The following is a 144,179-nucleotide window of genomic DNA, read 5'->3' as shown; positions in this document are numbered from 1 at the left end:
TAGCAGAGTTCTCATACAACAATTGCTATCACTCAAGTATTGATGTGGCCCCATTTGAGGCACTATATGAGAGAAGATGTAGGTCTCCCAGTGGGTGGTTTGATGCATTTGAGGTTAGACCTTGGGGTACTGACCTTCTGGGGGAATCGTTAGATAAAGTGAAATACATTCAGGAAAAGCTTCTAGCGGCTCAAAGTAGGCAGAAAGAATATGCAGATTGAAAGGTTAGAGACTTGCAGTTTATGGAGGGTGAGCAAGTTTTGCTGAAGGTTTCACCCATGAAAGGGGTGATGCGGTTTGGTAAGCGAGGTAAGCTTAGTCCGAGGTATATTGGTCCATTTGAAGTTCTGAAGCGCTTGGGGGAGGTAGCTTATGAATTAGCCTTACCCCTAGGACTGTCAGGAGTGCATCTGGTATTTCATGTGTCTATGTTGAAAAGATACCATAGAGATGGAAACTACATCATTCGTTGGGATTCAGTTCTTCTTGATGAGAATTTGTCTTATGCGGAGGAGCCTGTTGCTATTTTAGATAGAGAAGTCCGCAAGTTGAGGTCAAGGGAGATTGCATCCATCAAGGTTCAGTGGAAGAATCGGTCAGTTGAAGAGTCCACTTGGGAAAAGGAGGCTGATATGCAAGAAAGATACCCACACCAGTTTTCAGATTCAGGTACTCCTTTTCATCCTTGTTTTTCTTCTTGTGATCGTTCGGGGACGAACGATGGGTAAATTGGTATCTATTGTAACGACCTGTTTAGTCCTTTTGAGAAGTAGAGTTTATTTCTGGTAATAACAGTCTGAGTCGATGGATCCCACGACGGACCGTCATGGGCACGACGGACTGTCAAGGGTGTCTCGTTCCAAAACACTTAGACTCTGGAAAAATTGGGTACTGAGAACAACTCTCTGAACTTCGCGACGGAAGAGCAAGACGATCGTCATAGGCACGACGGACCGTCACAGACTCTTTAATGAATTGAGTCTCTGAACTTTGTGACGGAAGCAATAGGACGGACCGTCGCAGGCACGACGGGCCTTCACAGGATGCGTAACCGTGACTGGGTCGGATTTCTGTTAAATGTTTAAGGGGCGTTTTGGACTATTCCTGCTTATTATTATAAAGTTAGTGGTTTAATGTTAATAATTCAATTACTTGGGGGTTAAAGGAGATAACCTTGATTTAAATAGTGGGTTACTTTTGTCATCTTTTATACTTAATTATATGGTAATTAGGGCAAAAGAAAAAGAGTTTGAATAAGGAAAAATAGAAAGAACAGAAGAGAGGGACGAACGAGCGAGAGAGAAAGAAGAACGAAGAGAAAGCAAGGGCATTGGGGAAGTAGATTGCTTGATCACGATTCTTCGGTGGAGGTAGGTTATGGTTTATGCTATTTCATAGTAAACTCTTAATAGTGAATGATATGTGTTGGGTAGCATTGCAAAGTCTTCTATATGCTTAATTGTGTGCTTGCATGATGTGATTATATAATTGTGATAAAATAAGCATGACGAAGTTGTTGAATCTTAAACCTTAAAACATCTTTGTAAGTGATGATGCCTTGGTATAAAATAAGGCTTGATGAACTGAAAGAATGAGATTAGGGGATCGAGTGTCACGAACCGACACGTACAATTAGGGGATCAGAGTGTCACTTTCCGACACTAGGATAGTGTGGATCGGGTGTCACGTTCCGACACCAGGATAGTATGGATCGGGCGTCACGTTCCGACACCAGGATAGTATGGATCGGGTGTCACGTTCTGACACCAGGATAGTATGAATCGGGTGTCACGTTCCGACACAAGGATAGTAAAGGATCGGAGTGTCACGTTCCGACACCAGGATAGTATGTATCGGGTGTCACGTTCCGACACCAGGATAGTATGTATCGGGTGTCACGTTCCGACACCAGGATAGTAAAGAGAATGAATCTTAAATTATGCTAATATACTCAGATTTAATGAACCTGTTTCCCAAATGAGTATGGTATGGAGGCTTGAGTCATCATAGATGTGCTTGGGTTGTGCCCAATGGTTATGGTACTTGTTGTTGTCATCTGTTAAGTGTTATGTTTGATTTTATGTTATTATTTGATATATATTGCTCTCTATTCTGAGTTGGCCGATGATACTTACTCAGTACTTGTGTTTTGTACTGACCCCTACTTGTATGTTTTCTCTTTGTTATTTGTGGAGTGCAGCAAACGTACCGTTGTCTTCAACTCAATTGCAACTCTAGCCAGTCTTCATCACGTCAGATTTCAGGGTGAGCTATTGTTCCTAGCTCGGACTGTATTCTCTCTCATTCATGTCTTGATGTCCTTGAAATTCGGACATGGACCATTTGTTTACTTATCTTAGCTTTCTAGATACTCTTAGATTTAGTAATTTGAGTATAGATGTTCTTGTGATGATGACTTCAAGATTTTGGGGATAGTAATTGATAAATTTTAGAAGTTCTTTATTGGTTATATTTAATGAGTTTTAAGTCTTCCGCATTATTTTCTGTTTATTATGTTTGAAATGTTGGGGTTTAGATTGGTTGGTTCGCTCACATAGTAGGATAAGTGTGGGTGCCACTCGCGGCTCGTTTTGGGTTGTGACAGTTCATGAATATTTATATTAATTTCATTCTTACTTTACATTTTTATTTTTTTTCATTGATTTCTTATTGTTTCACCTTTAGTCATTTTAATAAAATCAGGTCAATTTATTTTTTTAAAAAGTATCCTTCAATTTATATATTTTTAAAAACATTTACACATCTGACAAACATAACAAGTTTATTTGGAAAAAGGTGTCAAGTTAGCACAAAAGGTGCACGAATGTAAGAAAAAAATTAGTTCGACGGACAATAGGACCCTACTTAAGTTAACCGAAATTATATTTGGCAAGCTACTATTTTGGCATGAAATGACATGAGCAACAAATTTGAGATAATTTGTGATATTCTTGTAAGTTTTCTTAAAAGCTAAGGGTGATTGGATAAGTTCATTAATTTCTTGTATCCAAATTACCCTCAAAAGTAAAACAGTACTCTTTAAAAGTAAAACAACTTCTGAAAAGTAGCCTATAATTTTTATTTTTCAATTCACACTGCCTAAGAAGTGGTTAGTCATATACTTGTATGAGTCTCCATTTATATTATATCATATGTAAAGTGTTGGGTCCCATATCAGAAAATGATCAAAATTCATTTTTCTCCCTCTTTTTTAAACGATTTTCCTCTTTCTTACTTTTATTACTTTTTTTTCCTTTGACTTTTCTTTTCAAATATAATTTTATTCGTGGAAAATATGAAATCCAAAAAGAAAATATTCATTCTATTCCTTACATTTAAATATTATTTTTCCATCTTAATATTAATTATTTATATTACTAAAAATAATTATATAAAATTATTTGTTAATTTACAAAATATAATTAATTAAAATTTTTTTATTTTATTATAAAAAAATTCTTTTTGTAAGTGTAAATAAAATTATTAATTTTATGAAAATCTTACGAAATTAGTAAAAAGAAGCATAAATTTTGATACTAATTGCCAAAAAGAAAATATTATGGAAAGAGAATCGATGTTCTTGACAAACAATTACATAAGTTTTGATACTAATTTCATGAAATTAAAAAAACGAAAAGCATCTATAAATACCTATATAAATACATATTCTTTCTGTCAATTTATATAATATTTTTTATTTTTGAAATTCAAGCTAGGTTAAACTTTTCATCACTTTAACTTTTTTTTTTGCTATTTATTTTTTGTGAAATTCTCAAAAATATAAGATACTGTAAATTTTTGATAAGGTACATCTATACAGGATCCTTAAAAAAACAATTACGCATTATCTAAGAATTTAACCATTTTAAAGAAATATGATAAATTATTTTCAACAATTTTATTATTATCTTACAATATTAAATATTTATCGATGATATATTAAGTTGTCTTGGTAATATTTGATTTGAATAAAAATGACAATTAAATGACGAGTCATATCAACACAGTATCAACATTATCAAAATAAAACTATAAAATAAACTATGAAGTAGATGCAATAAAAACTGATTATCATAAGAGAAACACATAAATACTAACAAAGAGAACAATTTTGTTTTCAATTTGAAGAAGGTTATATATAAAATCATTTCGGACCATTTATTAATAAAATAATAAAATGAAAAAATTTATCAAAAAAAATAAATGTCTAATATTTTATCAACGAACACAAAAATTATGATATATGCATGATCAAGTTACCATTGTGTAATACAATTAGTTATGATACATGTCAATCTTTGATTAATTTATCTTCACATTTTAAGGATTATTAAACTTTATTTATTGATAATATTGCATTTTAATCTTCCTCGTGATATTGATTAAACAACTGATTTAACGAGAGTAGCTAATTTTTCCTTCGTAATTATGACTGAATGCTATTGTAGCGCCAATGGTAAAAGTTTAAATGAATAGTCAATATGTCACGAATTCGAATCTAGATTAGGCCCCAATTTTAAGTATACTTTATTAAAATTAGACTCTTTGAAGGTTTTAAGATTAAAATAATTTTTTGTTTCTTGTTTTTTTTTGGTAAAAAAGGTTGTAAAAGTATATCTATGGATCCTTTTCACAAAAACTGAATATTTTTCATTATTTTAAGTCGAATTATTATGATGAAAATAAATGTACAGAATATAGTATTATATAAGTTATGTTTTCTCACAAAATTTTAAAATTAGACTCTTTGAATCTTTTAAGATTTAAATAATTTTTAATATCTTGTTTTTTTGGTAAATAAGATTGTAAAAGTATATATTTGGATCCTTTTCACGAAAATTGAAGATTTTTCTTTATTATAAATCGAATAATTAGGATGAAAATAACTGTAAAGGATATAGTATTATATAAATTATGTTCCCTCACAAATACAAGTCAATTGGATGTGATTATATATGTATGATCTAGTTATTATTGTGTAATATAATTTGTTATGATACATGTAAATCTTTTTTCAATTTATGTTCACATTTTAGGGGTTATTAGACTATATTTATCATTAATTTCTCATTTTAAATTCTTTAGTAATATTTAGTAAACAACTGATATAAAGAGATTAAATAAATTTTCCTTCATAATTATGATCAAATGCTATTGAAGCGCGAACGATTAAAGCTTAAACGAATAGTCTATAGCTCACGAGTATGAACCTAGGCTAGGTCCCAATTCTAGGTATTTTTGTAAAAAAAATTAGACTCTTTGAATTTTTAAGGATTTAAATAATTTTTAATTTTATATATTTTTGGTAAATATGCTCGTAATAGTTTATATTTGGGTTGTTTAAAAAAATTGAAGATTTTTCGTTATTATAAGTCGAATTATTATTAGGAAATAAATGTAATGGGTATAATATTATATAAGGTATGCTCTTACAAATACAAGATAATTGAATGTGATTATGTATGCATAATCAAGTTTTAATTGTGTTAGACAATTAGTTATGGTACATGTCAACCTTTGATCAATTTATCTTTACATTTTAGGCGTATTAGACTATATTTATTGATAATATCTCATTTTAAATTTCCTTGTGATATATAAAGAGACTAAATAATTTTTCTTTGGTAATTATGAACAAATGCTATTGCAGCACCAATGGTTAAAACATAAACGAATAGTCTATATGTTACGAGTTCGAATCTGGGTTAGGTCCAAATTTTAGGTATTTTTAAAAATAAAATTAGACTATTTGAAGTTATTAGTATTTAAATAATTTTTAGTTTTATATTAATTCAGTAAATATAATTTGAAAAGTTTATATTTGGATTATTTCACAAAAATTAAAGATTTTTCACTATTATAAGTCGAATCAATATGATGAAAATAAATGTAATAGATATAATATTATTTGGTTATGCTCCCTCACACACAAGTCAATTGGCTGTGATTATATATGCATGGTCAAGTTATAATCAGATAATACAATTAGTTATTATACATGTCAATCTTTGATTAGTTTATCTTCACGTATTAGAGGTTATTAGACTATATTTATCGATAATATCAAATTTTAAATTTTCTAGCAATATTCATTAAACAACTTATATGAAAGACTGTAAATATAGCCCTTTCGTAATTATTAACGAATGATATTGCAACGCGAATGTTAAAGCTTAAACGAATAGTCTATAGGTAACGAGTTCGAATTTTGGTATGTCCCAATTTTAGGTCTTTAAAAAAATTAGACTATTTAAAACTTTTAGGATTTAAATAATTTTTAATTTCCATTTTTTTTAAAGAAGATTGTAAAAGTTTATATTTTGATCGTTTCACAAAAATTGAACATTTTCATTATTATAATGCGAATCATTCAGATGAAAATAAATGTAATGGATACATTATATGAGTTATGCTCCCTCACAAATATAAGTAAATTGAATGCGATTATATATGCATGATAAAGTTTTAAGTAGGTAATACAATTAATTATGGTGCAATATCAACTTTTGATCTATTTATCTTCATATTTACTAGTTTAGTATACTTATTGTTATCATCTCATTTTAAATTTACTAGTGATATTCAATAAACAACTGATATGAAAGAGAGAAAATACATTTTCTTTCATAATTATGATGAATGTTATTGTAGCGCAAATGATTAAAGCTTAAATGGATAGTCTTTAAATCACAAGTTCGAATATGTGTTTAGGCCCCAATTTTAGTTTTTTTTTGTTTATTTTAAGTCTATAGGTAACAATTTTTTTTAAAAATTTTTCATGCCTATCGTATGCACCATCTAAATCTTGATGATTTTGGGACGACAAACTATATTCCTTATCTAACCCCAAAACACTATTCATACTTCATTTAATTGACTATTCTGATTCATCTTGTTAAAATTATATAAATCAAACAAAAAAATAAAATCTTGAAAACAAAGAATCAACAAAATAAAATCAAACTGATGAGTGAAGTAAAGAAAAAAACAAAGTAAAGTAAGAGAGAGAGTAAATAAGAAAGACAAAGTCAAGGGTGGTTTTATTTTTTGGATGGAAAAAATAGGCGGTTTTGGAGCCAAATGATTATTTGGTTATTTACCCTTTCTTTCCAATTCATGCCAAAAAAGTGTCGTTCCGATTAGCAATGCTCTTAAGTTATTGCGTGTCAATAGATTTTCAACCATAGTTTAGGAGGAGTACTTATGCATAATCAAATATGTACTTATGTCATGCTTTTTGAAGTCTACATAATATCTTATAATAAAACGTACTAGTTTCTATCAGTATGTTTTTTAGTTACTTATTACTCTAAAGTACTCACACCTTTCTTGTATTATTTTTGCTAAATAATAAATTTAATTGTTGGTGTAACAGAGAATTCCATATACTTCTTAGAACTTCGAGAAAGTTTGAGTAAGATATGTTTTGATATATTTTTACTTAATAAAATTTCTATTATCTCAAAATTTGAATATTAAAGGTAGATGTTTAAAGAAATATGATAAAAAAAATTTAGATTTTTTGCACCTAAAACTATTTACGTACTAGTGTAATTATGCTTTACCGTAATCATCTTTCGCAAGTAAGAACAAAAATGTTTTCTACCATTACAAATATATCCTTCCCAAAATCATCATTATGCTTCATGGATACCTCTCTTTTGACCCCCATAACATAAAAATTTACAAAACGAAAAAATCTCAGGTTTTTATAACACTATTCCCAGGTTAAGAAAAAATTAATCACTGTATTCCATTTTCCAAATTATTAATAAATTTTGGTTTTAAAGTAACTTTAACCACAAGTCTATCATGTTTCAGTAAATAATACTCACAAACGTTGAAGGATTAAGCCTTTTCTTTTCTCTGATGGCTATGATGGAAAACTCTATTAAAGTCCAATTGATGAGTTCCATTTGTTCTTGTCTTCTATAACGTCTCGTGGGTCAAAATTTATTTTCAATTTAATTCAATCAAATGAAATACTAAGGTACCCCCATTTCAAATGTCACCGTATCGATTATTATTGAAAAGATTAGTTTAGTGGAAAAAACCAAATCAACCTACATTATTTTGGATCCAACCAATTACAGTTTCTGATGTACTATATAGATTCACATATTATTCTTAATATTTCAAAAATCATGATGCTAAGGATAAAATAATAAAGTTATCGTAAACGTCACCACTTAGTCCAATTAATTCTCATTCTTTTGTGTTTGATCTTAGAGTACCAATTGGCCAATTAAGTCTATGGAAAGAAAATTGGAAATGTTGCATATTGAAGAAAATCCAAAAGTTCTTCTGAACATTTTGATTGCTTTCAGAGTTATTGTTACGCCCCAAGCCTACACCCTGGACATTGCCGGCACCGAGAACTATTGCTGCCCGGAAACGAATCCTTGCCTAGCTCAATACACTCAGCTGAAAACTTTACTCAACATTTAAAAGAACTCAAAAAATAAGATCGTGTATTAAACTAAAAATGTTGTAAAGGAACATTCAACTGGCCAAACTGCAGGCAACTTACATCCTTAATCATTTAAAACTTAAAATTGAAAATACTCATGAACTTCTATCTATCTATCTATCTATCTATCTATCTATCTATCTATCTATGAAAGATCTACAAAATGAGATAGATGTCGGGACCAAATCCATGAAAGCCTAATAACAAAATAAAATAACTGAAACTAAATAGGGGATCCTCCGGAAGCATAGAGACTCCCGTAAAAGCTTTGGAACTCAATTGGATCAACGAAGTGCTGGATATTGATCCTAGTTACCTATATCTGGATCATAAAAGATGCAGGACAAATGGTGTTAGTACATGAAATGTGTGATCATCCGAGGGGAAATCTAAATATGACATACGCTTGAAAGGAACTAAAGAAACAACTTTCCTCCTCTCAACTCAATTAAATATAAGGAAATAATAGTATTGCAATATAAAGAAAAGTTTTAAAAATAGTATATGGTAACTCTATAACTCAATTTGTATGCAAAACTACTATGTAAACTTTGTTTGCAAGATTCTCTAACCGACAATCATCACTATAAGCTATGTGATGATACATCGTCTAGCTCATTCTAAAAGAATTGTCATAGTTTCTTCGGATATAGAAATCCTCAACTAAGTGGATCCACTAGTGTATGCTAAAAAGTAATAAGGAATCATCTATAAAGTATGAACCTTTCTACCCATGTTGTCTATATGGTTTATGGGGGCTGTGAGTTGTTAAAACTCCCCCCCCCTCCCCCCCCCAATCGGTGCTCAATACTACTCCAAAAATATAACTTAGCTCACTGTATTCTAAATAAAAAATTTCCTCTTCCTCAACTTTGAGATTATTAATCAAAAGTTTCCTCTAAAAAGAGATAATACTTTAAACTGCTCATGAACTCTTATGGAAATCGGTGTTTCCTCTCATATTAAAAATATAAACATTTTCTATTGGAAATACTTCGTTCCCATTTACCATTTTAAAGAAAATTAACTCAACTCTAATCTTCCTCAAACTTAAATGATCAAGTCTTAAAACATGGTTAAAATCTTTGTAAAAGACTTTTTAAAATGACTTGAAGAAATCCCTAGACGCGAGTCTTAACTCTACCTTAAATTTGAGTTATGAATTCAAGGTTATGATTTGAATGTTTTATAGATGTTTAAAAGTAGTTTAGAGTATCTAGAATCAAGTATAAAACCTAGGTACAATTTTAAGGAACATACACTGTAATAAGGACAAAAAGGTATAGGACCTGGGGATCCAAAACACTAAGTGGTGTGCAGAGACAACCCTTAAACTAGTACAAGTGGGTTGGGGAGCACGGAGTGGAACGGTGCCCCCAGGTCCCTAGCTACAAAAGAACCTTTGGGGAGCACTTAGTGGTGCGACGCCCCATGCCCCTGCCCAAAAACCGACAAATTTTCTTTCTTCATTTACATGCGTAACTCCTCAAGAATCGAACTATCTACTCAAACTATTATGGATTATTAGACCCAAAATGATAACATAGAAATCCAATATAATTCGCTAAAGGCAACATTCAAACGTAAGATCTGTATCCCAAGAATTCAATGAAATCTCATACTTAGAATAGATCACAACTTCAAGAAACTCATCAAGAATTTAGAAAGAACACAGTTATACCTTATATTTATGGACATATTCGAATATAAAATCATTATTGGCATGTTAGCGAACAATAACTCCCACCAATTAAAGTTGAGCTAAAATTAGAAAGAATCATTTTCGGAAAGAATAAAATTTGCAAAATTGGTTAAGTTATGATAAGTTTGAGTTTTGGGTCAACTTAAAATATGCATAACTCCTGGGTCAGGATTAGTTTGGTGTGCTAAAAGATACTTTATGAATAATCTTTGCATTATCTTTCTAATGCCGCCAAGTTTACACAATTTCAAGTTCATATGAGGGAGACTTGCCCATTTGCCATCAGGCTATCAAGATAAGGAAAGTCAAATTCAGATTTTAAAGGGTTCCCAATTAATTAAATCCGTGTTTAGTAAATTATTTTGGGTCAAAACTATGTTAGTTCAGCTCACATAATTGAGAGTTACTCTAGGGTTTTGAGAGAAGAGAAAGAGGAGTAAAGGAGAAATAAATTAAGATTTTGTTGTGTTCGTACATAGGAATAAAAATAGGTTGGGTATTTGGAAGGATATCAATTCCAAAGTTGATTTCCTTTTTGGCAGGAACTTTCTGAAGATCCTATGGGAACTCATTAACTACTGGAACTGCCTCAAGAGCTGGGGTTTCGGAGCTTGAATCAATAACAAGAACTAGATGATAGAGATAAATTAAACCTTATAGATCATATTTTCGTCCTTAAGATAAGAAATGAAATGTCCCGTAGGCGCTAAGCTAGTAACTTCCATTCTAAAACTAGGTCATATGGAAACATAAAACGAACGATCCTAGTTCTACAATAGACTCTGGAATAACAAGACTGTAACCAATCCACGCCTAGAATGATATCAAAGTCTACTATTTATAACTCAACAAGATCTGCTAAGGTAAATTTTTGAGAGACTATTATAGGGTAATTTCTGTATACCTGTATAGTTAAGACTGGGTCATTCATTAGAGTAGCTACTGAGAAGGCTTCTAAGAGATTTTCCAGACTAAAATTGAAGTTGACAGCTATATAAGGACTTACAAAGGAAAGAATATCCCTTGGATTTAACAAAGCATAAATAAATATCTAATTGAAAGACTCGTAACGTACTAGTGACTACATGAAGAGAATCTTCGTGATCCTTGCGAGCCTAAAAAGCATAGAATGTTTTGGTGTTGACCACCACCTATACCAGATAACTTACCTTGCTTAGTTAAGCGACATATTTGTTCTGCTGAAGTTGTAGATTGAGCCCTACAATTATTGCTCCTTTGACCCAATTTAGAAGAAGAATAATCTCTCAACGTGTGACCTGATGGACCACACCCAAAACATCATTCCTTTGAACTTGCCCGAATGGTTCTTATAACACTTGGAGCAAGTTGGGTAGGTTTTGGTGCCTGAAATACTCCACTGAGACTTAGAGCCGAATACCCTACCCTTATAATCCTGTTGAAACCTAGAACATGAAACACTAGTAAATAAAGATGCTGGAGATGAAAACTTTTGCTGAAATTACGAGTGATTTCCACCACCCGATTTCTCTAAAGAATACTTATACTTTCCTGTCCTAGCCTTGTTATTATCCTTAGCATGTTCCCGAAGCTTCTCTTCCTCAACTTTCTGAGCATTAGTAATGAGCCTAGTAATGTTCATATTTTCTGGCAACATAACATTTCTACAATTTTCTTTCACTAAGTTGAATACCTTATATAGAAGCTTGTTCATTTCCTCCATTGAATCGACAATCATGTGAGAAGCATACTTGGAAAGTTGGCTGAACCTGAGTCCTTACTCTTGGACTGACATGAAACCCTACCTCAAATTTATAGAACTCTTGAGCCCTTGCCTCCCTCAACTCTCTTTTGAAGAATCTGTGCAGATAAGTGTCACTACATCTGTAACCTTATTTTTATATACATTGAGTAAACCAGACATGAGCTACATTCTTAAGTTGGTATGATGCTAACCTCATTCTATCATTTCCAGCTACTTGCATCACTCTAATGTTTTTCTTGACCTCATCTATTATGTTTTTCGGGTCCTCACGATTTTTTGGCCCTAAAAACTCAGACATATTAATCCTAAAAAATTCATGAACCCTGGATGCCACTGATCCACGACTTGAATTTGCAAGAACTAGAACCTACTAGTTGTTCTGGTTGGTTACACTCTTAGATAAAAGCTAAATCGCATTTTGAAACTTTGCATTAAAAAATTCTTGATCTGTGACAGGAGGAGAAATTAGATATTTGTGTGCATTCACATTCCTTCTTTAGAAAGAGATCTTACCTTACACACAATTATTCTAATTGTGCGTAAGGTAAGATCTCTTTCTAAGTCATCATTATGCACTTTCTTAATATGCTAATTGTACGAGGAGGAATGATCTAAAAGCGCATAACGATGACTTAGAAAGAGATCTTACCTTACGCACAACTAGAATATTAAGAAAGTGTGTTTTCCTAAAACACTTTGTAGCCTCTATCTCATTACATGTGGTGCACTTCACACTCATAAAAACACTCTACTTACTGAGGCATTTTAGACATCCTATGATTCTTAAACCTAGAGCTTTGACACCAAGTTTATCACGCCCCAAAGCTACCCCAGGACGCGGATACGACACCTCTTATCACGAGTGACCTCAAACTAACCCTTCTGCCATATCATAACCACACATAAAGATAATTGAAATAAGAAAGTGTTGTGAGTTTGATGACAACTGAAATATCAAACTCTAAAGATAAAAATTGATCTATCTATGTTTGAAATAAAGTCTCTAGCGACTAAAGATGATAAGATATACCCACAACTAAATCTAGCATAAACTGAAACTAAAGAATGAAAGTAGAAAAAAAATCACGATAATCTTCCTTGAAGAATGAGATGGAAGCACATATGCTTCTAAACTGAAGATCATGAATCGATTATGTATCATCAGAATGTTGAGGACCTAAACCTACATCAGAAGAAGATGTAGTGCAAAGTATGTGTTATTACTTGAAAGATTCTGAGCATGGAATATAAAAATGAAGCTTATTAATAAATAGATTCAAATATATAATCATTATTGGCATGTGGGTGAACTATAACTCCCCGCAAACAGAAAGAGCTAGAATTACAAAGAATTATTTTTTGAAAGAATGAAAATTTGCAATACTTGTTAAGTTATGTTAGATTTGAGTTTTATGTCGACTTAAAATTACCATAAATCCTAGATCAATATGATTTTGGTGTTCTAGGATGTACCATAGGAATGATCGTTCGATTATCTTTCCAACACCTCTAACTTTGCGCACATTAGAGTTCGTATGTGGGAGATTGAAACACTTCGAAAATCTAAGATGTGTCTAGAGCCTAACAGTGTCATAAGGTCTAGATATTGTTTTAAGGTCCATTATAATATTATAATTCATTTAGGAAGTCTAGAAACCAAAATGTCTAAGAAAGTCCATGACGTCCCAAAACTAGTTTAAGGAGATACTAGTGTGCCTTAGCCTATTTGACTAGATTTTAGGAGTCGTAAAATGATGAAAATTGGTGGAAGGTTATATAACATGTGTTTAACTAGATTCTTGGTCGAAACATGTAGGTACGGCTCCCCAAGGACCAACCAAGGGCCCTTGAGGAGGACCCTTGCAAGTGGAGTCAAACACTGCCTAGGCACTGTGTATCCACGAAAGGGTATCGACGGGGTGTGTGTTGATCGACGGGGTGTCGATTCCAACTGTCGACCAACACTTAGACAATTTTTTGTAGTACCTCACCTGCACAGTCTCTTCAAAAATTAACGAGTGTGCAGCACAGAGGAGGGACCAGTCGTCGACTCACAAATGGACTGTCGACGGGGTCTCGTCAGTGAGGGTCCGATTTTCCTGCACGGTTTAACATAGTCTAAAAAAATTTATTACGGGGTTTGGTGGTTAGTTAGGAATTAAGGTAAGTCTAATTAACTTAATTAACCCCCCCTCCCCCCCAATTTAAAGATCTCAAATCCATTAGTCTAATGACAACTCTCAAAACACAACTCTCTTTCTTCTCTCTTCTTTCTCTCTCTATTGGAAGACACCATTTAAGACAAGCTAGGGGAGGGATTTGGTCGATGTAGTACGATTTCACAATCAATTCTTCATCAACCATTGAGGTATGGGATATAATTCAACATTGAGACCTCTTTCCTCAAAGGGTTCCTTCAACGTATTTTCAAAATTTGAGTCTTCATGTAGGTCTTTCTCAATCTCAAAAATTATGTTATGAATTGAATTGTTTATGATTAATTTTCTATATTATGAGTAGATTAACATTTATTATAACTTAATTATGATATATGTTGATGGTTTGGTCTAGTTTATAGAAGATGACCCTTAACCCTTAACCCTAGGTTTGATCTTGATATGAATTAGGTTGTATTTGGTTCAATTGACTTGGTTAGTGGTTGAATTACTACTAGAATATGTTGTTACACTAATCATGAACAAATCCCGACCTATGGTCCGTACGTTAGTCAACGACCCCCTGCACCCATCGTCTGGCAAGTCCATCGATTGGGTAAGAGACCTGGACTTTTTTTTGGATTTTTTATAAGTGTGGAACAACGGTGCTAGTGACTCCCCATCATCTAGGTGACGATCTGTCGTTTGCAACCGTAGATGGCTACTGTCCACGCTACTTAAATCTGCAGATTTGGGTCATATGTAAGAGTCCTCTCCAAGGACAACCATAAGGGAATTTTCGACCCTAAACACACTCTAACACTAGTTTAACAAGTTTATACCATTTTTCATCAAATTACGACTCCTAAAACCCCGTAAAATATGCTAAGGTACACTAGCACCTATTTCACTAGCCTCCATACATCATGGACGTTTCTTGACGTCTTCACTCTAAAACTTCCTAAATGACTTCAATAATGTTTTTAGGTCTTAGAACAGTGTTCCAAGTCTTGGATACTCATGTGATCCTCTATATTAGGTCTTGGACTTTCGGAGTGTACATTATCCCCCCCTTTATGAACATTTGTCCCCGAATGACACTAAAATCTTTTGAAGGGAAAGGATAAACTCAATACTAGCAGCCTAACCAACAATATATATAATAAAAATGAGATACAACTCAAATGAGTGCTTAACAACTCCTTTCATGGGTGAAATTTTTAAATACACCTTATCACCTTCTTTAAATTCAAGTTCTCTTCTCCTATTGTCAACATAAGATTATTGCCGACTTTAAGAAACCTTCAACCTATCCCTTATGAAATTAAATTTCTCCAATGTTTTATATACTAATTCGGGACCAAGGAGTGAATACTCACAAACTTAAAACCACCCAACCGGAGATCTACATCTCCTACCATATAAAGCCTCAAAATAAGCCATGGATATAGTCAAATAGTAACTATTGTTATAAGAGAACTCAACCAAAAGAAAGTGGTCATCCCAACTTCCCTTGAAGTCTATAACACAAGATCTAAGCATATCCTCAAGGGTTTGAATAGAGCGCTTTGCTTGACCATCAATTTGGGGATGAAAAGCAGTGCTTAACTTTACTCGTGTACCCCACCATTTTTGGAAAGACCTCCACAATCTAGATGTGAATCGTGAGCCCCTATCAGATATGATGGATAATGGAATACCATAAAGACATACGATCTCATCTCTGAAGATACTTGCATAATTCTCAATCGAGTAAGTGGAATTGACAGAGATAAAATGAGCAGATTTTGTCAATCTATCCACTACCAGCTACATAGATTCATTTTTCCTTCTAGTTCGAGGCAAACCCACTACGAATCCATATTAATATCTTCCCACTTCCAAGTGGGAATTTGCATTTCTTGGAGTAAGCCACCCGATCTTTGGTGCTCCACTTTCACTTGTTGGAAATTTTGACACTTTGCAACAAATTCCTCTATGTCCATTTTTAAGACATCCCACCACAAAAACTCCACTAAGGTCATGACACATCCTAGTAGAATCTGGATGAATAGAATAATGAGAGCCATGAACTTTCTTAAGAATCCGGTCTCAAGTCATCAACATTGGTCATAAAACCTCTCCTGATACCTCAAAACACCACCCCCCCTAAATAGAAAAACTCATTAAGCTTACCAAGAACAGATTCCTTCAATTCAATCAATGATAGATCGAGGTGTTGTTTAGACTTCACCTCAACCATCAAAGACGATTCAGAGTTATGATGGATCATAAAACAACCATTTGGAGAATCTTCCATTCTAACACCCCAAACAAGCAAACCTATGAAAATCTCTCACTAGGTCCACATTAGACACACTACTGATGGTCATACGACTTAGAGCATCCGTAACCACATTGGCCTTGCCGGGGTGGTAGAGAACACTCATGTAATAATCTTCAACAATTCCAACCATCTTCTTTGTAAGAGATTTAACTCATTTTCAATAAACACATATTGAAGACTCTTATGGTCGGTATACACATCCACATGAACACCATAAATATAATTCCTTCATATTTTCAAAGTAAACACTATGGTCGGTAACTCAAGATTATGAGTAAGATAATTCTTCTAATGCACTTTAAGTTGTCTAGAGGCACATGCTACTACTTTCTCGTATTGCATACACACCCCAAGACCACTCGAGATGCATAACAATGTATAATGAATCGCTTGTCACCTTCCGGTACAGTCAATACCAAAGCGTAAGCCTATCTTTCAAAATTTTGAAGCTTGTTTCACATGCCTCTGACCACTCAAATTTCACACTCTTTTGGGTCAAGGTAGTCAAAGGACAATCAATGGACACAAAACCATCCACAAACTTCCTATAGTACCCAGCTAGACCCAAGAAAGTCTGTCGGTTGGAGTCAATGGTCTATGCCAATTATTAACCGCTTCCGTTTTTCTCGGATCGACCTCTACTCCCTCACTAGAGATTATATGACCAATAAACACCACTGACCTCAACAAATGCTTGCACTTTCTATACTTGGAAAATAGTTGGTGTTCCTTAAGAACATGTATTACCACTCTGAAATGGTCAATGTGTTCACTCTCATTTTCTGAATATACCAAGATGTTGTCAATGAAGACAATAATAAATGAATCTAGGTAACTTCAAAACACCCTATTCATGAGGTCCATAAAAGTTGTCGGGGTATTAGTGAGATGAAAGGACATTACTAGAAACTCATAGTGACCATAACCAGTTCGAAAAGCCATTTTAGGTACATCCTCACCTCTCATTCCAAGTTGTGATACCCCAATATATAGTCAATCTTAGAAAATTAGCTAACCCCTTGGGGTTGATCAAACAAGTCATCAATCTGGGGGAGAGAATACTTTTTCTTAATGGTGACTTTATTAGAGTTGGCAATAATCAATGCACATTCTAAGGGACCCATCCTTCTTCTTCATAAACAATATCGGAGCACCCTATGGAGAAACACTAGGTCTCATGAAGTCTTTGTCTAGTAAGACTTTGAGTTGAGGCTTCAACTCTTTCAATTCGGTCGGAGCCATCTGATAAGGAGAAATTAAAATGGGGGTTTGTATCTGGTAGAAAGTCAATACCAAAATCTATTTCCCATTCAGGAGGGATTTCGAGAAGGTTAAGGAAATACCTCTTGAAATTCCCTTACTACGGGGACTAACTCAATGGGAGGATTTTCGGAGTCCAAATCTTTGAGTCTTACAATATGGTATAACACCCATTAGATATCATCTTGCAAGACTTTAGAGAACAAATAATACGACCTCTAGGAATATAATTACCCCCTTTCCACTCTAAAACACGTTCATTAGGAAAATTGAACTTGACAACTCTTGTCGTCTAATCTATGGAAGCAAAACAATCATGAAACCAATGCATTCTCAAAATGACATACAAATAAACCATATCGAGTATTACTAATTCAACATGAGTAACTATATTGGGCAATATTATAGGACAATTTTATATACCCTTTTTACAACCACCGAATCACCTACCGGTGTAGTTACCATTAAAGTTCCATTTCGTATATCGGGAAAAAATATGAAACTTTCTCACTACCAAAGGAGTAACAAATGACAATGTAGAACCCTAATCAAGTAAAACATAAACATCAATAGAGAAGACTTGTAACATACTGGTCACCACATCGGGAGAACTCTCTTATTCACCCCTAGAGCGAAGAGCATAAAAGCAATTCTTTCTTGGAGAATAAACATTAGAACCACTTTCTTGAGCTTGTTCACTCCCCTTTTATTTCCCCTTCATATTAGGGAAATCTCTAAACTTGTGGATAATCTTGCCACATTCAAATCAATTGTCCGTCCCAACTAGGCATTCATCCATATGTTTCTTGCTACACTTTCCACAAGTTGGCTTCTTGATTGGTGACCTAGTACCTCTTCCCTTTTGAGACTTAGGGTTATACACCCTATCATCACGAGCCTTAGGAAATTTGGAAGGAACTTGGTTGGAGAACTTATTATTGAAGCTAGGCTTATCTTAGATTTCCAACATTCCCTTTGAAAAACCGCCTTCATAAGACTTGGCCCTCTTGGACTCTCTATTCTTACTCCTTAGTCTACCTTATTCCACTTGTTGAGAATGGACCTGTAGACAAGATATATTCATATTATCATGAAGCATAGCCGAACGACATTCTTCTACCAAGTCATCGCACACTCCCATAAGAAAATGAATCATCTCATCCCTTTGTTAGACACCAAGGATGGCTCATACTTGAAAAATTAATAAAATTTAAGGAGTAATTAAGTACACTCATACATCCTTGATGAAGGTGGATGAATTATTCAACCCTAGCTTTCCTCAACTCTCTAGGAAAGAACCTATAAAGAAAGGCCCTCTTGAAGATCTCCCAAATCACCGGACCACCTCTTAGCACCCTATTATCCCTCCATTATATGTACCAAGTTTAGGCCACATCTTTGAGTTGATAGGCCGCCAACTCGGCCTTCTCCTTTGAAGTCACACCCATAGCAAATATGATCTTATCGACCTCATCAATAAAGTCTTGAGGGTCTTCATCCGTTTTTGAACTGAAGAACATAGGATGGGGCATCATAGTAAAGTCTCTCAAATGATAAGCCATAGTGCTAGCACGTTGAGGCACTCGGGGTCCAAATTCCTGATTCACTTGTGTCATCATAGGTTGGGCTTGAGAAGTGACGACATTAGTTTGAGAGATCATGGCTTGGGCCAAATTGAGAAAAGCTGACCTTATCTCTCCATCTATCATAAGTGGAGGAACAACCGGAACTTGATCACCCATAGGTTCTTGCTCAAGTGGAGGCAGTTGATTTCTTGCATAGGAGATTTGTTGTCATTAGATCCCGCATTAGCAATCCTTTCTTTAGCCCATCTAGTAGTCATACCTATAACCACAATAAGATGTTTAGGTGAAAGAACACATAAAGTAAGACTCTAGAGGCACGACATAGGAATACAAGAAGATGATAATTTCCTAAGAATCACATAGTCTCTCATTCATAAGTGTGGCACACTTCATAATTATGAATAATAATCTACGTATACGTGGTTTAATGAGACATCGATCCTAACGATATTCAACCCCATGCTCTGATACCATGTTTGTCACATACATGAAGCACCCTCTAGACATATCCGGCGTCGTTGTCCTCAATGAGGACTAAGACTAGCTTGTTAGAATTTGTCATTACATTTCATAGGCTAAATAGTGCGGAAATTAAACTTTTCATGTACATCTACATCATAAGATTAACATAGACGTCTTGCTTACACATAATATATACATAGGGAGTTTACTTAGACTCTTCGCATAGGAAGCTTTCATAGGCTTCTACTTTTATGCCACATATACTATATACAAAATATAGTCTAATATGAATGTCTCATATAAAACCATCTAAAGTGGAATAGCACAATTCGGGCATAGCCCTTACGCAAATATACAATTGCCACTTAGGTCTTACAACAATGTCTTGCACAATAAGAGTGAAGAAAATGTCTTTAGACAATAGCAAGTTTCATTGGTAGAATAGGAAAAGGAATCATACTTGGATCGTGAGGACCTACCCACACTTTGAGAAGGATATCCAAGACTTCTTCAAAGTAGCCTCAATACTTCAATGACCCAAACCTATATTATTTGGGAAAATGGGAAAGAATATGGGTTGGTACACCACTTGTACCATGTATGGAAACATATCCACACATATATTTAGAAATCATGCAAAAGGGGACATTTGTTCAAGACCATGCTAAGTTACTTAAAAAATCCTTATGTACAACTAATAACACATTAAAGACAATAATCATATATTCCTTTTGGTAATAGGATATTCAACACAAGACCAATATCATCAATTTAAGTCAAGTCAACATATGTAGTAGCATAATAGAACTCATAACCAAAGCAACTCCAACATCATTGTTATAACAACAAAGAATATACAAGAATTCATTACACTACAACATATTCAAGACTCTTACTCATAATCCATCACCAAGCTTACTAGTCCCATGACAATGTGAATCCCCATAACCCTACTCAACCAAATAAAACAACTAAAGGTCACAAATAATGTCTAACTTTATAGAACATACCATCATGAGTATTCATCATCAAATTTAGCAATACAGACCAATAATATGTTCATAAGTAAAACTAACATCATATAGTATCGTCAATATGTAACGTCAAAATATGCATATAATTTACCTTATAAGAACATAAGAACATCCTCCTAGGACTTCACTCAAGGCCAACTAGTGCAATATATAGGTAGAGTCCCATACCCATACCTAGACTAAGTAAAACCCCTTAGGTCCTCCTAGTTAGAGTCACTTTATTACTTCATCTTATTTTCGAGAATACTTTCCTTAACTGACTTAGACCACATGAGACAAATATGGAATCCAGTGTCATGACCCTACACTGAAATAGGATGGAATAATTACAAAGGTAGTACCAAAACATGAATATAACATCTAGGTGGATCAACTAGCTAGTAATCCTATGGGGGCAACATAGTTCAAGAACTAGGAGATATAATTGAGACCCTCTTTATGCCATTTGCATTATAATCTGTATCTCATGAGTACAATAGTGAACCTACCTTCCCTACTTGGGAAGTAAAACACCTCACTACTAGTTCACTCGTTGCTAAGCTAAAGCCCCTTTTGAAATGTCTTTAAGTCTTTTTTTAACAATAATAACTTAGTTTAGGTCATAGGAGACTAACCCCTTTTATAGTAATAGTCATTACCTAAATAGGAATCACATGGTAACATCCTTTAAATACAACCCTCATATTTTAGATTAACACATTATCATCATCATGTCATAGTAAGGCACATACATAATTCATAACTAACCTTATATCATTTCATCTTAATCATAATCTCACAGTTCAAATAATCAAGACATTTCAATTGTATCATCATAAAATCACCTACTTAATCTAATTACAAGATATGCTTCAATTGAACTTCATCATCAAGTACAAGCCGTCACAATTAAAGTAAAGGTTCAAGATTACAAAGTCTTATCAATTCTCCTTCAAAAGCAATAATCCATGGTCTTACAAGCAACTACAAAATTTCATCCAATAATAGGTGTAATAAAATCATACAATAGTAATTAACACAATAACTAAGTAAACTACATCAATACTAATCAACTCAACCATAATTCATAACCTAGGGTTAGGGAATTGGGGTCAATTCATCACCTCTTCCACATACTAGGATTAACATAAATAACTACCATTATTTAACAATAATAAATAATAACATAACCATAATAATCAGTAGAAATCAAGAATAATATGATTTTAAAGATCAATTTTCGGGTTATAAAGAAACTCATGCTCAATTCATCTTTTGGAAATCAATTTTGGAAAACTCTTTGGGGAAAGGAATCCCAAAGGTGAAGAGTTCTCATACCCTGTTAATCATTGAATATTGATAGAGGAAAGTGAATTTATTGATTCCCTATATGCCTTATACCTTGGTATTCTATGGAGTCTTCTTTGGGAGTGAGAAAGTAGAGAGACAGGAGAAAATTTGAGTTTGGGAATTGTCACTTAAATAACTTAATTAATCACTCCGTACCCCTAAATTAAACCCCTGAGTAATTAACTAATTAAGATAATTCACGTAAAACTTAATAGTGAAACAGGCCTGACCTAGAGACCCCGACCTACGGTCCGTAGGTTAGTCGACGACCCCTGCACCCCATGTCCTACAGGTCCTTCAATTGGGTCAGAGACCTGGTTTTTGGTCTCTTTTGATTTTGTCGAAGTGTGAAATTATGGTGCCATCAAAGAAGCCCCGTCATCCAGACGACGGTCCGTCATTTGGCAACCGTAGATGGCTACCGTCCACAATGCCTAAATCTGCAGATTTGGGTCAAATGCAAGGGTCCTCTCCAAGGACCCTAAGGGTGGTTTGGGAGTCGTACATATAAATTTCGACCCTAAAAACACTCTAACACTATTTTGTCACCTTTACACCAATTTTAATCAAATTCTGAATCCTAAATTACCGTGAAATAGGTAAAGCCTTACTAGCACCTCATTCACTAGCCTCCAGATGTCATGGACTTTTTTTGACCTTTTGACTCTAAAACTCCCTAATTGACTTATATACTTTATTTTAGGTCTTATACTATTGTTTCAAGTGTTGGATACTTATGTGAGGCTCTATATTAGGTCTTGTACTTTTTGAGTGTTACAAAGATCATCAGAGATCACTTTTGGGAACTCATTAACTACTGGAACTGACACAAAAGTTGGGGTTTCGGATCTTGAATACTTAACCAGAACTAGACGATGGAGATAAAATAAATCTTAGAGATAATTTATCTAGCCTTAAGGTGACAAATTAATCGACCCATAGGCGCTAAGCTACTAACTTTCAATTCTAAATTTGGTTCGTACGAAAACTCAAAATGAACGGTCCTAGTTTTACAATTGACTCTGGTATAACAAGACTATAATCAATCCATGCCTAGAATTTTATGAATGTCTACAATTTCTAACTCAAAAAGATCTGCTACGACTGGTCATTGACTAGAGTAGAAACTGAAAAAGGATTTTTAGAGAGTTTGTGGACTCATATTAAAGTTGACTGCTATATAGAGAGTTAGAAAGGAAAGAGTAACCCCTGGATGTAACAAATAATAAGCATCTATGTGAAAGACCCATAACGTACCAATGACTACATCAGGAGAATCATCCTGATCCTGGCAAGCCTGAAAAAGCATAAAACTTTTTTTTGTGTGTTTACCACTTACTGTACTAGATGAGTTACCCTGCTTAGTAGGGCGATATATTGGTTCTGCTGAAGTTGTAGACTAATACCTACCAGTATTGCCTCTTTGACCTCATTTAGAAGAATTTTAATCTCTCAACCTATGACCAGACTGACCACACCGAAAACAACCTTCCTTTGCACTCGTCGTATGATTTTTATCATACTTCGGCAAAATTGGGTAGGTTTTTGTCCCTGAAAGACTCCACTGAGACTTAGAGCCTATTTCCCTACCATCTGATCATATTAAGACCTAGAAGATGTAACACTAGTTGATGAAGGTGCTAGAGCGGAAGACTTTTGCTGAAATTTCGAGCGATTTCCACCACTAAGAATTCTGTTTAGAATACTTATAGTTTCCTGTCCTAGACTTGTTATTATTCTTATCTTGTTCCCTCAGCTTATCTTCCTCAACTTTCTAAGCATGAGTCATGTGGCTAGAAATGTTCATATTTTTGGGTAACATAACATTTCTACACTTAGATTTTACTAAGTCAAATACCCTATATAGAAACTTGTTCATTTGCGCTTTGGAATCCGCAACCATGTGAGGAGCATACTTGGACATTTGCATGAACTTGAGTCCGTACTCTTTGAATTACATGAAAACCTTCCTCAAATTGACAAAATTCTTGACCTCTTGCCGCTATCAACTCTCTTGGAAGAACCTGTCTAGAAAAGTCTAACTAATATACTTCCAAGTGATTAGAGCTGCATCCGCTCCTTTTGTTTTCTTTCCATCGAGTAAACCAGATTTAAGCTACATCCTTAAGCTAGTGTGATTCTAGCTTCACCATATTATTTCCAGTTTCTTGCATCACTCCAAAGATTTTCTGTCCTCATCTATGAAGTTTTTTGGATCCTCACAAATTTATGGCCCTAAAAACTCAGGCGGATTCATCTTAATATATCATGCACCCTAAAAGCCACTGATCCACCACTAGTAGTTGGAGGAACTGGAACATATTTGTTTTCCTAGTTTACTACACTCTTAGCCAAAATCTAAATCGCATTCTGAAATTCTGCATTCAAAAATTTGTGATCTAGGATTGGAGGAGCAATTATAGAATTGGTAAATTCACTTTCCTTCTCTAAGATCTACGAGGAGGCATGATATGAAAGTGCATAACGATGGCTTAGATATAGATCATACCTTACGCACAATCAGAAAATTAAGAATATGTTTTTTCCTAAAACACTTCGTAGCCTTTGTCTCATTACATGTGGTGCAGTTCACAATCACGAATAGGACACTACTTAGTGCAAATTTTTAGACATCCTTTGACTCTTAAACCTAGCACTTTGATACCAAGTTTATCACGCCCGAGTCTATCCCAAGACGCGGACATGGGACCTATGATCACGATTAACACCAAACTAACTCTTTTTTAATATCATAAGAACACTTAAATATAATTAAATTAAGAAAGTACTATGAATTTGATGACAACTGAAATATCAAAATCAAAAGCTAAAGCTGGATCTCACTATGTTTGAAATAGAGTATCTAACTGACTAAAAATGCTAGGATATGCCCCCAGCTAAATCTAGCAAAAATGAAATTAAAAAATAAAGTAGAAAGATAATCATGACAATCATCCTAGAAGAATGAGAAGACACCACATATGCTGCTAACATGGAGATTGTGAACCGATTATGTATGATCAGCATGTTGAGGACCTGAATCTACATCATAAGAAGATTTATTGCAGAGTACGTGTCAGTACTTGAAAGGTACTGAGCATGCAAAATAGAATAAATCTGAATAATATACATAGTTGAACAAAGCAGTAAGAGAATCATAAAATTTAAACATGATACTATACTGAAATAATGATCATAAACTATATACAATGACTAGTTTGTAACAAGTCAAATCTGAAATCTGAACTGTAACCAATAACCTAGTGTATGCACTAGAATCTAACAATGGGAGCTACTAATAACCGACATATAACCACATAAGCTAAATGTGGAGTGAAATGTATATGCCTCATTGTGGGGAACCAATATACCTTGCTTGAGGTATGTAGGCAGGACTAGCGTGATCATTAAACTGATGCCCATATAAGGGACTTATAACCTACAAAGGCACGTAGTTATGGGACTTGAAGGTGACTGACCCTAGTCCAACTTGGTATAAAGCTTATTCCAGACTAAATATGTTCAATTTATGAAATACTAAAGTAAACTGGATAGATCAATAATCTGACACGCAAATCTAAAAATGCAACATGTATATCTAATAATGAAACATTCAGAAACTAAGGAATGCATATCTATTTATCTGTTTAAGCTAATGTAATTCATGAATTAAAAGTACTATATAACTAGGGTTCTAATTTTATTCATGAATTTTTGAAAAAATAATAATAGTACATGATAATCGAATAGGAAATTCAAAAAAACTAATTCAGAACAATATGTTGAAATTCTTGAAATTCTAGGTTTAGATAATACAGAGGATATCAAGAATCTGACTAAAAATCAAGGGTTTTGTATCAGTTATTGACACAAAATAAGCATTTGAGGACACTAAAACTATACTAATAAAGCCCTGAATGAGTCAAAATCTCAGACTCATAAACATCCCCAACATAAAATTTTGCTTTTCCACAAGTAAATCTCAATTTCAGCAATTCAAAAAGGATATGGCATACAGTTCTACAAAAGAGTCAATAATGAATGCACACAACAAGTGTCAACTTACTCATGCAAGGATTAATTGTGTGCTCAAAGATTCTTAAGTTCAAAATACTTTCTTCAAACGCAAGTCCAGGCTCAACAAAGGTACTCAAATGCGCTCACACAAAGATGATTTCATACTCACACACTTGTTCAACAATTAATAACTCCGGAATCACAAACAACTTTCATACTAAAAAAATGAACACACACCCATAGGTTTGACCTTATTATCTAGCCAATACTTGTTTCAGCTCACCGAAGATAAAAAGAAGTCTTTCAAGGCTTGTAGTATGGTTATTTAGGCTCATTGGATGATATCCTCATTAAATGTTGTGCGAAAAAAACTTTCTTTTATTTTCATCAACATTCTCATTTATGCTCAAAGTTTACCCCATTATTCACTTCTCGTGGAATACCGGACACCCCATTTCTTTTACAACTTTCAAAATTTTATTCCACGACTTTTTCATTATTTTTTTATTTTATCTTTTTTTGTATGGAGGGGTTCCATAGTCTTCAAAACCATGAATCAAGGAGGAGTTCTTTTCACTTTTTGATTTATCTTCTCTTTTCACACCACCCCCAACTTAGTATTCTGACCTAAGTTTTCTATTTAAACAAACCATATCTCATGATTATTATAGGTGAATGGATAAAGACGGATTGTAAATGCATCAAGTTTCTTCCAAGAAGATGATTAGGCTCAAAGGGTGTTCAAATAAATGTCACATACACAAAGGGTAGGCCATAAAAAAAGGTATAATGTCAAAATGTTTCACTATTCAAAATTGTTGCCAAAGATCAATTCAAGAGCCATTCATCACATAATCAACAAGAACAACGAGAAAATATCTAGGTTTCATCGTACATGGTTCACGGCTATCTCATCACACAATACATTGACACCAATATCAAGCATGATTCCGCACTTTCGTTAGTGTGCAATGTTCATCAAAAGAGACTCAATTCGATAAAAAATTTACATATTGCCTATGCAACATAATTTGGCCTCATCATAGCTGCACATTTGTTTTTTTTAAATTGAAAATACTATTCAAGTCATCAATATTGATCATGATCGATACATAAATTTGCACAAGAACTGCCACAATTAAGTACACAAGAAGTGGAACAATTTTTAGAAGAGTCCAAAAGTCTTTGAAAATAAAACAAGGATCCACAAGTTAAAACATCCACAAAATAGATCCAAAACATAATATACAACATAAAACTGTCAAAACACAATTTATAATACAAAACCCAATACATAAACAAAATTAATGATCATAAGAGGTAGGCATGGAAATATCTCACCACACCACATACAAAAGACAATTTATTGTCAAATGCAATAGAATTACTACAAAGATGATAAAACAAAAGAGGGAGGTAAAGGCAGTCGCTCCATCTATCAGGGCATCAATGCCCAATCTCATATCAGCTGTATCAACTCTACTGGGACTGAACACAGTGATGTATCTCAAGGAGCGTACAATCTCAAATATCAAATCCTCAAGGTCGGAAAAATCACCATAAACGACAACATCTCGCTTCCCAGGTTGCTTCTGATTGATCTTCACCTCTAATGCATTAACTGCGTACACTTTGTAAGACCCCCAAAATGAGTTAGGGTTTTTATATCCTAACATGTTCTTCATAAAATTAATGTCCTAAAATGGTTTATAATATTGTATTGAGGCATTGTTTGAAGTTTGAGATTAATTGGATGTCAAATTTCAAGGGACGATCAAGACGTTTGACGACTAGTCACCTATGTGCCTCATGTGTTTATACGTGTTTATATTTGTATGTCATAAGCTTATTAAGTCCTATTAGGAGTTATAATTATGTTTATATTAATTGTATTGAGTTTCATAAACATTGGAGGTCAAATGTCCACGAACATCTAAGATGTTCGAAAGTTAGCACTTGAGACATTCATGTGTATCTTGAGTGTGCTTGCATGTTTGGATGAGTTTTATGTGCTCATTTTTGGTGAAAATTGCATGGAAGGTCTTCAACATGTTAATATGTATGTTTACTTTGGAAACGTCCAGGTATGACTTCCCAAGGGCCCCACAAGAGGCCCTCAAGAAGGACCCAAAGGCTCCCGAGACACTGCTTTGGAAGTGTCAATCGACAAGCCAAATGATGCCTCGTTAGTGGAATGACACCCCGTTGATGGGTCTGAGTCAATGGGTACTTATCCAGGGTAAGTGTTAGAAGCATTACAGCCTCATACCAAAAATACGGAAGGCACAGAACGGCCCGTCGATGGATTAATGCCCCATCGTTGGGTCTGTCGATGCAGACCTTCAATTACTGCCATGCACGCTGCCTATTTTTGGGGTGAATGGGAAATTCACCCCACGTGATAAACTGACCCTAGGTGGTTTATTTACCTATTTTTGGTATTTTAAGTTTTTATAAAAGGTGAATAGCCCATACCAAATCCTCCATTAAAAAATAAAACCTCCCTTTCCAAAAATATCCTCTCTAGAAACCTCCATTGAAGGTGAAGTTCAAGGTCATCTTTGTTCTTCACAATTTTTTTGTGAGTTCTTCATCTAATAAAGGTATGGTGATCCATCATCTCTAGTTATCCTTCCATCTAGAGAGTTAATATCAAAGTTTCAAAGGAGATTTAATGATGAAACTTCTCCGTCTTCAATCTAGCCATGGGTTCTTTCTAAAAAAGTTTCTAAAGGCTTAATCATGATGAATATATGATAATTCAATGCTTTTAATGTTAATTTCAATCCAATTGCATTGTGAACTTATGTCCTTTCCCAAACTCGATTAAGCCCTTGCATGGACATTGTGATTGTGGCTTGTTATTGGTTAAATTGTATTCTATTACATTGAATTGCTCATGTGTACTATTATTTAAGTATATTCATTGTGAATAATTATGAATGATCCATTTGGATCAATGTATGAAGATTTGAACATGACTAGCCTATGACTCTATGTGTTCACTGTAACATTGATCTTTAAATGTATAAAAGTGTAATTCGATTATTCTAAGATTCTTTTTGCTACTGATATGTTAATATCATATTTTAATTTTGAGTATAAATATTTTATGATTGAAGTAAATAAGGCTCGGTATGAATTGATATAGGTTTTTCTAATCTATCATGTAGTAACTTGTGATCTTGACGTTAGGATGGTTATTATGCGACTCGATTATGGTGAATTGTCTTATTTACTTCCTATATGTGTAATGTGAGGATAATTAAGTATAATTATCCAATATGAATATTTAACAATTGAATTGGTAAATATTGATTCAGGTTCTTCTAGCCTATATACTTGATAAATTAATGTATATGTTCTTATCTATATTCTAGGGTGGATGAAGCATGATTTAGCTATAATGTTCTATATCGTTAGATACTTCCCTAAATTAATATCATTTATAAAATATTATTTATGAACAAGACTATGGAAATTAGTTGATGATCTATAACGCTCTACTTTCTAGTATATATGTGATGTATCGTATTAGATTGTAGTATGATCTTGTAATGACTTGTACATGGTTTCTTTCATGATTAAATGTATATTTAGCTACTTATCTATATTGTATTGATTATGAAAAAGGTGTATTGATCAATGATGATCAAAGGTTGATGAATTGGTAAGAATGGATCTTTCCCTCTACTTTTCTATATTATTGTAGTTGATTAAAACTTGTATGGCATTATTTTATAGTCCAATTATGGTTGCGGTGTTTACTTCTAATCAATCAATATGTGTTTATTATGTCCTTTTTGGAAAATTGATGAGTATATGAGTGTGTGATCCTGATGATCACACTATGTGAAGCTTATGCCTACTTTCCTATTCTAGTTGTGATCTAGGTTGTATGGATATTGTATAAGAATGTATACATCTATGTTAGGGTAATGTGTAGGTTCTTCCTTTGATGATTTATAATGGTTAATAATCCCCTACTTTTGTACCCCTGTGTGAAAGCATGAATCGTAAAAGTTAGGAGTCTTAAGTATAATATGAAGTTGGCTTGTCTCCTATGCTATTATGTGTTGTGTTGTCTATGCTTGAAAGTGTATTGTCGTCCTAAGAGAATGTTTAATGTGTTGTTGATAGCAATTATGTGATCATATTTACCAATTTACACACACACTAACTTTACATGCATGCTTACAAGTAGTATAGGATCATAGTGTCTAATGGAAGGTTTTCTCATATTCACTAAAGTCTACTACTTTGCATGGTGAGATTATGGCTATGAAAGTATGATATGTTTTTCCTTAACTAGGATGAAGTGATAGGTGTACTAGTATGGACAAAGGTATGGGACCTTGCCTATTCATTGACATGTGTGCCTTGATAGGATAATTCCTAGGTTTAGTTCTCTATGTTCATGAATATGAATGTATGGTCATGTGTGATCTTAATGTGTTTGTGTGAAAGGAGTGCTCACATATATGTATACACATACATTAATGATGATCTAGTTAATAGTAGGGTATCTTGAAGGTATTCTTAATTGTATTCTAAACTAGATAGTGTTATTACATATGCTATATCCATGTGAAAGGGCTTCTCACATGATTTAGGTTGATGAACTTCTCATCTATGACCTATGAGCTAAGCATACTAGAGGTTAACTATCCTAAGCCTATGTTTTATAAAGTAATGAAATTAAAGGCTTTTCAATAAAGGGAACTTATCTTAGGACACAGTTAATTTGTAGGTAAGGGGGTGGCACCTTTTTAAGGAGCGAAGGCTAAAGGGTCCACTAACGCTCCTCATTGGGTGGATAGACTTATGACCCAACAAAGGGTGAAGAGTTGATGTTCCCATGACAACCCCAAGTTCCATAAACTATGCTTGCCACATAGGATCTAGCAAGTTATATTAACTAATATGCTATCATGTGTTTATGTTATACCTTGGCTAGGTAAGAACACCTTTCATTGGTGTAAGGCTCTACAAGACCAATTTCCATGTTTAGCACCCTTAGTCTTAGTGTCTGTTCAAGCTATAGCTTCCCTAAATAAAATGGACTATAGAAGTAAAGTAAGGACCCTAACTAGGATAACCTAAGGGTAGTTACTTAGTATAGGTGGGGGCATGGACTTCACCTATGCATTGCATAAGTGGCTCTTGAGGGAAGTCTTAGGAAGGTGTTCTAATGCATGTGACTATGTATATGTTCCTTATGCATGACTTTGTAGTATTTTCCTACTTATTGTGATGAAATGCTTGGTACGAGACTATATGAAGTAAAATTTTTGTATATACATAACAATTGGTCTTATTGACTATATGATGAAGGTTTGTTGACATGAATGAAGTTGTCTTCACTTACTTGTTGTTGTATGAAATAGATAGTGTTAAGGCTTGTTGTCTCATGATAGGTTTACTAACTATGTGTGAGGTTATGGGGCTTCACATGAACATTGCACTAGTAGACTTAGATTGGGGTCATGAGTAAGGTCTTATAATGATTTATGTGAAGTGATGTGAATAGATGTGCAAGTTGATGTAGCTTACTGTAAAAACATTAGAGTCTTGACTTAATTGTGTCTATGATACATTATACTTCTATCATGATATGTGTTGGCTTATGTAGGTTGTATGTACGCTTTCATTGTGTCCCTAAGGCGATGCATTGCACCAAGTATCACTATAGGTTTACAATTGGGAGGTTAAGGAGTTAAAAGAAAAGATGTGTCACTGAAAAAAGGAATTAGTTTCTGTAATGTGAAAGGAGCTCACTGTAAAGTGACCCCAAATATGGCTTAAATTCTATATGTGATTTTATATGACATTTGGCCTTTGAATATTTATATAAAAAGTATGTTAATGATATATATTTTATTGTATTAAGGTTTTATGAAGTTTTCTCAAAAAGGCATGAAGTATGACTTCAAGCAAAATGTCCTTTTAAATGCATGTTTTTGCATGGTTCCCATACTTAGTGCATTCTTATACTAACTCCATTCTTCTCTACTTTTCGACAAAGTGTAGGTTATGGATTCTTAAAAGGAAGTCTCTAAGATTCAGGAGCTTGATATGCGATTCCCAAGATTAAGAAAGGAATTCTTAAGTCCATGGATTTCTCATGTTTAGTTTAGTGTAAAGTTCTTTAATATTGTACTGATTTATTAAGTTGTAAGGGTTGTGTCCGTCAAGTACTCTTATGATGTTGAGTCTAGGAGGGAAAATAGACTTAAGTTCTAAATATTTATTATAACTTATATTTTATATATATATATATATATATATATATATATATATATATATAAAGTGATGTTTCTAGCATATGATGTGCTATGAAAAGTTTTAAATTTTCCGCTAATTTATCTATGATAATGTAATCAATGATAGCTATGGGCTTTTACAAGACCTCCGAGAGGTCAAGTACGCCATGTTACTTCTAGGGGGTGCTCCCCAGATGTGACACAATGCTTGTGGTGGTTGGAGGAATCTCAGAAGTAGGTGGGGCACCGTCCATGTCAGCTGCCACAAATAAAGAGGTCAAGTCTGTCAACTTTGGATAGTCTACATCCTTCCTCAAATCGGAAACCTCGGCTCTAAGAGTTGTCTCCTCTAAAGTCTATCCCTCTCTACTCTCACACGTCTCAACTCGTGTTGTGAGTGTAACAATAGATTCTCTTAGGGGTGTCAGTGCAACTAGGATGGCACTCTCGATCATCCATGGTAATACAACATCCAACTGAGTGGCCCTCAAATCCGCATAATAGGATAAGTGCCCCATCGTCATGACCATGGCATGAGTAATACTAGCTGGCCGGGAAGCATAAGAATCACCAGGAGTCTAGGAAGAAGTGAAAGCACCAAAAGGTATGGAGGTCGGAGTAGTCAAAGGTTCCTCCACAAGTATAGAAGCAACATCTACCTCCGGGGATGCATCCATCAGAGTTGCTCTCTTTCTATTTGTCTTCTCATTAGTGTACTCGGCCTCTATGCAGCAGATGTCCGTGGAAGATGTGGGAGTGACCTAAATATCTCTCGCCTTATCACAAAATCTCCAGTACACAAACATAACTCTGTAATCAACACCAGCAATAGAAGGGACATCTGTCTTTGTTTGTCCCTAATGGCCATCTCATGTTCCATGATGAGTTCCATGTAAATTCTCTTCTAAGATATAATTGACCTAAGATAGGGCGACTTATGGTGGTAGAGGTTTGAATCATTCTGGGAAGGGATAATAGAGCTGCAGATAAAACCGAACCGAGTACTGAGCGGCAACATGTAGGTCCCTTTTCCAAATAGGGGCTCTTGCCTCTATCCACCTCGAGGTGATGTAAAAAATTAGAGGGGAAAGTTATCCCTAAAAGTCATCCAAGTACTAATTAGTGGTCAAACCCTCATATGCATGTGTAGCGCCCAAAGCCATGTTGAGTACATTATTAATATGATTGATGTTGTACCCTAATTCTTTCTCCAAGACCACGCCAGACTTCACGATCTAAAGACACTGGACTTCTTCTTTACCTTGGGTACAAAATCATCATATTCTATATAGAACTCCCGAACCCTGTAGGAATCTAGGTCCTCGAGGACTGGTGAAACTGGAGTGTGTCCTTACAACAGAGTAACTACCAAACTAATACCTCTGTGGATAGCATCTTCTCCTCAAGAATTGTCTGCAACCCATCGTGTTTTAATTTTTTAAGTAGTCGGGGAGGATCCACTAGTGGCACGAGGACCATAGTCGGTGCTGGAGCTGGCACTATGTGTTTTGTAGGAGGAGTGGCTCCTGCAGCTCTCGAGTAGTCTGGCTAGACTTAGCATGAATCTCTCTCTCCTAGACTTTAGTGAATGGTCATCACACGTGTTGGATAGTGCAACCTGGGAGCAAATGGACTCTCTATCATTGTCAGAGTTATGCTTTGGAACCTCAAAATGAGCCTCTTTCCATTGCCTCCATTAGGAGCTGTCATCTTGCCCTTTTAAGGGGGTTTTTAGTCCCTTCATTGATCATTATTCCTCGTGTTTTTAGTCCCGTCGAATGTTACTATGTATTTTAAGCGTTAGGGGCGCAGAAAGGGCGATCATAGAAGACTTTTGGTGAGTTTCCGAGTGCACTCGATGAACTCGAGATTCTTTCTAAAATTTACAAAAAAAAAGCTCAATATATTGAAGAAACAAAAGTCTATCACGGGGGATTCGGTAAACCGTTGACTTGTTGAGCGAGCTCGATTGAGCTTTCTAACCTACCCAAGGTGCCTATTCTTAACCCCTAAATCTAAAATCAAATTTGCACCCCCAAAAATAAAATCAAAGCATACACTCACACAATTTGACTCAGACCCATAAGACGCATGCCCCTGGGATACTCAGACTTCTCCTTGTTTTGAAAAAATAGGTTATTTGATGACTTATAACGTTAAGAATGACGCCAAACACTACATCACTGGGAAAATTACACCATTTAGAACAATTATGGGTTAATCCAATTTCACTTGACTAGACCCAATCAACAATATGGGAAATTTAGGCAAGATTTCAAATTTCGATCGGGCAGGCAAGCACACAATACGAGATAGGCCCAACATAGATCACTAGGATCAAAACCATTGCAATTAAGTAAAACCATTAAATATAATTTTGGGGTTTAGTAAACCAACCTTTAATCTTGAATAAATACTTTGAAAATATAGGTGGAAAATAATTCCAACTCCAAAAACAACATTGACAACTAGGAAGCAACACAAATGCAAAAATATTGAAAAATGTAGCACCTGTATGATTTTGAAAAGTTAAAAAGTGAGAGAATGTTTAAAAGTGTAAAATTTTAAACCTTTGGCCTTTAGATTCATCAAGTTCTCGCCCTTTCGAAGACATTAATTTACATCGCCGAACCAATTAGCAACACGCGAATGGTCACTTACCTCGCTGAGTTTTATAAGACCTCCAATTGATGCGGTGGTCCAAACAATGGAGTAAGTCGAGATTGGCGACCTATTTAGCGACTAACCACGTAGTCCATGGGCACGCCGAGTTTTATAAACTCCAGCCTTAAATTTTATTAGGTCTAACAGTGGTCTAAGTCAGGCTCGCCAACATTTTCGGCGAGTTTCCGACTAGATATTTTTCTAGTCAATTTGCACCTTTCAAATACACTGAACTTTTCACTTGTATAATCAACACATGATTATTAAAAAATAAAAAAAAAGTAAATAAGACTTAGCTTGCCTCCCAAGAAGCGGAATAGTTAACGTCGTAACATGATGCAAGTCTTCACTCAAACTTCATTCACGGGGTTTACCATAGTGTAACTAGGAACCCCCCCCCCCCCCATCCTTTGTTTTCATGGGTTTAAATGAGACGAAATCTGATCTTGATAGATATGGAGTGAGAAGTGACCGTTAGCCTAAGTGTTGATACATATTCTATTATTTATTTTAAAATTTTATCAAATCCTTCAACCTTGTTGAGAATACGATAGAGAATATCCTAAGAATGGCCCACCTTCAGAATACTTGGTCTTTTGACGCTCGTGGGGAGGAACATATTTATCCTTATCCCCCCCCCTTTTTCCTTCCTAGTGGGGTTACGATTCCTCTATTTTCTATCACAATCTCTCCATCCTTCATCCATGTTCAAACCTTGGTTACCACCCTGCTTCAAGTGTTTTGCACGTTACCCACCTAATTAGTTGTCTAGGAAGTTCATCTCCTCATTTTACAATGCTCAAATTTGGCCTGCTTGGGACTTAAATACTCAATACCTCTACCAATTACATTTCTAGCACCAGCTCCCATGACATTTATGGACAAATATGTCAAGTTGGGTTATGATTTTTGTCATGAATTGTTCCCTCTCTTGGTGTTTCTTAAGCTTCTCCTTGGTTAATTGAGAAATGCGAGGGGAGAGTTGATCTTTGCGTGTGTACCAAGCCCGATTATTTTTGGTCATACCATCCAAAAGTTGGACTGCTATAATGTAAGGTTATTGCATCAAACCTCTCGAGGAAAGTTGGTTAGCTATGCCCTTGTTCTCTAAATCAAGTCTTCGACAAAAATATTATAGCAAAATATTTTTGGGCAAAACATGTATTGGGCATTGAAACACCAACTTCTTGAATCTCAACCAAGCCTAATGAATTAGCTTACCCTCCTAACGCTTGAAGCTTTGGTTGCCTTCCCAAAGTGTCATCACCTTTAAAGGAGGGAAATTTGCACCTGAAATGCATTGACAAGCTCTTCCCATGAAGTGATGGAGTCTCTTGGCAATTTAGGCAACCACTTACATGCTTTTACAATTAAATAAAATGAGAATATTCTCAACCGGACCAACTCTTAGAATATGTTCTTGAGGGAGAACTACCCGTAAACATTAACAAATTTTCTTAAATACTCATGGGGAACCTCATTAGAAAACCTACCAAACAACCCTTTCAATTTCGAGAGCTACAAAAAAGTGCTTGTAATGTGGAACACAATGTTCCCTTAAGCTCAAGTCAAGCAAATAGTACCAATTCCAACCATTCGATGAGGTTCATTAACATTTGTCTAATTAACATTGTTGAGGTTGCCGATGTCATTTTTGTGGCCCACTTGGCTACCAATGCTTCCTTTGACACTAATTTCCTGTGTTTAAAATAGAAAAACACAAACCAAAACTAAAAGTAAGTAGATTCAACTATGACTAAAGAGAGAGAAATTCAACTTCACCACAAGAATCTTAACCAATATCACTCCCTGGCAGTGGCGCCATTTTTTATTAGTGACATTTTAAAGACACTTTATCCAATTCTAAGCATCAACGGTCATTAATCAATGTATAACCCTACTAAGTTATTTGGGGTTGAATCCCACAGGAAGCAATATGTGTTTAAGATTCAATAGTAAAGTGTGAACATGTCCAAATATGCCATAGGAATGAAAGTTATAGAATAAAAACATAATTCAAATCAAAGGGTGAAACAAATGTCAAATAAGGGGTTTTTGGTTTTATTTATTAGCGAAAAAATCTTAAAACAATATTAAATAACAATAATGAGACTAATTCTTGGTTGTGATTCGATTAGACAAATAAGAAATTGAAACTATCAGAAAATAGCAAATATTAGTGAGTAAGATAGATATAGAGGTGGTAAAACTTTTCTCACACTATTTACCCCTAATTAATTTTATTTCTCTCAAACATCGATAAACATGAAAAATTGTAATGACCCTAAAACGAACTAGTTAAACTAGAGCCTAAAATGTGTTTGTTTGTGTTCGTATTGAGTTTTGTTGGTGTTTAGTGTTCTCTCAAGTTTTGGTTAAGGTGTTTACGGGTTAGACATCAAGGTACCTCTCCCCAAGAACCACCCTAAGGGTCCTTGAGGAGGACCCTACGTTTGATTCCCAAAGCCCCAAGGAAAAACCTTGAGTTGCGAAAAGTTTGTTAAGTATGGCTTCTAGGCCAAACTACAGCTAGTAGTCTTGGTCCGTAGTTGCAGGACCATTGTTAGAATTCTCTGAACCAGAATACAGTGGTAAAAGTACGCCCCATAGTCTCACCTATGGTCCGTAGGTGGGTTGTTCGTAGGTTTCACTTATATTCTAGTTTTTAGTCGGCCAAATGAAGTGTTGTTTGGTAAAATCCCCCTTTGCTTTGTTAAGTGATGGGACGTTTATTTAAGTGTATTAAGGTATTTTAAGAGTATTGAAACGTTAAAATGGTAGTTTGATTTAATTATTCATTTTTCCCCAAAAGAAGACCCCCTCTTCCAAAATATCTTGTCTCTAGCACTCCATGGGAGACCTATGTCAAGTTCAAGCTAAGGTTTATTATTTCAAGGTTTTTCTTATTCAATTTTGCTGATTTCTTCAAGTGTGAGGTATGATGATCCTTCATCCTTGATTAATGTTCCATTCAAGGAGTCAATTCAAAATAGACTTCAAAGCTTTTGAAAATGTAAAAAACCCACTTTCAAACCTAAATATGACTTCATTGATAAAACATTTTTAAAGCATTTATATTGATGAATAAAGGTTTGATTGATGATTTTATATTGATTTATATGGAATTGTTTCAAGAACCCATGTCTTACTCAAAACCCTAAGTTAGATGAAAATTAGTTGATTATGAATGTATATTGAATGACATATGATAATATGAAGTTAGTTTAAGGATTCGTGTCATTAGTTATGTTTTATGATGGAGAAGTTTTGTTGTATTGAGGCATTGTTTTATTAATGTGTTGGTGAGTTCGTGAGTTGGGTTCTAAGGTCTTGAAGGCACATTATGATTAATTTCTTGTTGAATTGCTTATATTAATGATGAATTTGGTTATGAAAATATGTCAATTCTCTTATCTATTGGCGTATCTTGAATATATGAATTAATATTGGTTCTTATTAATATAGAATCGTGAAATATATTAATGTGTGATCCACTTCTAGTGGAGATTATTATTTGATAGCTATATGAATGTGATTTCAATGAAGTCAAGGTGGTTATGTATTGATGTATTTGTACTTGTGATTCCAATATAGAGTAATGATCTCATATAGAGTGTGAATGTATATCTTTAATTGGTAAGCTAGTGCATCCTCTTCTAGACTGATAAATGTATCTTAATTTAATGTCAAAATGATCCTGAATTGGTAGACTTATTGTTTGTAGCCTCTCTATACATGAAAGAATGTTGAAGTAGTCTAGGCTAAAAATTATTGTTGGTAGACATAATAATGGTAGCCTTTCATGAGGAGTCTAGGTGATAAATGTGAATGTTAACCTTGAAGCGGTAAACCTAATTGTGGTGTCCTCCTCCTTGTATGAAATGATGAACTTAGAAGAAGTAGACCTAAGGGTGGTGGCTCTTCCTAAGGAAGATAAAAATGAGTTGTCATTTATACTTTGAAGCGGTAGAACTAATGGTGGTGACCTCCACCATGTTTGTGTGTCACGCACCGCATCTAAACCCTAGAAGCTAAGGGTGTTCTTGGGATATGACATAACGTACTTGATCTCTTGTAGGATTTGTACAAGACCTTTCATATCGTTTATCGCAAAACATAATGAAAAGTAGTGCGGAATTAAAACTTTTCACAAAACATTAGAAGATCTTAAATAACATCTTTAATTAGAAACCATAGGAAATACTAAGCCTCAATCTCATCAAAGTTTAGACACAAGAATACTTGGAACACGACCCATACATCAAAATATAGAAGTACTTAGTCTATTATAATACTTCAAATATGAGAGAAACTAATATAACTATGACCTCGAATCAAGAGAGGACATACTTCAACTTCACTTGAATTATACTATACTCCAAGCCTTACTTCCCGATACTCTTCACCTACCAACCACTATAGAGATAGAAATATATATGGAACTAGTACAAACACATGTACTAAGTATGAAATAATGCATAAAATCATGAAAATGGACATTTATTGGAAATATGCATCCCTTTATTTAAATATCATAATATAATCATAAAAACAATATTTAACACCTTATAAATACATAATATAACACTTAAGCAATTTATCCTATTTTTAAGAACCACTTTAGAGTAAGCTAATCCACTGTTACATTGAATTCCTTCACTGTTACAATGAAGTCCTTTAACTTAACCTTGGACACTTTCTAACATGTAATCTTCTCATTAAAAGTTATCCTATGAGTCACTTAAGTAATACAAAGAGATACCCCCCATACACCCTCTCTAGGCACCCCTAAATGATACTTTGGACCACCTATAATAATACATACACACTTACAATACACTAAACACATGTACATATACGATATGAAATTCTTCTTACCAAGTCTATCGAAAGACCTACTTAAGTACTCCTAGAAGAGAACGCCCATACGCCCTCTTCAAGGTTACCTAAATAATCCTTAAGACTTCCTAAGTTTAGATCATGCCTAAAGTCAACCGACTTCCCTAACTAGAGTCATTCTCAAGACTTCCGTAGATAAGACACAAAGAGATTATCCCTTATTCCCCCTTCAAACTTTAACTAGGAAATACTTAAAGTCCCTCTAGATTAGGTACTCATTAATTTATATGCTTTCTAACATAAATCATTATTTAATCAGTTCATTTAGTGACATTCATCACAAAGAGGAAATTCAAGTAATGGTCTTGGACATGACCTAGGGACTCTCACTAACATCTTCAAAGCCTAAAGGTTCAATGTCTAGGTAGTGTCCCATACAACCACCTAAAGTTCATAGACTCCTCAAATACTACTAGGTATCTCATAAGATGAGAATAGGAAATAACCGACATACACCATGGTAGCAAAGCATGGAATCCTAAGTTTTAACCTACTCCAATTGAGGGTATTCTTCTTGTCAATGGTAGAACTTGAACACATCCCATGTTGACATATGGATAAGGAATATGAAGGGTTTACGTTCTACTCTACCCTCATTCTTAACTATAACTACTTCCCTTACCATAATCACTTGGTGTTAGACTTTGTTCTCATGTAATTCCCGTGAAGGATCATACGAAAGGGTTCCATATCTAGTTCATAACCTAATCACATTCACCCTACAAAAGAGGTCCCCTAGGGCTGCCTTTCAACGGTGACAAAGATAGCTTAATGACTTTCCTAAGGATTAGATGATGTCGTTCCAGCAAACCAACCCTATGTCCACCATTCATTACAAGAACGATACCATTACCACTTTCGACTTCAAGGTTCATACCTTACGACTAGGTTAAAGGTTTCACATAAAGGACCCTCTTAGAAATATTCATGGTCTCATACAATTCATACGTACAATACTAAGAGGATGTAGCATCCTAAGTCAAGATATATCATATTCACATTCATAAATGCATAAAGTAAGGGACACAAGTCTACCACACAAGACACACTATGACTTCACTTTATCACATATAGCATATCATATTCAAGAAGCACATAGGCACAACCTTCATCATATTTAGGTCACCCTATACTATACTATAACATCATCAATACAACTATCATATACTCAATAACCAACAAGGAAGAATCATGCAAAAAGACATAGTCATAGTCTAACATGATCATCTAAATCACATCAATATAAGAAACCACATATTGTCACATTATTAACATGTATTTGTATATATATGATCACACTTCACATAATCAACTACAAAAATCATCATAATACTTCAAGTATTTCCGACAAGGCCATGATTATCGTAATACATAAAGTAACGCCGACAAAGCCACTTCATTCACAATCATAAAACATAACACTGCCACCATAAGTTGGAACATGCCAATCATACCATAATTTAAGACCTACATAATATAAAATAAAGAGAAATAGGGTAGTGTACCACCAATCCATTCTCACCAATTCAATCCTTAGATAAATCATCCAATTCAATACCAATAGGGCCATGATCATCATTTCAATACAAAAAACATAATACTCACTGAAAATGGGTAAATTCAATATAGATTTATCAATATAAGACAACCTATATATCAATTGAATACAATTCTTACATCATTCAATAGCCCATAGAAAACTACACTAGAACTCATAAGCATTATGTCTATCAGTCATCCTCAAAGTAGTAAAAAACGTGGGTTCATCAATTACATGGGTTCATACGTTCATTGTGTTGAAATATTCTAATTAATAATAAATAAATAACTATATAATGCCTTAAAACATTTTATGAAAGAACACATGGATAGATACTAAATTTGGACAAGTTCATCTTTAGAAAACCTTAGATATCACTTTGAATTTTGGGTTCCTTGATGAATAGAGTTTCAAGGACCCAAAAACATACCTCAATGATTTTAATCCACGAAATGATAAATAATCACCACTCAAAACTCCAATCCAAGCTCTTCCTTGAGTTTTGGCTTCAATGGAGTTCTAGAGAATTTCTTAAAGAATTTGGGTTGTGATTTTGAAGAATTAATTCATCTAAGTATTTAGGACTTATAAAACCACTTAAAATACCTAAATACCCCTAAGTAACCTCCCTTTCGCTTACTTGGACGTTAGGTGAACTTACTAATTCACCCTTCAACTTAATAGTGAACTGCATGTAATGCAGTCACCATCGACGACTTGGCCATCGACGGGGCATCAGTCCTTTGACGGACTGTCCTGTCCTCAGTCGATTAGATCAGATCATGGAAAATGGGAGTATAGGTCCCTAGTCTAAGAATCCATCTACTACCTCTAGCTACAGGGAGTTGACCACGCCACCGGTTGTCGTTTGCCAGCCGTAGGTGGGACTGCCTTGTGTATTTTTTGCCACAAACATGGTTCCTTCCTCAAGGACCCTTGGATGGTCCTTAGGGATGTTTGCCCGAATGTTTATAACCCCAAACATGCTCATATATGATTTTAGGACCTCCAATATTAATTTCATCCAAAATGAACAGGTAAAACTCGACGAAACATACTTAGACACACACGGTAGTTTCAAGGCAAACATTTTGAACGTCATGGATGTTGTTGGACGTTTTGCCTCCAAAAGTCACAATACTTGACACACTTCTTATATAAACTATAATAACTCATTTAAGGATCTCATAACCTCATGAATCATATAGACACATATCAAAACACGTATGTCACATAGGTGACTTAGTCGTCGAACGTCCTATTCGTCCCTTGACGTTTGACTTCCGATTCACCTAGACTATTAGACACTGCCTTATAACCATATTATAAAAAATTTAGGAACTTAAACCTTCATTACAACCATGTTAGGATCTAGTTTACCTAAGTCATTTTCGGGATCTTACAATCTCCCCACTTGGACAACATTCGTCCTCGAATGACACTTGCCACTCTACGAACAATTCCAAGAGTAAGTATTCACTTAAAAACTCTCAACCATACAAAAGAACACATTATACAACAAACAATCAATGATAAAACATCAATTTCACTTAATCAAGGTAATCACAACACAATAAGAATCTTAAAAATAATTCTACGACTCATTATAGCATAAAACTCACATCCTTCATTCCAAATAGCAAAAAACCCTTTTATATTCATTATTATTTTCATATACATAAGTTATAAAAACATTTCAACAATTTTCAACCAAATAAGGAATTATTCACTTTTTCAAAAAATTTATATTGAGCAGGCAGTCTTTACAGTGAATTGTGCAACATTTTCAAAAATGCAACTTTTATGCTATTCATGATTGAAACATGCTAATATGAAAGATAAAATCATATAAACACATTTTAAAACATGATAACTTCATGAAATGTACAATGCAAGGAATAAATGAAATTCAATTACAATAAAACTCATATACACAATGCAACATGTTTCTATAACTTTTTAGGCCACTATCCATACTCCCCCACTTAGAAGGAACTCATAACACTAAAGAAACATAAGAACTTACCATCATCCTCATGATCATGTGGCTGTGATCCTCTTGCCCAGAGTGCATAGATAAGAACAGCCTTCGCCTATGGAGCATCATTTTTTGGAACATTAGGATCCACTTGCTTACCCTCTTTTTCTATAAAAGCAATATTAGAACAATTCTTCCCTTTGTGTCCATCTTTACCACATCCAATGCAACTCTTGGTACCGAATAGACATTCCCCATAGTGCCTCTTCCCACAATTAGCACATGTAGGCTTACCATTTTGAGAACCACCTCCCTTTTCAAATTTCACCTTAGCCTTCTAGGTTCATCTTGTCTTGAGAACTTCTTCTTGGACCTCGGTTTGCTTTGATCTCTAGATCCACTTCTTTTAAAGTTTCTAGCAATCCTACAAAGTTTAGACTCCTCAATTGATTGAGCATAAACCATCAGTCCTGCTAGGGTCATATCATCATGTCGCATGGCTGCACGACATTCTTCTTTCGCAAGGTCGGCAACACCCGTTACAAACCTACTCATCTCATCCCTTGGGTAAGACACAAAGGATAGAGAAAACCTAGACAACATAGATAATTTCAAAGAGTACTCCTCAACAATCATATTGCCTTTTTAAAGATTGATAAACTCCTCAACCTTCACCTCCCTCCTCTCACGGGGAAAGTACTTCTCTAAGAAAGCCTCCTTAAATTCTTCCCATTCTATAAGACTCGAATCAACCGACCTATTATCTCTCCATTAGGTGTACCACACTTGAGAAACATCCCTCAATTGATACTAAGCTAGATCCGCCTTTTCCCTAGAAGTTAGCACTCAACACCTTCTACACACCACCAAGAAACTCTCGAGGATCCTCTCCAACCTTAGAGAGAAAAATGATAGGAGAATTTATCCTCACAAAGTCTCTCAACCTAGAGATCATAGTGCTCTTCACAACATTCACCCTAGGCTCAATACTACTATTTGCTTGAGTAGTCATTGTCGGCTATTAGTCAAATTCGGGATAACCACCGGAACATCATTACCTCCTTCCACAATAGGGACTTGATCATTTAGGGGAAGCACTTGAGCATCTTAAGAACCTTTGGATGCTTGTCCATTTTGATGAACTTTCTAAACTTGAGGAGGAATTTCCTCATTCACTCTTCCCTCTTCCAACCTTTTATGGGCCATCCTTCTAATATCATCTCCTAGAAACACAAGGAAACACATTAAGAAGAATATTCATAACATTTACTCTACGTCACGACAAAGGAGTATAAAAGAAAGGAAGCTATATCGTCCTATAGTCTCTCACCCATAGATATGTCGTGACTCACACTGATGGTGGAAACTCTACTAGACGTGACTTGATGAGACTTTTTGTTTCCTAAGACTAATTTAATATCCTATAATCTGACACCGCATTTCTAACGACCCACATCTACATCCTATAATTTAAGGTTGTTCTTGGGTCAGGACACGGCTTACTTGACCTCACGGATGTCTTGTAAAAGACTTTTTCTATTGTTTATCGCATAAACATAATGAAAAATAGTGTGTAATTGAAAACTTTTAACAAAACATTAGAATATCTTTAATAACTTTTTTCACTAGAAATAATAGAAAATACTAACTCTCAGTCTCATCAAAGCTTAGATACGAGAATACATGGGACACGGCCCATACATCAATATATAGAAATACTTAGTCTATTACAATAATTTAATATGAAAGAGAATAAGATAACTATGCCCTCGAATCAACAGAGGACATACTTCAACTTCACTTGAATGATGCGATACTCCAATCCTTGCTTCCCAGTGCTCTTCACCTACCAACCACTATAGAGATAGAAATATATATGGAACTAGTACAAACACATGTACTAAGTATGGCATAACGCATAAAATCTTGAAAATAAGAATTTATTGGACATATGCATCTTTTGATTTGAATCTCATAATATAATCATAAAAAACAACAGTAATGCAACAACCCTAAATATGGATACGATAAGAAATGCTTAATGTGTCTAGAATGCTAACGATTAGACCGGGTTCAAATAGTTTGATGCGCATAGAACCAGACCTCGGAACCCTTCTACATCAAAGACAACTAACGTGGGGAGTTAGTTGACCTATGAAAGGTTGTGTCCAACCATGAAGGGCTCTTGAATACGATGATTTACTTGAAGGAGTGTTTACTGAACTTAAAAAGGAAAAATCTTAGGTTTGGAAGGTCTAGAGGTAAAATGGTCTTTTCCAGGCTAAGGGTAGTATTTTAATAAACCTAAATATATAATTAATTATTTAATTAATAAGGTGGTGGGGTATTTTGGAGAAAGAGGGACGAAATTGGGCTCATGAAGTGAAGTCTTGCGCCACCTAGGTTCGAACCTAGGTTGAAGCAATGATTAAATTGTTCTTGATTTAAGTTGGTAAATTAATGTAATTAATTTATATTTATTATTTATTATATGATTTAAAATAAAAGGAAATCAGATTCTTAATAATTAAATAAAACCTTATTTGACTAAGTCCTAAACTAGACTCATAAGCCTAAGAAAACTCATCTCTCCCATGCTCATCTCTCTCTCTCCCGTCTCCATCATTCTCACTCACGTTTTTCTCTGCCAAATAACGTACAAAAAGAGTAGGTAAACCAAAGTTCTTCACACTAGAATAACTCATATCGAAAATTATAAAAAAAACAACTAATAAAACAAGTTAGGCAAAGAGAGGTTTGTCCGTCTAGTTGGTGTTGAAGCTCTTTGATTTGGACGTGCATTTGGAGGGGTTCTTTGGGCATCAAGTCAAGGTTTGAACGTCAAAAATATATGTGTTCTCTTCTCTCTTGGTCCCTTTCCCAAGAGACCCCTTAAGGTTTAGAATAATCATTCCGAAAACTAGGATTGTTCCCCCTTTCATATCCCTGTCAATAGCTCCCATTGAATCATAGGTTGCTAATGTTTGCTGGTAGAAAACTAGGGATGAAACATGTTTTCGTGATGAATATGTGTTTATATGTATGTTTGGAATTATGTGACTTATGTTGATGTTTCCAAAAATGCAACTACGTGTGTATGTGTGTGTTGTCGTGGCTATTGTTCATGGTTTAGGATTTAAAATGGCATGATAGTTCTCTATATTTCATGTACACATGTTGATGTAAATGTGATATTCATATGAGTTGAAATGTGGCTGATTTGAGGGATAATCTCTTGGCTAAACGAATCCATTAAAACACACCTAAAACTTTCTAAATGCACTACGAAATTCCCCTAAGAACTAAGGTGTAACTTGATGAAAGGATGCTGAAAAATTAAAAGAAAATTTCCAACTTCTATTGATGAATTTCGGTCAGCAAAGAGGGTTCAAAATGTTGAAAAAATGAAATAAAACAAGTGAAGTAATGGAGGATTGAACCTGTGACCTCACTATGTTAAAAATCATGAAAATAAAGAAGAAAAAAGAAATGTGGTGAAGGAGATTCGGAGCATGGTATTAGCTTGAAAATGTAACTTAAAAGAAAAAACAAGAAATGAGAGGAGTGGGATTCGAATCGACCACCTCTCAATCAGATTTAAGAAAGAGTAAAAGAAAAAAAAGTGAGGCGTCAGAATCAAACCCACAACATCTAGAAATAGAAGGAGAGTCAAAGGAAATGAAAGAAAAGAGATATGAGGCGTGGGAATCGAACCCACGACCTCCTAGGCAGATTTAAGGAGATAAATTAAAAGAAATTAAATAGGGGTTGTGGGGATTCGACCCACAACCCCTCGACCAAATGAGAGAAATTTAAAGGAAATGAAAAAAAAAGTAAATGAGGTTGTGGGGGTTCGATCTCACATCCTCTAAGTTCCATTAAGCGAAAACTTAAGAGAGAAATTAAGGGAAAATAAAATGAAGGCATTGGGGCTCAAACATGGGTCCCCAAGTTGTATCGATCAAACCAAAATGAATAAAAAAAATGTAAGTGTTGTTCAAGAGATTTGAAAACCAGGTTCCCTCGCCCAAATTCCGTATTGAAACATAACTCATACGTGAATTAAATGTTCAAAAATAATCCTGCCTACTTAGATCAAAATCGAGATCTTGTCATACATACAAGATGCATAAGTCTTGCACTACATAATCTTAGAAAGAAATGAATCACTTAAACGAACTATGAATGAAGCCTCATGGATTGTATTTGTAGACCCATAAGTCTAGCATACATCAAAAATTAAGTGGACCTAAGATGTACGCAATGAAATGATGAAATGAAAAAAGAAATGATGAAATGAACAATGAAATAATGAAACCCTAGAAGGGTTAAGTAAGAGTGTGAAACACACTAAATGGCCAAGTGCATTCACATATGATGAAATGAACAATGAAATGATGAAATGAACAAAGCAATGATGAAATGAACAATGAAATGATGAAACCCTAGAAGGGTTAAGCAAGAGTGTGAAACACACTAAATATCCAAGTGCATTGGCATATGATGAAATTAACATTCACGTCAAATGGGGTGAGTAATTATGAAGAGCAAATGTGCTAATATTAATGAATATGGTGACAACATGATATTAGGCTAACGAAAAAGATGAGAGCAATCTCAAATGAGCCGAAGTAAATGTTACCAAAACGTACTCACCTTTGAGAGTGTAATGTTAATAAAGAGACCAGTCTCTATGAACACTCTAATGAAAGTACTAAGATTAACACACTTAATACTAATAATGAGATGAGAAATTATCTACTGAGCTATTATATGCTCATACTAGAAGCCAGCTTCCATGACGTATGAGTGGAATGTAATGGAACTTTATACTGAGCACCAATAGACAAACTATGAGCGGTGATGCCTTCTTTCAAGAAGGATGGAGATTCACGTAACTCTAATGAGATGAGAATTTTCATCATGTTGGGTATGGGTCTCCTTATATCTCCTAGTCTTCAAACCTATACAGCCAATATAGGGATATCGGTAGGTTAAATTCCCATGTACGCTAGCATGTTTTGGGTCACTTTGGCCGGTGATTCCACCTCTATTTGGTGTGGGGTTTCATGACACTAGATTTCATGATGCTCACATGATCTATATCGGTTAAAGTTAAAGTTCCCAATGAATGAATGAGGCCAGCCTCAAATGATGCAAATAATGAAACACCAATGGTGTTAGGATAGGATAATCAAGAGGTGAGGTAGATTCAAGTAATGACATTAGGTCATTCTTGGTCATTGCACAACGAACCTGATAAAAGTCTTAAACTACATACTAGGTATAGCAGGTGTTTACACTGGCCCATGAATGAAATGAAATGAAATGAAGTACGTATAAATGTATGAAGCAGAATCTGTGTTTGCTAAAGCACACTCCCTTGTTGAGGTCCCATATGTTGAGCCCTCATTTTTGGGAGGTGTTAATGTCAAGTCCATGATTCCAATGTCTCATGGCATATGAATGAATGATATGAACAATATTATGTGTTATACGAATTATGATATGTGCTATGTGTACGCTGTTGTGTAATGTGTGCAAAATGTTAAGTATGATGGTTCATATTACTCTCATGGCATAACTTTCCAAATCCAAATTTGGAAAGCTCATAAGCTTTCCTAATCTCAATTTGGAAAGTGACTAACTTGACCTGTTATAATCATGTTTCTAGGAAAGAGCTATTCTTACTCATGCATGTCCTTGGTGTGTGCTTGCATATACCCATACTTATTACAAGTGTGTACTAACCCTATAAAACTCTAAACTTTTAGATGCAGGAACAATTGGACGTTATAGATACAGGATCAACACTGAAGCTATCCGGACATCGAGCATTCATCCGGACTTGGTAGGATCTCATGCTATCGAGGATACTTGCCCATCTACATTCTAGGTTAGTTGTAGGATTGAGCTAGTGGAATTTTTTCCACTAGGGTTTCTTTCCAATTTTTGTTCAGACATTGTATTAGTGTCATTTTGGCAAGTACATCTTTATCATTATAATACACTTCTTCTTTCATTTGATGATCTTAATATTAGATGGTTGATGGAGAAAAATTATATATGTAATAGAATGTTTAGTAAGTATTTTAGGAACCAAAAAGTTTCAAATTTTCCTTAACTTAGATGAAGTAAGTATGACGTATGTAGGCTTGTTTGCAACCTCTGAGCGGTCAACGACGCCGGTATCGTCTGGGGTCTAGATTTCGGTCGTGGAAAAGTTGGTATCAGAGCGCCCGTGTGAGGGTGTTCTACTTGTCAATGATAGAACTTGGACACATCCCATGTAGGCTCATGGTTAAGGAATATGAAGGGTTAACTTTTCACTCTAGCCTCATTCTTAACTAGAGCTACTTCCCTTACCATACTCATACAGTGCTAGCCTTTGTTTTCATAGAGTAATTCAAAGGAAGGATCATACGAAAGGGTTCCATATCTAGTTCATATTCCAATTAAATTCACCCTACAAAAGATGTCCCCTAGGGCTGCCTTACAACGGTGACGAAGATAGCTTAATGACTTTCCTAAAGATTATATGATGTCGTTCCAGCCAACCACGCTAAGTCCACCATTCATTACAAGAAGGATACCATTACGAATTTCGACTTCAAGGTTTATACATTGCCACTAGGTTCAAGGTTTCACACAAATGACCCTCTTAGAAATATTCATGGTCTCATACAATTCATACATACAAGACTAAGAGGCTTTATCATCCTAAGTCAAGACATCTCAAATTCACATTCATACATGCACCAAGTAAGGGACACAAGTCTACCACACAAGACATACTAAGACTTCGCTTTATCACATATTGCATATCATATTCAAGAAAGCACATAGGCACAACCTTCATCATCTTTAGGTCACCCTATACTCTACTATATCATATCTAGTTCACCATATACTTTACTATAACATCATAAATTTAATCATCATATACTCAATAACCAATTAGGAAGAATCAAGCATCAACTCTAAGACTATACACATAAAGATATAGTCATAGTCTAACATGTTTACCTAAATCACTTCAATAGAAGAAACCACATACTTTCACATTATTAAAATGTAGATAGATATGATCATACTTCACATAATCAACTAGACAACATATCATAATACTTCAAGTAGTGCCGAAAAAGCGATGGACATCATAATACATAAAGTAATGTAGACAAGGTCACATCATTCACAGTTATAACACATAACACCACCATCATAACTGGACCATACCAATCATAACATAATTCAAGAGATACATTGTATAAAATAAATAAAAAAAGGGTACCGTACAACCAGTCCATTCTCACCACTTCAATCCTTAGCTAAATAATCCAATTCAATACCAATAGGCCCTTACCCATGGTCGTGATCATCAATTCAATATTAAAAACCATAATAATCAATGAAACTAGGTAAATTAAATGTAGATTGATCAGTCTATGAAAACCTATATCAATTGAATACAATTCTTTCATCATTCAATAGCGCATAGAAAACTACACTATAATTCATAAGCATTAAGTCTATATCAGGTCATCCTCAAAATAGTCAAAAACTAGGGTTCTCAATTACATGGGTTCATAGGTTAATTGTGTTGAAATCTTATAATTAACAACAATTCAATCAATATATAATGCTTAAAAAACCTTTAATACATGAACCCATGGAGATATCATAAAATTGGACGTGTTCATATTTACGAAACTAAAGAAATCTTTTTGAATTTTTGGCTACTTGATGAATTGAGTTTCAAGAATCAAAAATCATACCTAATGATGCTAATCCACTAAATTTATGAAGAATCACCACTCAAATCTCCAATCCAAAATCTTTCTTGAGTTTTGGCTTCAATGGAGTTCTAGAGAATTTGGGTTCTGATTTTGAAGAATGAATTTATCTAGGTAATTAGGACCTTTAAACCCACTTATAATGCCTAAAATACCCCTAGTACTTCCCTTTAACTTATTTGGACATTGGGTAAATTTACCAATTCACCCTTCAACTTACAAGTGAATTGCATGTAGTGCAATCACCATTGACGACTTGGCCATCGACGGGGCGTCAGTCTATTTATGGGTGGTCCTGTCCTCCGTCGATTAGATAAGATAATGGAAAATGGGAGAATATATCCCTAGTCTAATTATCCATTGACTCCCTCCACCTACGGGGCGTTGACCAGGCCACTGGCCGTCGTTTGCCATCCGTAGATGGGACTGCCTTGTTCAGTTTTGGCCACCAACATGGGTCCTACCTCAAGGACCCTTGGATGGTCGTTTGGGATGTTTCCCCTGATGTTTCTAACCCAAACATTCTCATATATGAGTTCAGGACCTCCCATATCAATTTCATCTAAAAATGAACAAGTAAAACTCGACGAAACATGCTTAGACACACAAGGTCGTTTCAAAGCAAACCTTTTAAATGTCATTGACGTTCTCGGACGTTTGACCTCAAAACTTTACGAAACTTGAGACACTTCCTATATACAGTATACTAACTCATCTAAGAGCTCCTAACATCATGAACCACACATAAACACATCAAAACACGTATAAGACACATAGGTGACTTGGTCGTTGAATGCCTTGTCGTCCCTTGACATTTGACTTCCAATTCACCTAATCTCTTAGAAACTGCCTTATAACAATATTATAAAACATTTTAGGACATGATCTTCATTAACACCATGTTAGGCTCTAGTTTACCTAAGTCCCTTTAGGGATCTTACAGTATGTGTCTTGGGTCGGTAGGCCTAATGTTTGTGGCGTTATAATTTATTGTTAATGAATATACTCTATCGGAACTAATTCTAAGCACCAAGTGAATATGTTTAAGATTGTGGCTCTTCCCAATGTTTAGGTGAGAGTCCAATGAACATATTTGGATATACCTTAAACTATCGGCCTACGTAGGATGTATATTAGTTCTACCCTTGGCAAGTAGAACACCTATTTACAGTGTGGGGCTAGAACACCAGATTCTTTGATTTCACTCTCATGGTCTATATTGTTTAATTCTTATTCCCATCTTGTGGTATGTTCACTCTAGTCACTTGATGATTACTAGAAAGTGTAGGTTATCTACACATGGCACGACTAGGCTTTGAAAGGGCTTTAGTGAGTTTCCTAAGTCTTAATGACTATTTTGTGAAGTCCTCTAGTTTCTTATGAATGGAAGTCCTATAAATGTACAAGTGTCCCATTATGTTAGAGTTAATAAGAATGATGACTTGAGGCTTAGTGATTGAAAGTTTTCTAAATGAAGTGATTGAGGAATGTTTACTCTTATAGGCTTCAATGTAAAGGTGCATGCTATACTTGAATCTTCTCATGAAATTCTTCCTTATCATGTCTTATAGTATATGAATGTGCTTGCCTATGGTGAATTCAAAGGAGTACTTAGTATGAGTAGTAGTATAGGGTGCTACTTGTACATTGCCCAAGTATGACTTAGGGGTTAACTTAGGTAATGCTTCTAATGTGCCGAATTGGTTTATGTGATGCTCATGTCTCTCTTATATTTATGAAATGAGTTACTTAGCATGTTATGTTGAAAATTAAAGGTTCTTGCCTAAATGTGGCCGTGAGGAACACTTAGGTGTGGCATGAAGAGGTAGTATGGGCTGCCACTTTATATCTTACTTAACTGTGTCTTAGGATAATTTTAGATAGAGACCCTTACATGTTTAAATGCCTTACTTGATGTATATGATTATGTATTGCATGTTGGTACTAGTGGAAGCATGATTTTTTGAAGTTAAGCTTAGACGGTAACGGTAATGGTTCCAATGGAGATATTGTGAATTGTATGTTAGATGTGAATTATATTATGCCTCTATTGTTTAAATGTTCATGAAGTTTTACTAAAATGGCCTGGCATAAAAGCATGACTTCCAAATAAATGTCCATTTTAGCATGTTTTTGCATGTCATCATACTTAGTACTTAATTGTGCTAACCCTATTCTTCTCCCTTTATAGTTAAGTGTAGGATTTGGAGAGATTGGTGTTTTATTCTTGAAAGATAGGTTTCTAAAGTGCTTGAAGATGACGACTTGGTGAGTCCACATAGTTCGAGGACAAGACCCGTTGTATTCCTTTATATCTTTAGTTTTTTTAAAGCTTTGTTTGGGCTTAGTCTCAATGTTGTATTCAAAGTCTTAGATGGTTTGAGACAAAGTGTTCAATGTCTAGAAAGTCTTTTGCTCACTATTTAATGAATTGCCTTCAATTTTTATGAAAAAATTAATTGTTCCCTATTTTTAAGTATCTTCTACAACGAATGATCTATGAGGCTTGTATAGGATCCCTTCAGGGTCAAGTACACCATCTTGTGATCAAGGGTGCTATCGGGTCATACCAATAATAATACCAACCTAGACCTTAGTCCATTCCCTCTCGAGTTGAATGTGCGAAAAAGGGTTTAGGATTCAATCTCTCAAATTGAACCTATGAAAATCCAATACCCACAGACCATCAATCAATAGTCTTAGTTTTATAAACTCTCTCTATCAAGCAAGCCAAATACACAAGGGTAAAATTGTATTTGACCCTACAATTGTTATATTAATCCACAATTATTGATTGAACTCACTTCTAAGTAGCATATCGACTAAAAGTTAGCAATACCCATACATTTAATCAGCCCATAATCAAATAATCAACCCCAAGAGTTAGGCTTTTAGCTAGACATCATAAAAAGATTTAAAAAAAAATTGTTTCCAATTGAGTTTCCATCAACTGGGTAAGATTGATTTTGTTTGTACAATATTTCAATTCGAAGAATCTTAAAGAGACACTTTCAATTTCTCAACATTGAAAAACTGAAATTCTAGAAAGCTAAAGGAAAACTAGAGAAAACTGGTCTAAAAACTCAGAATAATAACAATTTGATATGAAAAGAATCTTAATCAATAAAATTTTCTGCTAAACTAAATTTCTCAAAAGTGTATTTATAGTCTCCAAAAATGTGTTGTGAATATCACGACCCGAGAGTACGCCCTAGAAGATATGACACTCTCAAATCACAACATGGATTACTTGACCTCTAGAAGGTCTTGTACAAGCCTTTCGCTTCATTTATCGCATATACATATATGAAAAGTAGTGCGGAACTAAAACTTTTCACAAACATTCTAATAGTCTTTCAAAATATCTTTCGTATAAAATAAAAGGAAATACTAAGTCTCATCTCATTAAATCTTAGACTCGAAATATTAATGGGACATGGACCACACAATTGAAATACAATACTATTAAGTCTATTACAATACTTCGAAATAAGAAATCAAAGACATTTATGCCCTCGAGTTAAATAAGGACATCCTTCAACTTGCTTGAAAGATCCTATAATCCAAGCTTCGCTCCCAAATGCCCCTTCACCTATGAATCACTTTAGATATATATAAAAGTATGGAATTAGTACAAACACATGTACTAAGTATGTCTTAATGCATAAAATCATGATACAGACATTTAATGGAAATATGCTCTTTTTTATTAAAACATCATGGTATAAGCATAAGAACAACATTTAACACCCTAGAAACACATAAGATAAAACATACACATTTTATCACATTTTTAAGGAACATCACAGTAATCTAAGACAATGTTACAATGAACTATATTAACAATACAGTGAACTGTTCTAATCTTACAGTGAATCCAATTAACATGCATCCTTCTCACTAAAATCTATCCTAAGACACTTAAGTAATACAAAGAGATAATGCCCATACCTTCTCTAAAAGAATGCCAAAATGATCCTCGATATTACTTAAAATGAGACGAATGCACTTATAATACACCAAAACACATAATATGCATAATATGACACTCTCCTTACCAAGGGTATCTAAGGACTTACTTAAGTAATCCTAGAAGAGAACGCCCATTCACCCTCTTTATGGTTACCTAAATAATCCTTAAGACTTCCTAAGTTTAGATCATGCCTAAAGCATCAACAAACTTCCATAACTAGAGTCATTCTCAAGACTTCCCTTGATAAGACATGAAGAGATCATCCCTTATGCCCCCTTTACACTTTAACTAGGAAATCCTTAAAGTTACTCTAGACTAGGTACTCATTCATTTACATGTTTTCTAATCTTAAGTCATTAAATCATTAGTTCATTAAGAGACACCAATGACATAAGGCATTCAAGTGATGGTCTTGGAGAAGACCTAGGGACTCACTAACTAACATCTTCAAAGCCTAAAGGTGCAATATCTACGTAGAGTCCCATACCACCACCTAAACTTCATAGACTTCTCAAATACTAGTAGGTATATCCTATGATGACAAAAGGCAATAACTAACATAGATCATGGTAGATAAACATGGAATCCAGAGTTGTAATCTACTCCGATAAAGGTGTTCTACTTGCCGATGGTAGAACTTTGATGCATCCCATGTAGGCACATTGTTAAGAAATATAAAGGGTTTCTTTGTTTCCTAATGTCATCTTATATAGAGCAACTTTCATTGCCATACTAACTCGGTGCTAGACTTTGTTCTCATAGAGTATTTCACATGAAGAGGTTCCATATCTACTTCATAACCCAATCATATTCACCCTACCAAAGAGGTCCCCTAGGGCTGCCTTACAATGGCGAAGAGGATAGCTCAATGACTTTCCTAAGAATGATTTTTTGTCGTTTCAGCCAATCATCCCTAATTCCATCACTCACACAACAAGGATACATTACTGCTTTCAACTTCAAGCTTATATTAACCTTTTTTCTCAAAGAATCCACATAACTGACCTTCTCACTATGTTCAAGGCCACATATCATTCATTCATACAAGACTAAGAGACTTTATCATACTAAGTCAAGACATCTCATATTAACATATTACTCATGCATCAAGACAAAAGACATAAGTCTACCTATGCGAGACACATCAACAATTCACTTTATCACATATAGTGTATTACATCAACAACCACATAGGCACAACCAAGTCAATTGTAGGTCATCCTATATACTACTATAGGACCATCAATATAGTAATCATAAGACTCAGTAGCAAATTAGGAAGAATCGTGCATGAACTCTTAGACTACACAGACAATGACATAGTCATAGTCTTACATGATCACCTAACAACATCTATAGAGGAACACATACTTTCACCTAAATCACATGTATATAGATATGATCATACTTCACATAAATCAACTATACAAATCATCATAATATACCAAGTAATGTAGACAAGGTCATGATCATCATAATACATAAACGCCAACGAGGCCACATAATTCACAATTATGAAACATAGCACCGTCACTAGAAGTGGACCATACCAATCACAACATAATTCAAGACCTAAATTACACATTATAAAGAGACTTAGGGCAGCGTACGAGCAATCGATTCTCTCCACTTCAATACATAGATAAATGATCCAATACAATACCAAAAATCCCCTTACCCATGACAATTATCATCAGTTCAATACAAAAATCACAACATTCGATGAATTTAATCAATTCAATAGAAATTCATCAATCTAAGACAGACTATACATCAGTACTATATATTTATTACATCATTCAATAACCTACAGAAATCTACATAAGAATTCAATAAGATCAAGTCATGATCAAATCACCCACATTAGACCCAAAATAAGGATCTAATTTTTTCCATAGGTCCATAGGAATTTTGATGTAAAATCATTCAATCAAAATTAATCCAATAATAAATCATTGATCTAAAACATTTAATGCAAAGACTTATGGCTAGAATTCAATTTAGAAGATTTCATGTTTCCGATCATCTTTGAAAATCATTCAAATTGACTCATTGAAGAAGATATTTCAATGATGAAGAACTATACCTTAATTATGATGAATATAGTACCAGATTGATGGATAAAAACTTTGAAAATCATCTTCTTCTTTGGAGCTTCAAAACTTCATCAATTGAGGTTTATGGAGAGAAACAATGGAGATATTTTGTTTTGGACTTGAGGTTTATGATTTGAAGAGTGAATTTGGGTTTAAAAAGTTCTAATAACCGCCAATTTTTACCCCCTAAAATACCCAAAAGACCCCTGAACTTATAGGATCTTTTAACGAACTCAAACTCAACTTAAATTTTTGGAATTATCGTCGGGAAACAAGTCCGCAACGCAGAGCTGTTCCCGCATCATTTTTGGAATTAATTATTGAACCAGTGGATTATTCCATGTGTCCATGACACGGAGCAAGATCTTTTCTCTTGGTGGACCATGTCCGGGACGCGGATAGTCTCCCACTAAGAGTAAATGTTGCTGCCTTGGGCAGCTTGCTAACCCCAGCTTGGGTCCTCCTCTACGACCCTTTCGTCGGTCCTCGGGGAGTTTTTGCGGGATGGTTCCACTTCAATTACTCTCATATACATGTTAGGACCTCTCACATTAATTTGAAATCAAACAACACATCAAACTTGACAAAACACACTAAGACACACAAACACTTTTTCAAGGCAAAACTTTCAAACGTCTTGGACGTTTGACATTCAAACTTGACACACTTCCTATAAACACCATTTTTACTAATATAAGGACCTAATAATATCATGACAAACAAATGAACACAAAAACACGAGGCATATAGGTGACTTAGTCGTCGAACGGTTGACTTCCAATTCACCTTAATCTTTACACAATACATCATTACTACATTATAAACCATTTTAGGACCTTATACCCTTATATCAAACAAGTAAGGCTCTAGTTTCACCTAAGTCATTTTGAGGGTGTGACAATGAAGAATCATTTAGGGAAGAAGTAAGTTGGGCTCCCAGAACCACTCGCCGATCTGCCCTTTTGGTCATTTCATTGCCCTTATCTTGGTCTTCAAGAACCTCAAGGCATACAACTTTCGGCGATCTAATTCTACATTGCAAAAGCATTGGACGATCCATCGTCCGCTCCTTTCTCTCGCCACTTGCCTTTCTTTATTCTTTAAGTTTGCTTTATTCCTTTCTGCGAATTAGCGTCCTTGATTTGTTCCTTGATCCATATACCTAGAAATCAAGGGGTTTACATAAGTTATTGACACAAAATAAGCATTTGAGGATACTAAACTTATAAAAATGAAGCCTTAAATAACTCCAAATCCTGGACTCATCATTACAACCGCATTGAGATTTAGGACATTTTATTTAGCAACGAAATTTTTATATATAATTTAGGTAAATCTCATAGTTTTAAGAGTTAATTATAATATTTATCTAATCTTTTGTAAATTACAAAAATCTCTTAAAGTTAACGAATTTTGGATACGTCACTCGACTTCCGAAAAGATCAGCAGACATCCGGATACATAAGAGAGGGATGATGTATAGCGAGGGGATAGATATGTATTAGATAGGGGATAGGACGTCCGGATATATATAAGGAATGAATATATTTGAGAGGGACTAATGTATCAAAGAGGGTACGGATGTAACTAAGTGAAGTATAGAGATGTATTTGCTAGCGATAGGTGAATGGTGTATATGAGAGGGATTTTTGAAACTATTTAAAATTGTAGGAAATTTTTGAGATTACAATAAAATAAGATGCGTATTTAGGTAAAAAAAAATTCAAAAAAAAAGTTAGAGTAGTTTGTTCAATAACCACATTATACAAGGATCAAAGTCAAAAATATTATTTTTATAGGATAGACTAGTTGGTACGTCCACAGTTGGTAGATTCTATTTAGACAATTGAATACCTAAAATGAAAATTCAAAGAATGGAGAAAAATGGAATATTACTTGTGATCAATTATTAGGTACAGTTAATTGTTTTGGGTTATAGGGGTGTAGGCGAGTGAATTTAATTTGGATTTTTTTCTTAATTTAATTAATAATGTGGACATATTATTAATTATTAGATGGTGCATCTTAAGGGAATCGAAGGGATCAGAATCCATGATACTACCAACATGGTAGCTAAAGCTAGAGCTATACGAAAAAGTCTAATGTACTGCATTGAGCATAATATTCCTAATATTTTTATTGAGACAGACTCGTTAGATATGGTGCATATTCTTGAGGAGAAGTGGGGAGTGCCATGGAGTGTGTCCTTAGAATTTCGTATCATTACGAGATTTAGAAGAGATATTTCAGCAAGCATAGAACATTCCTTTGGAAAGGAAATACTCTTGCTAAATTTTTTTTTGCTAACTTTGTGGTCTCTTTTGCAAGTGATTTTCAATTAAGTAATTTTCAGGATATCCCTAGTGAAGGAAAGGAGATACTTAATTTAGAAAAAGTTGGAACACCATGCATAAGGAGGCACATTCTGGAATAAAAGATAATACAAGTCTTTAACTATCAGTTTCCGTTATCCTTTTATTAGTGTTAAGCAAATTCGTTAAACTAAGGTAAATGTTGATCAAGTTGTTGTTTGAAGTAAATTCATTTAATTTGAGTACTTACACTTGGGGAGAGCTTGGGGTGTAAATTAGTACCATGTCAAGACAATAGCTTCTCAGGGAAATCATCCTTAGCATGTAGGATCTGCTGAAATTAATAAAAGACTTCAATATAAATATGAAATAGTTTGTTATGGTTGCATCAACTAAGAAAACGGTATAATGGGTGTATTAATCCTATATGGATTGAACCCATTGAGATTTTCTTGGAAGGTAAAACTCTAAAGAAAAATAGATTAGAGATTTGACACTTATCCTTGGTTATAGTTACCGTGGACCTATTCTTAGGGATCTGTATTGACATAAGGCTCGATATTAGAGGTGGATCTTCATCAACTCATTATTTGGGAGATGCAAGATTGTTCGATGTCATTCCCTGAGCTACCCTCAAGACGCGGACATGGAACCTAGGACCACAAGTGATCCCAAGCTAACCCTGTTGGCATGATCATGAGCATACTTTCGATGATAAATTGTACGCGAAAGCTAAATCATAAATTAAACTTAAAAGATGGGGAATACCTATATTTTGTAACTGAGATAAATGAAATACTGATGAGTTTAATATAAAGAAACTATTAACTTGACACTAAGCTGAAACTAGCTATCTCTGAAATAAACCTCTAACTGACTAGAAATGCTGGGACAAGCCCCAGCTATGTCTAGCAAAACTAAAACTAAATGACTAAAAGATTGAAATAAAACATATGATTGTTGTCCTCGGAGAATGAGGATTCACCACTAAATCTGCTGAAATGGATATCGAAGATTGACCTAAGAGTGATTTGGATGCTCAAAACCTGAACCTACATTACGAGAAAATATAGCGCATGTATACATCAGTACTTTAAGGTAGTGAGCATGTCGGATGGGATAAAGCTGAAATAAAACATAACTGAATAAGCACAAAAGCAAGTATAATAATCTTAGAACCTGATATACAAAATTTCTGAGCTAATTGAATGCAATGACCAATTTAAAACATGCTAAAACTTAATATTGAATACATTGATAAATGGTAATGCAAAAGAGTCTGACAGAACTCTAGGAGCAACTAATAACCGATAATAAAACTACATGAGCTAAATGTGAAGTCCGATGTATATGTCCCATTGAGAGGACCCAATATACCCTTCCAAAGGTATATGTCCCATCGAGAGGACCCAATATACCCTTCCAAAGGTATTAAGGAATGATGGCGTGATCACTAAATTGATTGCCCACAAAGGGGACTTACAACCTACTTGTCTAGTAGTTCTAGGACTATTTGGGTATGTTGAACCCTAGTCAAACTTGGTAATATGCTACTCCCATTGATTAATGTAGTTAACTGATTCTGTGTGAATATTTGGAAATACTGAATAGCTCAAAACTGAACATGCAAACTTAGAATGCAATATTTCATATGATAATGATGTGTTAATAAATGAGGCATGTATAACTGAATAAGTGAAATATATGTCCTAGCATGTGTAATTCAAGAACTAAAAATACATAGCTAGGGTTCTGAAATTCAAGCGCTAAACTAAATAATAACATGAAAATTTGATTTGGAACATATAACTAATTAATATATGAAGTTCTATTGAAGTTCTAGATACCCTAGGTCTAAAAATGTGTCACGACCCAAATCCGGGCCGCGACTGGCACCCACACTTACCCTCCTATGTGAGCGAACCAACCAATCTAAACCTTAACATTTCAATATAATATAAACAGAAAGTAATGCGGAAGACTTAAACTCATTAATAAAAACCGATTCAATAACTATCAATTATTCCCAAAACCTGGAAGTCATCATCACAAGAACATATACTTTAAACTACTAATTCTAAGAGTTTCTAAGAAGCTAAAAATACATAAGAAGCTAGTCCATGCCGGAAGTTCAAGGCATCAAGACATGAAGGAGAAGATCCAGTCCAAGCTAGAAGCGTTAGCTCACCATGAAGATCCGGTGTGACGAAGACTGGCTTGAGTTACTGTTGAGTCGAAGATGACGGCACGTTTGCTGCACTCCACAAATAACAAGAAGGAAAATCATAAAAGTAGGGGTCAGTACAAAACACGGGTACTGAGTAGATATCATCGGTCAACTCAAAATAGAGAACAGTATATATCAAGTAATATCATAAATCAACTATAAAACTCAACATGTAACAACAACAAGTACTATAATCATCAATAAGTACCATCAAGTTCATCCATAAGGGCTCAAGCCTCAATACCATACTCGTTTGGGAATTATGTTTATTAGATTGAGTATATTAATATCTTTCAAGATTCTTTATCTTTATTCCCCTCGTGTCGGTACGCGACACTTCGATCCTCATATACTATCCTGGTACCGGAACGTGGCACCCCATCCATATTCTATCTTGGTGTCGGAACGTGACACTCCGATCCTCATATTCTATCCTGGTACCGGAACGTGGCACCCGATCCATATTCTATCCTGGTGTCGGAACGTGACACTCCGATCCTCATATACTATCCTGGTACCGGAACGTGGCACTCGATCCATATTCTATCCTGGTGTCGGAACGTGACACCCGATCCATATTCTATCCTGGTGTCGGAACGTGACACTCCGATCTTCATATTCTATCCTGGTACCGGAACGTGGCACCCGATCCATATTCTATCCTGTTGTCGGAACGTGACACTCCGATCCTCATATACTATCCTGGTACCGGAACGTGGCACCCGATCCATATTCTATCCTGGTGTCGGAACGTGACACTCCGATCCTCATATACTATCCTGGTACCGGAACGTGGCACCCGATCCCCTAATCTCACTACTTTCATTCATCAAGCCTTCTTTTATACCAAGGCATCATCATTAACAAAGTAGATTAGGGTTTCTTTTCAAGATTTGGGATTCAATAGCTTCATCATGCTTATTTATTCACAATTACATAATCACATCATTCATGCAAGCATACAATTAAGCATATAGAAGGTTTACAATACTACTAACACATGTCATTCGCTATTAAGAGTTTACTACGAATAGCATGAAAACCATAACCTACCTCCACCGAAGACTAGTGATCAAGCAACCAAATTCCCAAAGCTTTGTTCTTCTTCTCTCCCTGTTCGTTCGTTTTCTCCCTCTCTTGTGCTTTCAAATTTTCTTATTCAAACCCTCTTTATTTTACCCTAATTAGCATATAATTAAGAATAAAAGGTGGCAATAATAACCCACCAATTAACTTAAGGTTACCTCTTTTAACCCCCAAGAAATTTAGTTATTAATATAAACCCACGAAATCTATAATTAAGGAAAGAATAGTCCAAAAACGTCCCTTAAAACTTCACCAGAAATCCGACTCTGCCTGGGATTTGCGAAACCTGTGACGGGCCGTCGTGCCTGCGACGACCCGTCCTGTAGGTCGTCGCAAAGTTCAGAGAATGGATTTTCACTGAAGTCTCCGTGACGGTCCGTCACGCCTGTGATGGTCTGTTCTGCCATTCCGTCACGAAGTTCAGAGAGTCGATTTTCAGTACCCAATTTTAGATTTTCTAAGTGTTTTGAAACGAGACCCTGCGACGGATCGTCGTGCCCTTGACGGTCCGTCATGGGGACCGTCGCTTCTGCCAGTTTTTCTAGAATTGAAGTTTGTTGCTCGAAACGGCTAAACAGGTCGTTACAATAGATACCAATTTACCCATCGTTCGTCCCCGAACGATCAAAAGAAGGAAAACAAGGGCGAAAAGGAGTACCTGAATCTGTAAACAGATGTGGGTATTTTTCTCGCATATCCGCCTCCTTCTCCCAAGTGGCTTCTTCAACGGGTCGATTCTTCCATTGCACCTTGATGGATGCAATCTCTCTTGACCTCAACTTGCGAACTTCTCTATCTAAAATAGCAACAGGCTCCTCCTCATAAGACAAGTTCTCATCAAGCAAAACTGAATCCCAACGGATGATGTAGTTCCCATCCCCATGGTATCTTTTCAACATCGACACATGGAATACCGGGTGTACTCCGGACAGCCCTGGAGGCAAGGCTAACTCATAAGCCACCTCCCCCACTCGCTTAAGTACTTCAAATGGTCCAATGTACCTTGGACTTAGTTTACCCCTTTTACCAAACCGCATCACCCCTTTCATGGGTGAAACTTTCAACAAGACTTGTTCACCCTCCATGAACTCTAAGTCTCTAACCTTTCGATCTGCATATTCTTTTTGTCTACTTTGCGCCGCTAGAAGCTTTTCTTGAATAGACCTCACTTTTTCCATCGAATCCCTCAAGAGATCAGTACCCCAAGGTCTGACCTCGAACGCATCAAACCAACCAATGGGAGACCTACATCTCCTACCATACAATGCTTCAAATGGGGCTATATCAATGCTTGAGTGATAGATATTATTGTATGAAAACTCCGCTAAGAGTAAGAAGCTATCCCAATGACCACCAAACTCTATCACACATGCATGAAGCATATCTTCCAACACTTGAATCGTTCGCTCAGACTGACCATCGGTCTGAGGATGGAACGCAGTACTAAGGTCCAACCTAGTACCCAATTCCGCATGCAACGTTTTCCAAAACTTAGAAGTAAACTGCGTACCTCTATCGGATATGATGGATAGTGGAACCCCATGCAGTCGAACGATTTCTGAGATATAGATCTTTGCTAACTTCTCGACATTGTAAGTCACCTTAACCGGAATAAAATGAGCAGATTTAGTTAACCTATCAACAATCACCCAAATGGAGTCATACTTACCCATTGTCTTCGGAAGACCAACCACAAAATCCATTGCAATTCTTTCCCACTTCCATTCCAGAATGGGCATTCTCTGAAGTGTTCCTCCGGGCCTTTGGTGTTCATACTTTACTTGTTGACAGTTTGGGCACTTGGCAATAAAGTCAACAATATCACGCTTCATTCTACTCCACCAAAAGTGTTGCTTTAGGTCACGATACATCTTAGTTGCACCCGGATGTATAGAATACCTTGAACCATGAGCCTCTGTCAGAATTGTGTTGATCAAATCATCGACGCGGGGTACACATACCCTTCCCTTGATCCTCAAAACACCTCCCTCATCGATTTGTGCTTCCTTAGCCTCTCCTAGCAATACTTTATCTTGAATTCTGCGCAGTTTGTCATCATCAGACTGTCTTCCCTTAATCTTGTTAAGAAAGGAAGATCTTGCCTCCACAGAAGCAACCAATCCTCCCTTCTAATTTACTTCTAATCTCATCAAGTCATTAGCTAGAGTCTGAACCTCTCTAGCCAATGGGCGTCTAGAAGCTTGCAAGTGAGCTAGACTTCCCATGCTTCCCGCCTTCCTACTTAAAGCATCCGCTACAACATTCGCCTTCCCCGGATGATACAAGATAGTGATATCGTAGTCCTTTAGTAACTCCATCCATCTCCTCTGTCTTAAGTTCAAATCTTTCTGAGTAAAGACATACTGAAGGCTATGATGATCCGTATAGATCTCACACTTAACCCCATATAAATAGTGTCTCCATTGTTTTAATGCAAACACTACCGCAGCCAATTCCAAGTCGTGGGTCGGATAGTTACGTTCATGCACCTTTAATTGCCTTGAAGCATAAACAATCACACTCTTCTCTTGCATTAGTATTGCACCTAAACCAGAATAGGATGCATCACAATAAACAATGAAGTTCTTACCCTCTACTGGCAAGGTAAGGATAGGTGCGGTAGTCAACAAAGTCTTGAGCTTCTGAAAGCTTTCCTCACATTCATCCGACCATACAAATGGGACATTCTGCTTAGTCAAGTTCGTCAATTGGGAGGCGATAGAAGAGAATCCCTTGACGAATCGGCGGTAGTAGCTAGCTAACCCAACAAAGCTCCTTATTTCAGACACATTAGTAGGTCTTACCCAATTCTTCACTGTCTCAATCTTAGAAGGATCCACCATCACTCCATCCTTAGAAACCATGTGTCCCAAGAAGGACACTGCATCTAGCCAAAACTCACACTTAGAGAACTTGGCATAAAGCTTTTTCTCCCTTAACATTTCCAATACCATTCTCAAATGCTCTTCATGTTCCTTCTTGCTCTTTGAGTATACCAATATATCATCAATAAATACGATTACGAAGAGGTCCAAATATGGCTTAAAAATCCCGTTCATCAGGCTCATGAACGCAGCAGGGGCATTCGTAAGACCAAAGGACATCACTACAAATTCGTAATGCCCATACCTCGTTCGAAAAGCAGTCTTTGGCACATCCGTTGCCCGTATTTTCAATTGATGATAACCGGATCTCAAGTCAATCTTAGAGAAGACACAAGCACCTTGTAACTGATCGAATAGGTCATCAATGCGAGGAAGAGGGTACTTGTTCTTTATGGTTACCTTATTCAGTTGTCTGTAGTCTATGCACATTCGAAAACTGCCATCCTTTTTCTTTACAAACAAAACCGGAGCACCCCAAGGAGATGCACTTGGTCTAATGAAGCCTTTGTTCAATAACTCTTGAAGTTTTGCTTTTAACTCTCTTAACTCCGCGTGAGCCATTCTATAAGGGGGTATAGAAATGGGGCGAGTACCGGGTTCAAGATCAATACAGAAGTCAATATCCCTATCCGGTGGCATACCAGGAAGATCTGCAGGGAACACATCCAGAAACTCACGAACTACTGAAACTGACTCAATCGAAGGTACTTGGGTAGTGTCATCCTTGAGATGTGCCAAGAAAGCTAAACACCCTTTACTAATCATTTTCTTAGCACGAAGAAAGGAGACGATGCGGACCGGATTGGAAGTGTAGTCACCCTCCCACACTAACGGGTCTATCCAAGGCTTGGCTAACGTCACCGTTTTAGCATTACAATCCAAGATTGCAAATTGCGGAGAAAGCCAAGTCATACCCAGAATCACATAAAAATCATCCATTTCTAAGATAACCAAATATACATGAGTGTTGCTCCTCACAAAGTTTACCAAACAAGACCTATATACCTTTTCAACTACCAGAGACTCACCCACCGGAGTAGAGACACAAATAGGCATATCAAGTAATTCACAATGTAAATTTAGACCATTAGCAAATGAGGAAGATACATAAGAAAATGTGGATCCAGGATCAAACAATACAGAAGCCATGCAATCACAAACCAAAAGATTACCTGTGATGACAGCATCAGATGCCTCCGCTTCAGACCGCCCAGGGAAAGCGTAACAATAGGCCCTATCGTTCATCTGTCCGTTGCCCCTACCTTGTGGTGGTGTAGTGGCTCCAGTTTGCCCATCACCTCGGCCGTTTTGGTGACCACCATTTCCTCGACCACCACGTCCTCCAGAATAACGGCCTTTGCCATGACCACCTCTACCTCTAACATTTGGAGGTCTGTAACTCTGTTTTGGACAATATCTCTTAATATGTCCAATCTCCCCACATCCATAGCACTCTCTAGGTTCATGCATAGGTCTCTCAGAGAAGTGTTGACCAGTTGGAGGTGGACCCCCAACTACAGTCTGTAGTGAAGACTGAATGGGTCGAACTGCGTAACTTCCCGAACCCTGTCCTTTAGTGTAAGAACCACTAAACTCACCTCCCTTTTGAAACCTTTTTGATGTCGATGTTGTGGTGAAGTCGTCTGGCTTCACTTCTTCCACTTCTATCACAAAGTCTACCACTTCTTGGAAGGATTTTGCCGTTGCCTCTATCTGTAAGGCCGAAATCCGCAATTCTGATCTCAACCCCTTCACAAACCGGCGAATCCGCTCTTGAGGACTGAAACAGAGTTGAGTGGCATATCTGGATAGTGCACGAAACTTAGCCTCATAAGCATTAACCGACATCCTACCTTGCTCTAGGCTCAAGAACTCATCCCTTTTCCTATCCCTTAAAGTCCGGGGGATATACTTCTCCATAAACAAACTAGAGAATGAGGCCCAAGTCATAGGTGGTGCCTCTATTGGTTGACACTCGATATGTGACCGCCACCACATTTTGGCGTTCTCTTGAAACTGATAACTCACGAACTCAACACCAAACCATTATACTATACCCATCTTGTGTAGTAGCTCATGACAGTCAACCAGAAAATCGTAAGCATCCTCAGATTCTGCACCCTTGAAGACTGGAGGTTTCAATTTCAAGAACTTACTGAAAAGTTCATGCTGATCATTTGTCATTATAGGCCCAGTAGTCAGACGTGGAAACGTGCCTATTTACAATGGAACATCCATGCGGGGAGCCATAGTAGCCGCATGTTGTACCTCCGGAGCCTGAGGTGCTGGTGTAGAAAACACTGGGGGTGTCTGGCCCTGATCAGATAACCCGCTAAGATAAGCCAGAACCTGATTGATCATCTCTAGGATAGGTTGGGGTGGCAATCCCTCATTCCGCACTTGTTCAGTTTCCCCATCCTCCCCTTCTCTTATTACTTCCTCAGTCGGTGGAAGAGTCATTGCCCTAGTATCAGATGGGCTAGGTGTTCGTCCTCTTCCCCTAGAGGACGTCCTCCTACGACCTCTTCCACGGCCCCTCGCCGCTGTTCTTCCTCGATCCACAGCCCCAGTGGCTGGCTCAGTTGTTTCTTGTCTGGCCGGTGTTGGTGTTGACGTAGTCGTTGCTCTAGTTCTAACCATCTGCGAAAGAGAGTGAAGATGGTCAGATACCAATTCGTATCGCCTAGATACCAATTGGACTCAAGTAGTAGCACGAAAGAAAGAATGAAAGATTGAAATTTTTCCTAAAGTCTTATAGCCTCTCAAGGAAAAGTAAAGGCGTCCCCCTACCGTTCCTTAAGACTCTACTAGACTCGTTCTTGTGTGATGAGACGAATAAACCTAAGGCTCTGATACCAAGTTTGTCACGACCCAAATCCGGGCCGCGACTGGCACCCACACTTACCCTCCTATATGAGTGAACCAACCAATCTAAACCTTCACATTTCAATATAATATAAACAGAATGTAATGCGGAAGACTTAAACTCATTAATAAAAACCGATTCAATAATTAAACCTGGAAGTCATCATCACAACAACATCTACTTTAAACTACTAATTCTAAGAGTTTCTAAGAAGCCAAAAATACATAAGAAGCTAGTCCATGCCGGAAGTTCAAGGCATCAAGACATGAAGGAGAAGATCCAGTCGAAGCTAGAAGCATTAGCTCACCCTGAAGATCCGGTGTGATGAAGACTAGCTTGAGTTACTGTTGAGTCGAAGATGACGGCACGTTTGCTGCACTCCACAAATAACAAGAAGGAAAATCATAAAAGTAGGGGTCAGTACAAAACACAGGTACTAAGTAGATATCATCGGTCAACTCAAAATAGAGAACAGTATATATCAAGTAATATCATAAATCAACTATAAAACTCAACATGTAACAACAACAAGTACTATAATCATCAATAAGTACCATCAAGTTCATCCATGAGGGCTCAAGCCTCAATACCATACTCGTTTGGGAATTAAGTTTATTAGATTGAGTATATTAATATCTTTCAAGATTCTTTATCTTTATTCCCCTCGTGTCGGTACGCGACACTCCGATCCTCATATACTATCCTGGTACCGGAACGTGGCACCCCATCCATATTCTATCCTGGTGTCGGAACGTGACACTCCGATCCTCATATTCTATGCTGGTACCGGAACGTGGCACCCAATCCATATTCTATCCTGGTGTCGGAACGTGACACTCCGATCCTCATATACTATCCTGGTACCGGAACATGGCACCCGATCCATATTCTATCCTGGTGTCAGAACGTGACACCCGATCCATATTCTATCCTGGTGTCGGAACATGACACTCTGATCCTCATATTCTATCCTGGTACCGGAACGTGGTACCCGATCCATATTCTATCCTTGTGTCAGAACGTGACACTCTAATCCTCATATACTATCCTGGTACCGGAACGTGGCACCCGATCCATATTCTATCCTGGTGTCGGAACGTGACACTCCGATCCTCATATACTATCCTGGTACCGGAACGTGGCACCCGATCCCCTAATCTCACTACTTTCATTCATCAAGCCTTCTTTTATACCAAGGCATCATCATTAACAAAGTAGATTAGGGTTTCTTTTCAAGATTTGAAATTCAATAGCTTCATCATGCTTATTTATTCACAATTACATAATCACATCATTCATTCAAGCATACAATTAAGCATATAGAAGGTATATAATACTACTAACACATGTCATTCGCTATTAAGAGTTTACTACGAATAGCATGAAAACCATAACCTACCTCCACCGAAGACTAGTGATCAAGCAAGCAAATTCCCAAAGCTTTGTTCTTCTTCTCTCCCTGTTCGTTCATTTTCTCCCTCTCTTGTGCTTTCAAATTTTCTTATTCAAACCCTCTTTCTTTTACCCTAATTAGCATATAATTAAGAATAAAAGGTGGCAATAATAACCCACTGATTAACTTAAGGTTACCTCTTTTAACCCCCAAGAAATTTAGTTATTAATATAAACCCACGAAATCTATAATTAAGGAAATAATAGTCCAAAAACGTCCCTTAAAACTTCACCAGAAATCCAACTCTGCCTGGGATTTGCGCAACCTATGACGGGCCGTCGTGCCTGCGACGGTCCGTCCTGTAGGTCGTCGCAAAGTTCAGAGAATGGATTTTCACTGAAGTCTCCGTGACAGTCCATCACGCCTGTGACGGTCCGTTCTGCCATTCCATCACGAAGTTTAGAGAGTCGATTTTCAGTACCCAATTTCAGGTTTTCTGAGTGTTTTGAAACGAGACCCTACGACGGTCCGTCGTGCCCTTGATGGTCCGTCGTGGGGACCGTCGCTTCTGCCAGTTATTCCAGAATTGAAGTCTGTTGCTCGAAACGACTAAACAGGTCGTTACAAAATGATATCGGAATCAAGAATCTGACTTAAAACTAGGGACCCTATGGGTGAAAGGAACCCACTAGTGTAATCCCACATACCTAGTGATGAAATTTACGGAGAAAAATTCAGATTTTGGGGCTTGAATTGCTGGAACATTGTTGCATTTTTGAACTTGGGTTGTTGACCTTTTTCACCTTTCTTGCTTCTAATTTTCTATGTTTTTATTTAATTATTTGACTTAGGTAAGTTTTAGTGATGTTTCTAGGCTTAAACTGACTAAAATCTGATGATTTATGGTTAAAATGACGCATCTTAGGATTTAAACGAAGTGAGAATAGACCAAAAGACTCCTGAGTGAATTATTGTTGGACCAAACAACAATCTGGACAGACGGGCCGTCGTTCAATCAACTGTCCGTCGTTTGGGTCAGTAGGTTGGGTCTGTTCGACAAGCCTTTACTAAAATGGGCATAACTTTTTACTCGGAGGTCTAATTTTAGCAAGGTCGGTGGCTATGAAAACCTAATTCAGTTATTTATCTTTTGGTATGTCATAAGTTACCTAATTCATTTTGTGATAAGAGTTATGATGAATTGAAGTTGACCCAACTGCATTACCCCCTTAATTATCTGCAAATTTCAACCTACAGACTGTAGACCGAACGAAGTTCCGTGCAGGTCAACCGTAGTTCATATCAGACAGTGGTTGAATAGGGTGTCAGTCAAGGGTCACAGACTATGGACCGTATTCTGACCCAAGGACTGTAGGTCCGTCCATCGATCAAGAATTAGCCAATTTTTCTGGGTTTAGATTTTTGGGGGTTTCTGACTCCATCGGTAAATGAGCAGGACAGACCGTGGGTCAGGCTACGGTCCGTCGATGGGCACCGTCTATTGCACCTGTAGATTTTTCTGAAAAGGCTGATTTTTGGTCTGTTTTGGATACGGTTTGATACATTATCTCCTCTTTGGGAACATTCGTCCTCGAATGAAGACTAAAGTATCATAATTAAAGGGAGAGTGCTGCAATCCCTATTACTAAACACTGAGAACTAAGTTTCTAACTGAATTGAGTTCCGAGAACATTCAGATACGTTGAAAATGCAAGTACAAACTGAGGGAACATGTCTAAGGTTGAATCACACATGAATGACTGAAAAACTGAAGAGGAACTATTACCTCAAGTTGGAGTGGAATTGGATGGAAAGAGGTGAGGATACATGGCCTTCATGGCTGCTTCTGCTTACCAAGTAGCTCCCTCTACGGACTGACTCCTCCACAAACCTTGACTGAAGTGACTTCTTTGTTCCTCAAGCTTCTGACCTGACGGTCAAGAATCTCTACTGGTACATCCTCATAAGAAAAACTATTGTTCACCGCCACACTCTCTAATGGTACTAGAGAGGCTGGATCACCCACACACTTCTTCAAGAGTGAGATGTGGAAGACCGAATGCACTACTGCTAATTCTGCGGGCAACTCTAACTCATATGCCATCTTTGCAACCCTTTTAAGGCTCTTGTAAGAACATACATATCTAGGACTGAGTTTCCCTTTCTTGCCAAATCTCATCACTCCTTTTATAGGTGAGACTTTCATCAAAACCCAATCATCAACTTGGAAATCTAGTTCCCTTCTTCTTAAATCTTCATAGGATCTCTAATGACTTTGGGCTGTCTTATATCTATCTCTAATGATTTGCAATTTCTCCATAGCAGAAAGGACTGAATTTCCATATCAAAGCTGCTTCACCTACTTCAAACCAACCAACAGGAGATCTACATATACGCCCATACATTGCCTCATAAGGGTCCATCTGAATGCTGGAATGGTAGCTATTCTTATAGGCAAACTCAATAAGAGAAAGTTAATCATCCCCAACTACCCTTGAAATCGATCACACAAGCTCTGAAAATATCCTCTAGGACCTGAATGGTATGTTCTGGATATCCATCCATCTGTCGATGAAATGTTTTGCTAATGTTAACTTGAGTACCAAGACCCTTTTGAAATGACTCCACAAATGAGAGGTAATGAGGACCTTTATCTGAGATGATAGACAAAGGAACCCCATGAAACCTCACAATTTCATTAATGTAAAGCTTAGCATAGTCCTCTGCCGAATCTGTAGTCTTGACTGCCAAAAAGCGAGAAGACTTAGTCATCCTATCAACTATCACCCAAATGGAGTCATGTTGTCTGCGAGTACGAGGTAACCCTATGATGAAATTCATATTGATATCATGCCACTTCCAAGTAGGAATATTGATCTCTTAAGTCATACCTCCTGGTTTTGATGTTCTACCTTGACTTGATGGTAATTGGGGCACTTACTCATAAAGTCTGCTATATCTCTCTTCATGCCATTCCACCAATAAACTTCCCGTAGATCGTGGTACATCTTAGTGGCACCTGGATGGATAGAATACATGGAGTTATGAGCTTCTGCAAGTGTACGCTTTCTCAACTCACCCATATCTGGAACACACAATCTACCCCGGTAGCAAAGTACACAATCTCCCCCTGGTGAGAAAGCATCCACTCTCTGATTGTGGATTGCACCTTTAAGTTCAAGCAAGATTGGATCAATGTCTTGCTTTTCCTTAAGCTCCACTACCAAATAAGATTCTTACCCATTCTGAATTGTTTCAGCACTGTCTGATATGCTCATAAGGCGAACTCCCAAGCGAGAAAACCTGTGAACATCCTTCACTATCTTTCTTCCTCAACATGGGCTACAGTATCATAGATAATCTGCTAAGAGAATTTGCTACTACATTCTCCTTACCGTGATGATAATTCACACTCATATCATAATCCTTAAGGAACTCAATCCATCTCCTCTATCAAAGATTCAACTCTTTCTGGGTGAACACATACTGAAGGCTCATATGATCAGTGAACACATCTACATGAACACCATAAAGTAGTGTCTCGATATCTTGAGTGGAAATTATATTGCTACAAGCTTGAGGTCATGAGTTGGATAGTTCTTCTTATGCACCTTAAGTTGGTGAAAAGCATAAGCTATAACCTTATCTTGCTGCATCAACACACAGCCTAGGCCAACGCTAGATGTATCACAGTAGATCACATAAACATTTGAACCCTCTGGTAGAATTAAGACTGGAGTTGTAGTCAATCTATTTTTCAATTCCATGAAGCTTTTCTCACAACCATCTGACGATTGAAACGTGACCATCTTCTAAGTTAACCTAGTCAATGGTGAGTCTATGGATGAAAACCCTTCCACGAACCGTCTATAATAACCCTCTAGACCTAAGAAACTTCTGATATCTGTTGCAGAGGTAAGTCTGGGCCATTGTTTCACTGCTTCTATCTTCTGCGAAACCACTCGACCCTTGGCTAGATAGAATATGACCAAGGAAAGCAACGGATTGCAACCAAAAATCACATTTGATTAAATTAGAAAATAACCGGCGATCCTTAAGAGTCTGTAGAACACTTGTCAAATGACTAGAATGTTCTTCCTCACTCCTAGAGTAAATGAGGATATCATCAATAAAGATGATAATGAACAAGTCCAAGTAATATTTGAACATTATGTTCATTAAATCCATGAAGGTTGTAGGAGCATTGGTAGTCCAAATGACATAACTACAAATTTAGAATGACCATACCGACTTCTGAAGGCTGTTTTCAGAATGTCACTATCTCTGACTCTAAGATGTTGATAACCCAATCTGAGGTCTATCTTTTATAAATGGCTAGAACCTTGAAGTTGGTCAAACAATTCATCAATCATGGGGATGAGATACTTATTCTTGATTGTGACCTTGTTCAACTATGTATAGTCAATGCACATTCTAAGAGAACCATCTTTCTTATTTACGGACAACACTAGTGCACCCCATGGTGAAATACTAAGTATGATAAATCCCTTTTCTAGAAGGTCTTTCAACTGCTCTTTCAATTTCTTAAGCTCTGCTGGAGTCATTGTGTAAAGAGAAATAGAAATAGGTTGTGTATCTGGAAGGAGATCATTTCCAAAGTGGATTTCCCTTTCGGAACGGACTACAAAAATATCTTCTGGAAATACTTCTGGAAACTCATAGACTACTAGAACTGACTCAATAGTTGGGGTATCATAGCTAGAATCCTTAACCTGAACTAGATGATAGATATAACCCTTAGAGATCATCTTTCTAGCCTAAGGTAAGAAATAAATTGACCCATAGGCGCTAAGATTCTACGCTTCTATTCTAAGAGTGGTTCATCTGGAAGAAATAAAAATGAACAATTCAAGTTCTCCAATCGACTAAGGCATAACAGAAATGTAGCCAATCCATACCTAGAATGAAATTGAAGTCTACCATTCTTAACTCTACAACATCTGCTGAGGTGACTTTCTAAGAGACTATGACAGGGAAATTTTTGTAACTGCATCATGACTGGAGTAGATACTGAGAAAGGTTCTGAGAGAGTTTCTGGACTAACACTGAATTGGACAACTATATATGGAGTTACAAACAAAAGAGTAGCCCTTGATCTAACAATGCATAAACATCAATGTCAAAGACACATAACATACCAGTGACTACATCAGGAAAACCTTCCTAATCCTGGCAAGCCTGAAGAGCATAAAACATGTTCTGACGATGACCGCCACTTGTACCAAATGAGTTACCCTGCTGAGTAGGGCAACTTTCTTGTGCTGCTGATGTCGTAGACTGAGCTCTACCATTTCCACCTCCTTGAACATGTCTAGAAGTACAATCCCTCAACCTGTGACCAGACTGACCACATCCAAAACATCCTTCTTTTCCTGCGATACGCTCGCCCGGATGATTCTTACCACACTTAGGGAAAGTGGGCAAAGAGTTGGTGCCTGAAACACTTCCCTGAGACTTAGAGTCATGCTCTACCTTTCTGGTCATACCTGTTCTTTGAGGATGGAACACTAGCTAACAAAGGTACTGGATCTGAAAACTTCTGTTGACTATGTGCGCGATTTCCACCACCTGATTTATCCTGAGAATAGTTATAGTTTCCAGTCCTAGCCTTCTTATTCTCATTGTCTTGTTCCCTAAGTTTATCACCCTCAACCTGCTGATCATGAGTCATAATCCTAGAGATGTTCATATCTCCCAGTAATATAGCATTTCTACACTCAGTTTTCACAAAATCCGACACTCCATACAAGAACTTATTCATCTGATCCCTGGAGTAAACAACCATGTGAGGAGCATACCTGGAAAGGTGGTTAAACTTCAGCTCATACTCTTGGATCGTCATGTTTCCCTACCTTAATTTCATGAATTCTTAAGCCTTTGCTTCTCTCAACTTTATTGGGAAAAACCTTTCAAGAAAAGTCTCACTAAAGCAATCCCAAGTGATAGGAGCTGCATTTGCACCCCTATTCTCCTGCCACTGATTGTACCAAATATGAGCAACATCCTTCAAAAAGTATGATATCAACTCAACCCGATCACTCCCAGTGACCTGCATTACCTCAAAGATCTTAACCTCATCTAAGAAACTTTGAGGATCTTCATTAGTTGTGACCCTAAGAACTCAGGTAGATTTATCCTAACAAAATCACGGACCCTTGCTGCTACTAACCTACCAAATTTCATTCATATGAACATGAACCCGATTGTTCTAGTTAGTCATACTCTGAGCCAACATCTATATGGAGACTTCCTGGTTTGGAACTAGAAGAGCTGTGTTTGTATTCCTGGCATTTGCATTTCTAGCGTTAGCTGTACGAGAAGGCATTATCTGAAACATAAAACGTCAAGTTATAATGAGATTAGATCATACCTTACGCATGATAAAAGTAACAATAAAGTGAAGTTCTTCTAAAAAACTTCATAGCCTCTCTCTCATTATATGTGGCGGACTTCACACCCATGAAAGGACTCTACTTAGTGTGGATTTTTATACATCCTAGGAATCTTAAACCTAGTGCTATGATACAAAGTTTTATCACGCCCCGAGCTACCCCCGAGATGCGAACACGGAAACTAGGACCACAAGTAATCCCAAGCTAACCCTGCTGGCATGATCATGAGCACACTAAAGATAATAAACTGAACGCGGAAGCTAAATCATAAATTAAATTGAAAATATGGGGAATATTCATATTCTGTAACTGAGATAATTGAAATACTGATGAGTTTAATAAAAAGAAACTATTAACTCGACACTAAGCTGAAACTAGCTATGTCTAAAATAAGCCTCTAACTGACTAGAAATGATGGAACAAGCCCCAGCTTAGTCTAGCAAAACTGAAACTATATGACTGTAATAAAACTCATGACAATTTTCCACGTGGAATGAGGATTTGCCATTGAATCTGCTGAACTGGAGATCGAAGATCAACTTAAGCGTGACCTGGATGTTAAGAACTTGGACCTACATCACGAGAAAATGCAGCGCACGTATGCGTCAGTACTTTAAGGTACTAAGCATGTAGGATGGAATAGAGCTGAAATAAAACATAACTGAACAAGCGCAGAAGCAGGTATAATAAACAGAACCAAATATACTAAATTTCTGAGCTAACTGAATGCCATGACCAATTTATATCATGTTGAAACTGAATACTGAATATAGTGATAAATGAGTGAACTGTGGGAGCTACTAATAACCGATCACAAAACAACATGAGCTAAATGTGGAGTCCGATGTATACGCCCCATTGAGAAGACCAAATATACCGTGCCAAAGGTATAAAGAAATGATGGTGTGATCACTAAACTGATTGTCCATAGAGAGGACTTACAACCTACTTGGCTAGTAGTTCTTGGACTATTTGGGTATGTTGAACCCTAGTCCAACTAATATTCTGCTACTCCCATTAATTTATGTAGTTAACTGACTATGTCCGACTTTTTGTAAATACTGGATAGCTCAAAACTGAACATGCAAAGTGAGAATGCAAAATTTAATGGGATAATGTTGCATTAATATCTGAGGCATGTATAGCTGAATGATTGAAATATCTAACTTAACATGTATAATTCAAGAACTAGAGAAATACATAGCTAGGGTTCTGAAATTCATGTGCTAAATTTAATAATAACATGAAAATATGATTTGGAACATATAACTAATTAATTCATTAAGTTCTGTTGAAGTTCTAGAAACCCTAGGTCTAATCATGATATGGGAATCAAGAATCTTACTGAAAACTAGGGACCCAATGGGTTAACGGAACCCACTAGTGATATCTCAAATGCCTAGTGACGAAATTCATGGAGAGATAGTAAGATTTTGGGGCTGGAACCTTGTTGTGTTCTTGAACAAGGGTTCTTGACCTTTTTCTCTTTTTTTTACTTCTAATTTTCTAATTTTGATTAAATGATTTGACTTATGCAAGTTTTAATTATGTTTCTAGGCTTAAACACACAAAAATCTGATTATTTAGGGTCAAAACAATGGATCTTAGGGTTTAAACGAAGTGGAAAATCACTAAAAGACCTCTGATTGAATTGTTGTCGGACCAAACAACGACTTGGACAGACGGGCCATCATTCAATCGACTATCCGTTGTTTGGGTCTGTGGGTTGGGTCTGTTTGACAGGCCTTTACTAAAACGGTCATAACTTTTTACTCCGAGGTCATATTTTAGCAAGGTCGGTAGCTAAAGAAAACTAGTTCAATTATCTATCTGTTGGTATTTCATGGAAACCAAATTCATTTTTTTCTAAGAGTTATGATCAATTGAAGTTAACCCAATTGTATTTCCCCCTTAACTGTCTGTTAATTTCCACCTACGGTCAGACCTATAAACAGTAGATCGAACGACGGTGCAAAAATACGGACCGTAGTCTGACCTACAAATTGTAGGTCCATCCGTTGATCAAGACATAGCCAATTTTCCTGTGCTGAGATTTTTGAGGGTTTCTTACACCATCGACAGATGCGAAGGACGAACCGTGGGTCAGGATACAGTCCATCGATGGCCATGTTCAATTGCACCTGCAAATTTTTCTGAAAAGGCTGATTTTTGGTCTTTTTTGGATACGGGGTGTTACAGTCGAGCCATGAAAGCAAGCTACTAGATGGAAATTATATCGAATCACTGAAGAACAAAAATATCGAGTTGAGCTACTTTGGCGGATCTGGATTACCACCTGAAAATCATCAAATACCCGAAACAATGCTTGGAGTGGTAAATGATATGTTTTGATCTTGTTGTAGATTGACTCATCAATGGAAGTGCAAGGGAACGTTGAAAGAATCGGAAGCTTAGACATTTACCTTCGTAATTTAATTTGCAGATTTTGGTTTGTATCAGATATTTACTCTCTTTTCTAGTGTTATTGTTGCTTGACCGGGTCACTTTTGGCCCTGGTCATTACTTGTATAAATACTCTAATCTTTTTCAGGAATTTATGGGCCTTGCCCATTTTGATTAAAAAATGTGGACATATTATAGTTAGTTATGTGTACAAAGTGGTATGTTAATGCTGCAAAACTTTTATGTTAAAAAATAAATTCATGAATAGGTACTTCATTAGACGACAATAGTATAAGTTAGTCATATCTTCAATGAATGATATAGATGAACCTTTTTTTTTCCTCAAAGTTCAAGGCATATTTAAGACTTTTTCCTAAATTTAATGACCCAAATTCGTACTTCCAAATAGGTGTACATGAACAATATTTTTTCAGGTTATTCAAATATCAACCAAATCATTCGTGTCCGAATCAAACAGATAAAATTCGGTTTTTTATTCTGGATTTTTAGGGTTTTTCCAATAAAGATTAATACAAACATATTATTAACTTGTGTACTTCAAATATTTCTGTAGTTCTAACAAAATAAGACTATCTAAGGATTTTCTTAAGAAAATAACACAAAATAAGAGATGAGTGAGAGCACTAAAATAGTCAATAAATAATGATAATGAAATCACACAAAATTCGTGAAACAAATATTGCAAAGTAATAAGTTATGATGAAAATGATCATAATTATAAAATTAAAAAGTCATGCTAAAATAAATCGAATCAGTATTAATCACATGACTAAACATTAAAGAAAAACTAATATAGGTTATATATTCAATTATCTAAACTAATATAAATTTTTTTCAAAAAACCAATATTATAGTCATTCTAATTAGCATTATAATTGATTATTACTTTTTGTGGGCATTATTGTAACTAGAAAGAAATAGAATGGAGTTTCAAATTTGAAAATGGTCATTTTTTTAAAAACAAAATCTTGAAAGTTAGTTAAGTTAGGAAAAGTGAGTTTTTGGAAAACTTCAAACAACCATAAAATCTAAATCATGATGAGTTAGGTATGCTTCCGGATATGGTTAGAAATCGCTTAGAAAAATCTTTTCAATGTCATTGAGTTTGCATTATTTTGAGTTCGGATGAATCATTTAAGCCCTTCGGAAGTCGGGCTGTTGAAATAGCGAAAGCCCAATCCGGAATTTTAAAAGGGTAGTTTGGTCTTTTTCTTACCCAACTTAATAAATTCATTTTTGGTAATATTTTTAGGGGCTTAGCTGACTTGGTTCAGTTTACCCTTTTGAAAAATAGAGAATTTTTTTAGAAAGAACGCAAGAGAAAAGACAAGAGGAAAAGCAAGATTCATCATTTTGAAAGGATTTGATTGAAGATTTCTTTAAGGATTTGATCCCATAATGTATGTGAGTCTCTCATAGCGTTTGATTCATTCACCCATGCGCCAAACATGTTTAATTCAATGAAATTTGTCCTAAAAAAGTTGGAAAATTTTTGGTTTTGACATGTATTCGTGAACTCACATGTTGTTATTGAATTAAGATTAATTGAGAAGTGTATGAGATCCTTACATAGAGATTTAGGGTTGCTTTGAGTTAGTTTCTTGAGTATACATGTTGGTAAATGGGATTTAAAATGAATTTTAAAAGAATAGTCAAGTTAGGTCAACTGGGCCTGGAAAACGTAGAAGGAAAAAGTCGAGTAAGGTTCATGAAACAAGTGCGCGCTTGTTCCCCCATGAAATTTTTTTGATCCACGTTGCAGAGAGGACACGAACTCCTCTGCTCAAAGTTTAATTTCGTGAATAATTATTTGGCAACATCTCCGTATCACAAACTTGTTCAAGACGGTGATTTCCTAACTTTTCTCAAGTTTAGTTATTCGAAATCATTCTTACATATCAAAAGACCTTTTCAATCACAACATAATCCTTAAATCCATAATTGAAATTCAAGGAAATCTAAGAGTAAATTAATGTAAATTTAAGAGTAAGTTCAAGTGAACAAGTTAAGAGTAAAGTCAAGTGAAGTTCATCAAAGTTTTCAAGGGTCTTTATGGTTTAAGTTTGTTTTTAAGACTCTAGTTTCAAGTTAAGTAAAGAGTAAAGAATTGAGTTCATTTCTCAAAAGTTTATAAGGGAACTATCCTAAGAATTTATTAATGTTTTCACATTTAAATAAAAGGAAAACAGAGATTTCCAAAAGAGCCATTGAGCTAATATTTCAGTAAAGAGGAATCTATGATTTACAAGAGAGTTTTTGAGCTAAGTTTGAGCAGTTATCTTAAGAGAGAAAAGAACTTAGTGTAAGCACATACAATCTAAGTATAATTTAGGAGTATTATTGAGCCCCGATATGGGGACGAGAGTTCATATTAACTCAAGCCCCCATAAACCTTGTAACCATCATTGGCGGAGAAAGGATCATACTTTTGAGATGATTCTTAGTGCTTTTTAGCATAAACTAGTGGATCCACTTGATGACTTCAGGTCTTATACCGATGACAAGATATAGGATGGTCCTTGACAACGTGAATTAAAACGTTGTACCATCAGTTAGGCTCATAGTCACGGTTGTTGTTATGACAATCTCCCACAAAAAATATTGTATTTTATACATCAGGTTGTTGTATTTTTTATATACATATAGAGTTATGTTGTATCCGTTTATACACAAAGTTGATATCATGTCTTCAAACAAGATTTTCTTCATATTGCAACTGTGTAAACTTCTTTATTATGACATGAGTTTAGTTATGTATTCATCCAATTTGAGCATTCAAAGTCTATTGGTGAACCTTCTTGCATCCCGGAGGACTCTTTTATTTTGCTTTCTATTTTAGTTAGTAGGATGTTGTGGGGTCTTTCCCAAAATCAATCTTAGTTGTTTGGAGGATTCGTAGACATTCAAATGTTAGTCATTTGAGTCTTTTCTCTGTTATTTCTATTGTTAAGACTTGGGTTGTCATTTTTGTCCAAGTTGAATGTTTAACACTTAAAACATTCACAATTAATATGTTTTTCAGTTCAGTTAGTTCATTTATCTAATAGGTATGAGTATTGTCTTTGGCTGAGTAGGTAAGTAAGGCAAAGGGTTGCTTGGGGCCATCAATGGTCATCGAGTGTCGGTCTCGCCCAGGATATAAGAGAGAGACTTATAATATTTCATTGAGGAGATAACTTGCAACATTGTGGGTGTACCAAAAACAGATGTGTATAGAAGGATGCAACATTGATGGTGGAAATTCCATAGGCATCTAAGTCTACATTACTAAAATAAACATCTTTGAAATTGGGGGTTGTCATTCGGGAGGATTCAAAAAGTTCAGAGGATGGTCATTTACACGAATCTCTTATAATTGATTTTTTAATGTCTTCCGAGTTAAGTATATCGCATAGGGTTTTCCTAGTGTGGTTTACATCTCAAATATACATGGTAAAATAATGACGATTTACCCAGTGCGTAGTGGCGGAGCCACACTGTGTAAATCAACACTCTCTCGTCGAAAAATTACATTGTGTAGCTAGAATCATAATATTTTCTTATGAATGTATTATATATTTACATTTCTTTGATTCTACATGATTTTATTTTTTTCTGTTGTGCCAACAACTATAAATTATCCTATGATTTCAAAATTAAAAAAAAAGTTGGGCGGTTTAGCATGAGCCAAACGTTTTTTAGAAAACAAATTAACTAAATAAACTATCTCATGTAAGTGGCGGTATGAAAAACCCTTGCACCCTGAAAATATCCATCGTTAATATCGTTGTCTTAGTAACGAAATTTCAAGATGCCCTTTCTATTTTGGGATATATATTATTAATCACATGTTAAGATATAATATTTATTATAGAATAAATATTTGCTCAATTTTAATAGATTATATATTTGTTTATGCCGTCTATTTACTTAAATAGATTATTTGATGTGTAGAGTTTTAGCTCATACACTGAGGATTAAATCATCGATTGTTATAAGTATAAAGTTTTTTTTCGTTCACAATCTAGGATGGAAATTGGACATGTCATCTGGTACAATTGTATTACAAGATTATATGTAATTTATCTTGATTATGGGAACGGTATAGTTCCTACTTCTTTTGATAGTACATTTTGTATGTATTAAACGGGACCGAGTAGAGATAGTTATTTTAGACTGACTGACAAAGACATATTCTCTAAACTATTAAATAGACTTATATTCTTAATCTTGATATAACTATTATGGTCAGTATATATTAAATATCGTTTTGATTTATTAAAAGGTGAGATTCTGAGATGGGTCAATATGTCTGGTAAGTTGGATGATAATAATATATATTGGAGAAATAATAAATTAGTTGATGAAATTCATGCCTCGTTATAGAGATTGATTGATATGCCTTTTGAGAAACTTATAAGTTTTCATCGTGTCAAATCTTGCAAGTAGATTTATGAAGCCGACATATGAAATAAGTTAAGTAATGCTCTAAAAGGAAATTAATCATTAAGTTAAATTCGTTATTAATTTAATTTATTAATTAGTATCTAAAATTTTAACATGGGAAATTTACATAAGTGTATAATGGGGAATTACGAAATATAATAGAGGAGTGCAATTACAAATTTACAGTAGAGTGATTTCTAATTTATTATGGTAAGAATAATTCAAATTAATAATTGGAATTATTTCCATAATATGAAGCCTCGGTAATTAATTATGCGGACCCTATGTGTCCATATTCAACTAGAACTCAGAATTATATTTCTAAAGGGAAAAGGGGAGATGGGCGTGAGTTTTCTATATAAGAAACATAACGTATAAATTTTCAGTTGAAGAAAAGTAACGTAAATTTTATATTACTCTTTAGATTGGAAAAAATCTCTATATTTGTTCACGCTTCAAAAGGTATTTATCGAATTAAATTTCAGTATGTTTATGTGTTCTATCATCATATTTGTTTTAGCATAAACGATATTGGTTATCTATTATTCATGTAAACAGTAATGATTCAGATAGACTTCCATTGTGCATATACGTTTTCCAACAATTGACATCATGAGTCTTGCTTGCATCTATTTTCATATCTTTAATACGTTTGTATATACATATGTTGTTATGTAGAAGAATATATTATTTGGTCGATGAAAGCCGTTAATCACATCAGGAGTATGTTTGGTCGTATCAATTTAATGGTATTATGACATATTCTTCTTTTAAGTTTGAATAAACAAGTAATAAAAATTACTTGGTGTGTCTAATAAATGATGGCGTTACAGCAAACAATATGTGGCCACAATTTTCTTTACGTTGTTGAGTTTTGAAGCTAGAGATGGCAGTGGGATTTCTTTTTCCTTTTAAAGTAGGTTAATAGGTTATTAAAATCCTATTTGTCAATATTGGAAATAACAATGCTAATATTGAATAATATATTTTTTTAAAAATATGAAGAGAGGACTAGAGTGGCAGCTAACAGTGGCAAGAAAAGGGGTTTTTAATCCACAATATACACCCACCTAAACCTAGATCTCTTCTAGTATTTTTTATTTTTTTATTTTTATTTTTCGCTTGATTAGTTAATCATATGAGCATTGTTTTTATTTCTTTTTGTATAATATAAATAATAATAGTTAAGAATTATTTATTAATAAATAGTGTTGTTAATGAATCTATTTATTTGAAATAATTTTAAAATTCTTGTAAATTATTCCTTTTTATAAACGTAGAAATAATTAATAGATGAATTGAGAATTATGATTAATAAATAAGATTTACGAAAGAGATCAAGTTATTTGAGTCATTAGAATGTTATCAATGTATCATATATAAATTGTCCTAACTCCTAAGTGAATACTAGTGGTGAATATTTATTTTACCTAAATGGAAATTCGTTTTGTACATACTAGTAATAGTTAATTAGTTCATGAGAGAGATATTAAAAGCTTTCACCAGTCTAAAAGGGAGAAAATATAGTATCTTGAATTCTTAGACGTATTAATCGAAAGGACAATTTGTTACAAGAAGGTGTGGTGTGTCTTAGCCAAAGAAAGAACACAAGTAAGCCTTATGCTCATGACATAATTAGAGAATGAAAACTTGAATCAAGTTTTTTTAGTCTAAAACTATGTCTAAAACGATTAATTTTTAAAATTTGGTCACAGTTTAGATGGTCATGGATTTTTATGATCTCTAATTGACTTGAAATTTGATTGTCCCGTCGAAAATCGTTTAGATGGTTTTCGGTAGTTTGTCAGATAAAATTTGATTTGAATATATGATAAAATCATACTTTATGTCAATTATGTTTATGTTGGAACATGATTGCACATGGGTATTTAACATGAATTGATATAACAATGTTGGTCATATTGTTTTAATTCCTAAATATGCTTAAATCACTTGAATTTGAATTTGACCATACATTTGGAAATAAAATTTTTTATAGACTCCAATTGATCAAAAATTTGGTAAGTTCATTGATAATGACCTAGTAAGAAGTACGCATTGCTATGCGGTTATATTTATTTGAGGTCGTTAAAATGATTTTAAAGTTATTCTTCGGTATTAAGATGTGATTTAGTATGAATGACATCCTTTATATTGGTCTTATTTATGTTATATGTAGTATATGATTACACGATGAGTTAACACAAATTCATATATGATAAGGGTGCTGATCTATTCATTTTTCATTAAGTCGTTTGAATTAGAGTTTGATCATAGATTTGGATATAAATATTATTTGTTAGCTACACAAATACTCATTGTTATGTAGTGATTTGGTAATTTGAGATCGTTCAAATGATATTATTATATTATTTTTGTACCTTGAAAAATTAATTTTATCGAAAAATTACTCGACTATGATATACTGGTGATAGAGTTTGTTCTCTATGGTCTTACTGACTAAATTTTAGTGAAGTATAAAGCTTATGTGTTGGCTTAGACATTCCTTCATAACGGATAAAATTAATACAAGTCATTAAAGTTTAATCTCTAGCTTCGATTATCTGTATTGATTCTACTAAACTGGATAATATTTGATTGGATCAATGTCACGACCCGAATTCTGGAATCCAGATCACAACCCGTGTCGTTGACCTCTCAGAGGTCGCAGACAAGCCTCACCTTGCATTCATCACATTCATCTAGTTAAATTTGTGAAAAATTTAAAATTTTTTATATGTATGAAGTATACATAGACTTCATATAATTATTAACTAGATACATCATATACTAAGCTCTACATAAGAGAACAACCATCTAACATAAATAATCAATTCGAATCTGAAGATGAATAAATCATAAATAGTTTTCCAAACATGGCCTTATTACAAAGCTTCGAAATGAAGGTCCGAAAGAAATGCTAGGGAAAACATCCACTAGCTATGTCTAAAAGTAAGGCTAGACTAAACTAATCTATAGCATCCACGAAATCATGAGGACCTACCAAATGGTTTGGACAAACGCTAAAGTCCAAACCGATGCAAGTGTCGTCAACCTGTCCTCTGACCTGCACCTATAAAAATAGTAAATAACAGGGGTTAGTACACCACTTGTACTAAGTATGGATGTATGCACAAATACACATAAGGCTATGCATGATAAAAGAAAGTTCTTCCTAAACAACATGCTATTTCTAGAAAGCCTAGTGACTAGACTTTCCTTAATTGTTAGATGTGAATTGTGGTATGAATATGATGTATTTTAATGCATTCAAATCACACAACTCATTTTATATATGATTACAAAAACTAGTATCATCCACATAATTTTAGAACAACTCGGGCGAAGATTTGAGATTTTGATCCTCTTATGACGAGAGCTCCTCTTTGTACACTTAAAATATTTTTCAATATTTTTCTTCATTTTGTTGGTTTTTCCAAGCTATGAAGTTATTTTGGAATTATAGATTCATGAACTAGCTTTGATTCTTTACGAAAGTTATAACTACTTATTCAATGCTATTCCGTTCACCAGTTCGTATGGATAGGGTATGTTGGGACATTTCCCATTGATTGGCATACCTATGTCATGAGTTCATTGATGTAGAGATTGGTGTCACTTTGTTATTATAACTTCACACATTTTGGGAGATAATATTTTGGACATAGTTTTGCTAGCCAATTTGTTGACATAAACCAACCTTTCACACATGGTGGTCATTTAAACTTCATTTGTTGTAACACAACCTTTTCACATTCAATGAACAACCTATAGCAGTAGACTCAACTTCATAAACAACTCATAACAACTTCATCTTTCTCAAACACAAAACTAAGCATTATGTCATTCCTTATTCAGTGCAACTAATCACTCAATCACCCGAATCCAATCTATAGACCTCATTACTCATTAATAAGTCAAGAACTTATAAAATCAGTTAGAACCATATACCAACAACTTGTTCAAGATTATATTTATATACTTAAAGAATCGAAAACAAGGATAACTAGGGAGATGGACGTTCAACAATACCATTGGGATACAACCCTAGTTTCGAAATTCATGAGTTTGAAACATTTGAAAAGCCTCCTGAAGAAATAATTCCATGAGATATAACCCATACCTTAAGTAGAACTTAATCTATGAAGACCACCTTGAATAAACCTTGAAGAAACCATGAAAATTGTCTAGGAAATTTTCTATTTTTTTTTTGCATTTTGTTCACTGTTTTTCTCATGCTTGTTTTCTAGTTTTAGTTGTGTATTTACTTGAGTTTAAACGTGGTTTTTAGGTTTAGGAACTGACCTTGACTTAATCAACTTAGGGTTTAATAAGTTAATTAAATTAATTAATTAACTAATTACTAAAAAAACTCCTAAGTTGACTAAACATAGGAGAATGTTGACTTGTCCGAAAATCTGAAATTTTGGTGTTGACTTGACCAAAAAACTAAAATTTTGGTGTTGACTATGGTTTAGGTCAATATTTTTACTTTATATTAACTAATTAAATCCATAATTTAATTAATTTAGTGACCTAGGGTAAGTACTAAAGTACCCCTAAGTCATTGGAATCATAATCAACCCTTTAGGACCATCCTAGGTTAAGTCCTACGATTTTTCTTGCATTATACTAGGTTAGCATAAGAATTTCAGTCTGACACCTTTAATTTAATTAATTAGGTGGATAATTTAATTAATTAAGTAACCTAGGTTAATTAATAATGTACCCTTAAGTCGATATAACCATAACTAGTCCTTTGGACCATCATAGGTTAAATACTAGGTGGTCTTTTTCTTGTCTCAACCAAAATCTTGAAACTTCTTTGTGATTTTAGTTTTTACCCTTTAAATTAATTAATTAAGCTTCTAAATTAATTAATTATGTATCCTAGGGTACTTACTAAAGTATCCCTAAGTTGTTAGGACCTTAACTAACTTTTTGGACCATCCTAGGTTAGGTACTAGGTTGTCTCTTTCTTGTCTTAACCAAAATCTGAAAATTTCCTTTGTAGTTTTGGTTTTAGCCCTTTTAAATTAATTAATTAATTTTCTAAATAAATTAATTAGGTAACCTATGAGAATTACTAAAGTATTCCTTAGTTGATAGGACCATAACTAACCTTTTGGACCATCCTAGGTTAGGTACTAGGTTGTCTCTTTAAGTAATACTAGGTTAGTGTCAACCAGGTTTTAGTCCTAGGTTGTCGGGTGCACTAATCGGTCCAATTCGGTTAGTCCTATGTTACTTAGTTATTTATGACAGTAGGTTAGAGTCTAAAATTGATAAGGAGGTTAGGCCCCACATGGAGTGGTCCCTTGTGCACGTTTTCCCCCTAACTACCCTAACCAAATTCGGTTAGGGTGGTCCCCTCCTTTGACAGCTTATTAACATGTCTTGCACATGTGATTGCACATGGGTTAGTTGCACTTTCCTAACTAACTATTTTTTATGGTTCATTTGTAAATGTTTACTTATTATCCCAAGGACCTTCACTATGTCCTTGGGCACTGCTCAATTTACATGAAATTTTAAATGGCTATGTGGAATGGTACTAGGCTTGACACTTGGATTCCTAGTACTTTGTGTGAAACTATTAATAATGGGTTTTTTTAGCTTAGGGTATTCATTGCAGGTACATTTATTGAGTAACAATCTTGGATTGGGGTGCGTATGTACCCCTAATAGGCTATCCTAAGGGCACCTGGCTCTTCATTAGACATATAATTTTTCGGAATCTTACGATCAAAGGATCTAGGGATAATGATGTTCACTTGACTTAGATTGACATATACTCTCCATCTGAGTTGGCTTTTGTTCTAAATTAGTTGAAGTGAATATCTGATATCATATATGTATGTTGCATGAGTATTCATTTTTTCAACAAAATTTATTGTTCAAGATGCATTGATATCTATAACGCGTGTTTTGAATTTTAATATTAACCGTATAAAGAAACATGCTTTCTTTTGGAATTTTAGAATGTCGTTCTTTATTATTAATTCATGTATCTAATTCAAATATGTGATAAGAATTGCTGAGTGGGGAAATCTTAAATTCTATTATGGCTAAACAACGTTTTCAACCAAATTGAACTCTGATTGATCTGAAATTTGGTAGAATCATAAGAACGACCTAGTAAGAAGTTAATTTTTTTGGATCGTTTATGATTTTTTTTTGTCAATTTTGATTAAATAGTAGTGAAGTATTAGTTTTATGTGATGACTTAGACCTTCCTCCCTAACGGATGAACTTGATACAAGTCACAATGTATTTAATCGTCTAATTTTGATAATCTATATTAACTCTCCTAAACTTATTAATATAAGATTGGACCAATGTAACTAGAAGATTTTCACTTGACTTAAACTAACAGTAGATTCTCCAAATGAGTTAGGTATGTATAAATTTATGGAATGAATAATTGGTCATTGTACATGTGTATTGCATGAGTAGTTCTCCAATGCCAACAATTGGCTATTTGAGATGCATGGATATATATGTATAAATGAGCCCTGAATTTTGTTATTCGGGATTATTCAAAATATAATGATCAATTTAATGTATTATGTCTCATATTCTCAATAGACTTCACGTACCCACGTAGTACTAATTAAGACTTTTTTTTGGGAAAAGATAAGATATTAATTCAACGAATGCATTGTACATGTACCTTATGTTAGAAGAAATTATTTTCAGTTTCTAACTAAATAGAGATGAGTATTTAATATATTTATTTGTAACTCTCATATCATTGAGTTTAATAAATATTTTATTTCTTGTGATATACTGATGCATGATTCTTTTATTAGTATCATCTCTCATGAAGTGAATTATATTAATTTGTCTCATAAGAGAAAGTATCTTTTATATTAAATGAAACTTATTGTACACTAGCGTCATAGTTATTTATTTTGAATAGAACTTTGAGGTTGGTTAATGGATGGACATAACGGATCATTGAAAGTGAAGTCACTACCAACATGTGAGTTCTGGTTAGAAGGAAAAATAACCAAGAGACTTTTCCTCTTAAAAAAGAAAAGGTGATAGTGATAAGTTAGAACAATTTTATCTTGATTTGTGAGGTAAATGAACATTCAGGCAAGAGGTGACTTTGAGTATTCTAAGATTCCCACAAATGGTTACTCGTGATATAAATGTTTTTTTTAATGTTTTGATAGTCTGAATATCTTGATAAACTGATCAAAATATTGAAGATAAAATAATATAGCATGATGAAAAATATATAAAATCACTGCAATCTGATTGTAGTAACGTAAACCTCTTTGCAGAGCTCATGAGTCACTTATCTTATAGAGTAATTGCATTTCAATTGTCTACACCAAACGCTCTATAATAGATTGGTGTAATAGATAAAAGTAGACTTTTATAAATGTTAGGTTATTAGCATTTTAATATTAATATTTAACATATTAAATTGCTTTATTTTGGAGTTATAAGAATGATCATTGGTAGGAATTTGTATTTTAAACTACCAATTTAATCATGCTATTCATCTTTGACATGGCAGCCATGTAATGCCATTAATTTGGCTTTATTGATTGAATTCATTGTAGAGATAAAAACATTCCAATAAACATTGGAATGGAAAACTTCTACATCATCTATTAGCATTGGTTGTCCATCAGTTTATTTCATTCTTAATTCCTCCATTACTCTTTGTAACCTATGTAACTCCTATTGTAACCTATGAAACTCCAAAGGACATAATCTTCACTATTTACTACCTCCATTATCTTCCTATTCATTGCTAGGAAGACTTCTTGTAGTATAAATAGTGGTGGTCTTCATTTGGTTTGATACACACCAAACTCAAGAGAAAACAAAGAGTGAAAGAGCTAGCCTAAAAGAAAGTTCTTATTAGTTGAAGGGAGATGTTTTTTTTGTGAAGTTTCGGACTTAACTCTTGTCCAGAGTTGTTGAGTTATACTTTGTGAAGGTTGTTGTATCCTGGATGGTACAAGTCAAAGAGGACTACTGATGGACTGGTGAAAACATTTGCTGCAGTGGGCTTGAATCTCCTTAAAGAGAGCGAGATATTCGCGCCTTAGCCTAAAGAGATTAATTTCTTCATTTTATTTTCAATTGTAATCTTGCAATTTTATTATCTTATAAGTTTTTTCACTAACAATTTTAAGGAGATTCAAGATGGCTACAATTGAAAAAACCGCGGATGTCAAGATGGGAGATCTTAACAAGCCATTTTTGTTCAATGGTAACCATTTCAAGAGATGGAAGGGTAAAGTACTTTTCTACTTAAGTCTTCTAAATGTTTCTTATGTATTAACCGAAAAGAATACAAATAAAGAAGACATCACCACTACGAATGATAATGAAACTATTTCTCATCTAGAGAAAGTGGAAAAGTACGATGGTGATTCCTTTAAGTGTCGGTATTATCTTCTTAATTCTCTATCTAATAATTTTTATGATTATTATGATAGAACTTACTCTAGTGCAAAGAAAATTTGGAATGCATTGCAAAGGTAATATGATACCGAAGAGGCTGGAGCGAAAAAATATGCAGCTAGTAGATTTTTTCACTTCCAAATGGTGGACAACAAATCAGTGGTAGATCAAGCTCAAGACTTCGTCATGATTGTTGGAGAGCTTAGGTCCGAAGAGTTTAAAATTGGAGATAACCTTATCGTTTGTGGCATAGTGGATAAACTTCCACCTTCTTGGAAGGAATTTCAAAAAACTATGCGCCACAAACACAAGAAAACCTCTCTTGAAACCTTGATGATGAAAATCCCATGGAAGAAGAAGCAACGGGCCAAGATGCACTTTTACAAACAGAAGAGAACAATATCACATCAAAGGTAATTTAATTACTTCGAATAATGCTACTCCTAAAACTCACAAAATACTTCTTTAAAGCCTAAGAAGAAAAAATTCAAGAAAAATAATGGTAGACCTCCCAAGAAAAATAATGGTGAAAATCACCAAGCACAAAATCAACAAGTTTAAGAAAAGGGACCATGCTTTGTTTGTGGCAAGAGTGGGCATATTGCTCGATTTTGCAGATTTAGAAAATGTGGTCCTAACCCTTGGGAAAACGTTACTGAATAACCTTTTGTGGCGGTGATTACCGACATAAACATGGTTGAGAATGTTGATAGATGGTGGACTGATTCTGGTGCAAATCATCATGTTTGTTATGACAAAGACTGGTTTAAAAAATATACTCATTTTGAGGAGACCAAAACCATTATGCTTGGTGATGCTCACACTACTCAAGTGCTTGTAAAGGGAGATGTTGAAGGATATTAACATTGAAAGATGTACTTTATACTCCTTCTATGAGAAAAAATTTGATGTCTAGTTTTCTTCTTGATAAAGCAGGCTTTAAACAGATTATTGAATCTGATCAATATGTAATAGTAAAAAAAGGTATTTTTGTGGAAAAGGGGTATGCATGTGATGGGATGTTTAAGTTGAATGTTGAAATGAATAAAACTTCAACTTCTATTTATATGCTTTCTTCTACTAATTTTTGGCATGCTCGTTTGTGTCATATTAATAATCATTATGTTGGAATCATGAGTAGTTTGGAATTAATCCCAATGGTTAAAAAGAATTTCAAAAAGTGTGCGGCTTGTAGTAATGCCAAGATCACTAAAAGGCCTCATTTTCAAGTTGAAAGAAAAACTGATTTGTTAGAATTAGTTCATACTGATATTTGTGAACTTGGTGGAATTCTATCTTGTGGAGGTAATAGATATTTTATCACTTTCATTGATGATTTTTCTAAGTTTATATATGTTTACTTGATGAAAAATAAAAGTGATGCTTTTGAAAATTTCAAAACTTATCTCAATGAGGTTAAAAATCAATTTGGAAGAAAAATAAAAAGAACTAGAAGTGATAGAGGTCGTGAATATGAATCAAATGAGTTTAATTATTTTGTTAGATCATTGAGAACAATTCATGAAACTAATCCTCCTTACTCTCCTTCGTCTAATGGAGTAGCAGAAAGGCAAAACAGAACTTTGGTTGAATTGACTAATGTCATGCTAATTGAGTCACATGCACCTTTAAATTTTTGGGGTGAAACTATCTTAACAACTTGTTATGTGTTGAACCGTGTGCCTCATAAAAAGTCTAAATTGACACCTTTTAAATTGTGGAAAGGTTACAAGCCAAGTTTGGGATATCTAAGAGTTTGGGGTTGTCTAGACTTTGTGAGGCTAATGGATCCCAAGGCTACAAAGTTGGGTAAGAAAGTTACTACTTGTCCTTTTCTTGGTTATGCTTCAAATAGTAAAATCTATGGATTTTTTAATCTTGAAGATAATATTTTAATAGAATCTAGTGATGCTATTTTTCATGAAAATAAATTTTCTTTTGATACTAAAAATTGTGGGGGTAAAAGGATTGAACAAAATATTTTGTCACTACCTAGTTCTTCTACTTCAACTTTGAAAAATAAAGAAGTTGGTGATTTTGACTTAAGAAAAAGTAAAAGAGCTAGAGTAGAAAAAGATTTTGGTCATGATTTTTATGTGTATAACATTGAAAATGACCCTCTAACTTTGAAAGAAGCATTATCTTCACATGATTCTATTTTTTTGAAAGATGCTGTAAATGATGAAATGGAATCTCTAATTCTAATAAAACTTAGAAGTTAGTTGATTTACCACCGGGTTGTAAAACAATTGGTTGCAAATGGGTTTTAAGGAAAAAGTTTAAACCGGATGGTTCTATTGATAAATACAAGGCTAGGCTAGTTGCAAAAGGTTTTAAACTACTAGAAGGCCTAGAATTTTTTGATACTTTTTCTCCGGTAACAACAATCACATCCTTTAGACTTTTAGTTGCTATGACTGCAATTTTTGATTTGCAAATTTATCAAATGGATGTAAAAACTGTTTTTTAAATGGAGACCTAAATGAAGAAATTTATATGGACCAACCCGAGTGTTTTGTTGAAGCAGGCCAAGAAAACAAAGTATGTAAACTTACTAACTTCCTATATGGATTGAAACAGGCACCAAAGCAATGGCATGAAAAGTTTGATTCCTGCATGATTGAAAATGGTTTTAAAACAAATGAGTGTGATAAGTGAATATATCATAAGTCTTGGAATAATTCACATGTGATCATTTGCCTATATGTTGATGATTTGTTGATCTTTGGCTCTAACATGAATGTTATTGATGAAGCTAAAAATGTTATTAGAAGCCATTTTGATATGAAAGATCTTGGTGAGACAAAATTTATTCTTGGAATAAAAATATCAAGAACATGTGAGGGGATTTTCCTTGACCAGTCACATTATGTTGAGAAAATTTTGAAAAAATATAACTTTCATGATTGCAAGCATGTTGCTACTCTTTTTTATTCAAGTGTTCACTTATTTCCTATTGAAAGTGAAAATTATGTAATAAATCAAAAGGAATATGCTAGTATAATCGGAAGTTTGAGATATGTGACTGATTGCACTAGGCCTGATATCGCATATGCAGTAGGAGTACTTAGCAGGTTTACAAGCAAGCCATGTAATGAACATTGGCATGCTATAATAAGAGTTATGAGATATTTAATTGGAACGAAAAATTGTGGTTTGTTCTACAAAAATTATCTTGCTATACGTGAAGGCTTTTGTGATGCGGATTGGAACACTTTGACAGGTGATTCCTGTTCTACCACTGGTTATGTCTTTACTTTAGGTGGTGGTGCTATTTGTTGAAGATAAAAAAAGCAAACTATAATTGTTAAGTCTACCTTGGAGGCTGAACTAATTGCTTTAGATTCAGCTAGTAAGGAAGCGAATTGGTTAAGAGATTTATTGTTTCAAATTCCATATTTTGAAAAACCAATTCCTCATATTTTAATTCATTATGATAGCACCGCTGCAATTGGTAGAGTTCAAAACCGTTATTACAACGGTAAATCCAGACCTATTAGGATGAAACACAGTAGTGTAAGATTGTATTTGACAAATGGTACCATTAATGTTGATTATGTCAAATCTTGTAATAATCTTGCAGATCCTCTTGCGAAGGCCTTAACAAGAGAAAAGGTCTGCAGCACATCGAGGGGGATGGGATTAAAGCCTACTTATTCTTGAGTCATATATGATGAAACCCAACCTGGGGACTAGAGATCATATAACCAGGTTCAAAGGGAAAAACTAATCATATGACGACTTGTTGTGAAAAAATGCACTATTTTTATTCCCTTTCTAATTATGTGAGTGCATTGTTTCCTGTAGTTTGTGAAGGTTGAGTTGATAAAACTCTTAATGAATATATGTATCCCGTATGGGTGGAGTGTTAATCTTACAGGACCACTCTCGACAGATTTCACCTATGTGATGTGTGGAAGTAGGTCTCTTTCTATGAGAATGGGACTTATTCTCAAATGCACTCATGAAACCGGGATAGCACATGGTCATAACGTGCTGGCTATTAAAGTTCATGTCAACACCTTGATTATTATGTGTGAGCAGTGATATTTTATTTCCCATATGCAGTCATAGTTCAATATCTGAGATCACTACGACTCTGGAGTAAAATCTACTTTTCACTAAGTGGAGGTTCAATGCAGAGCACACCTTCATTATGCATAGTAGTCTTCCTTCAACTGATGTACTCTCTTATCTAAATATTAAAATGAGCGGGGGATTGTTAGGTTATTTGCATTTTAATATTAATATTTAACATATTAAATTGCTTTATTTTAGAGTTGTGAGAATGACCATTGGTATGCATTTGTGTTTTAAACTACTAATTAAATCATGCTATTCATCTTTGACTTCGTATCCATGTAATGCCATTACTTTTGGCTTTATTGATTGAATTCATTGTAGATATAAAAACATTCCAATAAACATTGGAATGGATAACTTCTACATCATCCATTAGCATCGGTTGTCCATCACTTTATTTCATTCTTAATTCCTCCATTACTCTTTGTAACCTATGTAACTCCTATTGTAACCTATGAAACTCCTTAGGCCATAATCTTCACTATTTACTACCTCCATTATCTTCCTGTTCATTGCTAGGAAGACTTCTTGTAGTATAAATAGTGGTGGTCTTCATTTGGTTTGATACACACAAAACTCAAGAGAAAACAAAGAGTGAAAGAGTTAGTCTAAAATAAAGTTCTTATTAGCTGAAGGGAGGTGTTCTTTTTTGTGGAGCTTTGGACTCAACTCTTGTCCAGAGTTGTTGAGTTATACTTTGTGAAGGTTGTGGTATCCTGGAGGGGACAAGTAAAAGAGGACTATTGCTGGACCGGTGAAAATATTTGCTGCAGTGGGCTTAAATGTCCTTAAAGAGAGCGAGATATTCGCGCCTTAGCCTGAAGAGATTAATTTCTTCATTTTACTTTCAATTGTAATCTTGCAATTTTATTATCTTGTATGTTTTTTCACTAACAATAAATATGATAAAATTAATTATTGACTTATTATTAGTTATTAGGTTTCTTTCGGGATAGGTTCTAATAACTACATATCACATTCTTAGTTTAATTTCTTTCATATCAGTACCTTGGACAATTATAAAACTAGTTGGTTTGGTAAGTCTAATTTGTGACATGTTCAGATATAGGATTGTCCAACACATGTGCTGAGTGGGAGAATAAGAAGATTGAAACTAATAACAAAATGTGTGTTAATTGGATATCCTAAAGACTGGAAGAGGGTTTATTATAGTGTCCTAAAGAAAATAAGGCAATTGTTAACACAACTGTCTGATTTCTAGAAAAGGATCATTTAGTAAACCATGTTCCTAGAAGTAAACTAGTTTTATAGGAATTGAACAAACCAATAACAAATAAGTAAATTATAAATTTAGACGTTCAAGAACATCAAAGGGGTATGTCAGAATTGATCTTTAATTGCATTTAAGTAGTGGCAGAAATGTTACTAGACATAAGAAAATTACTATCTCAAGTAGTGGGAGTGATATTGAGCATATAAAAAGAAAACTTCATGAAAAGTTGTTCATATTTCAATATCTAAAAAATTTGAAGAAAATATTAAAACTCAAGAACATGAAAGTGTGATTAAAATAGTAGTACTTAGTCGTAGTGGGAGAATCATAACGAAGATTGATTTGTTTTGTATAATTGAGAGAACTTTTTATGATAGAGATCCCAAAAAGTACACTCTTGGAGGATTTCATGATAAAGTCTCTCAAGATCTAGCAAAAAAAATCAATTTGTTACGACGAAATACTACTACACGAAATTGCATGAGAAAATAGCTTGGTAAATTTCTTTCGATAGGAAATAGTGGAATGTCTGTAAAAGTTGTAAGTGCATAATTAAGAGTCTAAGTGGGAGATTGTTAAGGTATATATTAATAATCATGTGTTTAGACATAATATTCTAACAATTTTCAGGATTAAATATCTAAGTGGGAGATTGTTAGGGTATATACTATTAACCATGCATTTAGATATAGTACATTGTAAGAATTGTGATTGTTAAAAGTCTAAGTGGTAAATTATTGGGATATATATTATTAACCATATGTTAAGATATAATATTTATTACAGAATAACTATTTTCTCAATTTAGATAGATTATATATTCGTTTATGGCATCTATTTACTTGTATAGTAGATAAATTTGTGTGTAGAGTTTAAGCTTATACATAGAGGATTAAATCATTGGTTCTTATAAGTATAAAGTTTTTTGTTCAAGGTTCTAGGAGACAATATAAAATTCTTGCGTCATTTCTATATATTTTTATTTTCCTAAGAGTTTCCAAAAGAGTTCATGAGAGGAAACACTCATTTCCAAAAGAGTTCATGAGCACTTTTAAATTTTATTTATTTTTATAGAAACCTTTTTGAGTAATAATCTCAAAGTTGAGGAAGAGGAAATGTTTTCTTGAAAATATAGTGAACTAAGTTATATTTTGGGAGTATTATTGAGTATCGAAATGGGGAGAGTTTTAACAATTCAGAAGCCCCATAAACCATGTAGCCAACATAGGTACAAAGGTCATACTTTTTAGCGAAAAGACTCAAATATTCCATTGAACTTTCAAAAAAGGCACATTTATGCCATCAGTTAAAAGTTTGGCTCATTATGCCATTACCGTTAAAGAAAAGGTTCATTCATGCCATTATTTTTTAACGGTGGTTTTTCAAAACCATTTTTGACAAGTTACCAATTATAATTCGACCACGTTATCAATTTTTTAATAAAAAACACAAAAAAATAATTCAATTTTTATTAAGATTTGTGATTTTTTTTAATTAAAAAAAATTGATGACGTGGGCGAATTATTATTGTCCACGTGTTAAAAATGGTTTTGCAAAACCAACGTTAAAAAATAACGGCATGATAAGTCTTTTCTTTAATGTTAATGACATAAATGAGTCAAACTTTTAACTGATGTCATAAATGAGCCTTTTCTGAGAGTTCGATGGCATATTTGAGCCTTTTCTTTACTTTTTAAATTATTTCTTATTGATTTTTAGCATAGACCAGTGGATCCACTTAGTTGAGGATTTCTATACCGTGAAAAAATATAGGACAATTTAGGCAGTGTGGCTAGATGTTGTATCATCATATATATCATAATGATGGTTGCCGGTTAGAGAATCTTTCAAACAAAGTTTACTTTAAATTTTTGCAAATAAATTGAGTTACATTGTATTTTCCATTACATTCAGCTATCATCTACAGTTTTAAAATTTTTTCTTTATATATCATCACTGTTATTGTTTTATATTGAATAGAGTTTAGGTTGAGTTAAGTTGAGATGAGGTAAGTTGTTTATTCAGTCCTAGTTCAAGCATATGTCATGTTTAGATTTCACTTCGCATGCTCGTACATTTCATGTGCTGACACCATTTGGCCTACATATTTATGATGCAGATCAGGTAACCACGATTAACATCCAGCCCTTCGTTGATTCTCTTGAGCTCCAGAGCTGTTTGGTGAGCTTCATTGCTTCCGGAGGATCGCCTATTTACTTTCAGTCATTTATTTTGTTATTAGGATGTCGTGGGTCTAATCCTGGCATCCTTCTCAGTTAGTATAGGTTTCATATATAGATAGATATAGACAGTAGTTCAGGAGCCTTTTTCATTTTAAGTTTTAAATGTTTAAAGACTTGAGTTGCCTCTTTTGCCAGTTGAATTTTCCTTTACAACATTTTGAGTTTATTACATGAGTTTCTCTTTTGAGTTCTTTTAAATGTTGAGTTAAGTGTTTTGCTGAGAGCATTGAATCATGCCAATGTTTTGTTTGGGGCCAACAATGGTTCTCAAATGCAGGCCACATCGAGGATGTTGATTTGGGGCATGATATATATGTAGGGGCACATCAAAGCGTTTATACGGAAAAAAATACTAGTAACAACCATTTGTAAATTTTGAATTTGAAATTCGGATGAACAAACTGAAAACTATTTGAAGGGCTTTAGTAAAAACAAATTGCACATATAATATCACTGATAGAATAAAAACTCTTATATTATAGAATGTAGTAATTTAAATGTGTCACAATACAAAATGAAAGTTCAAAAAAATAATATTGATATTCTTACAGAATTGAACTATTAAGAAATAACAAGTATTTTTTCAAAAAAATAAAAATAAAATGATAATATTAATATATAAATACTCTCTTTATTTAAACAAGAAGTGCTCCTTGCTTAATAAGATCAATCCTTCAACAAAGTAAAAGAAATTTCAACTTTGACAAAGACTTGGCTAATATCGAGAAAGAAATATGTAATAGTTATGAATTTGCAAGTTGATTCCTTGAGAATACTTGTTGAATTATTTAATTCTAATACATAACCTTCAAATTCTACAAATTCCTTGTAAAATAAATGAAGAGATTTTCTGCCATAAATTACTGGTGGTTAATAATATTCTTGATTTTACAACGATTAGAACTTCTGTTGATTGAAGGCTAACCTCTAAAATATTACAAACTAAAATATGCATTCTAAAGGCCGGTTGCAATGGTTATGGAATATGAAAAGCTATTTATTTCAGATTAAATAGAATATGAAATGTTGTCATAGACTGATAGAAAAATTTAATTAACTGAAAGGGTAAAATGATAATCTACACACGTTTATCCCATACAAATATAAGCATTTAAGTTACAAATCATAAGTGAATTGATTTTCATGTATAAATAGGAGATGATTTATGAAGTAAATATAGGATGATAATTTTTAAAAGAGAGAAGACATAATGTTACCATTGAAATTGTTTCGAATTTTTAAAAAGATACCATAACTTTGTGGGTGTTCTATTGTCCCACTGAACAATTTAAGAGTTATAAATATCCCATTTACTCAACCCCAATTGCAAGAAAATAGGTGCAATCACGCACTAATAGTTGTTTGACACGTATTAAGTTCTATTAATTTTTATTTTTTAGTTCATTTTCATTTTCATTTTATTATTTTATTTTTATTAACTTTATTTTCATTTTTTCCTCTTTCTTCTTAAATCTTCATTACTCAAATCCTTTGTTCTTTATTTAACCTTCAATGTAGTCTTCATGACGCTTCCATGTTACAACACTATTTTCGTCATCAAAATATAACTAAATAAAATCAATTCAACTCTCAAGTTACTAAAGCAAGGTAATGAGACCAAACAAAAGATGGAGTTTCATAGTATTCTCTAATCAATGGACTACTTTTTTTAATTAAAAAAAAGATAAAATAAGAAAAAGAAACAAAGAAAAGCAAGAGACAAGAAAAAAAGTGATAAAATGGATGAAGTAAATGGATCTTCTAAGTTGAAGAAGAAGAAAACGTAATTGAATTTTTGAATTTGGGTGAAGAAGGTAATTGGAAAGATGATGTAAATTACTTAAATAATTAATATTAAAGAAATATAATGACACACAGAGGAGGACCCACATGGTGTCAGCCGGGTGCTCGAACACCCATTAACTTCGTTACGGAATATATATATCTATGTAGAAATTGATAGGTATTTGTATAAAATTAACATAGAGCACTCAATGAATAAATGATTGAGTTGGCCCAATGGCTCCTAGATGGGTACTTAATACTTTATAGTGTTGTTGTACCAAGGTTCAAATCTCATTGTTAACACATATTTTTTATATTTTCACTTTAGAGCACCCACAACCTTAAATTCCTAGATCCGCCACTGATGACACATGTCACTTTATAGCTGGTTATGGGAGTGAAAAGATTGGGTCACGCGCCCCATTAGCGTGATAACAACCCGGACGAGAAAATGGGTCAAAATTGCCCATTTACAACGATATTGTTAAGGTGTTTTTATGCAAATACGGGACAACTTTAAGGGTGACTTTATGTCTTTTCTCTTTTTAAAAAGGGACTTGTTATATGATGTGTTTAAATATATGTTTCTCTGTACAAATAAAATATGTATCTTAATAAAATTGTTATCTCCTATTTATAATTATATATAAGAACTTGTAGCGTGGAATAAAATTTAATATTTTTTTTGGTTAGTGGTATAGAGACATGTCTTCTTATAATGGTTAGTAAATCATTATATATGAATTTTATGGAATATATCTACAAAGAAATATATGTAACATTATCATGGTTAGTTCAGTCATAATAAAATTACTTTATAGATTAGAGATGGTTTATGAAGTGACTATAGTAAGAATGCTAATTTTTATAAAATGAACATTACATTCACAAATTATTAGTTATTCTATTACTACAGTACCCAACCCAACTTGTTGTAAAGAATAAAAATCTTAAATCTCTAAAAAAAAATTATATCACAAGCACGTAGATGAATCTCATTTATACAGAATATTGGTCTTTCTTATATACAATGAGATCATCCAAGAAAGAATTGGTACATCGATTTGTGCAGCGTCCTTCAATTGAAAATTAATAAATAAAAATTAACAAAAAGTTATAACATTGCATGTTGACTTTGTTATTTATACCAAAATACCACAAGCAACCTTCAAGTTGTTACAAATCCAGCCAAAAGTACCTATACAAACATAAAAGACCACCTTATATAAATGACCGAACAAAAATCTCTTTTATTTTCAAAAAAAGAAAAAAAATAGGATGAATACGCTTAGTTCAAATATGAACATCTTAGTGAATAATTATAGATGAAACTTGTCTGTATTTTTTTTTTTTTAATTAATGACACCTCGACAAATTCTTTACTTCAGTATCAAACAATAGAGTTTATTTAGAAGAGAAAATGTAGCTATTTATAAGAGAAAAATTCGGTTAAATTATTTTATCAATCATAACTTTTAAAAATTTTCCGTTATGAGATTCATAATTATGATTAAAAGCAATATCAATATACTCATTTATCTAAAAAATAAAATTTTAATTATTAAAGGGCTTAAGGACTTCAAAATCTAACATTATATAATTAAAATAATTATATTTAACTAATAATCAATCAAATTTTAATTTAGTGAAAGAACAAAATGATATTTCAACTTTTCACCCAAGAACTTCCCACTTATAATAATATATGATGATATGATATGATGAATCTCCATGAATATTGAGATTTCATAATGTTAATAAAAAAGTTTTGTATTAGAAAAAAAAAAGTTAAGGTGTGAAAGCTCTAAATGGTAAATGAAAATTAACTTTCTTGATTGACGTTATTTATAAATATTATTCACTTCTAATAATTCTTATAAATCACAATTTGCGTTGAAATATTAGTCATTAACTTCTGTGAGTAACAAGATTTAATTGGAAATTACTTCATTCGTTTCAATTAATATGAAGCTGTTTGATATGTCAAAGGAAAATTGTAATTAATGCAGTGAAAATGATATCAATTAACTAAATGTAGTGAAAATAAAATCAATTAATAGTTAACAATCGTGGCACATCACGTAATCGACAAATAATTGCTTGTTTATTGAAATTTCTTTTATCCGACAATCATAAGAAAATAAATAATAGTTTTTTTAATCCTAACCCATACGTAGATAAAATAATCTTTCACTCAAAAACGACAATCATATATTATATAAAAGAGAATCCTAGATCCGCCTACGTGGTACCATCACAAGCAAGAATTTCATTTTAAATTTATTTATTTCTTAACTAGCCTTCCTCTTTTATGAAAATATGTTACTTTTATGAAAAGTTGCAACTTTAATGAAAAGTTGCAACTTTAATAAAAAGTTGCGGCTTTAATGAAGAGTTGCGTCTTTTCTCAAAAGATGCAACTTTTATTAAAAGTTGCGACTTTCATGAAAGGTTGTGATCATTTCGAAGGGTTGCGAATTTTCTAAATAGTCGTAATATTTCTGATAAGGCACAATAACATTTGTTCATACTACCCTTTGTTGTCTACAAATAGTGGAATTTCTTCTCATTTTAAAACAACAAAATTTTGACCATATTCTTCTACTTCGGCAAAATTAAATATTTGTGTATTGCTCCGGTTGAGTGACTTACTGACACCACATATTTTTTATCAATAAGTTGGTGAATAACATTTTTTCATTTTGAGAGAATGTAATTCTTTAAACCTCTAGTATTGGAGGAAAATAATTTTCTTAAGGGGACATGGTGCATTCAATGTACTCAATTTATTCCTAATCATTAATTTATACATATGTTGTTAATTGTTGTTTTTGAGTACATGTTTTAAACTCTATTATTTATGTTTTTGCAAAGTTATTGTCTCCGGTTATATTGAATATATACAGATATAGTATGTATATTCATTGTGTAGAAAATAATTATTGTATTCAAGTCCAAGGATTCATGTTTTGATATTTTATATTAAATTCTATAAGCACTGTACATAAGCTTACCTATTATCGATTTTTACATAGCTATATAAAATTCTCTATTATGTCCCGAGCCTACATCCTGGACATGACAGACACCTAATGACTATTACTGGTCTTGAAACATTGGTCTGGCTTACTTAACTCAGCGAAAGACTTAACTTAAGTCAATTACAAAAGTAAAGAACATTCTCAAGAGAAATTCTTAAAATGTAATAGTCTGGCCAAAATGACTCTTAAGTCTCATCGTTTACAAATGAAATGAAAAGACCCAAGACTAACATTATCTGTCTATGAAGCCTCTAAAAATACGAAGATGATTGTAAGGACAAACCCCACAACATTCTATAATGAAAAGACTGAAAAGTAGTAAAGACACATGCAATATATATATATATAGCTTGTAAAATAGTGTAAACAACTTAGTTCGTTACAGAAATGCAATAACAAACTAAACTTTACTTATATAAGAAAGTAATATAGTTTTTGTGGGATTTTCTCTAACCGACAACCATTACTATGAGCTTAAGCGATTGTACAATACCTCACGTTGCAAGAGGAAAATTATATACCTTACCGTCAGTATAGAACCTGAACTACTAAGTGGATCCACTAGTCTATGCTAAAAAAACAATAAGTAATCATCTAAAAAGTATGAACCTTCCTCTGTCCATGTTGGCTATATGATTTATGGGGGTTTTAGTTAATATGAACTCGCGTACCCATATTGGTGCTCAATACTACTCCCAAAATACTTAGCTCATATGTTTTTTTAGAAAATTCTTCTTTGGTTTGAGGTAGTTTGCTCAAACATAGCTTTTAAAAGCTCTCTTGGAAATCATGGGTTTCTATTTACTAAAACTAGCCAAAGGCTCTGTTGGAAGTCTAACTTCCTTTCTTTCTCAAAATGTGAATAACATTTGTAACTCTTACGGAATACTTAGTTCCCTTATAAATTTTGAGAATTGAACTCAACTCTTTACTCTTTGCTTAACATGCAACTTAACTCTTAGAATATACTTAGTTCCCTTATAACTTTTGAGAATTTTACTCAACTCATTACTCCTTGATCTATTCGTACCTTGAGCCTTAAAACAAATATAAAATGTTTGTTTAAGTCTCTTGAAAACTTTTAAGAACTTACTTTGACTTGCTTCTTAAATTTTAGACTTGACTCTTAACTACTTTGACTTTGATCTTAACTTTTCTTGAATTGAATTATGGATCCAAGGTTCATGATCTCATGTTTATTGATGATTTTATGATGTTTAGATATACCTTAGAGTGTTGGAATCAACTAAGAAATGTGGTCACATCACTTAGTAACTAGTACAAAAACATAGGAAATGAACGAGGTCTACAGGCGTTCTTGGCGCTTTGAGAGGCATGGAGTGCCAGAGCTGATAGACAGAGGCTATCCTGAGGGGGCTCTGGCTGGCGCGACGTGCTATGGCATGTTGGACAAAGCATGTGTTATGGGGCTATGGCAGGCATGGCTCCCCAGAGCCTGTCAAACGGGAGTTTCGACTTTTCTTCTTCATTTTTCATGTCTAAACCTTCTAAACATCCATGAATCTTTTTCCAAATAATTAGAAACACTAATAAACTCAATATCCAATATATTTTAGACTTGAAAAACAGCTCGGAAACATGAATCAAATCAACTAAAGGCATGCTACAACTCAACCAACAAGAATTCAACAATTGTTCTTCAAGAACATCAATTTTCATCTTACAAGTTGCTTAAAATTCGCTGAATCAAACAAATTGGTGTGTGACGAACTAACCCAATATTGAAATATCTCATATACCTTGTGTCACGACCCAAATCCGGCCGCGACTGGCACCCACACTTACCCTCCTATGTGAGCGAACCAACCAATCTAAACCTTAACATTTCAATGTAATATCAACATAAAGTAATGCGGAAGACTTAAACTCATTAATAAAATCAATAACTATTATTATCCCCAAAATCTCGAAGTCATCATCACAAGAACATCTACGATCAAATGACTAAACTAAGAGTATTCTAAAAGCTAAAAATACATAAGAAGCTAGTCCATGCTGGAGGTTCAAGGCATCAAGACATGAAGGAGAAGATCCAGTCCAAGCTAGAAGCGTTAGCTCACCTTGAAGATCCGGTGTGACGAAGACTGGCTTGAGTTACTGTTGAGTCGAAGATGACGGCACGTTTGCTGCACTCCACAAATAACAAGAAGAAAAACATAAAAGTAGGGGTCAGTACAAAACACGGGTACTGAGTAGATATCATCGGCCAACTCAAAATAGGGAACAGTATATATCAAATATTATCGTAAATTAACTATAAAACTCAACATGTAGCAACAACAAGTACTATAATCATCAATAAGTACCATCAAGTTCATCCATGAGGGCTCAAGCCTCAATACCATACTCATTTGGGAATTAAGTATATTAAGTTGAGTATATTATCATCTTTCAAGATTCATTATCTTTCCTCCTCTTGTGTCAGTACGTGACGCTCCGATCCCCTACATGTGTCGGAACGTAACACTCCTATCCCCTACATGTGTCGGTACGTGACACTCCGATCCACTAATACTATGTGTCGGAACGTGACACTCCGATCCACTAATACTATGTGTCGGAACGTGACACTCCGATCCACTAATATCATTCTGTAAATCATCAAGCCTTCTCTATTCCAAGGCATCATCAATCCCATTACTTTAATTCATCAAGCCTTCTTCTATACCAAGGCATCATCATTAATAATGTATATTAAAGTTTCTTTTCAAGATTTGGGATTCAATATTTTCATCATGCTTATCTTATCACAATCACATAATCATATTCATGCAAACATACCATTAAGCATATAGTAGGGTTTACAATACTACCAATACATATCATTCACTATTAAGAGTTTACTTATGAAAGCATGAAAACCATAACCTACCTCCACCGAAGAATTGAAATCAAGCAAGTTAATCCTGAAAGCTTGGTGTTTTTCCTCTTCTTCTCGATCGTTTCTCTCTCTCCCTTCTCGTTCTTTCTATTTTCTTATTCCAACCCTCTTTCTTTTACCCTAATTAGTATATAATTAAGAATAAAAGATGGCAATAATACCCCACTAATTAACTTAGGGTTACCTCTTTTAACCCCCAAGAATTTGAGTTATTAATATAAACCCACGAACTTTATAATTAAGGCAAGAATAGTCAAAAACGTCCCTTAAAACTTAACCAGAAATCCGACTCAGACTGGGATTGCGCAACCTTTGACGGGCCGTCGTGCCTGCGACGGTCCGTCCTGCAGGTCGTCGCAAGGGTCAGAGAGTCAATTTCCACTGAACAATCTATGACGGTCCGTCACGCCTGTGATGGTCCGTCCTGCCATTCCGTCACGAAGTTCAGAGAGTCGATTTTCAGTACCCAATTTCAGATTTTCTAAGTGTTTTGAAACGAGACCCTGTGACGGTCCGTCGTGCCCATGACGGTCCGTCGTGGGGTCCGTCGCTTTTGCCAGTTTTTCCAGAAATAAAGTCTGCTGCTCAAAACGACTAAACAGGTCGTTACAATAGATACCAATTTACCCATCGTTCGTCCCCGAACGATCACAAGAAGAAAAGCAAGGGCGAGAAGGAGTACCTGAATCTTTAAACAGATGTGGGTATCTTTTTGCATATCTGCCTCCTTCTCCCAAGTGGCTTTTTCAACCGGTCGATTCTTCCATTGCACCTTGATGGATGCAATCTCTCTTGACCTTAACTTGCGAACTTCTCTATCTAAAATAGCAACAGGTTCCTCCTCATAAGACAAGTTCTCATCAAGAAAAACTGAATCCCAACGGATAATGTAATTTCCATCCCCATGATATCTTTTCAACTATCACAGACTCACCCACTGGAGTAGAAACACGAATAGGTATGTGAAGCAATTCACAATGTAAATTAAGACCATTAGCAAATGCGGAAGATACATAAGAAAATGTGGATCCGGGATCAAATAATATAGAAGCCATGCAATCACAAACCAAAAGATTACCTGTGATGACAGCATCAGATGCCTCCGCTTCAGACCGCCCAGGGAAAGCGTAACAATGGGCCCTATCGTTCGTCTGTCTGTTGCCCCTACCATGTTGTGATGTAGTGGCCCCAGTTTTCCCATTGCTTCTGCCGTTTTGGTGACCACCATTACCTCGACCACCATGTCCTCTACAATAACGGCCTCTACTATGACCACCTCTACCTCTAGCTATTGGGGGTCTATAACTTTGTCTGGGACAATTTTTCCTAATATGTCCAATCTCCCCACATCCATAACACTCTCTGGAGTCAAGCATAGGCCTCTCGGAGAAGTGTTGACCGGTCTGAGGTGGTTCCCCAACTACAGTCTGTAGTGAAGACTGAATTGGTCGGACTGAGTAACTTCCCGAACCTTGTCCTCTAGTGTAAGAACCATTAAACTCACCTCCCTTTTGAAACCTTTTTGATGTCGATGTTGTGGTGAAGTCGTCTGGCTTCACTCCTTCCACTTCTATCACAAAGTCTACCACCTCTTAGAAGGATTTTGCCGTTGCCGCTATCTTTAAGGCCGAAATCCGCAATTCTGACCTCAACCCCTTCACAAACCGGCGAATTCGCTCTTGTGGACTGAAACACAGTTGGGTGGCATACCGGGATAATGCACGAAACTTAGCCTCATATGCATTGACCGACATCCTACCTTGCTCTAGGCTCAAGAACTCATCCCTTTTCCTATCCCTCAAAGTTCGGGGGATATACTTATCCATAAACAAGCTAGAGAATGAGGCCCAAGTCATAGGTGGTGCCTCTGTTGGTTGACACTCGATATGTGACCGCCACCACATTTTGGCGTTCCCTTGAAACTGATAAGTCACAAACTCCACACCAAACCGTTCTACTATACCCATCTTGTGTAGTAGCTCGTGACAGTCAACCAGAAAATCATAAGCATACTCCGATTCAGCACCCTTGAAGACCGGAGGATTTCAATTTCAAGAACTTACTGAAAAGTTCATGCTGATCATTTGTCATTATAGACCCAGTAGTCAGACGTGGAAATGTGCCTATGTCCAATGAGGCCTCCATACGAGGAGCCATAGTGGCTGCATGTTGTACTTCTGAAACAGGAGGTGTTGGCGCAGAAAACATTGGAGGTGCCTGACCTTGATCAGATAACCCACTGAGATAAGCCAGAACCTGATTGATCATCTCTGGGGTAGGTTGGGGTGGCAATCCCTCATTCTGTACTTGTTCAGTTTCCCCATCCTCCCCTTCTCTTATTACTTCCTCAGTTGGTGGAGAAGTCACTGCCCTAGTATCAGATGGGCTAGGCGCTCGTCCTCTTCCCCTAGAGGACGTCCTCCCACGACCTCTACCACGGCCCCTTACCGCTGTTCTTCCTCGAGCCACAGCCCCAGTGGCTGGCTCAGTTGTTTCATGTCTGGCCGGTGTTGGTGTTGGCGTAGTCGTTGCTCTAGTTCTAACCATCTGCGAAAGAGAGTGAAGATGGTCAGATACCAATTCGTATAGCCTAGATACCAATTGGACTCAAGTAGTAGCACGAAAGAAAGAATGAAAGAGTGAAATTTTCCTAAAGTCTTATAGCCTCTCAAGGAAAAGTAAAGGCGTCCCCCTACCGTTCCTTAAGACTCTACTAGACCTGTTCTTGTGTGATGAGACCAATGAACCTAATGCTCTGATACCAAGTTTGTCACGACCCAAATCCGGCCGCGACTGGCACCCACACTTACCCTCCTATGTGAGCGAACCAACCAATCTAAACCTTAACATTTCAATGTAATATCAACATAAAGTAATGCGGAAGACTTAAACTCATTAATAAAATCAATAACTATTATTATCCCCAAAATCTGGAAGTCATCATCACAAGAACATCTACAATCAAATGACTAAACTAAGAGTATTCTAAAAGCTAAAAATACATAAGAAGCTAGTCCATGCCGGAGGTTCAAGGCATCAAGACATGAAGGAGAAGATCCAGTCCAAGCTAAAAACGTTAGCTCACCCTGAAGATCCGGTGTGACGAAGACTGGCTTGAGTTACTGTTGAGTCGAAGATGACGACACGTTTGCTGCACTCCACAAATAACAAGAAGAAAAACATAAAAGTAGGGGTCAGTACAAAACACGGGTACTGAGTAGATATCATCGGTCAACTCAAAATAGGGAACAGTATATATCAAATATTATCGTAAATCAACTATAAAACTCAACATGTAGCAACAACAAGTACTATAATCATCAATAAGTACCATCAAGTTCATCCATGAGGGCTCAAGCCTCAATACCATACTCATTTGGGAATTAAGTATATTAAGTTGAGTATATTATCATCTTTCAAGATTCATTATCTTTCCTCCTCTTGTGTCGGTACGTGACGCTCCGATCCCCTACTACTATGTGTCGGTACGTGACACTCCGATCCCCTAATTCTATGTGTCGGAACGTGACACTCCGATCCCCTAATTCTATGTGTCGGAACGTGACACTCCGATCCCCTACATGTGTCGGAACGTGACACTCTGATCCCCTACATGTGTCGGTACGTGACACTCCGATCCACTAATACTATGTGTCGGTACGTGACACTCCGATCCACTAATACTATGTGTCGGAACGTGACACTCCGATCCACTAATACTATGTGTCGAAACGTGACACTCCGATCCACTAATATCATTGTGTAAATCATCAAGCCTTCTCTATTCCAAGGCATCATCAATCCCATTACTTTAATTCATCAAGCCTTCTTCTATACCAAGGCATCATCATTAATAATGTATATTAAAGTTTCTTTTCAAGATTTGGGATTCAATATTTTCATCATGCCTATCTTATCACAATCACATAATCATATTCATGAAAACATACCATTAAGCATATAGTAGGGATTACAATACTACCAATACATATCATTCACTATTAAGAGTTTACTTATGAAAGCATGAAAACCATAACCTACCTCCACCGAAGAATTGAAATCAAGCAAGTTAATCCTGAAAGCTTGGTGTTTTTCCTCTTCTTCTCGATCGTTTCTCTCTCTCCCTTCTCGTTCTTTCTATTTTCTTATTCCAACCCTCTTTCTTTTAACCTAATTAGTATATAATTAAGAATAAAAGATGACAATAATACCCCACTAATTAACTTAGGGTTACCTCTTTTAACCCCCAAGAATTTGAGTTATTAATATAAACCCACGAACTTTATAATTAAGGCAAGAATAGTCAAAAACGTCCCTTAAAACTTAACCAGAAATCCGACTCAGACTGGATTGCGCAACCTGTGACGGGCCGTCGTGCCTGCGACGGTCCGTCCTGCAGGTCGTCGCAAGGGTCAAAGAGTCAATTTCCACTGAATAATCTATGACGGTTCGTCACGCCTGTGACGGTCCGTCCTGCCATTCCGTCACGAAGTTCAGAGAGTTGATTTTCAGTACCCAATTTCAGATTTTCTAAGTGTTTTGAAACGAGACCCTGCGACGGTCCGTCGTGCCCATGACGGTCCGTCGTGGGGTCCGTCGCTTCTGCCAGTTTTTCCAGAAATAAAGTCTGCTGCTCAAAACGACTAAACAGGTCGTTACACCTTGATAGAGATCACCCCTGACGAATTCCACTCGAAGATCTTGGCATTGTTGATGAATTCTTGAACTTTTCTCACTTTTTCTTCTCCTCTTCTATTTTCTCCCAAGCCCTAAGCGTAAATACTTTTCTAAAAATGACTTAAGGCTTAGTTTTAACCCTAATAAACCTTTAAAATGAATTAGGAAATAGCTGGATGGAAAGACTACTTTACCATTACTAAAGTCCGGATTGGAGCCTTCCTCAATCCAACAACCCAACTTTCGAAAGACATATTTTCCTCAAATGATATCGAAATCGTGCAAACTCGGCGTTGTTAGAAAGATATCTCCAAGGTATTTACAACCATATAAAGAATCTACTTTAATTCATCCCGAGATAGAAGTTATGACCGCTTGAAAAAGATCAAAACTCATTTCTTACAGTTCGGAAATTTTGCAGATTTTTCCTATTCTTTCCAAAACTAATAATTTTAGTTTCTTAGAAAATTCATGGCAATTATGAGTTATGAGATATTGCATTCTCACATAGAATTCAAGAAATTCATTTATGTAAGTTCAAAAGTTATAATTTTTTTCATATCCAAATGTAATTTCTTTTGAATATGTTAACAATTTTTTGAATTTTACGCTCATATATATATGTGTGTGTGTGTGTGTGTGTGTGTGTGTACACATCACAATTGTATAATCTATACAATTTAAACATTTCTTTTTATTACGAAATGCCTCTTTATATATATATATATATATTATTTTCTTCTTCTTTATTTTCCTTTTAATGTTGATTAAGAACCAATAATTTATTATTTTGTGAAGAATTCATTTATTAAAGGTTCTTGGTGATGTGATAATGACAAATAATCAAATTTATGTTGGAATATTGTCAATAGTTTTTTAAGAACCTATTTTCCCATTATTTTTAATGAATAGATATTAGTAAAACAATATTTGCAAATTCAATGCAATTATTATTTATGATCGCGCGAAACGCTGACAAATACCTAGTAAATAATAAAGCAGAGAAAAGTTAATTAATAGATTAATATGTCTTATATCAAGCTTTCATAAACATATATAAAGTGTGAAAGATATCAAGAATGCACAAAATTTTGTGTCACCAATGCACAAACATCTAAGACGAACTATAATTGTTCAACAAAAATGTTTAGATATCTAAAAGATTATTGAATAGGATAACAATCCTTCACTTATTATACCTATAGAAGATATTAGTATTAAAGACAACCTATCTTATGAAGAGGTACTCCTTCAGATACATGTTCTTGGTACTTTTAAAAGTGAATGTTGTGTTAATTTGCACGTTGGGTGTTTGATTTGGGTGTTAGATCTTGTCACCCTTAGTCTACTAAGAATAATCTTATTCGAGAAAGATGTTCTCAATGGGGATATATTGTAACATCCCGCCTTACAAAGAGAGAAATTTAGAAAGAACTCATTTGGAAAGAGCTAATTTGAGATTTGTTCAATTTAAGCTTAAGTTGTGACATTTGGGTCAACTTAAAATGACCATAACTTCTAGTACATGATGAGATGAGTTAGGTATCCCATAAGATATGAAGTGAAAGATCTTCGAATCCTTTTTTCAGCATCGAGTTTGTTAAATTTCAATTTTGGATGAGGCAGATTTGTCCGTTTCAAATCAGCCTGTCTAGTTAAGAAATTTTACCTGAATTAATGAGGGGTATTTTAGTTTTTTCCTTACCCTTAAGCTTTAAACATTTTTAGTATTATTTTTGGGTCTAAACTGACTTGGGTCAGTTTTTACAACTCTAAATTATGCTTAAGGTTTTGAGAGGAGTTCAAGAGGAGAGGTTCAAGGCGTTCGTCAACATTCTTGATATTTGTGGAAGATTTCGCCAAATTATGGTACGTAAGCTTTCATAGTGTTGGGTTCGTTCACCCGCACACCAACCATGTAAATTACATCCTTAATTTAATTCTTTAGATTGAATGATTTGAATTCTTGAGGTTTTATTCTTCATGTTTTGCTCGAGTTTGATTAATTATCGAGGTGAGGATTTTGATCTTTGAGGGTTTTTCTTAAGGTAAAGTGAGTAGATTCTCGTGTACTAGTATTTGGTAAATGAATCTAAGGAAAATTTGAGGAATACAATCAATTCTAGTCGAATTAGGGTAAGAAAACGAGAAGCGAAATTCATAAGATTGGTCTGGGGAAAGGTTGGCGCGGCGCACCTCAGATGCACCAGAAGGTTTGGTGTGGCAAGCGAGCACTGCGCCAAGATTGAGTCTCGAAAGTTCAAGGGTTGGTGCCCGCGAAAACAGTGTGTCAGGGTCACCTTCCCCAACTTTTTTTCGTTCTTTGCTCTATTTAAGTTCTTTTAAAGTGTACTAACTTCTATAAACTACATCTAAACATCGACAAATCCTTCATAACATGAATCATAGCCCCTAAATTCATAATTCAGATTCAAGGTAGAGTTAAGAATAAGGTCTTGAGAGTTCTTTAAAGTCATTTTGAGAAGTGTTTCTTTCCCAATCTTTTAAACTTATTCAAAGACTTGAGTTTGAGGATGAGAAGAGTTGCGTTTTATTTTTTTTTAAATGAATATATGGAAACTAAGTTGTAAGATCCTGTAAATTTCTCTATTCTCGCTTAATATATGTGGCGTAGTGTGGCATGGGTATATGAGGTTTATACGACTTAAATCATATATTGAAGATTAAGATTGAAAATAGGTTGAAATATAAAGGAAATAAGCTAAATATTTGGGTCAAAGGGACCCCTCAAACAAAGTCCTTGATTAAAGAAATGGCTCGGGTAGTACTTCACCCATTTAAAATGTTTAAATTGTCCCATACCTTGTGGATGAGCCCATAATTGTACAACATCATAAGAATAGTTGTTATGAGTTTTTATAGTAGCACAAGGGTTATATGTAAGTTTTGAAATAAAGAAAATTAACGAAACTCAGTTTGGCAAAAGTTATGAAATATTTCTAGTAATATTTTCTTAACTTTGGATCAAATGTCATGGATATTTTCTCCCAATATATAAGGAGTTAGAAGGCCTACTACCCACTAAATAGAAGGCCTACGAGTCTAGTTCCCAACTCCTAAAACTCCGTGTCAAACCGACATCGTAATAAGAGTTATGAGGGTTTTACTATGGACTGCCGGGGCAGAATCCAAGTTGCGATTCGGGTCGGATAAAAAATATGGTATGTCGGCCTAATTCAATGTTTTAAGCCATGAAAACATTTCATTTCTCTTACAAACTAGAAAGAAAGCTTAAGAGAGGGTTCCTACGGAGTTCCTGCATGATGAAGGTTAGTTTTTGACGATTTCTACCATTAAAAGTAGCCTCGCACCTAGAAACATGATATCTACACGTGGCAATCATTTTGCCCTTCTATTAGCTGCTTTTGGAGCTAGTTATTGAAGATATAAATTTGATGTTATTGGTGTTTATTCAAGTTTTACACTTGGTTAGCTAAGGTAATCATCCGGGCACTGTTTTATGAAAATCCAGGACATTTCGTCAAGTTGATTTCATTTGCAAAATCTTCCAATTTAAGAAAAATTATAAGTTGTTTATAGGTGTTTACCAGTTGTGTATATATATTGTTTGCGAAGCTTAGGACGTAAGGAACAACTTTCGTGAAGAAGCTACGCACATTCGAGCGTTCATTGAAAAGGTATGTTAAGACTAAGCTATGTTACTCATTTAGCACCCCTCCTCGGAAATTCCTAAAACGCTGAACGCGATTTTTTGCTATTCTCTTTCTAGAAAGACCTTTAGTGAAAGGCATTGGGATCTCAGCTAGATAATTTTCATGGTTCTTTTATTCTGATATTCAAGGCATTGGGATCTCAGCTAGATAATTTTCATGGTTCTTTTATTCTGATATTCCACTCGTTCGGATAAATAGAGTATTCAACATCTACATGTCCTTTTATCGGTATCCTTGATTATATGTCCACATGTATGAATTTTCATTCTTTTTTCGGGTGATGTGACTTAAAATATCATGTGAGGTCCGTATCATTCGTAACAAGTCCTCTTTCCTCACTTAAGTTATTGTTACGATTCGACTTCGAAAACTAAAAGATTTCGCAGCCATTTTCGCAACCTTGGCAATTTTTTAAAGTTTTTTTAAAAAATATAATTTATGAGTCGCCACTTAATTTTTTAGGAAAATTAAGAAAAAACATTTTAAAGATTAATTTTTGAAAGGAAACACTTAAACAAAACAAGAGTCGGATAAGGATTCAACTAATTCTCTAAGAAAGGATTTAGGCACCCTAGAGAACTCGCTAACACGCGGTTGACCGACGGATTTTAAAGTTAGCTAATTTTTAAGAAAAACAGAAGAATACTTGTGAATTTTTTTTAAAAAAAATAAATAAAGTCTTTTGTTACTTATACACTCATGTTATTCCAAGTATAAAATAAGTCAAATGCTTAAGTGTCAAAATAATAATTTTATCTTAACATTTTATCCGAGGTCAAGTTTTTGAGTTGAAAAATCAATACATATCTTAAGCATGAATTAGAAAGCTAAATACTAACTATGAAAGAATATTGAATAATTCTCAAGTTAGTCTTGAAGCTCAAATTGTCTAACTTAAAGAGTATGAAAATTTAATCAATAAAGTAAACAACTAACGAAATAAAAGAGTTATTTAAGAACTTCCAAGGATTCATATAAGTTAGGTAAATAAACAAAAAGTTAGTAAGATCATAGCAAACACAACGTATCATATCATATATTATTAGAAGTGGGAAGATCCAAACTTCAAAGTTGAATTACCATTTTGCCCTACACTTAATTAATATATTATAAATTTCTAATTTTTAATATTAGATAGTAATTAAATGTGCCTTAATAATTAAATGACCACTTTATTCTTCACTTGATTAACATTTATCGATATTCATCTAATAACTTATATTTATAAAGTTAAATTATTAAAAAATAAAAATGTTTCAATGACCAATAAATTAATTATAGAGCCTTTCTAGGAATATCAAAGGTTATGTTAAAACTGCCAAACAATTTAATATGATTTATCTATTAAAAAGGATTCATGTTCTTCCAAAAAAGATTATTAATATTTACATGAATCTATATTATTGTTTGCAATTATCTAACTCCCGACTTTATAAATTTCTTTATATAATTGAGTTATTCCTACATTTCCTATCTATAAATATAAATGTTATTGGAGTGAATAAAATCAAGAGACATACAAGCTTTGTGAAGTATTTGGGGATAAAGTATTTCAAGAATTTTTTTTAATAGATTGGTTTATGTGAAGACTAAGAGGCGGTCATTCAAACTTATTTAGGATTGAACAAAGCATTCCTTCACTTTCTTGGTAGAAGAACAAAGGTGAATGACTTCATTTTCTCAAAGGAAACATCACCATGAAAAAATAAATTAGTTATTTTTTTAATTTTTTTTATTTTAATTAGTATATAATTGCTCTTCTTCAAATGTAAAATGAAGCGCCGTTCATAAGATCATGACACTATCAATATACTCTTGCCATGAAGGAGACATCATTGTACATAAAACAATTAGATATGTTTTATTTATTTTATTTTATTATATAGTTTCTCTTATTTTAAATATATAATAAAGGGTCATGCATAACATAATGACACTACTAATATACTTTTGCAATGTAGTTTAAACTTTTAATAATGCTATCATATTTAAATTTGCTACCTTACATATTCATATTAAAGAGTAAATCTCAAATATTTGAACTTTTCTTATAAAAATGAATGATATTCTTGTAATTTAATTGTCAAATGTTTTCTATATTTTAGTTATTTATGACATTTTATGTAAGTTTAGATAGGATACACGTGTATTGCACGTGTCCAGAAAGTAGTTAAAAAAAAAAGTTAAATAGTAATGAGAGAACAAAATATGGGCTTCCAGGACCTTAATCTGCTCCTTGTTTTGCTGCTGTTGGCGCCTACTTTTCCGACCCTTTTTAAGATGAAAATGCAAGTTTTAGACCTTTGAAACTGCTGCAACTTTGCTTCGGTTAAACTGGACTTTTGAGAGTCCAAAACTTTCTCAACTTTCAGCCTTCTAAGGCTGCTGCTACTGCTGTCTTCTTGGGTTTTTAACTCAACAATATTAAGCTTTCTTTTCAAGGGCTTGGAGGTCGACTTGATGGAGAAGGAGTATGCAAGAGAGTGTGACTCCAATTGGACTCGATAGATGAGTGTCATGCAGAAAAGAAAAAGGAAAGAGATTAATATTTTAATCAACCTACGAAGATATTAAAGAAAAATGCTTTGTAAAGCTCATAATTGATTAAACCAAAAAAAGAAATAAATAAAATAAACGAAGGAAAAAAAAACAGAAACTAAAATTCAACAATTAGAGAGGAGGAAATCAAGCAACATTTATAATGGACAAAGTCTAATATAACAAAATGAAACCGTGAACACTATCTCATTCACATAACGAACAAAACCTTCACTTAATCATGGTTTAGAAACACATTGGTGCTTAGACATTAAGGTAAACCTTACCACAATCAGCCACAAATCACATTGGGAAAGGCATTGAAATTTAAACAAGAAATAAAAAATTCTCACTCTAAAAAAATTATTCGTCTAATCTAAAATAATCAAAAGAACTAAAAAAAATAAAAAATTCTAATGAACACTTCTTACTGGGAACTTTAAAGAGCCAGGAAATAATAACATTGCAACACAAGCTTTCTAGTCTAAACTATTATTCGAAATCAGACATCAAACTAAGACATACATGGACCAAGATAGTACGTGAATACAACTAAAGCAAACTGGAAAGAAAACCTATGCATGTTTCTATCAATATTGTACTTTCAACAAGACAAATAAATTTCAAAAATGAACAACTTTTGGCAAAAACAGAGTACAAACTTTCGCAACAAGATAGGTGAATAACTTTTGAGTCCCACAAGTTCAAACTAAAATTTTCGGACCAAGCAACCCAATGTTAAAGAGCACAACTTATATTGCTAATTAATTCATTCAAACAGGGTAGATGGAAGGGAGGAAACCATCAGTTGTGTTAGCAAGAGCATGACATATTTTAGGCTATTTCCAATCATCAGAATGTATGATGCGCTCAAACTTACATCTCAAATAAGAAGTAACGCGGTCGTGTCAAGTAAATAACCCAACTAGTGAGGTTGGGATCGTTTCCACGAGGAAAATAGTCTAGACTTAACTTCAACCTGTTATTACTATTATTTGGTCAATGACTTCCTTGGAAAGTAAAAAACAATAAAAGTGGGGTTTCTCATTCTAAATGAATGAAAATACCTAACGCAATTGAAAGAGACACTTAACAGCTTTGAATGTTTGATTTTAATCAATTAATCAAAGTAACTAGGGTTTACGTGTTCCCCACAGGTTACTAACTTGATAATTCTAACTATAACAAATTCTTTCCTAGTATCTTGCATGCAAAGTGATAAGTTATGTATTTCTAAATCCTTGGTCCGGCATCTAGAAAATCCCACTTCGCACCTTGGTCCGGCTACGTGTGTTGCTTTCCTAACCCTTATCTTTACCTCATAGTAAGCATTGTATTCGATATTTGACTAAGTTATTACCTCGTACCAATCAATACTAGCCTATTAGATAGTATATACTAAATCTATGTTGATAATTCTTTTCCTATTATTTACTTCCTTGGTCCGGCAAGTAGCATTAAGGCGAGTTCTAACGTTGGTCATCCGTAAAAAAAACTTCTAAGCGAAAGAATTATTAATAAATACAAGACACCATTCTAGAATTGTTATTTTGTTAGGTTTTATCTCATTATTTGCCTATGGTTCCCACAACCCTAGTTATGGAGTTTAGTTACTCATAGTCATAATCACAATATTCAAATATATTAAATAAGAATTCATGTAATTACTTCAATGATAAAGAGTAAAATCTGAAAGTTTGCTTGATTAATCCCTAAAAATCACTTGCAAGAATCTTAAAGTAATCAATAATCTCACTAAAAGTCTAATGATAATCAAAAGTCTAACAATCTAAGAGTCTAACAATGATCCAAAGTCTAACTATCCGGAGTCTAACCTCAAAAACGAGGTTTTTCGAACTATTTATAAAAAATAAAAACCTAATTAAACAAGGACTCTATTTGCTGGAAATCTGCCAAAACAAGGGTACGTCGACAGACCTCACGACGGATCATTATGGTCACGACGGACAGTCATGGACTCACTTGTCCCATACTTATGCAATTTCTTCTACTTCTCTTCTTCATTACCCTCGACGGCAAGTATGACGGACTGTCATAGGCACAACGGTCCGTCGAGGGCCTTCGTTCCAAAACACTTCAACTCTTTGAATATGGGTATTGGGATTACTTCTCTGAACTTCATGACGAACTTGCAGGACGGACCGTCATAGACACGACGGACAGTCACAAGCTTCGTAACCCCACACTTGGTCAGACTTCCCCATCTTCTTTTAGCAGCTGCACTACGCTGCCACCTACGGACCGTCACCAGCTCGACGGACCGTCATAAGCTCCGTAGGTGGTCTCTTCTGCTTTTCTTCACTCAAAATCTCCGCATTCAGCTTTGGACAGGTTTCCTGCAAAATAAAGAGAAACTTATATAAACATTAGCACAAAAAGGCTTTTGGACACACTAAACTTAAGGAAAAAGTATTAATAATACCGTGAAACCACGGTATATCAACACCCTCAACTTAAATTCGTTGTTTGTCCTCAAGCGACGTACTATGACTCAATACAAAATCTTTGTACAATAGTATCCATGTTTTATCCTTTGCAATCATTTGGCTATCAATCCCGATTAATCTCATCAAATCTATGCATGCTATCACTATTAGGCTTGAATTATTTGGGATCAGAACATGACACTTTCTCACCATGCACTAACACCTATCCTCTTCAATTTCTCACCGAGGTGCTAACAATTCCGGTATTGCAACTAGTGTCCTCACTTTAAAAGAAAATCCTCATTTTTCACACAATGATTTCGGTTTGGGTATAAGAATTACTTTTCAACACTCGCTCTTAGAATAAAGTCACACTCATTCATACCTATTGCCATAAGCTTGCCCTTATTTTCACTGCCTTAAGTTCGTTATACAACCCTTAGGATCACGATAGGACTTTTTTAGCTAGTAACATAGGCTCAGGGGCAGGTAGGTTAGATTTAGGCATACTTTAGTGACTTTTTGCCCTCCTTGACATATCAGCTAAACCTTCCAGTTTCTATCATTTTATCTCGCCAACTTTCTCATATTCATTCACCTTGCTATTTTCTCTTCTTTCTTCACTTGTGTAAATGACTCTCTTCTTTTCTTGCTTGTATTTCTTGTATATTTTTCTTTTTCTTTACTTTTCTTTCAACTAATTCTTGAGTCACCTTACTTTTTTTCTCTCTCTCTTTGTTCTTTCAACCCCACTTTCCAGAGCATTCCTCATAATAGCCACCCTCAACTCATGGCTTTGCCATGAGTCAAGATACACAATACCCAAAGTTGGGTCAGGGCCATAACAAAGGTTGTTTACTGCATTAGCCACCCTCAACTTATGTTTTCCGTATAAGCTAAGGTGCACATGTCCAAGGAGGGACCAGGGCCAACACATTGTTCCCAGAAAAGATCAGATGGGGTGAAAAAGAAATGTCTAATTTAAGCTCAGATCATTTGGATCAAAGAAGGATAAATTTCATTTGGTTTCTTTTATTTAGGCTAGAAATGGGCTATATTGAATAAGGGCCTATGATCCTTTCCTAATTGTCTATTACAGCTCACTTTTAGAAGGACTAACCAAGCAAGTTCTAGCTCAGTACCAATAGTGGACTATTCAAATTTTCCTCATACTCACTTGAAATCTAATCACTATACCAGATTATCAGACACCTAGTTCGAATTTTAGACTTAGAGTAATGCAATGGTGTACCTCTATGTCATGCTTAGGGCCACATAATTATCATTTACTATGCCTAGTCATGCATCATTTTTCCAGTTTATCAGGATATCATTTTAGCCATCATGCTCCAGAATTAAACTATGTACAAAAGATATAAACATGTCGGTTCAACAGAAAAAGTATCAGTCTTTTGGGGAAAAAGAACACAGGCAAGAAAACCCCAAAAGAGGATAGTGAATTGGGCTACTCAGACTTCACCCTAACACTCACTTTCCATTTACCCCACCCCCAACAAAAAAAAACATGAATTGTCCCTAATGCATAAAAATTTAAATACTAGAGTTGTAGGTGAAGCAAACCTGTGGCGCAAAGCGCTGTCGATCAACAAGCTGGTAGGTCTGGTTCCCCGGAACCCACGTCCTCTGCAATCTGGACACCCTCAGTGGTGTCCTCAGCAACAACCGCACCATCAGTAGTGACTCCTGCTATCTCCACAATGCGGGAGCTAGACGCCCCAACCGCTAACTCTGATGCTCTCATCTGGTGCACCTCCTCCTCTGCAAGTGAGGCTCTCCTCGAAGCCTCCATCTCTCGGCGCTCCTTCTTCTGTGCTCGTGCCTCGTCCTCTGCTCGACCCCTACGCCTCTTGGCATTCTCTCGAGGGGGAGGTGGTGGAATCTCTGAAGTGGCAAATAGGGTCGCCAACACTGTGTCTTCAGCAGGCTCGACAGAAGGGGCCTAAGAATCCGGCACCCTAGCCTCTAAGATCGTGTCATCTTCTGCACGAAGACTGTCAACTGCAGCCTGAAGAGTCGACACATCCACCGAAAGGGCTGGTCGGGCTAACACTCTCAACTCAAAGGCGTCCAAGCACTGGTGAACCTCAGCGATCTTCCGCTCTGTATACTGGACCATTTTCCGCTCTAGGCGCTCTTCTAACTCAGTAATCGAATTCTGCATCCACAGATGGATATGATGCAGAAGTGTAGCCATTTGTGCCTCTAATTTTTGGTCCCTAGCAAGCGGGACTAGTGCCGGTAGAGGGGTTGTGCGAGAGGAGCTCGGGGAAGTGCTACTACCCGGGATAGACTCGACCGGGGTAGTGTCAGTGGACACCGCCTGTGTAGCCGTGCAGGCCTGGGCTACCGTATCAGCAAGATCATCAGCAAGTGGGGGCAGCTTTGGATGGGGCCCTCTACGTGGAGCCAACTCATTGGCCTCATCTCTGATGAGGCCGACGTCAACAGTGCCCTGTGGGGTCTTGAGCTGATCTACGTGCCATATAGGCACACCTGCGGAGTTGCGGAGAGCAAAGATCATGCACGGGAAAGGGTAAGTATTAGTGACCTTGAAAGCCCTCTCATGCATGACTGCCTGTAGAATCCACAAGAAAGTCCACCTCGAACCCGTCTATCATCGCCACCATCAACACTGCTCAATCCCATGTAACAATATTATCAGCAGCTGTGGGGGAATGGTAGTGACAGATAATCAGCCACAAGAACTTTGCTGTGAAAGTGAGGTTGGCCTTCTTGATGGCCCCCTTTGGCTCAGTTACCCAGTCGGCACCCTCTCCATCAACAAACAGGTGCAGGGCCATCCACCTCTTCGTGGTCTCTCTCAGTGATGGCTCGCGAAGGAACTGGCCATCATTAACTATCTGCCAGCGGTAGTCAAACTCGGCAGTGAGAGGGGCCCGAGTAGTATCAACACCCTCGCCGTATAGAAACCGGCGGATGGCAGGCAGGGAAATGTCAACCTGTTCACCTCGTACTCAGACCTGCTCCAGTGGGGCATTTTTAGCGTGGGCAGCCCGCCTATCTATCTGTGATCGGAGAGTCGCTACGTAGGATGCGTAGAACTCTCGAACCATTTCTTCACTGCAACGTCCCAACGGACGTGCTGTCCACTCCAAGTGATGCCTGGTGAAGAGATTGTGGATCTCAGGCATCGTCAGGAGACTCCCTGTAAAGACCCGCTGCTCCAAGGTGAGTGTTCGAGTCATCACTCCTTTATCAGTCAGGAACTTGGCGTCGGAGTAGACTTGAAATTGCCCGTCGACACACCACTGGTTGGGCTGGTCAGTGGCTGGGGTGGGTGCCTAAGCTGGTGAACCTGATGTGGATATCGAACTATCAGCCTCATCAGACGAGGCCGACGCTGCAGCGGTGGCGGGTACGGGAACCTTTGCAGAGCCGGAGGCTTCCTTGGACCACGATACTCCTAAGGAGACAGACGCTCCTTCTTTATTTATGGCTGACCCAGAGGGTGTGCAGGTCAGTGTGCACTCCTTATCAGACTGGGAGGCAGTGACTACGCCGGACGCCACCTTTTTGGGTGTGGCTCTGGGAGCACGTGCAACACGGGAAGGGATGGAAGTGCCTGGGGGCACATACTCGGGGTCACGCTCATCATCCGAGCCAATGACCATGCTGGTAGACGGGGCGACAGACTTCGATCACCCGCGTGCATAGATTCGGTCTTTCTTGGGTGCCATAGTAGATAGTACCTGTAAAGGATCAATATTAGTATGAGAAGTGGCAAACAAGACAAGAAAAACCCCAAAAATCAATTAAAATAGTATGTCATTACTATGGTAAAAGGGACACACGACTGGCCTGGTGACGGCTCGTCGTGACTATGACGGACCGTCATGGGGTCCGTCGTGTTTTACTTAAACTACGTATATATGGAGAACCCTGAAGGAGAGTGTCTGACTAGTATGACGGTATGTGTAGGACGGATCGTCACAGGTACGACGGTCCGTCGTAGGACACTTGAAAAAAAATATGGAGACCCTTAGGATAGGGGTCTCTGACCATCATGACGGTCATGCAGGCCGGACCGTTGTGGGTATGACGGTCCGTCACCTGTGTCCTTTAGAAAAGACTTAGAAAAAGAAGGAGAGACCCTTAGGAGAGGGGTCTCTGACCATCATAACGGTCATGCACGAAGGACCGTCGTGGGTACGACGGTCCGTCACATGTGTCCGTTGAAGGACACTTGGAAAAATGGAGAGAGACCCTGAGAAATGGGGTATCTGACAACCAGGATGGTTGTGCAGGACAGACCGTCGTAAAGACGACGATCCGTCACATGTGTCTGTTGGAACAGGGTGCTAGGGCTTTTGGAACGGACCCTACGATGGTCCGTCGTGGGTACGACGGTCCGTCATCGGGGTCTCGTTCTGTATATCAGTGACAGAACTGGGGGTACCCCATGCATCCCCGATGAACCCAAATCAAACTTGTAGTGTTCTGGACCTACATTTGTCTAACCCAACTACCTAGGAAACTAGCAATGAAAAAGCACCTATGTCTAAGGTTGTAAACGAGACAATTTCAAACATTTTAAACCTAGGTTACACAGAATCTTATAAAAGAAACGAACATTTGAAGAACAACTAAGCTAATACTAATTAATAAACAAAAATGAAAGATAAATGAGTATAAATTAGAGACATATACCTTAGAATTGGAGAAAAACAAGATGGATAAGTACTCGTTGATCAGAAAGACACCCACAGCAGCAACTCTGACTAGTAGATTATAACTTTAGGACTTTGGAGAATTTTGGGGGAACAATGATCGAGGAAGAGAATGTGGAAGTTGAAAAGAGAGGGAAATGGGAGGAATAATGAAGGAATGGGGTGAAATGAGGGGTTAGGGTGGTTTAAATGGTCTGATTTCGAAAAAGACTCCAGCCAGGTCGGGTTGGGTACGACTCCCCGACGACGGTCCGTATCAGTTGTGACGATTCGTCGTTGGGTCCGTCGTGTGCACCCTAGTTTGAAATAACAGAAAATTGGTACGACGGAGGCATACAACGGTCCGTCGCAGGTGCAACGGTTCGTCAATGTATCCGTCAGTGACTGCTGCAGAGTAATTTTCTGTAGAATTTCCTGGTGATGTGCCTGCAAATTTAAAAACCATTAGTAGAAATATGATACCATTACTAAAAAGACTATAAGTATTGGGTTTCCTCCCAACAAGCGCCTGATTTAATGTAGCGGCACGATTGAGGACACTTGATTACTCAGCCTTCATCAAGATGGTTTGCCTCTATTACTTTATTCTCCGATGCTTTATGCCCAAAATAGAGTTTTATTCATTCTCTATTAACCTCAAATCGCACTTCCTCCTTGTCTTTTAACTCAACTGCTCCATGAGGGAATACTTGGGTAATCAAGTAACGGCCAGTCCATTTGGACTTGAGCTTGCCCAGAAGACAAGGCACCCCAGAACTGTCTACAAGCACCAAATCGCCAACCATAAACTCTTGTTTTGCACTTTTTTATTCATTCTCTTTCTTCATCTTTTCTTTGTGGGATATGGCTGATACCGATTGGAGCTCACCACTCTGCCCCATGGTCCTACAAACATTGAAGGTCGCTTCTTCATTTTTCAACCGAAATTTTATCTGCCCCTTCTCCATATCAACTAAGGCTCTACCTGTAGCAAGGAATGGCCTCCCAAGAATAATAGGCACTTCAAAATTGACCTCACAATCAAGAATAACAAAATCATCCAGAAAGATGAATGACTCCACTTTTACTAGCACATCATGGAGTATCCCTATAGGCCATTTTACTGTCCGATCAGCCATCAGTAGCCGCATTGCAGTGGGTTTTGGATCCCCCAAACCCAAATTCTTGTAAATTGAGAGGGGCATGAGATTTATGCTTGCCCCCAGATCACATAATGCTTTCGCAAAATGTAATGACCCAACTGTACAAGGAATAGTGAATGCACCAGAATCTTCTTTCTTTTGTACGAGGGATCTTGTAGCAATAGCACTTCAATGCTGCAGTCTATCATCATCCTCGAAAGTGACCCATCTTTTCTTGGCGACCAGATCTTTCATAAATTTGGCATAACTGGGTATTTTTTCTAGAGCTTCTACCAAAGGGACATTGATAGAAAGCTGCTTCAACATTGTTATGAAACGCCGGTATTTACCATCCTCGGTCTTTTTCACTAATCATTGAGGGAAAGGTGGTGGTGGCCTAGGCATGGGAATTACCTTCATAGGTACTTCTTCATCTTTTCCATTACTTTCCTCTACTTCACCACTACCCTTTACCACATTAGCATTATCCTTTCTCACATTTTCCTCAGTAGACGGCATAGGTGGGTCAATGGTTTGCTTATCACCCCGAGTAGTGATTGTCATACAGTGCACATAATTCTTCGGATTTTGGATATTGTTGCTAGGAAGAGTGCCCGGTTGCCGTGTGTATACTGTCGCAGATAATTGGGCCATTTGCAACTCGATCTGCTTAATCGAAATTGCATGTGTATCAACTTTTTGCCCAATACTAGCTAAATCACACCTCAACTCTTTAATGTGATCATCACTAGCATCGAACCTCCTCATCATTTTGTGCAACATATTCTCAACTTGCGCCATACTATCTCCACCATCCCTAGGAGTAACTTCACGATTTAGAGGAGGGACATAGGGCTTATTCTTATCGTTTCTATTAGTATAGTTACCCCTGTTAAAGTTGTTGTCGCGGTTGTTGTTTCCATCTCGGAAATAATAACCCTCACCATTGTAGTTACCATAGTTCGGACCTTGGTTCCCTTGACCTTGGCGCCAGGTATCCTGATTTGAGCCTTGGGTGCTTGGTCAGAAACCCCCTGTCTGCGCATAATAGCATTCATCATTAGGAGGTGGTGGTTTAGCCAAGTAGTTGATTGAATTTATCTTTTCTGCACCCCAGTGACATGTTTTAGTATCAACTCAAGCTCAGTTCTCATCTGAGCCATTTCTTCGTGAATCTCATCTGTGGCTGGGTTGTGAGTGGACTACACTGCGAAGGTGTTTCTCCCTGTATCAAAATTCCTAGTACTCCAAGCTTTGTTATTCTAGGAGATTTTCTCTAATTTTTCAGCAATTTCAGCATAAGGACATTCCCCATAAGATCCACCTGCTATAGTGTCCAACACCGCTTTGATATTATCATCCTGTCCCCGATAGAAGTATTTCGTCAGTGACTCATCATCTTTACGGTGATTTGGAACACTTCTCAAGAATGAGGTGAATCTATCCGTACAACTACTAACTGAGTCTCCTGGTAGTGCCACAAAGTTATTCACTCTGTCTTTGTGGTTTAGTTTCTTGGAGACCGGATAGTAGCGTGCTAAGAAGACATCCCTTAGTTGGTTCCAAGTGAAGATTGAGTCGTATGGGAGCTCAATGAATCACATAGCAGCCTCTCCCGTCAATGAGAGAGGAAACACTCTAAGACCTATTACATTTAAATCCAAATCAGTCCTCCCTACACAACTTTTACACACTTCCCTTACCTTAGCTATATGGGCATGTGGATCCTCAGAAGGTAGCTCTGAAAACAAACCTATGGCAGTGAGCATTTGCATCAGGCTACTAGTTACCACAAAGGTGTGGCCTGTGAGTAGAGGAGGCAAGACAAGTGTCCCATCCGAGTCTGCTATGTTATCATAACCTCTGTAGTATGCTTGGGGCAGTGGAATGAGATTTTGTCCCCTCTGTTGGTATTCACCCGGAGCATCGTGTAACATCTGACCATGAACATCAACCGGAGCTGGGATGTTCTGGTTCAGATCATCATCATTTATTCCCAAGTTTCGATTTATATTGCGCCGTGTACGCTCTAACTCATGATCGTAGGGAAACAAGGGTCCTCTCTGTGTATTTGGCATACAAGGAGGATAGTTCTAAAAAAAATCAAAAACAATAAAACAAAGTAAAATCAAGAAAATATCAACTAAACTATAGTAATTAGTTCAAGTTAATCTAAAAGCTATATTCCCCGGCAGCGGCACCAAAATTTGATACGCTCAAACTTACTTCTCAGATAAGAAGTAAAGCAGTCGTGTCAAGTAAATAACCCAACTAGTGAGGTTGGGATCGTTTCCACGAGGAAAATAGTCTAGACTTAACTTCAACCTGTTATTACTATTGTTTGGTCAATGACTTCCTTGGAAAGTAAAAAACAATATAAGGGGGGTTTCTCATTTTAAATGAATGAAAATAACTAACGCAATTGAAAGAGACACTTAACAGCTTTGAATGTTGGATTTTAATCAATTAATCAAAGTAACTAGGGTTTATGTGTTCCCCACAGGTTCATAACTTGATATTTCTAACTATAACAATTCTTTCCTAGTATCTTGCATGCAAAGTGATAAGTTATGTATTTCTAAATCCTTGGTCCGGCATCTAGAAAATCCCACTTCGCACCTTGGTCCGGCTACGTGTGTTGCTTTCCTAACCCTTATCTTTACCTCATAGTAAGTATTGTATTCGATATTTGACTAAGTTATTACCTCGTACCAATCAATACTAGCCTATTAGATAGTATATACTAAATCTATGTTGATAATTCTTTTCCTATTATTTACTTCCTTGGTCCAGCAAGTAGCATTAACGCGAGTTCTAACGTTGGTCATCCGTAAAAAAAACTTCTAAGCTAAAGAATTATTAATAAATGCAAGACACCATTCTAGAATTGTTATTTTTATTAGGTTTTATCTCATTATTTGCCTACGGTTCCCACAACCCTAGTTATGGAGTTTAGTTACTCATAGTCATAATCACAATATTCAAATATATTAAATAAGAATTCATGTACTTACTTCAATGAGAAAGAGTAAAATCTGAAAGTTTGCTTGATTAATCACCAAAAATCACTTTCAAGAATCTCTAAGTAATCAATAATCTCACAAAAAGTCTAATGATAATCAAAAGTCTAACAATCTAAGAGTCTAACAATGATCCAAAGTCTAACTATCTGGAGTCTAATCTCAAAAAAGAGTTTTTTCGAACTATTTATAAAAAATAAAAACCTAATTAAAGAAGGACTCTATTTGTTGGAAATCTGCCAAAACGCAAGTGGGTCGACGGACCTCACGACGGATTGTCATGGTCACGACGGACAGTCATGGATTCAGTCGTCCCATATTTATGCAATTTCTTGTGCTGCTCTTCTTCATTACCCTCGACGGCAAGTATGACGGACCGTTATAGGCACAACGATCCGTCGAGGGCCTTCCTTCCAAAATACTTCAACTCTTGGAATATAGGTATTGGGATTACTTCTCTGAACTTCATGACGAACTTGCAGGACGGACCGTCATAGACACGACGGATCGTCACAAGATTCGTAACCCCACACTTTGTCAGACTTCCCCATCTTCCTTCAGCAGCTGCACTACGCTGCCACCTATGGACTGTCACAAGCACGACGGTCCGTCATAAGCTCCGTAGGTGGTCTCTTCTGCATTTGTTCGCTTAATATCTCCGCATTCAACTTTGGACAAATTTCCTGCAAAATAAAGAGAAACTTATATAAGCATTAGCACAAAAAGGCTTTTGGACACACTTAACTTAAGGAAAAAGTATTAATAATACTGTGAAGCCACGGTATATCAACATACTATGTTAGTTTTCAGAGAAAAAAAACATAACAATATGATCTTCTTTTGTTATTGAACAAGTAGGAACATTAGTTAAGAAAGAATTTATGAAAGTAAAACTACTTACTTCATTATAACACAGATACTTATAGAGTTTACAAGTAAACCAACTCCTAAGGATAAGATTAAAAAAATAAGGATAAGGATAAGGATAACATAGAATATAACTGCTAAATAGTAAATAACTACCCTAGTAATAACTACCCTACAATACAAAGAACTTGGAGTAACGCAGTTCTTATGCATATTTCTAACACTCCTTGCTTTAAGAGCTGCAAACTCCATGTTTTTGCCTGACATCTTGAAATTTATTGCCCGATAATTGTTTGGTGAAGATAACAGCCAACTGCTCTTTAGTTTTGCAATAGAGCAGAATCACATCACCATTATTTTGCACTTCCCTCAAGAATAAAAGCTTGATGTTGAAGTGTTTTGTTTTCCCATAAAATACAGGATTATAAGAAATTGCTATTGCAAATTGATTGTCCACAAATACTTCAGTTCCCTTTGTCTGATTCATGTGCAGGTCACCAAAAATATTCCTCAACCACAATGCTTGATTAACTGCTTCTATTGCAGCCACAAATTCCGCCTCTGCAGTGGATTTAGCCACAATGTCCTGCTTCTTTCAGTACCACAAAAACATTCCTGAGCAAGACTGAAACAATATCCAGATGTTCTCTTCATGTCATCTGCGGATCCAACCCAATCACTATCAGAATAACCAAGTAATTTTAGATCTAATTTTTTCTGAAACTTGACACCATAATTGATGGTTCCTTTGATGTATCTGACAACTCGTTTTGCTGCTTTTAGATGCACCTCACTGGCACTATGAATGAATATCAATAGAATGCTTACAACATACAAAATATCAGGTTTTGTAGCTACGAGATACATCAAAAAAACCAACTAAGCCTCTGATGTATGTTTCCTCCACTTTCTCTGCTTTGTCATTCTTGCTTAGTTTTTCTCTTTGGTTCAAAGGAGTACTCATCTCCTTGCAATCTTCCATGTTGAACTTCTTGAGAATTTCCTTAGCATATTTCTTCTGGCAAATGAAATCTTGATCCTGTCCCTGCTTGATTTCCATACCAAGAAAATAAGACATTATACCAAGATAAGTCATCTCGAAGGCTTGCACATTTCTTTCTTGAAATCCTTGATATGTCTTGTATTTCTTTTTGTAATTAGTACATCATCCACATATATAGACACAACAAGAATATCAATGCTGTGATGTTTAACATAAAAAGTAGATTCTGATAGACTCTTTCCAAAGCTTAAGCCAAGTAAATGACTATCTATTCGATCATACCAGGCCCTTGGTGCCTGTTTAAGTCCATAAAGAGCCTTTCTTAACCTATAAACTTTGTCCTCATTTCCTTTCTTCACAAAGCCTTCAGGTTGTTCAACATAAATTTAATCCTGTAGAAAGACATTAAGGAATGTTGATTTTACATCCATCTGATACACTTTCCAATCCAATTGTGCAACAAGAGCAAGAAGCAACCTGATCGTGTCAAGCCTAGCTACTGGTGAAAATGTATCAAAATAATCCACACCAAAAATTTGAGCATACCCCTTAACTACAAGTCTTGATTGATGCTTATTCACTGAACCATCTACATTTAGCTTGGTACTAAGGACCCATTTCAACCCAATTATCTTTCTGTCTTCAGGTTGATCAATAAGATCCCAAGTCATGTTCTTTTCAATCATAAACAACTCTTCTCTCATTACAGTCACCCATTTTTTATCATTCGTGGATTCATTGTACCCAGCAGGTTAACGATTGCATCTCTAATATATATTAGTGAGTTGTCGAGTACCTTTGACTGGTAAATGATCAACTATTTCATCCTGCCGTGAGAGTGATATTTTCTTCTCAATATATTGGTAGGAGACTTTTCTTCTTTGTCAGAAGTGCTAAGGACAGATTTCTTCGAGTCTTCCCGACACCACTCTTCATTCTCTATAAAATTCACATCTCTATTAAAGATTATATTTTCAGTTTGTGGTTGAAAGACTTAATATGCCTTTGAAACTGAACTATATCCAATAAAAATGCCTGGGATAGATTTTTTTATCTAGTTTATCTCATTTAAGCCGAGGAATGTAGGAAAATAGAGACAACCAAACACTTTAAGAAAATTTAACGATGGTTTAAATCTATACCAAGCTTCAAATGGAGTTCAGTCTTTCGTTGCCTTTGTGGAAAGCCTATTTTGAAGAAAAACTGATTTATTTGCTGCTTCTGCCCAAAATTTGTTTGGAAAGTTCTTCTCATGCAACATGAATCTTGTCATCTTCATAATGTATCTGTTTTTTCTCACGCTTACTCCATTTTTTTGTGGAGTATAGGGAGTAAGCTGAAGATGAATCCCTGTTTCCTCACATAACATGTCGAACTAGTAAGAAGTGTATTCCTTTCCATTATATGTTCTTACGAACTGAATTTTACAGTTGGCTTCATTTTCTACTTTTGCTTTGAACTTCCAAAAAACATTAGAAGCCTCTGACTTATGTTTAAGAAAATAAATCCAGCACATACGGTTAGATCATTTAAAAAAATGATATAGTAAAGACTACCTTTTAGTGAAGGAGTCCTTTGAAGTCCTACTATATTAGTATGAGTTAGTTGCAATTTGTTCGAGACTCTCCAAGTTGTCTTTGGAAATGGAAGTCTATTTTGTTTTCCATATTGACACACAAGACAATTTGAAGAATCTACTTCTAAAACAGGCAAGTACTTAACTAATTTTATTTTTTGCATTTTTACCAATCCTTCATAGTGATAGTGTCTGACTCTCTTGTGCCATACTTCAGCAACATCTTCTTTTGCTTAAAAACAACATGTTCCTCCTCTGATGGATCTAATGAGAAACTTTTGCCCCTCGTTCTTACTTTAAACATTTCTTGATCTGAAGTATCCTTGATAAATCAATGATTATCTTAAAAATTTAACTTGTAGCCTTTTTCCATCAGTTGACCAACACTAAGCAAGTTTTGATCTATGTTAGGTACATAAAGCACATCAGAAATTGTTTTAGTACCTGAATTACTTGGAAAAGCAATGGTTCCTTTCCCTCTTACAAGAAGATGATTTACATTACCTATTCTGACTTTAGTAATGATCGTGGACTTATTTTCCTTGAACAGAGACATGTAATTTTTAATATGGTTAGTGCATCCACTATCAATGAGCCAACACTCACTAGATGATCTACTTGAAAAACATGTAGCAACAAAGAGTTAATCTTCCTCCTCAACCTCATCTATGTGAGCCTCTGCTTCTTGTTGATGACCGTTGTTCTTGAAAATGACTGCTTCATTCCCAAGTTAATTGCATTTACCACATTTAGCATCAGGCCTTCTCCAACATTTATATGGTGGATTATATTTCTTGTTACAATGCTTACAAGGAGGATAACTTTTCTTTGAGTGTACAATTTTTTCCTTTGGTAGTACATGTCGAAATGCCTTCACAAGTTTTCTTGTTCTTCTTGTTTTTGTTTTTGTCTCGATCTTGAGGCTTGGCAAATAATGTTCCCTCTGTATTTCCTTCTTCTCTCATGACTCTTCACTGTTCTTCTTCGTAAAAAGCATTGAATAACTCTGCGAAGGTCATCTTGGAAAGATCCTTCATGTTTACCAAAGTAATTATGGTTGATTCAAATATTTCTGGCACAGTTACCAAAAATTTTTCAACAATACGTGAATTACTAAAAACGATACCAAAATTTTTACCCTTTTTGCTATGTTCAAGAGACTTTCAGAGTAATCTTTGAATGGTTTCAGTTTATTTCATCTTCTGCATCTTGAAATCTCTTATAAGACTTAGAACTTGCATACATCAGATCCCTTTCATCCCCTTCATATTCTGCCTTAAGATAATCCCAGATGACTTTTTTTGACTTTAGAGACATAATATGTCACGACCCAAATCCGGGCCGCGACTGGCACCCACACTTACCCTCCTATGTGAGCGAACCAACCAATCTAAACCTTAACATTTCAAGGTAATATCAACATAAAGTAATGCGGAAGACTTAAACTCATTAGTAAAATCAATAACCATTATTCTTCCCAAAATCTGGAAGTCATCATCACAAGAATATCTATAATCAAATTATTAAACTAAGAGTATTCTAAGAAGCTCAAAATACATAAGAAGCTAGTCCATGCCAGAAGTTCAAGGCATCAAGACTTGAAGAAGAAGATCCAGTCCAAGCTAGAAGCATTAGCTCACCCTGAATTTCCGATGTAGTAAGACTGGCTTGAGTTACTGTTGAGTCGAAGATGACGGCACGTTTGCTGCACTCCACAAATAAACAAGAAGAAACAATAAAAGTAGGGGTCAGTACAAAACACGGGTACTGAGTAGATATCATCGGCCAACTCAAAATAGAAAACAGTATGTATTAAGCAATATCATAAAATCAACTAATATCCTTAGCATGCAGCATTTACAGTTACCATAACCCTTAGTTACAACACCAAGCACATCAATGAGGACTCACACCTCCTCATCATACTCATTTGGGAATTTTGTTCATTAGATTGGGTATATTAACATATTTCAAGATTCATTATCTTTATTCCCCTCGTGTCGGTACGTGACACTCCGCTTCTCAATATACTATCTTGGTGTCGGAACGTGACACTCCGATCCTCATATACTATCCTGGTACCGAAACGTGGCACCCGATCCATATTCTATCCTGGTGGCGGAACGTGACACCCGATCCATATTCTATCCTGGTACCGGAACGTGGCACCCGATCCCCTAATCTCACCACTTTCTTCATCAAGCCTTCTTTTATACCAAGGCATCATCATTAACAAAGTAGATTAGGGTTTCTTTTCAAGATTTGGGATTCAATAGCTTCATCGTGCTTATTTATTCCCAATTACATAATCACATCATTCATGGAAGCATACAATTAAGCATGTAGAAGGTTTACAATACTACTAACACATATCATTCGCTATTAAGAGTTTACTACGAATAGCATGAAAACCATAACCTACCTCCACCGAAGAGTTGAATCAAGCAAGAATTTTCCCAAAGCTTTGTTTCTCCCTTCTCGTTCGATTCTCTCTCTCTCTCTCTCTTGTTCTTTCTATTTTCTTTATTCAAACCCTCTTTTTTTTACCCTAATTAGTATATAATTAAGAATAAAAGATGGCAATAATACCCCACTAATTAACTTAGGGTTACCTCTTTTAACCCCTCAAGAATTTTAGTTATTAATATAACCCCACGAAATCTATAATTAAGGAAAGAATAGTCCAAAAACGTCCCTTAAAACTTCACCAGAAATCCGACTCTGCCTGGGATTTGCGCAACCTGTGATGGGCCGTCGTGCCTGTGACGGTCCGTCCTGCAGGTCGTCGCAAAGTTCAGAGAATGGATTTTCACTGAAGTCTCCGTGACGGTCCGTCACACCTGTGACGGTCCGTCCTGCCATTCCTTCACGAAATTCAGAGAGTCGATTTTCAGTACCCAATTTCAGATTTTTTTAGTGTTTTGAAACGAGACCCTGCGACGGTCCGTCGTGCCCTTGACGGTCCGTCGTGGGGTCCGTCGCTTCTGCCAGTTTTTCCAAAATTGAAGTCTGTTGCTCAAAACGACTAAACAGGTCGTTACAATAGATACCAATTTACCCATCGTTCGTCCCCGAACAATCAAAAGAAGGAAAACAAGGGAGAAAAGGAGTACCTGAATCTGTAAACAGATTTGGGTATTTTTCTCGCATATCTGCCTCCTTCTCCCAAGTGGCTTCTTCAACGGGTCGATTCTTCCATTGCACCTTGATGGATGCAATCTCTCTTGACCTCAACTTCCGAACTTCTTTATCTAAAATAGCAACAGGCTCCTCCTCATAAGACAAGTTCTCATCAAGAAAAATTGAATCCCAACGGATGATGTAGTTTCCATCCCCATGGTATCTTTTCAACATCGACACATGGAATACCGGATGCACTCCGGACAGCCCTGGAGGCAAGGCTAACTCATAAGCCACCTCTCCTACTCGCTTAAGTACTTCAAATGGTCTAATGTACCTTGGACTTAGTTTACCCCTTTTACCAAACAGCATCACCCCTTTCAGTGGTGAAACTTTCAACAAGACTTGTTCACCCTCCATGAACTCTAAGTCTCTAACCTTTCGATCTGCATATTCTTTTTGTCTACTTTGCGCCGCTAGAAGCTTTTCTTGTATAGACTTCACTTTCTCTATCGAATCCCTCAAAAGGTCAGTACCCCAAGGCCTAACCTCAAATGCGTCAAACCAACCAATGGGAGACCTACATCTCCTACCATACAATGCTTCGAATGGAGCCATATCAATGCTTGAGTGATAGCTATTATTGTATGAAAACTCCGCTAAGGGTAGGAAGCTATCCCAATGACCACCAAACTCTATCACACACGCACGAAGCATATCCTCCAACACTTGAATCGTTCGCGCAGACTGACCATCGGTCTGGGGATGGAACGTAGTACTAAGGTCCAACCTAGTACCCAATTCTGCATGCAATGTTTTCCAAAACTTAGAAGTAAACTGCGTACCTCTATCTGATATGATGGATAGTGGAACCCCATGCAATCGCACCACTACCGAGATGTAAAGTTTGGCTAACTTTTCTTCATTGTAAGTCACCTTGACCGGAATGAAATGAGCAGATTTAGTTAACCTATCAACAATCACCCAAATGGAGTCATACTTACCCATTGTCTTCGGAAGACCAACCACAAAATCCATTGAAATTCTTTCCCACTTCCATTCCGGAATGGGCATTCTCTGAAGTGTTCCCCAGGCCTTTGGTGTTCATACTTTACTTGTTGACAGTTTGGACATTTGGCAATAAAATCCACAATGTCACGCTTCATTCTACTCCACCAAAAGTGTTGCTTTAGGTCACGATACATCTTCGTTGCGCCCGGATGTATAGAATACCTTGAACTATGAGCCTCTATCAGAATAGTGTTGATCAAACCATCGACGCGGGGTACACATACCCTTCCCTTGATTCTCAAAACACCTTCCTCATCGATTTGTGCTTCCTTAGCCTCTCCTCGCAATACCTTATCTTGGATTCTGCACAGTTTCTTATCATCGAGCTGTCTTCCCTTAATCTTGTCAAGAAAGGAAGATCTTGCCTCCACAGAAGCCAACAATCCTCCCTTCTAATTTACTTCTAATCTCATCAAGTCATTAGCTAGAGTCTGAACCTCTCTAGCCAATGGGCGTCTAGAAGCTTGCAAGTGAGCTAGACTTCCCATGCTTCCCGCCTTCCTACTTAAAGCATCCGCTACAACATTCGCCTTCCCCGGATGATACAAGATAGTGATATCGTAGTCCTTTAGTAACTCCATCCATCTCCTCTGTCTTAAGTTCAAATCTTTTTGAGTAAAGACATACTGAAGGCTACGATGATCCGTATAGATCTCACACTTAACCCCATATAAATAGTGTCTCCACTGTTTTAATGCAAACACTACCGCGGCCAATTCCAAATCATGAGTGGGATAGTTACGTTCATGAACTTTTAATTGTCTTGAAGCATAAGCAATCACACTCTTCTCTTGCATTAGTACTGCACCCAAACCAGAATAGGATGCATCACAATAAACAATGAAGTTCTTACCCTCTACTGGCAAGGTAAGGATAGGTGCGATAGTCAACAAAGTCTTGAGCTTCTGAAAGCTTTCCTCACATTCATCCGACCATACAAATGGGACATTCTGCTTAGTCAAGTTCGTCAATTGGGAAGCGATAGAAGAGAATCCCTTGACGAATCGGCGGTAGTAGCTAGCTAACCCAACAAAGCTCCTTATTTCTGACACATTAGTAGGTCTTACCCAATTCTTCACTGCCTCAATCTTAGAAGGATCCACCATCACTCCATCCTTGGAAACCACGTGCCCCAAGAAGGACACTGCATCTAACCAAAACTCACACTTAGAGAACTTGGCATAAAGCTTTTTCTCCCTCAACATTTCCAATACCATTCTCAAATGCTCTTCATGTTCCTTCTTGCTCTTTCAGTATACCAATATATCATCAATAAATACGGTCACGAAGAGGTCCAAATATGGCTTAAAAATCCCGTTCATCAAGCTCATGAACGCAGCAGGGGCATTCGTAAGACCAAAAGACATCACTACAAATTCGTAATGCCCATACCTCGTTCGAAAAGCAGTCTTTGGCACATCCGTTGCCCGTATTTTCAATTGATGATAACCAGATCTCAAGTCAATCTTAGAAAAGATACAAGCACCTTGTAACTGATCAAACAAGTCATCAATGCAGGGAAGAGGATACTTGTTCTTTATGGTTACCTTGTTTAGTTGTCTGTAATCTATACACATTCGAATACTCCCATCCTTCTTCTTCACAAATAAAACCGGAGCACCCCAAGGAGATGCACTTGGTCTAATAAAGCCTTTGTTCAATAACTCTTGAAGTTGTGCCTTTAACTCTCTTAACTCCGCGGGAGCCATTCTATAAGGGGGTATAGAAATGGGGCGAGTACCGGGTTCAAGATCAATACAGAAGTCAATATCCCTATCCGGTGGCATACCAGGAAGATCTGCAGGGAACACATCCAAAAACTCACAAACTACTGAAACCGACTCAATCGAAGGTACTTGGGTAGTGTCATCCTTGAGATGTGCCAAGAAAGCTAAACACCCTTTACTAACCATTTTCTTAGCACGAAGAAAGGAGATGATACGTACCGGATTGGAAGTGTAGTCACCCTCCCACACTAACGGGTCTGTCCCAGGCTTGGCTAACGTCACCGTTTTAGCATTACAATCCAAGATTGCAAATTGCGGAGAAGCCAAGTCATACCCAGAATCACATCAAAATCATCCATTTCTAAGATAACCAAATCTACATAAATGTTGCTCCCCACAAAGTTTACCAAACAAGACCTATATACCTTTTCAACTACCACAGATTCACCCACCGGAGTAGAGACACGAATAGGCATATCAAGTAATTCACAATGTAAATTTAGACCATTAGCAAAAGAGGAAGATAAAGAAGAAAATGTGGATCCAGGATCAAACAATACAGAAGCCATGCAATCACAAACCAAAAGATTACCTGTGATGACAGCATCAGATGCCTCCGCTTCAGACCGCCCAGGGAAAGCGTAACAATGGGCCCTATCATTCATCTGTCCGTTGCCCCTACCTTGTGGTGATGTAGTGGATCCAGTTTGCCCATCACCTCGGCCGTTTTGGTGACCACCATTTCCTCGACCACCACGTCCTCCAGAATAACGGCCTCTGCCATGACCACCTCTACCTCTAACATTTGGAGGTCTGTAACTCTGTTTTGGACAATATCTCTTAATATGTCCAATCTCCCCACATCCATAGCACTCTCTGGGTTCATGCATAGGTCTCTTAGAGAAGTGTTGACCGGTCGGAGGTGGACCCCCAACTACAGTCTGTAGTGAAGACTGAATGGGTCGAACTGCGTAACTTCCCGAACCCTGTCCTTTAGTGTAAGAACCACTAAACTCACCTCCCTTTCGAAACCTTTTTGATGTCGATGTTGTGGTGAAGTCGTCTGGCTTCACTCCTTCCACTTCTATCACAAAGTCTACCACTTCTTGGAAGGATTTTGCTGTTGCCGCTATCTGTAAGGCCGAAATCCGCAATTCTGACCTCAACCCCTTCACAAACCGGCGAATCCGCTCTTGAGGACTGAAACAGAGTTGAGTGGCATATCTGGATAGTGCAAGAAACTTAGCCTCATAAGCAGTAACCGACATCCTACCTTGCTCTAGGCTCAAGAACTCATCCCTTTTCCTATCCCTCAAAGTCCGGGGGATATACTTCTCCATAAACAAACTAGAGAATGAGGCCCAAGTCATAGGTGGTGCCTCTATTGGTTGACACTCGATATGTGACCGCCACCACATTTTGGCGTTCCCTTGAAACTGATAAGTCACAAACTCCACACCAAACCGTTCTACTATACCTATCTTGTGTAGTAGCTCGTGACAGTCAACTAGAAAATCATAAGCATCCTCCGATTCAGCACCCTTGAAGACCGGAAGTTTCAATTTCAAGAACTTACTGAAAAGTTCATGCTGATCATTTGTCATTATAGGCCCAGTAGTCAGACGTGGAAATGTGCCTATGTCCAATGGAACATCCATGCGGGGAGCCATAGTAGCCGCATGTTGTACTTCTGAAACCGGAGGTGTTGGCGCAGAAAACACTGGAGGTGCCTGACCTTGATCAGATAACCCGCTAAGATAAGCCAGAACCTGATTGATCATCTCTGGGTAGGTTGGGGTGGCATTTCCTCATTTTGCACTTGTTCAGTTTCCCCATCCTCCCCTTCTCTTATTACTTCCTCAGTCGGTGGAGGAGTCACTGACCTAGTATCAGATGGGCTAGGTGTTCGTCCTCTTCCCCTAGAGGACGTCCTCCCACAACCTCTTCCACAGCCCCTCGCCGCTGTTCTTCCTCGAGCCACAGCCCCAGTGGCTGGCTCAGTTGTTTCTTGTCTGGCCGGTGTTGGTGTTGACGTAGTCGTTGCTCTAGTTCTAACCATCTGCGAAAGAGAGTGAAGATGGTCAGATACCGATTCGTATCGCCTAGATACCAATTGGACTCAAGTAGTAGCACGAAAGAAAGAATGAAAGAGTGAAATTTTCCTAAAGTCTTATAGCCTCGCAAGGAAAAGTAAAGGCGTCCCCCTACCGTTCCTTAAGACTCTACTAGACCTGTTCTTGTGTGATGAGACCAACGAACCTAATGCTCTGATACCAAGTTTGTCACGACCCAAATCCGGGCCGCGACTGGCACCCACACTTACCCTCCTATGTGAGCGAACCAACCAATCTAAACCTTAACATTTCAAGGTAATATCAACATAAAGTAATGCGGAAGACTTAAACTCATTAGTAAAATCAATAACTATTATTATTCCCAAAATCTGGAAGTCATCATCACAAGAACATCTATAATCAAATTATTAAACTAAGAGTATTCTAAGAAGCTAAAAATACATAAGAAGCTAGTCCATGCCGGAAGTTCAAGGCATCAAGACTTGAAGAAGAAGATCCAGTCCAAGCTAGAAGCATTAGCTCACCCTTAATTTCCGATGTAGTAAGACTGGCTTGAGTTACTGTTGAGTCAAAGATGACGGCACGTTTGCTGCACTCCACAAATAAACGAGAAGAAACAATAAAAGTAGGGGTCAGTACAAAACACGGGTACTGAGTAGATATCATCGGCCAACTAAAAATAGAAAACAGTATGTATTAAGCAATATCATAAAATCAACTAATATCCTTAGCATGCAGCATTTACAGTTACCATAACCCTTGGTTACAACACCAAGCACATCAATGAGGACTCACACCTCCTTATCATACTCATTTGGGAATTTAGTTCATTAGATTGGGTATATTAACATATTTCAAGATTCATTATCTTTATTCCCCTCGTGTCGGTACGTGACACTCCGCTCCTCAATATACTATCCTGGTGTCGGAACGTGACACTCCAATCCTCATATACTATCCTGGTACCGGAACGTGGCACCCGATCCATATTCTATCCTGGTGTCGGAACGTTACACCCGATCCATATTCTATCCTGGTACCGGAACGTGGCACCCGATCCCCTAATCTAACCACTTTCATTCATCAAGCCTTCTTTTATACCAAGGCATCATCATTAACAAAGTAGATTAGGGTTTCTTTTCAAGATTTGGGATTCAATAGCTTCATCATGCTTATTTATTCCCAATTACATAATCACATCATTCATGCAAGCATACAATTAAGCATATAGAAGGTTTACAATACTACTAACACATATCATTTGCTATTAAGAGTTTACTACGAATAGCATGAAAACCATAACCTACCTCCACCGAAGAGTTGAATCAAGCAAGAATTTTCCCAAAGCTTTGTTTCTCCCTTCTCGTTCGATTCTCTCTCTCTCTCTTGTTCTTTCTATTTTCTTTATTCAAACCCTCTTTTTTTTACCCTAATTAGTATATAATTAAGAATAAAAGATGGCAATAATACCCCACTAATTAACTTAGGGTTACCTCTTTTAACCCCTCAAGAATTTTAGTTATTAATATAACCCCACGAAATCTATAATTAAGGAAAGAATAGTCCAAAAACGTCCCTTAAAACTTCACCAGAAATCCGACTCTGCCTGGGATTTGCGCAACCTGTGACAGGCCGTCGTGCCTGCGACGGTCCGTCCTGCAGGTCGTCGCAAAGTTCAGAGAATGGATTTTCACTGAAGTCTCCGTGACGGTCCGTCACGCCTGTGACGGTCCGTCCTGCCATTCCTTCACGAAGTTCAGAGAGTCGATTTTCAGTACCCAATTTCAGATTTTTTTAGTGTTTTGAAACGAGACCCTGCGACGGTCCGTCGTGCCCTTGACGGTCCGTCGTGGGGTCTGTCGCTTCTGCCAGTTTTTCCAAAATTGAAGTCTGTTGCTCAAAACGACTAAACAGGTCGTTACATAATATGAGTGAAGATTGAAGAAGATATTGCTGAAAATAAACAGGCCTTTGCCTTTGATTTTTTGGTTTTCATGTCATTATGGTTTTTGATCTGGTCCATAGTAGATATTTTGGAAATAGAGGAACTTCATAATCCTCTTTGACTGCCTCTCACATATCCATGGCATCTAGATATGTTTCTATCCTTACTGCACAAATCTGATAGTTATCACCATTAAAAAGGGTGGTACCATTACGAAAAAATTTGATTCTGCTTCCATGATTGATAAACTTGTCTTGTTGATTACAATCAAAACACCCACGGATCCCTCAAGAAATAAATGTTCTGATACCAATTTTTAGTTTTTAGAGAAGGAAAAGCATAACAAGATGATCTTGTTTTGTTATTGAACAAGTAGGAACATTAGTTAAGAAAAAAATTATGAATACTTACTTCATTATAACACAGGTTTATAGAGTTTACAAGTAAACCAACTCCTAAGGATAAGATTAAAAAACTAAGGATAAGGATAAAGATAAAATAGAATTTAACTGCTAAATAGTAAGCTACCCTACAATAAAGAGAACTTGGACTGATGCAGTTCTTATGCATATTTCTAACATAATACAAAACCAACCAAGTACAATTTGCTATTATGCATAGACAGGTTCACACTCATGGAAAGAAAAATCTCAAAGAATTTAAACTCATATCAGCAATACTAGAAGCCTTCTCTAACTACATGATCTATAAACTGTAAGCTTCTAAAGAAGTTACACCGAAAACTTAAAACAACCCATGGATACATTAATATTTACAAATTAAGAGAACATAACAAGCCTTAATCTAACACTTCGAAAATCTATGACGTGTTTTAAAGCTTAACATGAGTGTCAAAACGTTTAGACACTGTTTTATGGTCTATTTTAAAGTATATAAGTCATTTAGGAGGTTCAGATACCAAAATGCCAAAGAACGTCCATGACGTTTGGAAAATAGTCCAATGAGGGACTAGCATGCCTTATCCTATTTGACTAGCTTTTCGGAGTCAGAAAATGATGAAAATTTGGTGGAAGGGTGTCTAACATGTATTAGAGTTGATTCGTATCAAAACTTCCAGGCACGACTCCCCAAGGACCAACCAAGGGACTTGAGGAGGACCCTTGCGTTTGTGATCAAAGAATTGCCCAAGGCAGTGTGACCACGACTTGTAGTCGACAATCCGTGTGTCAATCAACGTAGCCTATTTGGCTCAGCTTAAAAGCTGGTCAAACTGACTTAAAAGCTTGTCAAACTGACTTAAAAGCTGGTTTTTGACTTATTTAGTTGTTTGGCAATACTCAAAATAACTTATTTTAAGTTAAAAAAAACTTATTTTAAGTCAAAAGTTAAAAGCTGGGGTAGGGGTGCTTTATTTTTTTAGCTTATAAGTTGTTTTAAGTTGACCACATTTTTATCTTTTTGCCCTTAATATTTTTATACAATCTCCAAATAACCCACATAACCCTAACATCTCTTTCTTTAATTTTTCCCTTTTCACGTTTGGCATAGCAACTTCAGCACTTTTATCCAAACGCATAACTGCT

The sequence above is a fragment of the Solanum lycopersicum genome, chromosome 1 (genome assembly GCF_036512215.1).
Source record: "Solanum lycopersicum chromosome 1, SLM_r2.1".
NCBI classification, from domain to species: Eukaryota; Viridiplantae; Streptophyta; class Magnoliopsida; order Solanales; family Solanaceae; genus Solanum; species Solanum lycopersicum.
The sequence above is the reverse complement of the archived record's forward strand: the minus strand, read 5'-3'. Positions refer to the sequence as shown.